Raw genomic sequence first — 144,179 nt, 5'->3', positions numbered from 1 at the left:
GACCAGAAAACCATTTCTCAAGATCTTTCTTTGGAGTGTGGTACTGTATGGATGCGAAACCTGGACATTAGGGGAAACAGGAAGAAACAAAACTTGAGGCTGCAGAAATGTGGTTTTGGAGAAGAATTACGAAAAACAGTTGGATGAATAAAAAACAAATAACCTTGTGTTAAAGAACGTAAAAGAAGATCGATCTTTATTAGATACGACAAAGAAGAAAACAAAGTTCCTTGGACACGTTCTGAGACATGACTCTCTTCTACAAACTATCATTGAAAGTATAGACCCAGGGGACGACCAAGGATATCGTACATCAGGAACTCCGTCGGTGAACTGGCATGTGGTTCATATAGTAACATGGAGAGGCTAGCAGAAGATCGTCAGATGTGGCTACAGCGACAAGGTATTGCCTTTAGTAGATGATGATGACAATGATGATGCCTGCGTATATTAACTGTTTTAATACCTATAAAACCTGACCATACACAGTATGTTTCAGTTCTCAGGAAAAACTTACGACATTTGATGGAAAGCATCGCCTTGAAACTACGCAGCAATCAGAATATACGAACGACCTACAATGACTCTGATGAAATGCAGAGCAGACATATGGGATGAATTGGACGTATTCTACGAAACGATAGCTAACTCCACTAAGCATTCATTGGACAGTCAGGTGGCGCTAGACCTCTGGGTGAATCGAGCTGCACATCTTCAGGATATCAATGGAGGAACACATTGATGACAAGAGAAAATAACAAACACTCGTGGGCGAGGCAAAAATTTGTTAAAATGGAAGGGAACTGGGAATTGTGATAGGCTCATACATGTCACATTTCGTTTTTGAACTTAAAAAAATCTCCAACCTTTCCTGTAGAATTTGGTGTATCAATTATTGTGCTCAAGTTGTATTTTAGGCAATAAAATTAGGTTTAAACATAACTCTGCAAGCTGAATATCATTGGATGCCAGCTACCAGTCAAACATTCCTTTGGATTTTTCATAAGTCATATTTTTTGAAATTCTGTGTACCTTTTCCTCAGAAAGTATTATATCGTTGTATTTAAAATAGGGTATTCTCTTAGACTCTATATGGATCTGATTGTGGAAGTAAATTTAATCAGATATATAGATTAGTTCATGGAGGCCAGCATGAAGAGCACTGAAAATTTTACAGAAGATTTCAGTTTTCATCTAGGATATAGAAAAACAATATTCTCAACCCCTGTAAACAATAGGGAAATAATTTTATTTCGGCGGCTCAGAAAAGGTTTAAATATTATGCATGCGAAATTTCTTGGGTCTGGTTTGAGTCAGAAAAAGGTACATTAGTTGAGGGAATTTTTAACAATATTTTTAAATTGTATTTTTATAATGTTCTTTCTGACACTAAATATTAAATATATAAGGTTTATATCCTACCCAAATAATGAAGAATGCATTCTGGATATATCAATAGAACATTCAAGGAAATATCTCTTTCAGTTTCCGAGATATGTAACTAAACATCGGAAGTTACATTTTTCTATCGTTTTACACTTCCCAGTCGTTTCACACTTCTCGGTTCCCTTAAAAGGACATAGTTGCAATTTGAATTGAATCCTTCGTATTTATAAACATAAAATTATGTTGCTACTTCGGAAATATGACACCGAATTAAGCGAGTTAATTCTGTCCATTAAAGCACGCGTGATTTTAAATCTTAAACAGTAATACAATTTTACGTGGAACCATGTCTTTGCACTTCGTATAGTCGTCTATGGATTAATCCGGGTGTCATCTCAAGCGATCGATCACGCTGCTGTTTCTCTCTTCTCCTACACCTCGCCATTCAACAAAAGATGTCTTTGTAATAATCCTACACCAGTGTCACATTTCAAACGTTCCTATGCTTGCTTTCACGGTCCGACAAAGCTTCATCTTTCCTCAGAAGTACATCTGGAAGTCAATCCCAACGAGAATGCCTTTGATGTCAGTAGAATCTTCTTTTCTATTTTCGAATATATTTTGTATATTATGATAATACCGTTTGAGAAACTCCTTTGTGATATATCTCAACTTTCTTGACATATTTCTTCATATGAGATATCCGATGTCAGTCTTCTTTCTTCGCATCTCGCTCAGTTTACTTCTCTATACGGCATTTATTCCTGAACTTTTGAGTACAAATTCTGACTGAAGCATTTGCTGACCTTCTGATATTTTATAAGACTATAACGAAGTTACAGTCTAACCTCCACATCTCTAACCTCCATTACTAGAATTTTCAGTATCTAGAAGTAACGTCTTTTTCCCGGCAGTTTGTCCTATTCGTCACGTGTATTTACAGTGCTGGCAAAATTTTAAGGACACCTGTCAAAAGCAGATAATCATCTACAGGCCTTAAACATTGTCCTAACATACATTTTTTGGCACTGGAGCTGAAATCACAGCAGAAATTCCACCCATTAATGAAAACCAGAGGTCTTTAGCTCCACCCATTCCGAATTTAAGGTAGTTTTGTAAGTTAAGGCATGCTTTAAAAAGCCACATATTTATAACAAAATAAATAATAACTTGAAAACGATTTGAGCCAGTTTTCTGGATTTTGTTATACAAGCAGGTGTACCAGGTAGAAATCGAGCCGTTAACACTAAAAGTCATTTAAAAAATTGTGTATTAAAATTTTAGAGGCGTTGAATGTTTGCTGAATGTTATGAAAAAGAGATAAAATATGGGAAGAAGAATAATAATTTTGAATTTCCCTCCATATGATGGCCATGTAGCCAAAGACTTTCTAGCACACTGCAGTGACCCAAGGAGAGATGTTAGGAAGATGGCTAGCTACATGGCCATCATAGTGAAAATAAAATAATTCAAAATTATTTTTCTTCTTCCTACATTTTATCTCTTTCTCATAAAATTCAGCAAACATTCAACACCCCTAAAACTTTAATACACATTTTTAAATGACTTTTAGTAATAACTGGTTGATTTCTACCTGGTACACCTGCTTGTATAACAAAATTCAGAAAACTGACTCAAACCGTTTTCAAGTTGTTACCGTATATATTTTGTTATAAATATATGACTTTTTTAAGCACACCTTAACTTACAAAAATTACCTTAAATTGGGAATGGGTGGAGCTAGAGACCTCTGGTTTTTATTAATGGCTAGCATTTCTGCTGTACTTTCAGCTCCAGTGCCAAAAAATGTATGTTAGCACAATGTTTAAGGCTTGTAGATGATTATCTGCTTTTGACAGGTGTCCTTTTTGCCAGCACTGTATTTCTCTATTACTCGAAATTCTCGATTTCTTGAAGCAAACTTTTCCTGCACTGAAGCAAAAAATACTCTGTAACTCGAATTTTGTACAATGACTGTGCAATGCAGCATTTGTTTTTTGAAAGAAACAGTTAACAACTAAAGAAAGGGCTACAGTGATTCAGGGAGCTACTATGACGGAAACCGAAAAACAAACTTCTAGTGATCGGAAAATCGGCAAAGCCTCGTTGTTTATCGGGTGTGAATTAATTACCGGTCACGTACGATAGCAACCCCGGAAGTCGTGGATGACAAGCTCCATTTACGAATCTTGGCTTCGTGGTTTTGAACCTACATACAGAGTCATTAGAATATAAATTACAGTGTCCCTCACAGCAATAAATGTTGTTGAGAAGTTTGTGTTAAAAAAGGAGGTTAACAGTAAAAAACAGAAGAAACTAAGGATTATTTTTCCAAAAGACGTTAACAGGTGTATTTTTGTTTACCTACTGTATGTACTGCCGGCCCCGTGGTGTAGGGGTAGCTGCCTGCCTCTTACCCGGAGGCCCCGGGTTCGATTCCCGGCCAGGTCAGGGATTTTTACCTGGACCTGAGGGCTGGTTCGAGGTCCACTCAGCCTACGTGATTAGAATTGAGGAGCTATCTGACTGTGAGATGGCGGCCCCGGTCTAGAAAGCCAAGAATAACGGCCGAGAGGATTCGTCGTGCTGACCACATGACACCTCGTAATCTGCAGACTTTCGGGCTGAGCAGCGGTCGCTTGGTAGGCCAAGGCCCTCCAAGGGCTGTAGTGCCATGGGGTTTGGTTTGGTACTGTATGTACTACATTATATCTTCTAAAATGTTACTTTAAAAATTGTCATAATTAAAGCTATGGCGTAAAATATGAGTTTGTTGGATATTTTTAAATACTGTAAAAATACTGTATTCGGTATAAGCCCGCAGATACATATGATTAAATTATGCGCTGTATATGCTGAAAAACGGTATTTCTATATCTCGAAATTTCGATAACTCGGTATAATATTTAGCTCCTGTGGTGATTCGATATATCGAAATTCCAATGTGCTGTACACCTTAATAAAGGGACAAATTATTTAGGTCAAAATGGATTATAGAATTCCCATCTCAGTGGAACAGTCGGTTTGTCGTAGTCCTTTCTATTCCAAGGTCACCGGGTTCAGTGTATGCTAAAAACGGTACCATTTACGGATATTTAAATTCGACAATTTGCTCTTGGATATAACCGCGGCAATTCAGCGTCTCCTAAAATGTATAGGAACAAATTAAATATCATTTTTAAATTACAGAACGTTGACATTCGATCGAAGAAATAACCATTTGAGTTTAGAAGGAGAAAAGAAATTAATTTACAACTTCGATCTTCTTTTCTCTGTTTTTTTCTGTTGGAAAAACTGTAAACAGTGCCTATGTATTGTATTATGCTATGTTTAATATATAACAAAGTTTGTTATAGTTCTTATGAAAGATTTTTTCCCAACCCCCAAATTTTTTTCGGTGTCATTGTAGAAAGGAACTAAGTCAAAAAAGTTCAAACGGTCATAAAATTTATGATTTTTTCTTGAACATTTTCCTGTTGCCTCCGTTACATATCTATCACTGATCTAAATATTATATAAAATAATGGGAACTATTCATTGAAGCGTGTCGAAGAAAATCAGTTTTTTTGCTCTCCTGAGAAGTAGCAAAATCTGACTTACTGCAGTTCCTTACTCGACTGCACGATTCAATTGTAGGAATTATAAATGGGCTTTTGAAGATTTTCTTCCAGAGCAGGGGTTTTCAACTTGTAAGGGTTTGACGGCCACATTGGAAACCACATGATCACAGGCCTCAATTTAATAATACGCCAATTTTCGTAAGATTCCGCAAATTGAAAAGAGGTACCAGTATGAAATAATATGCATAGTTCAATTGAAAAGGTTTAATAATTTGAATTGCTTAAGGCACTATTTTAAAATTTCATAAAAGTGAAATTTAAAATAAACGCTATTATATATCCAGGGTGCCTTTGCTGGCGGGACCTAGTGTTTACAGTGCACTATGTCTTCTGGTATAGGCTAGAGCAATGTTGTTACTTTCATTGATCTGTCTCTGTCTTATACTTGGCTTTGACAATATGAAAGTGACTGAGGTAAGAGCGATGCTAGTAATGTCATTCCTTTTGCAGCCAGTCCCTACTATGAATGGTGAGAAACTGTTGCTCATAGGGTCGGTTGGTGCATGCATTTCAGTGGGCTTGGCAGACTGATATGTAATAGCAAATTCTGGCTCGGTGAGGAAAGCAACGGGAAACTAACTCACTCCTCATTTCCCTAGTACGCCTCTTCAGTGATGTTTAGGCCATTTATGACAGCTGATGGCGGAGCTGTTGAGGATCCAACCAGCCTTCGGGCTGATGACTAAACATACATACATACATACATACATACATACATGCATACATACATACATACATACATACATACATACATACATACATTATATCCAGGACAAAAAAGTACCTAAATACAAACTGAAATTAATAATGTAGTCAAAATAAAACTTAAAGAAGGACAATTTAGAGGGAGTAGTGTGAAGGGGACAATGATATACAGTTGTAAGAGCCTAAAATCCCAGTAATGTACGTCCAGACGTACTCCCCCGAATACTTATTCGAGTGTGCAACACTGTGTACCAGTCAGTACTACCAATGAGAGAAGAAAGAAGAATTTAAACCGCTTCTTACACCAATGGCAATTAAAGCATTTCTTAGTATTCATTGCAATGCATGCTGCGTTGCATAAAATGTCCACAGTGTTGTTGGCGTGGAATTCAAGAATTGGTATGGATCCCATAGACATTTTTATAATGGTTCAGACCTAGCACTGGTATTTGTGAGAGCTCATTTTCCGCCCAATTTTGGATTTTTAAAAACAAAAATAATCTGATCAGACCAAGTGAATACTTAAAAACAGGAAATAATATCAAGGAATGAATTAGTTATGACTTGGGTCTATAAAGGCTGTAAAAGTGACTGCATTTTTAACGAACTATAAAATAATTTTAAAGCCCTCGCTGGCCGCAAAATATGACTTCGCGGGCCGCCATTTGGAAAACCCTATTCTAGAGCGTCGGACATGCAACGGTATTATCATAATATGGAAAATATATTTGAAAATAGGAAACAGAAGTGAAACATTGATCATAGCTAGCTCACCGAGCTCGATAGCTGCAGTCGCTTAAGTGCGACCAGTATCCAGTATTCGGGCGATAGTGGGTTCAAATCCCACTGTCGGCAGCTCTGAAGATGGTTTTCCGTGGTTTCCAATCTTCACAACAGGCAAACGCTGGGGCTGTACCTTAATTAAGGCCACGGCCGCTTCCTTCATGTTCCTAGCCCCTTCCTGTCCCATTGTCGCCATAACACCTATCTGTATCAGTGCCACGTAAAGCAAGTTGTAAAAAGAACTAGCTTATAAATAAAGAGTATAAAATCTTTTGAAATGCGGTGTTACAGAAGAATGGTGAAATGGGAAGATCGAATCACGAATGAAGAGATACTAAATCTGACCGTTGAAAGGAGAACGGTTTTGTGAAATTTGACTACGAGAAGAGATAGAATGATTGGACACGTCTTGGGAGACACTAGACTTGTTCAGTTAGTTTTTGAGGTACAGTAAGTGTAGGCGGTAAGAACGGTAGAGGTAGACTTAGTTATGAATATGATAAACCAATTAGAATAAATGTAGGAGGTAGTGGTTGCGTAGAAATGAAAATGTTAACAGAGAATAGGGCGGATATGAAACCAGTGACCCTAACAACACAACATGCTAAGTACAGGGTCTCTCTTGTAATCTCAGACCGAACGCACGGTGTTGGTACTCTGCGCTACGACAGCTCGCGCATAGTTCTTGACCTTGCAAGCAGCCTGCACGTGTTCGACCTGGCAAGCATCGGTCGCCATTCTGAATCTCAGCTGTTAACATGGTGTGCGAGTTATAATTGCAACACCGCATTTGCGTATGTAAATGTTCTAGCTTCAGCTTAGTGGTCGTGTGTACAGTCACAACTCTCGCTATTTGTGTGCAGAAAATTCTAATGGTATTCCTGAAGTCCCTCATTATGATAGGTGGATTGGTGTTCACTGTGCTGTTAGTGCAAGACCAATAATTGGGCCTATTTTCTTCGAGACGACAGTAAATACAGAGATGTACCAAAATTACATTTTGACGCCGTTCTTCGATCAGTTAACGGAGGACGAAAAATCGCTTGGGTGGTTTTAACAAGATTCAGCACCTTCTCATGCAGCAGAAGATTCCCTTCTTACAATCTCGGAAGTATATGCAGACAGTGATCAGTGCTGGTTCTCCAGATCTAACAGTGTGTGATTTTTACTTGTGGGGCAAGCTGAAAAGAAAAAAGTGTATGGAACAAATCCTCGCACATTGGAAGAATTGAAAGAAAACATGACGAATGAAATCAAAAACATGACAGTGGCAGATCTCACTCGCGTCAGCCAGAATGTGGTTACCAGTTACAATGCCCGTATCACCCATGAAAGACGACACATCCATCATCTTTTACAAGGTAACATTTCATATAAGATTGTGTACACTCTTAAAGCAGGGCTGAGGCAGCTGTCGTAGCACAGAGTACAAACCTGTAGATAATACTGTATAACACTGACCTCAGTAAAACAGTTGGTTCATCTTCTTCCTTCAGTTCCCAGGTTAGTGGGTTCTACCTTGCTGGATGTTGAAATTGGACGGTGTTTAAATTCAACAACTACCGGGCGAGCTGGCCGTGCGGTTAGTAGCGCACAGCTGTCAGCTCGCATCCGGGAGATAGTGGGTTTGAATTCCACTGTCGGCAGCCCTGAAGTTAGTTTTCCATGGTTTCCCATTTTCACACCAGGAAAATGCTGGGGTTTTACCTCAATTAAGGCCACGGCCACCTCCTTCCAATTTCTAGGCCTTTCCTGTCCCATCGTCGCCATAAGACCTATCTGTGTCGGCGCGATGTAAAGCAACTAGGAAAAAATCAACAACTCATTAACACCCCCTGTGGGTAGGGGACACAGATGAAGAATACACCCACGGTATCCCAAGCCTGTCGTAAGAGGCGGCTCTCAACTTGAGTTGGCGACTACGGGCCCCTTAGCTGAGTCCTGGCGTTGCTTCCACTTACTTGTACCAGGATCGTTACATTCATCTGTCTATCCATCCATCTATCTGTCTATCCATCCATCCTGTCCGACCTCCCATGGTCAACTCTCGTTCTTTTCCAACACCGACGGTATTAGCGCACTCGAGGCCTAGGGTGTCTTTTATTTCCCCGCTCCCTTCTTTTTTCTTTTTTTTTTCTCTCTGTCTATCCCCTGTGGGTGGGTGACGCAGACGAAGAATACTCCCACGGTACCCCTTGCCTTTCGTGAGAGGCGACTAAAAGGGGCGACCAAGGTATGATTGTATTAGAACCATAAAACTACTTGTGATTAGTACCATCATGCTGGGAACACCATGGGTCGCCTTTACTTGCGAGTAGTACCACTATGTTGTTATGTACACAATAGGTTTGTGATTAGTAGCAGCAGAGAGTGGTTCACTGTGGGTTTCCAGTACCTGTGATTAGTACCACTATATGAGGAATACCAAGAGAATATCGGCGGCCATGATTAGTACACCTGGGTGAGGAACACAGTGGGTTTGCTTTAACTATGAGTGGTGCCAATATGTGACAAACACCATAGGTCTGCATTACCTGTGCGACGTGCAATACTTGTGAGTAGTACCATCATGTGTGGAACACCGTGAGTCTTCGCTACTTTTGATTAGTACCCCAACATGACAAGTACCATGGTTCCACTTTACTAGCGACCAGTACCATTATGAGCGGACGCTGACCTGGACTTTGGACCCCTTTAGAAAATAAGCATCCTCGATTCAGGATTTTGATTTAGAAGCGGTCCCTTGTTCAGTAATACTATTTTTTATGGTAGTTTCTGAGTCGGATCCACTGAATGTATTCAATTCATATCTATCCATTCACCTTCATCATGTCTTTTATTCTGGTCAGTGGATAATTTTGAACTTTTAAATTATCATTACATTTCGTACCATTGGGAGCCGATGACCTAGATGCAAGTTGCTTTTGCTAGTTTGCTTTACGTCGCACCGACACAGATAGGTCTTATGGCGACGATGGGACAGGGAAGGAAGGAAGGAAGGAAGGAAGGAAGGAAGGAAGGAAGGAAGGAAGGAAGGAAGGAAGGAAGTGGGCGTGGCCTTAATTAAGGCACAGCACCAGCATTTATGATCTAGATGTTAGGCCCCTTTAAACAGCAAACATCATCATCATCATCATCATCATCATCACAACTCATTATCGTTGATTTCCGCTAGAGATAAAAACGGAGCGAGTACGGGTTCTGTGTTTTGGGTTGTGTACACGTGAAGCCAAGGCGTTGATGTTTGTGCAGGAGTACCTCATGTAAGTCTAAGGAGGCTTTGAGGACTTGAGTTCACACTATATTCCCACAAGTAATGCGAATATAACGCAGATAGCAGTGGTACCTATTCCTTGCTCCTGCTGATGTCGATAGACGTGTCCAGCTTGGAGCAGTATGGCTATGCTTTCAGTTCTGACGTAGTACGGTATGTAGGGATGGTACCTAACCTAAGTCCACTGCCGCTTCCTTCCCCCTTCTTTGTCTATCCCTTCCAATCCTCCCATACCCACCAAGACCCCTATTCAGCATAGCCGTTGCGGTCGCATGGACGATGTACCGGTCCTCCATCCAATTTGTATTCCACCGACCCAGAGTCTCACGCTTCAGGACTCTGCCCTTGAGGCGGCAGAGGTGGGATTCCTCGGAGATTCCGAGGGAAGATCCAACCATGGACCGTAAATGGATTAAAAAGAAAGAAATAATGAAAAATATTATCCTGTGTTTAGATCGGTAAGTACGCTAAATCCGAGCCTGACGGGATACTTAAACTATCGCTGTTACCGTCGGACTGTTAATTGATCACTGATATGACCTCGTAGTAGGAAACGTATGGCTACGAAGTATAAGTCGTATAGCTGTGAGTTTGCGTTCAGAATATGACGGTTTCGAACCCCGCTTTTCGAGTTGGCCGAGCGGTTACGGTTGCGCAAATTTGAGTTTGCATTCGGGAGATAGGGGATTCAAACCGTACTGATGACAGCTTTGAAGATGGTTTTCCTTAGTTTCCCATTTTCACACCAGGCAAATGCCAGAGCCTTAATCAGGCGGCGGCCGCTTCCTTCCCACTCCTAGCCCTTTCTTATCCCATCGTCACCATAAGATCTATCTGTGTCGATACGACGTAAAACAACTTTCATTAGCCTCGGCATCATCGATATCGTATCGATATAAAGAAATATGATTATGGATGTTATGGTACAAATCATTATTTCTTAACTGAATGTCAGTCACCAAAAATATTAGTTCATGTTTTTGAAAACTGAAAACAGATTGGGTGAAGCCTAATTATGGCATACATTCATTGATGTATGTATTTCATGCACATATCATGCAAACAGAACAGAAGACAAAATTCTATTCTTGAAATAATGGAAATCCTGGATACCATTTGCCAGGTCCTTCAAAACAAATTGCAAGGGAAGATCATTTGCCTCGAATCATTTCATCCTCATCACGACGCGCAGGTCACCTACGGGTGTCAAATCAAAATACCTGCATCTGGCGAGTCGAACTTGTCCTCGGACACTCCCGGCACTAAAAGCCATACGCCATTTCATTTCATTTGCCTCGAAGTTAAAGAGAAGATAAGAAATTGCTAGAAAAGAAGGTTTTGATAAAGAAGCTGAAGTTAGTATTTACATGGAATAGGTTGTTGTAAGAATCATGCTACGAATACTTTAAAATGGATGGCGCTGGAAAGTGATATGCATTAATATAATGTTTAAAAAATAGTATTTGTAAGATGTGTACATCGTTTCAAATTAACGATGTGAAATATTTCGACCAGTGCTGCAATTTCAAACGATTCCTAAATGAGAGTGGTAATGACCCTGAATTTAACAGGTTACCCTGTAGTCAGAAAAGGGCAAAGTATTTCAAGAAATTTACATGTGAATCATATTATATGTCAGACAAGCCAAAACCCCTAAAGGCAATTGGGTCTTCAGAAAATTATCATCAGGATGTGTAAATTAGTTTCGTTGTTTCAATTTTTTTGAATGTACATAATGGAAAGAAAATTATCTACTCTTTTTTCTGGCAATGTTCTCCTTTTTTGAATAGTTTTGTCCTCTTTTTCTGTATGTATGCAACTGGTTGCCCTAGATGTACCTCACTTATTACAGATAAAGTGAAAGTCTTCTTGTGTTAGTGTGGAGTTAGTGATCATGACAACTAATCAACAGTGAAAGACTTGCAGACAGTAATTTCACACCATCACACCTCTAGTTGCCAGAATGCCAGGATCTTGTCAGGTCACAGTGTACCTACACACCGCTCGTTGGCAAGTACTTCAACTCATCGTAAATCCTTCTCATTCGTTAATTTCCCGAGGTGAATCGGAATAAAAAATGGCTCTCATTTAGTGCGGATGTTCCGGTTTTAATGCGAATGCGATAAATTTGGGTGACGAAGCGAACGACAGGCAGGATGTGTGAATACTTGGTGGTTTGCGTTAATTGGGAAGGTCCATCTGGAAGCTGTATATCACCACGTGATGTAGTGTTCGTGTCTGGGCAGTGATGTACGATACAGCTCCTCCTCCATGCCTTCCCTGCAGCATTATAAGACACAATCCTCTTTGGAGTTCTCAAACAAGTTTTCTCCACTCCTCTAAGCCAGCTTTGTTCTTTCAGTCGTAAACTCGTCTCCGAGAAATTAAAAAACTTCAATTTTTATGCTTTATCGTCAGAAGTTTGTAAGACGTTAATAGCACAAACACAGAAAAGTAGATAAGACAAAATATTATCTTAACACGACTCTTCTGCCTTTTGGTTTAGAAGAATTAAGTTTGGATTTCCGTCTTTATCCGGGCCTCTTCGCTTGTATCTGGGAGTAGGTTTTCGAAGTCTAGGAGAGAGTTAGAACCATAAGGTGTTATTTATTCTAGCAAAGTAAGTATGTAGGCCTACCCGTACATGCATACATACAACTTATAAATATCATTTTTATCCCGTATCCCGTATTAGCATCAACTGAACTAAGGTTAAAATTGAAGGAAGAATCCCACTTTCCAATATTCGTATTTTTTTTTTTTTTGCTAGGGGCTTTACGTCGCGCCGACACAGATAGGTCTTATGGCGACGATGGGATGGGAAAGGCCTAGGAGTTGGAAGGAAGCGGCCGTGGCCTTGATTAAGGTACAGCCCCAGCATTTGCCTGGTGTGAAAATGGGAAACCACGGAAAACCATCTTCAGGGCTGCCGATAGTGGGATTCGAACCTACTATCTCCCGGATGCAAGCGCACAGCCGCGCGGCTCTACGCGCACGGCCAACTCGCCCGGTGTTCGTTTGTTTTTATGGCTAGTTTATATAATTAAAAACATATTCCAGCCTAAAGTCTAGTTAAATGACTAAAAAAGTACGTCATGTTTCGTTCCTCTGCTTTGGACTTAGCACTTTGTACGTAGTCAGCTGACGACCTAAGGTAAGAGAATATAGCGGGACCGGCCGGAAGACTCCCTTAAACATCTAAACTTTATATCAAGATTTAACCTCAACTTCGGTTTCCTTAAAGAGTTTCCCGCGGTCATCGTATTTTAAATTTAAGTCTATCGTCATCCCAAATTTTTTTAGAGCACATACTATAAAACTATAGCAAATTCTCCAGCAATTTGAAGTAAGATCACTTTCTAGGATCTCTTAGGCCTACGCACACATATTTTATTACAAATTTGAACTTTGACGTGTTGAGTGTCTTAACTCAACATGAAAGAATATTTTATCTCATCATCATGAGTGTTTTTAATTCATATATGCCAATTTTTAATGCACCCTTTTCAGCTGAAGATGTTCCAAATCACGGGAACAGAACATGTACTTTTAGTCATCTAACTAGACTTGAAGCTGGAATATGTTTGTGATTACATAAACTAGGCATAAAGAGCAAATAAGTATTGGAAGGTGGGATTCTTTCTTAAAACGTAACCTTATTTTCATACATACATACAATTTAACCACAAAATGTATAGCCATCTATATTAAACAAACAAATAAACGTATTATATATATATATATATATATATAGTATTTCTACCTTATTATTAAACATTTGGTACGTCATAAGATATCTACCACCGAGCGATTTGGCCGTGCGTGTAGGGTTGCGTAGCTGTCAGCTTGCATTCTGAAGGTAGTGGGTTCGAATCCCACCACCGACTTCCCTGAAAATCGTTTTCCGTAGTTTCCACATTTTCACACTAAGCTAATTTTGAGGTTGTTCCTTAATGAAGGGTTCGGTCGCTTCCTTCTAAACCTTACCCCCTTCTCCATCCTTGCGCCTCCGAAAACCTTCGATGTGTTAGTGCGACGTTAACTCACTTTAATTCAATTTAATTTTAAATTTTATTTAAGAACAAAAACTGCATTTATTTATCTTACGCAATATCTTTTTCTTCATTCCTACAACATATTATTATGAAATTAAGTTAACCGTTGCTCTGCATACTTCATACTGATTATTGTAGTTCTTTTTTTTAGTTTATCCAAACAGTTTTTAGACGCTGTAATTTCTGAAAATATCATAACCTTAAATTAACATCGCATTACACTGTGCAAACTTACGAACATACCACTGAAAGTTTTCTTGATGACATCCTACACTTATCTAGCCTTAGTATCGGTTGTTACCACCTCTGGCGATTATTACGGCCTCCAGCTAGCTAGAAGGCCCTGGATCGTTTGTCGGAAGATGAGCGCCCACTCTTCCAGCAGCACTGCCCGCATTTCGTTGAGGGTGTCAAAGTGGCGACGCCGGGCATTTCGGCCAAGCATATCCCACAGATGTTCCGTGGGATTGAGGTCTGGACTGTAAGCTGGGCATTCAAGGGTTCGAATTCTGTGCATATATACTGAAAAGGAACAAAGATTCCAGTAGTTTGCTTAATTTTGAAGTCCAATGGCGTTTCATTAATTTCTTCACTAGGTCGGTAGGCTGCCTCCACCAAGTAATAAATCATGATTCTTTTTTGAGAATCTTGTTTCGACTCCCCTTCAGGAATGTGGATTCTACTTTTGTAGAGGGTCGTTTTCATTTTTTCTTCCACTTGTCCAATGGAGTTATAACCTTTACGGAGATCACCTTGCTTCAGTTTCATCATTTTAGAAATGGTGCCTAAAATTTTACAAGGTGAAGGAGAACTCTTTTACTTTGTAATTTTCGTTGTTAAACAACTCGTAATATACAGCTTTTCATTTTGGCGTCGAGTTCATTTGTTTTAGCGAAACCGGCACATTTCTGAAATTAAACTTTCGTAGAATATGGATTAAAATGAAAAAGCTAGTGTTTGTGAAACTACCGTATATGGTATTTGTTGTCACCGTGAAATTTCTTCTTGTGAGATGGGAATGTACATGAACTGAAACGAACAGGCAAATGCCTAGCATCTTTAATCACTTGCAAACCTCAGCCGATCGCTAACTTCTTAAACACAACCAAACTTGTTGCCTTAGAATATATTAATACTATTTTTTATTGCTGTTTGTTTTACTTGCATCGACACAGACAGGTTTTATGACGACGATGGGATAGGAAAGGGATAGGACAGGCCTTAATTAAGGTACAGCCCCGGCATTTGTCTGATGTGAAAATGGGACACCGTGGAAAATCATCTTCATGGCTGCCGTCAGTGGGGTTCGAACCCACTTTCACCTGAATGCAAGCCGACAGCTGCGCTCCCATAACTGCACGGCCAGCTTGCTCCGTCAATACTTTTTTTCGTTCGTTGTGGTATTTCCTGATGAAGGGCAGATGAGCAGTGCTTCTCTGTAGACTTCTTTCTCTCACTATAACCAGATGCGCGAAAGTATATGCTGTGTGAAGTGAAATAGAATTTTCTCGTCTATCTCAATTTTATTCTCCTGCCAGCCTCGAACCGAAGTCTCGCCAAATGCACCATCTGCTCTCCCAGTATATTGGAATAATGAATAATGGACGGCGCCGTGATTGTTAGCAGAAGTTGGGAGCTAGATACCAGTGTCCCTGTCTAACCTTTAAGCCCCTGTGGCAGTAATGTTCCTCTGTTCCTCTCGCCGGCTTGGTGAATCCACTTCCAGGAGACAAGTAAATTGCTTTAACATTTACATAAACAATAAGGAAGGAACATATCTCTTGGATGGAAAATAATTAAAACAAAATTGTGTTAGTTACTTTTAACCTCTCATTTCTTGTTTGAAAGCCCGCTGTAAGAAGAATTACTCGTTTTAAATAAATAATAATTTTGAGCTTCATCCTACAGTTGTCTGTCTCTTTATGTGTACATTATTTTAATGGTGATAATATATAAAATTATTATTATTATTATTATTATTATTATTATTATTATTATTATTATTATTATTATTATTATTATTATTATTATTATTATTATATAATTCGCTGGGGCCATCAAGGACCACGTTAAGTCTTGTTGCATTTGACTCTGAACTTGGCCTTCTTTAGAGCCCAAATTTCCCTCATTCATTGTGAGTGGGCCTTCTCTTCGGTCTAGGTTTAGCCCGTTCGTCAATATTTTCCTGCGGAAGATATCTCTGTTAAGGGCATATTCAGCTGAGATATGTAGCATTTGCAGGTCTTCTTTGGTATTTGTAAACCAGGGAATTGTGGTTTTGGGGTTTGAATTTAAAAAAAGTGAAAGATTTCTTTAGTTAACTTTCTTCCGTCCATTCTTTCCAGATGATCGTAAAATCGTGCCCGTATTTTTCTGATTGTGTCGGTAATTTTCTCTATTTTGCTGTAGACTTCCTCGTTGGATCTCTTTTGATGGATTCCATTTCTGTACTTTGATCCCAAGATTCCTCTCACAATTTTGCGTTCTTTTTCCTCCAGTTCCTCAAGGAGCCCTTTGTTGGCATTTAGAGACAGGGTTTCGGCTGCATTATTATTATTATTATTATTATTATTATTATTATTATTATTATTATTATTATTATTATTATTATTATTATTATTATTATTATTATTATGCTTCGTTTAGGCCGGCTATGGACCACGCTATTTCAAACGTTTGCATCCTTCAGCTTCAGTTCTTTCCCAGTATTCTCGCATTCGCTTTCTGTGAGTCTGCTTTCATTCATCAGTCGACTACTTGCCTGGTTTCAACTTCGACTTTTCTTGGAATCGCTGGTATGCTCGAACTTTCTTCTGGAGAGGGACACGTTCCTGGATATCTTGAAGGTTTTTTTTACCTTCGGTGAACCAGGTTCCCTTGGTTTTCTTGTTTACGAAGTAGGGAAGATCCGTTTGGTCAATCTCTGCGAGCTCATGCGTGGTTTGTGGCCATAAAAATTAATGCTCCGTTTCCGAAAGGTGTCCGTACTTTTTTAATTTGTAAATAGGTCTTATGGCGACAATGGGGTAGGAAAGGCCTAGGAATGGGAAGGAAGCTGCCCTGGCCTTAATTAAGGTACATCCCCAGCATTAGACTTGTATGAAAAAGAGAAATGACGCAAATACATCTTCAGGCCGCTGACAGTGGGGCTCGAACCCAGTATCTCCCAGATGCAAACTCACAGCTGCGCGCCTTAACCTCACGGCCAACTCGCCCGGTCGTCATTCCTTCCACCTGCAGGTACAGATCATTATCATGCCGTTTCCTGTATTTACAATCTTCTCTGATTCGTCCTATTATTATTATTATTATTATTATTATTATTATTATTATTATTTTATGCGGTATTTACTCGCGTATTTTTCGCACTTCTTGAAGTAAAGTATGCGTCTTGAAAAATGGATGCGTAAATTTCGTGGGAGACGATACACGCTACACTATAAATTTTACAAATGGACTTTATTTTTATAGTTCATATACTTTTTAAAATGGTCAAAACTCAAAAGCATCATAGGCACTTCGGCAGTGTTCTAAAATACATAAGAGCACCATTATTTTAACATAAGTTTTGGTACAGGCTATGTGCTATATTATTATCATCATTAACAACACACGTTTAGACGCGCAGGTCTTCCATGGGAGTCACCTAGAATTACGTGCATGGACAACTTTAGTTTCACTCAAACTGCAGTTGTTTGATCACGTTGTCTGTAGATGAGGAGACATAGCGAAATGCTTATGATCTTCATCCTGGAATAAGGCCTCGGGGACGGATTGGCACAGTCAAGTGTGTCATTGACCGAGCAGTCAATCCTGCTTGCCGGATGTGGAGGAAAAATATTATATAGGACCTTAGTAAAGCCTGGAGAGAAGTCCGTGGCTGGTCCGTCGAATTTCACCCCTGGAATAACTACATAATCATGGCTATGAAATACCGTATGGCTTTTAGAGCCGGGAGTGTCTGAGGACATGTTCGGTTCGCCAGGTGCAAGTCTTTCGATTTGACGCCTTAGGTGACCAACGCGTAGTGATGAATATGAAATGATGATCAGGACGTCACATACACTCATCCACCGTGGCAGCGGAATTAACCAATTATACTAAAATTCCCGACCCTGCCGGGAATCGAACCAGAGACCTCTGTGACCTAGGACCAGCACGCTAACCTTATAACCATCATGGCTATGAATGTACGTTAGTCTACTCTACTGGTAGAGCTCCTGAATACGTCTTCTCTCTCTCGTAACTGATATTCATTCTCTTTCTACTACAAGCGGCTGATTATCAGACCACTGCCTGTCAGTCAGTCCGTAATCCCACCGTTTGATTGTGTGACGTTAAGTCCGACTGATAATTACCACACCACAGCCAAGGATGGGTGCTTAACAACGCGTCACTCATAGGCTTTGGTATCGACAGCTTTGAATTTGTTACTCCGTTCTGTGTACAATGCAAGATGTGGTATTCTCCTCATGTGTATAGTGCATCACGCTCTGTTTGTGTTTCTAAAGTACCACATGGTCTCTCAATCCGCTAAAAAACATTTGGTTTTAAGACTCTATCCAGCAGGTGAAAGGTTGCAGTTCTTTTGGTATTTTTTTAATTGTTTAAGGACCTTATTGATAATGCATATTTGATTTCATTATGTACAGGGCCGAATTTATCTACCACAACGCGTCTGGGCCCAAATCATTTTGCGCCCCCTTCCTTAAATTTGATAAGACAAATTTGCAATTATTATTATTTGTAGACCTATATAATGAATAAACTAATACAGTATAATGCCTCCGAGGTAATCTAGCGAACATTAATACTTTTAAATAATAATAATAATAATAATAATAATAATAATAATAATAATAATAATAATTCAACTGAAAGAGCAAACGCCTGTCAATTCTGCACAATTCGCTACCCCTTATTTTAAACATTAACACGTAAGCACCCTTTCACAGGCCATTCTATGGTGCAGTGTAAGAGATTTTCTTTTCTGGACAGGGAATGGGAATGTAAATAAGGAGTATTATTTAAACACACCTTTTTCCTGTTGAGTAACGCATTAATCTTCTGGGAAGTATTCTTCCAATGGCCCATTTTGAATCACATTCCAATAACAGCTTATTTTACTGAACGGATGCAAAGATAAATTTTAAAATTATATAAAACTGAATTTTTTAGAGTAAGATTGTGCATGATGCAAATAAGTAGATTATATTCTGTTAAAAAGTATAGAACGATAAATTATAATTCTTTTTTGGAACTGAAAATTTTACTATGAGATGTAAATATCTGCCTTACTTTCCACAGAACTCCACAAGCACGGATCTACTTAGAATGGAATATCACAAGTAGTGCAAATGTATCTTTTTCCTTGTCATGCAGTTTAGTTGAGCATAAAGTACGGCGTATACCAGAGCGGGTTAGTAGCCATCCTACGTCGTCTGCGTAAACTATTATCATAAAACCAATAAATCTTTGGTTACAAGTGGCGAGACCCCATGGTACCCTTAGCATAACAACACAGAGTTAGTACCATAAGACTAATGTATACTACCCATACTACTCAACCTTACTCCTCAATGAGGAGACAGCAGAGCCCTCCCCACAGTTAGTCCCATAAGAGCAATGTACAGCAGCCATCGTGCACAATCCTCCTCCTCCTCCTCAGTTGAACGGCCTTGTTGTATGAAATGATTGTACATCAGCTCAAGCAATGTCACAAATGGGAGGGATATTTCGCGTGCACACAATAAAATAAACTAGAAGTGGTTAGAAGGTTTCCCGTGGACACATTTTTGGTGCACTGTAAGAGATTTTCATTTAAATATTTTCTGGACTGGGAATTGGAAATTAAATAAGGAGTATTATTTAAAAACACTTTTTCCTGTTGAGTACCCAAATAACCTGCTTGGAAGTATTCTTCCCATGAACAATTTTGAGTCACATTCTAATAATTGCTTACTTTATTCAACGGATGCAAAAATAAGTTTTAAAACTACAAAACTGAAATATATTTTCATTTATGCTGTGTGAGGTGCAAATAAGAAGATTATATTATGTTAAGAAAGTAGAAAAGATGAATTATAATTCTTTTTTACATTGCAAACTACTATGAGATGTAAATATCTGCCTTACTCTCCACGAAACTCCGTACGCACGGATCTACTTAGAATGGAATACCACAAGTAGTGCAAATGTACTTCCCAAAGTCTATGAAGTGGTTGCTGCTAATTTTCATGCTTCCAATCACTGAAGCCAGTTGTTGCAAATTGGGATGTCCCTCAAAAACTTTTACAGGAAGCACGCGGTTGTTTCCAGGTGGCGTTGATTCGCCGCCTGTTTGAATAAATTGCAGCCGGAAGTCATCTTGATAGCCGTACGCAGAACCAAGGGGGCTGTGTTACAACATTGTGGTGATATTTATAATATTATAACAGGCAGCTTTTGGATAATCGGAAAGGGAATTCTATTTTTTTTATGTCGGGAGCTTTCGTTTTAGAATACCACGAAAATGCGCGTATTCTAAAAGCTCGTTTTCAAACAGTCAGAGCTTTTCCATTTTTGCCACCATGGTGTCGGGCCCATAGGGGTCATGCAAATGCGGCTCTGGATATACAAGTTCCTCAATCTTTTCTCCAACCGAAATCATTGAAACTCAGCATTGTTATCATTGAAAACATATAATGTTTTGTGTATGATATTGACATATATTCCTGTACATGAAAATGATTTACATTATGTTGAAAGCTTGCAGATTAAATTGTAGATTCCAGAAAGTTATTTACTTGTATATACTGTATATTGTGAGCGTGATGTGTTATTTTTATTTCCAGCATTCATCCATAGCACTGGCATGCACAGGCTAACACTAGAGTTCAATTAGGCCTAGACCTGTGTATATTAAATTGTCAAGCCGTGCTCTGCGGCTTAGATGGTAGTGTGCTGGCCTTTAGATCCCAAGTCATTGTGGTCGATCCAGGCTCATTCTGTTGAGTTTGAAAGGTATTCAAAGACGCCAGGCGCGCACCATTCTAGTGGGTTTGGTAGGTGCTCAAATACGCCAGATGCGCACCGTAGGTTTCTGTGACACATGGAAGAACTCCCCTCTGGGACAAACTTGAGAGCACCAATCGAAGAAAGAAACTTCGCCAGAGGAGGAATTTGAACACGGACCTCCTAGTGACAGGATCGCACCCGTAGCAGGTACGCTACGATGACACCAGCTGAAACAGATTTTTGTGTGTTTGTTGTTACTGATTTCTCGACGTGGTTCTCAAGTACATCTTAAGCTTTATTCAGAGTAGCAACATCACCCCGCACAGCCCATTTGAATACGCTCGGAAAGCTATCTGATTGGCTGACTTCTGCGCTGATAAAATAACAACGGCACGACATACTGAACTATTTTTATTAAAGTTATTTATCAGTAGGACCTTCCCTTTAACGCTTATACGCGTAGTTTACATTGCTTCCGACCACCATATACATAGCTTACTATATATCGTGTTGGAGTTTATATAACCTTCAGTACACAAAATGTCTCAATGTTGTTTATACGCCACAAAAATGGTCTCTAGATTAATAATATTTCATTTCTGCTACAATATAATCTATTTACAATCACTGAAGCGGTTTACGCAAAGTAAGCAATTTTGTACTTGCGCATGCATTATTAAAGGTGATTTGCTAGAATCTGGGTAGGTTCGTGTAGAACGAAAACTCATTCTTATAATAATTATTTATTTTCTACAGGTATTTATAGTGTTCTAAGGGTTTTATTCATGTTCGATATACTGAAAATCATATAAGCTAATAGAAATTGTATTAAAAACTGTTTCAAAAACACGATATATTCATCTATCACATTAGCACACCGTGTTTCCAGGCATATAAGTTATGACTAGCAAGTGTACCCGCGCTTCAACACGGTATTCTATATGGTATACAGATGTCTACGTAAATTCCTGAACACGCAGTGAGTAAGATTATATTAAATAGCATGTCTCTCTGCGTTATGTGTAAAACACCTCGGGTAGGTCCCTATACGTTGTTTTCGATGTAAGGTGCGCGTTGGAAAGTTTTGGTCATAATGGTAGCCCATGTTTCCTACTGCCATTCACAATCTAGTTTGGGAGTTTCTATTATAAAGGCAGGCTTACTTGCTACTGCCATTCATAATTAAGTTGGGGAGTTTTCATTAAATTGACAGGCCCCTTTCCTAATGCCAGTCACAATCGAGTTGGAGAGTTTTGATTATAATCGAGAAACGTACCTCTATCTAATGTATAAGGGATCGAGACACGACAAAAAGTAATTGGACTGAAGTTGTATACATTTATACGACTTGACGTTCAGCCACCAATAACCCCGAAGCGTAGGTTTGCAAGGTCATTAAAATTGTCTCCATATTTTGATAATTTTCGGGGCCTAAAAGTTACATATTTGAACAGCTTCGAATTGTTCCTCAAAGAAAAGAGTGCCCAGGTTTCGGGACTGTCACTCGCACTCATATGGAGACATAAAGAAAGAAATTAATACAGTTGAGAAAACTGACAAATATGTAAACACCAAGTCGATGTATTGGAAGAATGAAATGCCCCTCAATAAATTGTGATGATATGAGTTACGGATTTAAGAAGCAGCAACAGAGGGGAAATTTAGGTGCAGGGATTCTTAGGTAAGCAGAAAAAAATATGATTTATGGTCTTATTACTAACCTAAAAAGAAGGCAGAGGCAAGTAATTAAAGGAGAAAACGTAAGTAGGAGAAATATACATTAAAAATTGTAGCAACACCTTACGATGTAAAATAACGGGCTCTAATCCGCGGTAATCTTGAAATATTAACAGCCATCCTTAGTGATAAGGGGCTGTCCGGCCGAGGCGGTAAAGGCGTGCTCGGTTCGCCCGGAAGGACGTAGGTTCGAATTCCCGTCAGAAAGTCGTGAAATTTAAGAAACGAGATTTCCACTTCCGGAGGTGCACATGGCCATGAGGGTCCCTCAGCCTACACCAAAAATGAGTACCACGTTAATTCCTGGGACAAAGGCGGCCGGGCGTGGAGCTAACCACTCTATCCCATCATGTGCCGAGGTTACGGATAGTGGGAACCTTTACCTTCCACCCCTCCAAGGGCCCTCATGGCCTGTACGGAGATGACTTTGCTTTGCTTTTACCCTTAGAAGACGATTGTAACCTCCAACGCTATTTCGCAAATATCCAGCAGAATGGCAGCTTGACGTTTCTCTCACCTTCTACCTAATGAACAACTAGGAGTTTACAGGAATGATGTCAAAAATGGCATTACGACACTTCCCTGCTGGCAAGCAGCCAGAGACATTGCCACGGTAAGTGGTAGGTGCGTTGTCAGTCTGCGAAGGTGTCCGTCACTCAACGCAGAGCACGAAACTCGCAGTAAATAGTCATTTTCTTCGTCATTTGAAAAATAAGCGAAATTATGGAGATAACAAAAAATGTTTAAAATGAACGGACGTTTCATATATAACCGACAAATTTTACAGAAAATGAATAGTGTATGAGAAAATATCAAGTATTTCGTTTGACCCCCCTATAAAACCCCAGACTTCTCCGTAATTTTCGAACTTTATGCATATCAAAACCTGATCCTGGATGAGTATACTCTAAATATGAAGTTTGATCGAGATGTATTCAGTCGTTTTGCCGTGATGGTGGAGCAAACAGACAGTCAAACAGACACAACTGATGTGGTCCTCTGTTGACCTAAAACGGATAAATATATGAAAATCGGAAAAATGAACGAAATTACAGACAGCGGACCCTCTATAACTTTATTGATATAGATGACAGCATGTTCTAAATCTCAGGAATTTCAGTGGATATTACTACGATTCAAAGCAATACTATAGAAAATAGACTTTTTGACATTTTACATCAAAGAAAACTGAAAGTTCGTGTATGCGAGATATCAGTATTAAGACTAACCGTTGTCAGTATTGAATCCGAAAGTGCTAGTCACGATAGTACTGCTCTGAACCGCCAAATATGATCGAACTGAAACCTAAGAACAAAACAATAAAATAAGAGAAATAGATAAATGAAAACAACGGACAGGATATACAAATATAACACTTATCCAAAAGGAATTATTATGAGAGGTATGGATATAAATAATTGGCAAGACGAATCAAACTGTTTTATTGTACAGTGCCGAAAACTTCTTGGATAGTGTGAATACACCAGTATTAAGTTCCTGCCACGTCAATGTTGGTAAAAATATGTCGGTAAGTTACCGATAGACAAAACACACCGTGTACGTCACTTTCACAGTGAATAAAACAGCACTGATTGTGTTAATAATCGTGAAATCGTACTCTAGAATTATAAAACTGCATGCATCTGCTAATTATGCAACAATCAACTTGGGAGATTATATTTTAACACAATGAATTTCAGAAGTGAATGAAAGATTAATGAAAACTACTGTTCTTTTGTTTGACGACATTGTACCATACTTTACGTTTCATTCTAGATATAAAACACCTGTCTTCGCTTTTCGTAAGCAAAGGAACAATAAGCAATTTTTCTGGTCTTCATGTCCGTATTCCGGAAGTAAGATAAATTACTACTTTTCTTTTCCTGCAAAACTTTACTGTAGCTTTCTTTCGGAGGTGGCGCCGATGCAAATTAATGCAGATTATTATTTACTTGATAAGTTTATCTTAAAATGTTGTGTTTTGTTACCATTTTATAGCTAAGGAAGGATGTTACAATAAGGTGCGGCCAAACTTTCAGAACACATACCTAACATGCAGAGGAAGAATTTTTTTTTTTGATTTGTTGTGCCCAACTGTGAGCGCGTTTGAACTTATTTTGCACAATGTTTCTTCTTCTTTTCTTCCCAATATCTCTTCATTTTTTCACTGTGTTCCATTCTTCGTGTTTCTGTCCAGCCTGTACTTTTCTTCTTGGTTTCTCTGCAAATTTATGTTTGTTTACTAAGCTTCTAAATTTCATTATGTCTTGAATGGTTTCGTCCTCAATACCCATTTCTTGTAGATCTTCATTAATTTCTGATAACCAATTGTTGCGGATTTTGAGGGTTAGAGCTAGATTTAGAGGAAGAAAAATATTGTTATTGTTATTGTTATTATTTTTATCATTATGACATCGCAATTGGGAAATATCCCGGTGGCAATGGTTACTTACAGTAGTGTGATAATGCAAATTAAAATATTACTACCCAACAACAACTACAATAAGAGCAATTCCATGGAAAGTAAATATTACCAGAAATACTACTATTTTAACATTCTAAATCCAGCATAATCATATGTAAATGTACACGCAACTTAAGTATTTCCAATGCTTAACCTACCTCCTTCCTCCGTCACTTCTCCGCAACCTGACCGCATTCTTGGGCAGACAGAGGGCGTAACCCTCTAGGTGGCCCGCCCAACACGTTTAGGGTGGGGAATGAAAACTCCCTAAAATTGCTCAGTCGGCGCAGTTTCTACGTCGTGTACACTGACTGACAGAGCAAATGCAACACCAAGAAGGAGTGGTTCGAAAGGGACGAAAGTTGGGGAAAAACAGAGACGGCACGGACGAATAATTGATGTTTATTTCAAACCGATATGCAGGTTACACAATGCGCACGGCATCAACTCAGTAGGATGTAGGAACAACGCGAGCGGCGATGCACGCAGAAACACGTCGAGGTACAGAGTCAATAAGAGTGCGGATGGTGTCCTGAGGGATGGTTCTCCATTCTCTGTCAACCATTTGCCACAGTTGGTCGTCCGTACGAGGCTGGGGCAGAGTTTGCAAACGGCGTCCAATGAGATCCCACACGTGTTCGATTGGTGAGAGATCCGGAGAGTACGCTGGCCACGGAAGCATCTGTACACCTCGTAGAGCCTGTTGGGAGATGCGAGCAGTGTGTGGGCGGGCATTATCCTGCTGAAACAGAGCATTGGGAAGCCCCTGAAGGTACGGGAGTGCCACCGGCCGCAGCACATGCTGCACGTAGCGGTGGGCATTTAACGTGCCTTGAATACGCACTAGAGGTGACGTGGAATCATACGCAATAGCGCCCCAAACCATTATGGCGCATTGTCTAGCGGTAGGGCGCTCCACAGTTACTGCCGGATTTGACCTTTCTCCACGCCGACGCCACACTCGTCTGCGGTGACTATCACTGACAGAACAGAAGCGTGACTCATCGGAGAACACGACGTTCCGCCATTCCCTCATCCAAGTCGCTCTAGCCCGGCACCATGCCAGGCGTGCACGTCTATGCTGTGGAGTCAATGGTAGTCTTCTGAGCGGACGCCGGGAGTGCAGGCCTCCTTTAACCAATCGACGGGAAATTGTTCTGGTCGATATTGGAACAGCCAGGGTGTCTTGCACATGCTGAAGAATGGCGGTTGACGTGGCGTGCGGGGCTGCCACCGCTTGGCGGCGGATGCGCCGATCCTCGCGTGCTGACGTCACTCGGGCTGCGCCTGGACCCCTCGCACGTGCCACATGTCCCTGCGCCAACCATCTTCGCCACAGGCGCTGCACCGTGGACACATCCCTATGGGTATCGGCTGCGATTTGACGAAGCGACCAACCTGCCCTTCTCAGCCCGATCACCATACCCCTCGTAAAGTCGTCTGTCTGCTGGAAATGCCTCCGTTGACGGCGGCCTGGCATTCTTAGCTATACACGTGTCCTGTGGCACACGACAACACGTTCTACAATGACTGTCGGCTGAGAAATCACGGTACGAAGTGGGCCATTCGCCAACGCCGTGTCCCATTTATCGTTCGTTACGTGCGCAGCACAGCGGCGCATTTCACATCATGAGCATACCTCAGTGACGTCAGTCTACCCTGCAATTGGCATAAAGTTCTGACCACTCCTTCTTGGTGTTGCATTTGCTCTGTCAGTCAGTGTATTTCTACTTATGTAGGTATTCTAGCAATCCACGGTCTTTGACAGTAACTAAGCCGGTCCATGCCTTTCTCGTTCTGGTCTTGTTAAATCGTTTCAGAAATACCGTTATGATTCTTTTCAGTCTTTCTTACGTGTTATAAATGCACACATTTGTCTTTAACCATCTGTCAGTACTATAATCCTGACAGATTATATCCTGATTTCACAGAGCTGACTACCAAAGCCCAGCTATCCTGAAATTACATTGGAATAAATACCGAGAGTAATTTTTGGAATTCATCTGCTGCTGTATCCGGCATGCACTGGGAAAGTCTACGCCTGACAGCTGATAAAATGGAGACATTTCTCCCACTGGTTTTTACTCTTTGGGTAACGACCTTCTTTCTCTTCTTCTACCACTTTTCCCACATCTGTGGGGTCACAAATGCGAACCTAGTCGCACATATGGACTTGGTCCTGTTTTACTGCCGGATGCCCTTCCTGACACAAACCCTATATGAAGGGATGCAATCAGTGTTGGGTATTTCTGTAGTGGTTTTCGTGTAGTGTGTTGTTTGAATATGAAGACGAAAGTATTGGGACAAACACAAATACCCTGTCCCCGAGACAGAATAATTAATCACACGCGATTATAATCCCCAACCCGGCCGAAATCTAATCCGGGACCCTCTGAACCAATGGCCTCAACACTGGCAATTCAGCCAACGAGTCGAACTCATTGGCTGACGATCGTGTCATCAAAATCCTCCCTTACTGATTCAAATGTGTCCTGAGTAGTGCGTGTAGTACGGAGTGCGAGGATTCCTCCGTCATTCTTGTTGGGCAAATTTATACCATGTAGTGTCTTACCGTAACATACGAGGTGACCTACTGCTCGCAGCTGAAATAGGGAACTACTACAGTACCCTCCTCCTCCTCCTCCTGCTCCTCTTCCACCTCCTCCTCTAACCAACAACACGCAAAATGTGAATCTCTCCCCATGTTGCTTAACATTGAAGATCTGAACGAGTTGGTTCTTTATTTTAACATGATTATGTTTCTAGCACATGGGCAATGGTGGTGATCACTATTTTTAGAAAGAAATGCAACTGGGCAACCTTTTTCTCAAATCAGTAATCACAAGAAAAGTGAAGGAAGTCCTACTCTCCTAAAAATTAAGAAAACGACGAAAGAAAGCGAAGGGAAACAAAGGGCATGAAAATTAAAGACATCGTGCGCCTCTCAAACCTAATAATGTCGAAGTCGAAAGAGAAGAAGAGTCCAACAGGGAAGTTCAGATAGGAAATATGAAAGTAAAAAGCCTGGCATGAAAAGAAAACTCTCCGAGAATGACTCCGAGCAGTGCTCGGCGGCTGACAGAATTGTGTGCAACTTGGAAGTTTTAATTCCTTTTTTATTTCTGTGTTTACCTTTAAAAAAAATATACTTTTCAAAACTGGAATCAATTTTGCGTGTTTTTTGTATGTAGTGAATTTTAAAATTAGTGTATTTTAGTATTAATGGTGAAGTTGAAAGTAAGAAAAACAAACTTATTTCGTTTTCCAAAACTTTGATCGCAAACCTATACTATTTCTGATGGTGCTGGATCTCGTGATGAAGAAGGCAATTAATCGCCAAAGAGGAATTCAATGGGGACTGACAGGCAGATTGGAGGACTTGGACTTTGCGGATGACTTGTGTTTGCTAGTCAACAATTTTAAGGATATGGAAGCAAAGCTGAATGATTTAAAAACTGAAGCATCAGAGGTGGGTTTGGAGGTAAATGGAAAGGAAACCAAGGAAATGCGCTATAATAACCGAAACAAGGCACTATTATTTTTAGGAAACCAAGCGATCGAGCAAGTCAATCAGTTTTGCTACCTGGGAAGTATAGTCACCCTTGAGGGAGGAACTACAGAGGATATAGGAAATACACTGACTGATAGAGCAAATGCAACACCAAGAAGGAGTGGTCAGAACTTTATGCCAATTGCAGGGTAGACTGACGTCACTGAGGTATGCACATGATGTGAAATGCGCCGCTGTGCTGCGCACGTAGCGAACGAAAAATGGGACACGGCGTTGGCGAATGGCCCACTTCGTACCGTGATTTCTCAGCCGACAATCATTGTAGAACGTGTTGTCGTGTGCCACAGGACACGTGTATAGCTAAGAATGCCAGGCCGCCGTCAACGGAGGCATTTCCAGCAGACAGACGACTTTACGAGGGGTATGGTGATCGGGCTGAGAAGGGCAGGTTGGTCGCTTCGTCAAATCGCAGCCGATACCCATAGGGATGTGTCCACGGTGCAGCGCCTGTGGCGAAGATGGTTGGCGCAGGGACATGTGGCACGTGCGAGGGGTCCAGGCGCAGCCCGAGTGACGTCAGCACGCGAGGATCGGCGCATCCGCCGCCAAGCGGTGGCAGCCCCGCACGCCACGTCAACCGCCATTCTTCAGCATGTGCAAGACACCCTGGCTGTTCCAATATCGACCAGAACAATTTCCCGTCGATTGGTTGAAGGAGGCCTGCACTCCCGGCGTCCGCTCAGAAGACTACCATTGACTCCACAGCATAGACGTGCACGCCTGGCATGGTGCCGGGCTAGAGCGACTTGGATGAGGGAATGGCGGAACGTCGTGTTCTCCGATGAGTCACGCTTCTGTTCTGTCAGTGATAGTCACCGCAGACGAGTGTGGCGTCGGCGTGGAGAAAGGTCAAATCCGGCAGTAACTGTGGAGCGCCCTACGGCTAGACAACGCGGCATCATGGTTTGGGGCGCTATTGCGTATGATTCCACGTCACCTCTAGTGCGTATTCAAGGCACGTTAAATGGCCACCGCTACGTGCAGCATGTGCTGCGGCCGGTGGCACTCCCGTACCTTCAGGGGCTGCCCAATGCTCTGTTTCAGCAGGATAATGCCCGCCCACACACTGCTCGCATCTCCCAACAGGCTCTACGAGGTGTACAGATGCTTCCGTGGCCAGCGTACTCTCCGGATCTCTCACCAATCGAACACGTGTGGGATCTCATTGGACGCCGTTTGCAAACTCTGCCCCAGCCTCGTACGGACGACCAACTGTGGCAAATGGTTGACAGAGAATGGAGAACCATCCCTCAGGACACCATCCGCACTCTTATTGACTCTGTACCTCGACGTGTTTCTGCGTGCATCGCCGCTCGCGGTGGTCCTACATCCTACTGAGTCGATGCCGTGCGCATTGTGTAACCTGCATATCGGTTTGAAATAAACATCAATTATTCATGCGTGCCGTCTGTTTTCCCCCCAACTTTCATCCCTTTCGAACCACTCCTCCTTGATGTTGCATTGTCACTGTCAGTCAGTGTAGAATAAATAAGGCTGAAGGAGCATTTGCAATGTTGAGACCAATCTGGAAATCAAGGGAACTTAACACCTATACCAAACTACGCATCTTCAATACAAATGTCAAGTTGGTACTGCTCTATGAGTGTGCAACATGGAAGACTAACAAACAACTGATTAGCAGACTTCAAACATTTGTGAACAAAAGTTTGAGGAATATCCTGAGGATATGGTGGCCACAAGTAATCTCCAATGAAGAACTGTGGAAAAAAACGATCAAACAACCATTGATATTGAGATGCGTCGTAGGAAACGGAAATGGATCGTGCATACATTACGGCGAGATAAATACAACATAGCAAGACAAGCCCTGGAATGGAACCCACAAGGTAGCAGGAGAAGAGGCAGACCAAGGAACACATGGAGGAGGACTGTAGTAACAGAAGGGATGGAGAAAGGAAGGAAGACCTGGACAGAGATCAGGACGATGGCGCAGAACAGAGTCCGGTGGCGGAAGTTCATTGATGCCCTGTGCTCCACTTACAAGATACAGGAAATAAGTCAAGTCAAGTTGATCGCATGATAATCATCAGATAAGTAAGTACATTATCTAAAACTTATATGTGCGGGTTAAATAAAGTTCTCTGATTAATATGGTGTGCTGTATGTCCAACGTTTCTCTAACTAAGCGTGCTTAAAATTGTTTAGAGCATAAATGTGCAGTGCACAAGTATATAGCCTGCCATTTAGGGAAAAAAACACTCGGCACTTCTAGGGTTAAGGCCATGACCACTACCTTTCTAGTCCGAACTGTTTCCCATTCAACAGTTACCAGAAAAACCTATGGAAATTTGCTGTGTTACCACATAGCTAACAAAATCTTGATCATCAGTCATCCTTCATTTTCATCTTCTTTAGAAAATTTACTCCTGCTTTTCCACGTGGAAAATGTTCGACATAAATGTTTGGCTCCTAAGGCTTTTGAGATATCGTTCCAATAATTAAACCATATTAGATAAATACGTCGACTAAGCTTTCATGCCTCGTTTTCATAAATACATAACAGTGCAAGACTTCTCAAATGATATGGGGCATGTACTTCACATTTTATAATATACAAATTGCCGTTTCTTACTGTTACATATAATAAACATTTCTTTGTTTTTGGTACGTACATAAATGGCGTATTTTATGGTTACTCTATTATATTACTTCCTCCGATACCAGTATTATATTTTTAATAAATATGTACCTCATGCAAGCAAACATTATAACTAAGGTTGAAAGCATATGATCATAGTAACACACATGCATACTGAATTACAATCTATGGGCTCTTGTCAAATTCATCATTAGGGTTCGGAAAATTATGACCTAAAGAAGTTCAAAATATACAAGCAAATATTCGAAGGCGGAAATACACTATCATCACGTTTCGTGAACTCGCGTGTATCGTCTGCCAACCTAACCTGTCCGGAAATGTGTGCTAAAAGACGTTTGTTTAAAAACGATAAAATATGACCTAAAATATGACATGAATAGTATTTGAGTATTACTAACGTTAATCGTCTTAAGTAACAAACGTGATCAGCGATACCTCAGACAAATGTAATTACACAAACAGACAGAGTAGCTACAGTACGTTAAAACTTTCAACATTCATTCAGTGTCATAGCCTTGAGGTGCAGTTCTCGCTCAGTTTTCCTAAATAAATCCAAGAAACTAAGTATTAGCGTGATTCATGGTATCTGTCGCGAAGGTAGAAGACGCTGCCTAAAAGAAGGTTTTTTGAGGCCAAACTGTTGAAATTCTTTGGTAGCGAAAAGGGAATGGAGTTGTAACTGGACACTTCAAGGGAGAACTGGGAGAAATAACATGAAAGTTACTTTTTTCTAATTGCTTCTGGTATTGTTTCCTAGAATGGAGGGGCGACAGAGGATGTCATTAATAGGACTAAGAAAGGAAACGAGCCTTCGCTCAGCTTGATCGGTGTGGAGATCTTGTGAAATATCATTGAAAACAAAACTTAGGGTCTTTGACTCAAACGTGAAATCAGTTCTATTTAATGGGTGTGAGACGTGGAAAATGGCAGTAGAGATTACAACAAGAGTCAAAACCTTCATTAATAAATGCTTGATGACTGTAGTGGGAGTACGCTGGACGGAAGTTATCTCAAACTAAGAACTGTAGCAGCGCACCAAACAACGTAAAGCTGAGGCAATCATAAAATAAAAGAAATGGAGATGGATCGGACACACTTTGAGAAGAGGTCCATATCATATTCCACGGCAGGCGCTGGAATGGAACCCTCAAGGAGCAAGGCGGAGAGGCAGACCTAGGGCGACCTGGCGCAGGACATGACAGGTGACAGCCATTAGGTATTCCCGGACTAACATCAAGAAGATGGCAATGAGCAGGATCAGATGGAGAGCTCTAACATGTGCCGTATGTCCCACACAGGAGTGAAAGGAATTAACTCAGGAAAGTAAATTGCTTCTGAGCTATCTACTAGAGTGATTCGAAGGCGGAAATACACTATCGTCACATTCCGTGAGCTCACGCGTATCGTCTTGCCAACCTAACCTGTCCGAAAAAGTGTGCTAAAAGACGTTTGTTAAGTAACTCCTTCTTGGAATCAGATCTGTTAAACCTGCTACCTGTATATTCCGGGAAAAGAATGAACAATATATATACTACACGTTTTGGAAATTCTATCTCTGAAAGTCGACGCCGTTAACACGTCACTTGTTAACGACTCCTCGATTTAAACAAAAATGCTGAAATTATAACCAAATACTACCGTATATCATTCAAATGAGAAAAATATGACCAAAACAATAAAAATGACCGAAATATGCATTTATATGTAACATCAGATAGCTTTAAACAGGCTTAGGAACCCATCATTCACACTTATTTTTCCGATTTCGGGTAAAATTAGCTCAGAAAAGAAATATAACATTTCGTTAACTTCCGAACCTTAGTTATAACTTAGTGGTAAAATGAAATGAAATGACGTATGGCTTTCAGTGCCGGGAGTGTCCGAGGAATGTTCGGCTCGCCAGATGCGGGGCTTTTGATATGACACCCGTAGGCGACCTGCGCGTCGTGATGAGGATGAAATGATATTGAATACAGCACATATACCCAACCCCCGTGCCAGCGAAATTAACCAATGATGGTTAAAATTCCCAACCCTTCCGGGAATCGAACCCGGGACCCCTGTGACCAACGTCCAGCCCGCTAACCATTTAGCCGTGGATCCGGACAACTTAGTGGTAACCTACCGGAAAATATGAGCAATTTAGAACATATTTTTTCCATGTTTCATATATAGGTATAAGGTAGAATAGAGCTTTAACCCAGTAATGAATTCTATTACGCTGGGGCTGTACCTTAATTAAGGCCACGGCCGCTTCATTCCCACTCCTAGCCCTTTCCTGCCCCATCGTCGCCATAAGACCTATCTGTGTCGGTGCGACGTAAAGCAACTAGCAAAAAAAAATTCTATTACGAGATCAAAACTCTCCATTAAATGATTGTTTATTACTTTGTCTTATATACAGTGTGATATGCGGACTGGTGAACATTTGTGTTATTGTTAATTGGTAGTAAACTACATTCGAACACGTTTCTCCTCTCGGATAATCTTGGAGGATGAGCAAAAACAAATGCGTGAGGTTCGCGCTGTAGGGGTAAAGGACAGCGCGGTTCAGAGCTTAGTGTTATCAGCGGTGAAACAACAAGATGCAGGAACAGATTGTTTGCCATCCACCCTGAAATATTAAAAAAATCCCCGCATATTTTTTCCCTATTATCTAATCATTTCTAATACTAGAATATAAAGCAAAGCTTCTTCGCATATTATCAAAAAAGTAACTTAACCGAACCAATGATATTCACAAAATTATAACGAGGCTTGGACCTGCAACGACCTGCCCACCCATATGACATGTGAATATTGGAGTGCCATGTGATAAGCCATATTGTTTGGCTTTCTTGATCGGTTTCCCTTCTTCTCGTATCGGGAGTTTCCCACTTGACATCAAGAAGATGATGGAACTGCGTTCCAACACTACGTCCAGAATTAGAACACAAGGACGAGGCGGGAATCAAACGTGGGTTCTCTAACTCACCAATTAGGACTCAGAAATCCCGTGTTCTACCATCTGAGCCATTCATCTCGGCTTTTTAATGTAAATAATTATGATTACCAAAAGTTCATCTAAACTCGGATTATGCGCGTAGAGGCGCGCGGCTGTGAGCTTGCATCCGGGAGACAGTAGGTTCGAATCCCACTATCGGCAGCCCTGAAGATGGTTTTCCGTGGTTTCCCATTTTCACACCAGGCAAATGCTGGGGTTGTACCTTAATAAGGCCACGGCCGCTTCCTTCCAACTCCTAGGCCTTTCCTATCCCATCGTCCCCATAAGACCTATCTGTGTCGGTGCGACGTAAAGCCCCTAGCAAAAAAAAAAAAAACTCGGATTACGGGGACAGGGGAAGCCTGGCCGAGACAGATAAATCTAGTGGCGACGATGGGATAGGAAAGGGCTAAGAGTGGGAATGAAGCGACCATGGCCGTAATTAAGGTATAGCCCCAGGATTTGCCTGGTATGAAAATGGGTAACCACGGAAAACCATCTTCAGCGCTGCCGACGGTGGAGTTCGAGCGCACTGTATCCCGAATTCAAGCTGACACAAATATCGCAGCCACTCACTCGTTCAAAAGAACCTGTAGGCCTGCAGGAATGAGTTTCAAACCTTGTGAAATCTGTGTAACTAAAACAGTAACGTTTGATAATCCATTAGATTTCTTTCCAGTAAATTTCATCACACGCTCTCCAGACCTTTATAAATGTATGACGGCGAAAAATTCTTCATATCATTTTTTAACGCCTCTTATCTTTGAATGATTAAATCTGAATATGACTAACGTCGCTTTGGCCTTCATTTGCTTCTCTTAATCTCTATGGGTGATTCGAGTATTCTCCTAGGAAGTTATCCTCTTCCATCCGCCTCGCACCGCGTGATTTCACTTCTGCAGCTGGTTCGTCACATGCACATTTTTGTAATAGCCCTTATATCTTCTTTATGAGTATCCCCTTGCCGTTGTCCTCACCTGTTCACATCAGCAGTGATTCTCGCTACCTTCATGCCTGTTATTTCTCAATTAAGATACCTTGAGCGTACCGTTAAATTCTTCATTCTACCAAGAAATCAATGGACATGCCAGGTTGATTGTTTCAGATGGTAGAGCGTTGGACATCTTAGCTGTAGTTGGTGGGTTCGATCCCGGATCTGTCTGGCAGTATTTCAAGGTGCTTAAATATACCAGCCGCAAGTGAGTAGATTTACTAGCACATAAAAACACCTGCATGGCAATATTCAGGTATCTTTATGTCTATGAAAATCGTAATAGTTAATGGTATATTATCATTATTATTATTATTATTATTATTATTATTATTATTATTATGCTATTTTGAAATACGTCGCACCTACACAGATACGTCTTATGGCGACGATGGGACAGGAAAGGCCTAGAAATGGGAAAGAAGCGGCCGTGGCCTCAATTAAGGTACAGCCCCAGCATTTGGCTGTTGTGGAAATGGGAAACCACGGAAAACCATCTTCAGGGCTGCCGACAGTGGGGTTCGAACCCACTCTCTCTCGGATGCGAGCTCACAGCTGCGCGCTCCTAACCGCACGGCCAACTCGCCCGATATTATTATTATTATTATTATTATTATTATTATTATTATTATTATTATTATTATTATTATTATTATTATTATCAGTAATCGAACCGTGTAAGATAAAATGGTTAGCGTGCTGGCCTTTGGTGCAGAGGGTCCCGAGTTCGATTCCCGGCCAGGTCTGGGATTTAATCTTAATTAGTTAATTACAATGGCTCGGGGGCTGGGTATGTGTGGCGTATTTGGCATTAAAATCATCCTAGGTAGGACCCTTATCTTCACAGACATGTAGGTTGCCTAATAGGCCGTCTACGAGAAAACGACCCGCACTAGGCTTCTCCGGAGGCAATACGCCATTATTATTATTATTATTATTATTATTATTATTATTATTATTATTATTATTATTATTATTATTATTATTATTATTATAACGTTAAGATAAGAGACATTTGACCAACGTCGAAACCGAACAAAGAGTTCCGCTGATATTATAAAGCAGGGTGAATTAAATGTTTTATATTAAACTGTTTGTGGTTCGATGACCCGTCGTGATTCATAATACTGATGTAATTCCCAGACACCTGACCAATTCAATTTTCCACATTACTTGCGTGCTTATTTACCTTACAAGCACGACACTGCTCAGTAACACACACACACATAGACGCGGTGACACGCAATTTCCTGACGTGACCTTCTGGCTTGGCTATGTACACCTAGCTATTTGCGTTCATGCTCTCTTTTCAAGTTCAAGGAAACCGCGTACTGCTCATGACAGCACTCTGAGTCTAATAACACAGCCACAACCAATTCCACCTCGCGCACTAACCTGATGGGACATTACCACATATGTAGAGCATAGCGGGAGCAAGAACGCGGGAGAGCTTAGTACGTATGCACGAGATTACAGGCTTGCTTTCACCTAGAAGCCCATTGATTCAATGAAATTCTCTTGTGTACATACCTGGCTAAATTCGCTTTCCACAAGATTTCCACACATAGTCATCGTCTTCCTCTCGACCATTTCTATTACACGAGTCGTGTAAACAACATGGGAAGTGCGCTTTACAGTAATATCAGTAGCAAGTTTAACGCAGCGAAACTCAACTGGATCTCATGCGACGTTGTGCATCGCTCCTCCCTTACTCAGTATGCAACCGGGCGTAGCACGTTTCGCGTGCTGCCTAGCCGAGCTATAGAGGACGGGCATGGTTTAGCCGAAATAACGTTTTCTAGATATACAGGTTGTATCCATGATGATGTTACAAACATTCAGGGCGGCAAATGGATGAATTTGGGATAAGAAACCATATTCCGGAAACGATCGAATCAAAAGTTAAGCAAAATTCTACTAATTTTAATCCGTTTACATACACAAGTCCCACAAGCTGCTCCATTTATAATAAACTAGCAAATGTACCCGTGCTTCGCTACGGTATTCTACATTGTATACGGATATCGACGTAAATACTGTGCGTGCAGCAAATGAGATTGTTTTAAAATTGCATGTCTCTTAGCCTTATCCGAGAAATAGCATGGGGAGGTCCACATACGTTGTTTCCAATGTAAAGTGAGGGTTGCGGAGTTGTGATGATAACGCCAGGCTCACTTGCCTACTGTCATTCACAATCGAGTTGGCAAGTTTACATTATAATTGCAGGCCCCAATGCCTACTGCGCGATCACAATCGATTTGGGGAGTTTTAGTTACAATGGCAGACCCATTTCCTACTTTCAGACAGGTTACAGTTGAGGAGTTTTTATTATAATACCAGGCAACTTCCCTACCACCAGTCAAAATTGAGTTGTGCAGTTATCATTATAATGACAGTCCCTTTTTACTGCTGCTAGCCAGCTTACTGCCAGTCACACGGAATTAGTGAGTTTCCATGAAAATAGCAGGCCACTATGCCTAATGCTAGTCAAATTTTAGATTGGAACATTTGTTTATAATGGCGGGCACCCTGGCCTAGAGCCAAACACAATAGAGTAGGGGACTTTCGAACAAAACTGCATGATCCCTTGCCTTCTGCAAGACAAATGGAAAAGTGAATTATTCATTAAAATGGTAGGCCCTCCTTACTAATGCCAGTTACACAGGAGTTGGAGAAGGACCCCATTCCTACTGCCAGCAGTCAAAGTCGGTGTAGGGAGTACTGATTACAATAGCAGACACATCCTTTCTCGATCGCTACAAATCGACATCAATGAATATATGCAGATGGACATACGAAAGTATATGAATGTTTACAATATTGCAGACCTTCATTTACAGATTAACTGTTGCTAAACGGTACGTCATCTCGACAAAGGATTGTACCGTAAGGCGCAGTATTTAGCGATCTAAATGGCTGGTCCTATGATATTTTCTCGCATCTAATCTATTCGTGGGTCAGATTGAATCAGAAACGTTGAATAGGTTGAAATTTGTGTGAGATTATCTTACATTGCATTACTTTTCGGATAATTATGTGACATAGCATTTGGCTCACATATGGGTACTGGGTGGGCCAATGTTCGTGTAGAGTTTGATCATACTATCTTTCCTGTAAGTGATTGAAATGATGCACATGAGAAGAAAAGGTTTAGAAATTAATTTCCATTAAGGCAGGTAGATTTCCATTAAGTTTGGTTGTGTGTATTTTGAGGGAGTGCAAAATCACGGTTTCGGTTTCGTATAAACCCCCAATTAGTTCAGGGATTTAGAAACAATATTTGCCCTAAAACCTCCCCAAAGGATAGGTGGATTCTAAATATGAAGTTTGGTGGAAATATATCCAGTAGTTTTCAAGTTAGAGAAAGACAAACAGACCAAACAAACAAACAAACAAACAAAGAAACAAACAAACTAACTAACTAACTAACAGACACCAAGGAAACCTACCCTTGGACAGATGGATGCTATATATAAAATTTGGTTCAAATATCTTGTTAGTTTTCAAGTTGTAAGAAGTACGCTTTACACGCACACGCTCTTGCGTTAAGTCCGCTGGGATTTGTACCGAAAAACGGTCCGTTAATATCTCCCTTACTAAATCCTGTTATCGAAATGATGCACATGAGAAAAAAAGGTTTAAAAATTAATTTTCATTAAGGCAGGTTGATTTCCATTAAGTTCGGTTGTGTATACTTTGAGGGAGTGCAAAATCACGGTTTCGGTTTCGTAAAAATCCCCACCCAGTTCAGGGATTTAAAAACGATATTTGCGCTAAAACCTACCCAAGGAGAGGTGGATTCTAAATATGAAGTTTGGTGGAAATATATATTTAGTAGTTTTCAAGTTATAGAAGGACAGACAAACAGACAAAAAGACTAACAGACAAACAGACACCAAAGCTAAAAATGATGCAGATGGTCATTATTACACCTGAAACGGATAACTGTACGGAAATTTCGCCAAAATAATCAGTGTACAGACACACAGTTTGCGCTAAAACCTACCCAAGGACAGATGGATTCTAAATATGAAGTTTGGTGGAAATATATCCAGTAGTTTTCAAGTTATAGAAGGACAGACAAACAGACAAACAGACAAACAAACAGACAAACAGACACTAAAGCTAAAAATGATGCAGATGGTCATTTTTACACCTGAAACGGATAACTGTACCGAAATTTCGCCAAAATAATCAATGTACAGACACACGGTCGTTACGATTTTATTTATGTAGATGACGGATAAGCATGAGCACATTGAACAGTGCAGACTTCCACTTCGAGATTCATATCTCCTAAAAGGTTTATGATATTAAGAAACGGTTTGCGCCATCAGACGCCTCATTTATCGCTCTATATGTTTGTATCTAAACCATTTCCTCGTATCTCCCATATTAAGGGGGTAAATTGAGTTCAAAGTTTGAATAGGGTGAAATTTGGGTGCATTTTTAACATTTTACATTACATTTTGCCTACTTATGTATAAGCTAGAATCATGAAATTTGGTACACATATGTCCTTTAATCGTGCCAATGTGCGCACACAACGTGATGATCCTATCATTCTTATAAGTGTGTCAAACAATAAAATATACTTGTAAAAATCACCAAATTTACGAACAATCCAGAAATACGGCCAAATTTAACGTATAAGGGAGAGAGATACGACAAAATGTCACAGGACCAAAGTTGTAGATCACTCCGAATTGAAGCGACATTGTGCCATCCGTTTTGTGATACGACTTACCGTTTAGCCAAAAAATAGCTCAAAAGGAATGTCTGCACAGTCATTAAAATTGCCTCCATATTTCGATATCCTTGGGGGTAAAAAGTGAAAAATTTGAACATCTTGGAATTTTCCCGTCGGTTAGAGACCAAAAGCTATAATTTCACCAAATTTCAATTGTCTACCTCGTCTCGCAGGTTGTGCCGCCATCTTGATTTGGGGGGATGGGGGATAAAAATGAGGAAATTCCCGAAAATTTTTAAGCCCACGAAACCTATAGGTTATCGTTTTGGATATACTATACAACTGTGTTCTTATACTGAGCCCAAAATTTGAGCCCCCCCCAGCGTGCCCCCTTCAGGGAATTTTGAGAATTTCCGATTTTTCTAGGGATCCTGGGGTCATCAGTTTCCCTCGTACCAAGTTTCAAATTTCTGAGATTTCTGGAAGTGCCTCATTAATTCACGTCTTTTTTCATTTTTAAATATTTATATATACATCGCTCCAGCCCGACTTGCTTTTATATATATAGAAGATAGATGACGGATAAGCATGAGCACGTTGAAAAGTGCAGACTTCCACTTCGAGATTCATATCTCCTAAACGGTTTATGATATTAAGAAACGGTTTGCGCCATCAGACGCCTCATTTATCGCTCTACATGTGTGTATCTAAACCATTTCCTCGTATCTCCCATATTAAGGGGGTAAATTGAGTTCAAAGTTTTAATAGGGTGAAATTTGGGTGCATTTTTAACATTTTACATTACATTTTGCCTACTTATGTATAAGCTAGAATCATGAAATTTGGTACACATATGTCCCTTAATCGTGCCAATGCGCGCACACAACGTGATGATCCTATCATTCTTATAAGTGTGTCAAACAATAAAATATACTTGTAAAAATCACCAAATTTACGAACAATCCAGAAATACGGCCAAATTTAACGTATAAGGGAGAGAGATACGACAAAATGTCACAGGACCAAAGTTGTACATCACTCCGAATTGAAGTGACATTGTGCCATCCGTTTTGTGATACGACTTACCGTTTAGCCAAAAAATAGCTCAAAAGGAATGTCTGCACAGTCATTAAAATTGCCTCCATATTTCGATATCCTTGGGGGTAAAAAGTGAAAAATTTGAACATCTTGGAATTTTCCCGTCGGTTAGAGACCAAAAGCTATAATTTCACCAAATTTCAATTGTCTACCTCGTCTCGCAGGTTGTGCCGCCATCTTGATTTGGGGGGATGGGGGATAAAAATGAGGAAATTCCCGAAAATTTTTAAGCCCACGAAACCTATAGGTTATCGTTTTGGATATACTATACAACTGTGTTCTTATACTGAGCCCAAAATTTGAGCCCCCCCAGCGTGCCCCCTTCAGGGAATTTTGAGAATTTCCGATTTTTCTAGGGATCCTGGGGTCATCAGTTTCCCTCGTACCAAGTTTCAAATTTCTGAGATTTCTGGAAGTGCCTCATTAATTCACGTCTTTTTTCATTTTTAAATATTTATATATACATCGCTCCAGCCCGACTTGCTTTTATATATATAGAAGATAGATGACGGATAAGCATGAGCACGTTGAAAAGTGCAGACTTCCACTTCGAGATTCATATCTCCTAAACGGTTTATGATATTAAGAAACGGTTTGCGCCATCAGACGCCTCATTTATCGCTCTACATGTTTGTATCTAAACCATTTCCTCGTATCTCCCATATTAAGGGGGTAAATTGAGTTCAAAGTTTTAATAGGGTGAAATTTGGGTGCATTTTTAACATTTTACATTACATTTTGCCTACTTATGTATAAGCTAGAATCATGAAATTTGGTACACATATGTCCCTTAATCGTGCCAATGCGCGCACACAACGTGATGATCCTATCATTCTTATAAGTGTGTCAAACAATAAAATATACTTGTAAAAATCACCAAATTTACGAACAATCCAGAAATACGGCCAAATTTAACGTATAAGGGAGAGAGATACGACAAAATGTCACAGGACCAAAGTTGTACATCACTCCGAATTGAAGTGACATTGTGCCATCCGTTTTGTGATACGACTTACCGTTTAGCCAAAAAATAGCTCAAAAGGAATGTCTGCACAGTCATTAAAATTGCCTCCATATTTCGATATCCTTGGGGGTAAAAAGTGAAAAATTTGAACATCTTGGAATTTTCCCGTCGGTTAGAGACCAAAAGCTATAATTTCACCAAATTTCAATTGTCTACCTCGTCTCGCAGGTTGTGCCGCCATCTTGATTTGGGGGGATGGGGGATAAAAATGAGGAAATTCCCGAAAATTTTTAAGCCCACGAAACCTATAGGTTATCGTTTTGGATATACTATACGACTGTGTTCTTATACTGAGCCCAAAATTTGAGCCCCCCAGCGTGCCCCCTTCAGGGAATTTTGAGAATTTCCGATTTTTCTAGGGATCCTGGGGTCATCAGTTTCCCTCGTACCAAGTTTCAAATTTCTGAGATTTCTGGAAGTGCCTCATTAATTCACGTCTTTTTTCATTTTTAAATATTTATATATACATCGCTCCAGCCCGACTTGCTTTTATATATATAGATAGATGACGGATAAGCATGAGCACGTTGAAAAGTGCAGACTTCCACTTCGAGATTCATATCTCCTAAACGGTTTATGATATTAAGAAACGGTTTGCGCCATCAGACGCCTCATTTATCGCTCTACATGTTTGTATCTAAACCATTTCCTCGTATCTCCCATATTAAGGGGGTAAATTGAGTTCAAAGTTTTAATAGGGTGAAATTTGGGTGCATTTTTAACATTTTACATTACATTTTGCCTACTTATGTATAAGCTAGAATCATGAAATTTGGTACACATATGTCCTTTAATCGTGCCAATGTGCGCACACAACGTGATGATCCTATCATTCTTATAAGTGTGTCAAACAATAAAATATACTTGTAAAAATCACCAAATTTACGAACAATCCAGAAATACGGCCAAATTTAACGTATAAGGGAGAGAGATACGACAAAATGTCACAGGATCAAAGTTGTAGATCACTCCGAATTGAAGCGACATTGTGCCATCCGTTTTGTGATACGACTTACCGTTTAGCCAAAAAATAGCTCAAAAGGAATGTCTGCACAGTCATTAAAATTGCCTCCATATTTCGATATCCTTGGGGGTAAAAAGTGAAAAATTTGAACATCTTGGAATTTTCCCGTCGGTTAGAGACCAAAAGCTATAATTTCACCAAATTTCAATTGTCTACCTCGTCTCGCAGGTTGTGCCGCCATCTTGATTTGGGGGGATGGGGGATAAAAATGAGGAAATTCCCGAAAATTTTTAAGCCCACGAAACCTATAGGTTATCGTTTTGGATATACTATACAACTGTGTTCTTATACTGAGCCCAAAATTTGAGCCCCCCAGCGTGCCCCCTTCAGGGAATTTTGAGAATTTCCGATTTTTCTAGGGATCCTGGGGTCATCAGTTTCCCTCGTACCAAGTTTCAAATTTCTGAGATTTCTGGAAGTGCCTCATTAATTCACGTCTTTTTTCATTTTTAAATATTTATATATACATCGCTCCAGCCCGACTTGCTTTTATATATATAGAAGATAGATGACGGATAAGCATGAGCACGTTGAAAAGTGCAGACTTCCACTTCGAGATTCATATCTCCTAAACGGTTTATGATATTAAGAAACGGTTTGCGCCATCAGACGCCTCATTTATCGCTCTACATGTTTGTATCTAAACCATTTCCTCGTATCTCCCATATTAAGGGGGTAAATTGAGTTCAAAGTTTTAATAGGGTGAAATTTGGGTGCATTTTTAACATTTTACATTACATTTTGCCTACTTATGTATAAGCTAGAATCATGAAATTTGGTACACATATGTCCCTTAATCGTGCCAATGCGCGCACACAACGTGATGATCCTATCATTCTTATAAGTGTGTCAAACAATAAAATATACTTGTAAAAATCACCAAATTTACGAACAATCCAGAAATACGGCCAAATTTAACGTATAAGGGAGAGAGATACGACAAAATGTCACAGGACCAAAGTTGTACATCACTCCGAATTGAAGTGACATTGTGCCATCCGTTTTGTGATACGACTTACCGTTTAGCCAAAAAATAGCTCAAAAGGAATGTCTGCACAGTCATTAAAATTGCCTCCATATTTCGATATCCTTGGGGGTAAAAAGTGAAAAATTTGAACATCTTGGAATTTTCCCGTCGGTTAGAGACCAAAAGCTATAATTTCACCAAATTTCAATTGTCTACCTCGTCTCGCAGGTTGTGCCGCCATCTTGATTTGGGGGGATGGGGGATAAAAATGAGGAAATTCCCGAAAATTTTTAAGCCCACGAAACCTATAGGTTATCGTTTTGGATATACTATACGACTGTGTTCTTATACTGAGCCCAAAATTTGAGCCCCCCCAGCGTGCCCCCTTCAGGGAATTTTGAGAATTTCCGATTTTTCTAGGGATCCTGGGGTCATCAGTTTCCCTCGTACCAAGTTTCAAATTTCTGAGATTTCCGGAAGTGCCTCATTAATTCACGTCTTTTTTCATTTTTAAATATTTATATATACATCGCTCCAGCCCGACTTGCTTTTATATATATAGATGTTGGAAATGGTGTCCTCCTGCGTCAGTCGTCACACAGAGTTCTGTCGTACCCGTTCGAATATCCCTGGTGTCGTTTGAACGGACGGACGTTAATCATCTTAGATTATTAATGACTTTTCACTCGATCTTATCCGGACTACGGTTCCTCATCTCGAATTGATCCATTTGCCATCCTCCACCATACCTGAAAGTCTGCTAACATCATCACGGATACAACCTGTATACCATATGGTTTTTGTCGTGCAATAAAGCAAACAGTAGGGAACGTCAATATTACGCGAATATATTTATCCGCATGCTTAGAAACTCGATCTATATTTACAGTCGTGTTTTGTCAAGTTTCTCTTCTGAGGACGAGAAGTAAGGTGTTCGCGAAACGTGAAGTTTCCCGATGCCTGTTAACTAGAACCATGTAAGTATCAATGTAAGGGTTCTATATACCTGATACCGGGCGAGTTAGCCGTGCGCGTAGAGGCGCGCGGCTGTGAGCTTGCATCCGGGAGATAGTAGGTTCGAATCCCACTATCGGCAGCCCTGAAAATGGTTTTCCGTGGTTTCCCATTTTCACACCAGGCAAATGCTGGGGCTGTACCTTAATTAAGGCCACGGCCGCTTCCTTCCAACTTCCAGGCCTTTCCTATCCCATCGTTGCCATATGTCCTATCTGTGTCGGCGCGACGTAAAGCCCATAGCAAAAAAAAATATATATATATATATACCTGATGTTCGCTCGGTGGTTTAGTGGTAGTGTGTCCATCACATGATCTCAAGTTCACGGGTTTGATGTGGGTAGAGCCGAGGTACAGATTTTTATAGGGCTGTCGAAAATATTGGCATTCCATGTCACTGTTATAGGCATATTAAAGATCACTGGCGGTGCACTGCGTGTCACCCGTTAACATTAAATTACCTCAGCAGAGGAACCGTCCACAATAATCAGCTTTCCATGTTGATAGTAGTACAAGCGGAATGCTGAAATTGGTAGGCAAGCTGCATAGATGGGACCAGTTCACTAGGTCTGTAAGTTGGTGATTATTGTATTAAGATGAAGTACAACTAGTCAGTCATCCTCAGAGGGTCTGAAACCTTTGTTGTTCTTATCTTCCCAAAACTTCCTCATCTTTTCACTATGGGCTTGTCTTCCATCTTGTGTCCAAGCATTTTTTAGTTTTAAGTTCCTGGCTGTTGGGTTGTCGGATGTGAACTTATGTTAACTTATTATCTTTCTGAATGTGGTCCGTGTAGTTGCCAGTGGCTCGATATTATTTTCTGCAAGGTCGCTTTGTGTGTCTACCAACCAGCGTAATTTGGTTTTTCGGGGTCTGTTAATGATTAAAAAGATACTTTTGGTTAGTCTAGAGTAGTGCATTCATGCTGTGTGTCCGTAAAAATGCATACGCCTCTTCCGTGCAACTGAGGAGAATCGCTCAGTCATAGAACACAGTTCTTCTGAGCTTTTACGCATCCAGATACAGTCTTGAATCATGGGTCCAAGTAACTTTCTGAGTATCTGCCGTTCTATTTTCTCTATGAACTTGATGTTGATGGTTAAGGCTGGCGTCTCCATTGGGTGGAGTGCTTCTGTAAGAACAACTGTGTGGTAGTGACGGAGTTTGACTTTGGTGGAAAGCGATTACTTATTGTACATATTCCAAGTGATTGTGTAGGCTTTGCGTAATTTTTCTGCGCGTGTTTTATTTGCTATTTTTTTCGCTTCCAGCGTTCCCAATAATTTCACCTAAGTACTATTATTATTATTATTATTATTATTATTATTATTATTATTATTATTATTATTATTATTATTCAATGACCACACGATCTAGCGGTAGTGAGCCTGCCTCTCTTACCTGTTTGCCTGACCAGTCAGGGATCTTAGTCTGAATCTGAGGGATGGTTCGAGGTCTACTCAACCTACTTCAGAATACTTGAGAAACGGTCTGATTGTGTGTTCGTGGTCCCGGGCTAGGAGGACAATATTCACGACCGAAGGAATTTGTTACGCTGACCTCGTGCCACCTCGTAATCTGTAGGGCTTAGGGCTGCGCAGTGATCGCTTCGTAGAGCAAGGTCCAGCAGGGCTGTATTGTTATGGGATTGTTTGTTTGGTTTACTGTAATTCTTTATTTCTAACTTTCTTTCTTAATCTGTTTACCCTCCAGGGTTGGTTTTTACCTCAGAATCAGCGAGGGATCTCACCTTCATAACCTCAAGGGCAGTATCCTGGAGCGTGAGACTTTGTGTCGGGGATAAAACTGGGGAGGAGGAACAATACCTCGCCCAGGCGGCCTTACCTGCTATGCTGAACAGGGACCTTGTGGGGGGGGATGGGAAGATTGGGAGTGATAGACAATGAAGAGGGAATGAAGCGGCGGTGGCCTTAATTTAGGTACCATCCCATGCATTTGCCTGGAGGAGAAGTCGGAAATCACGGAAAACCACTTCGAGGATGGCTGAGGTGGGAATCGGACCTACCTCTTCTCAGTGGACATCTCGAGGCTGAGTGGACCCCGTTCCAGCCCTCGTACCACTTTTCAAATTTCGTGGCAGAGCTCGGATCAAACGCCGGCCTCCGGGAGTGTCAACTAATCACAATAACCACTACACCACAGATGCGTACCTTAATGTAAGAGTAGTAGTAGTAGTAACAGTAGTAGTGGAAATCAGGAATTTGAAAACGAGTAACAGAATCCTGCCTGAAGTCATGTCTGACCGGTATAAAGCACATTAGTTCATGTAGCTTAGTGCCAGATTCACTAACATTTGAAGTACCTTCCACAACAGCACGTTTGGAATATTGCTATAGACATTAGGTGCACGAACTACACTTACAATGGGATTTTCGAAGCTTCCAATGATAATCGTCAAAAAACTTTCTGGGGTGTGTAACTGGAGTGAATTACGGCATTTCGCTATCACTCGCCACCCCTAACTCAAGGCTTATGAAAGTACGGTGCGCGTCCGAAATGTTTGCAGTCATAACGTGCTAGACATCTCAGGTTCAGGAGTTCTAGTTATAGCAATATAACAAACAGTTTCTGCCATACTTCAAGTAGTTATGGAATGTGCATGTTTCTCCATTTGCACAGCTAATTTTCTGTAAAAAGAAATGTAAATATGTACAAGCATGCATACTCCTGATGCAAGAAAATTTTTAGATCTGAGCGTTGAGAGTCCTATTTGAGTTAACACATCTTTCCGGGGAGCATAGATTTCAAGTTCGAGTTCGGAAGGCAGTCACTTTTTTCGCTCGTCAGCTTATATAGTTATTGATCAGTTAACGAAAATTACCAACAAAAGTTACGCATCAACCTGAATGAGATAGTATATAGGCCTACATACATGTAAGATGCTACCCACTAACCCATTGTCTCATTCATTATGATATCATTGGAACCATCTAAATGACCAGAGTTTATTTTTTACAGAGGTTCCTCTTATGTCATAAGTAGTGCTGAATACCTAAACATTGCATAAAAAAGATCTATAAAAGGACAAAAAATCCAAAAGAGGGCATAAAAACTGGCAGAAAGGACGTAAGAATGCGATCCAAATTCAATCATAATTTTAGTTTTAATTACATATTTAATGATGAAATATATTTTTAAATAAAAAATTGTGGTGGTATGCAACATTCAGTACAAAAAGTTTTGGATTAAAATAATTAGGAAAAAAGAATTTCATGTTTGCAGAATTTAGAATGAAATACTTTTCCACCGAGAATGAATTAGCCAATCAGCAATAGACATCCTGGAGAAGGATATTGAAATTGGTATAATTGGAATCATGTGTGGCTTAACCACGCTAGGGTTACAGAAATTCGAATTCCGAAACCTTACCTCAGTTGGCTTTCCAGTATGTCACAAGAGTCATCTCCAGGCTCTTAGGTGTAAAGGGATCGTCAGTTTTAGAGAGTACGTTGCCAAACATCGAGAAAATCCCTCTCCACATTAGCGGATGTTAAGTATTCATACTTGAAGCAAGCGAGATCTTCCCCTTCAAAAACACACACACATCAACATCTTCTCCTTTCAATATTTCACTTACCTTGCACATAACTTGGTACCCCTGAGATTTTTAAGCATTAGTTGCATTTCTTTCTTTTCACTTCATTTTAATTTCATACTCTCTCTTTTCAGATATGGTTCAAATACAATATATATATTTGGTAGAGAATATATTTCTAAGAGGCGATGGATGAACTAATGATGATTCGAATTGGGAATGGGCAGTAAACATGTAGTAGAAAGAATGTAAGTTGCAAAAAATCTGATAAAAGCCTAAAAATGCTAAAATACAAGAAATGCCAAAACAAGCAAACAGGACAAATAACACCCACCATTTTCTGACCTACAATGACCCAGAATGAACATATACTATAACGGGACTCGTCTTCGGACACTTGAGCAAAAAAAGGGGATTTATCCTCAACTCCCAAGCTCTAGTCATAAGTAACACCTAGCAAATATTTTTTTTAATTCAACCTTAAGGTGTATAATATGAGGGAGTAAATGCAGAAATTATGGGCAATATTGTGGAGGGAGAGTTGAGGTATGATATAATAGTTACACGTTTCCTATCTGTTTTAATATCTGATTATTCTTTCGTTTGAAGTTGATGGGATATCTGTGGGCGTTTGGGAACTGTCTGACGATGACCTTTGCGGTACTTGCCCTGAATATGCAAAAGGCAAAGGTAGCCAAGAGTTTGAAGTGATTATATTTAACTACTCGTACTTAGCTTCCAATTCATAGAGTTTGAAGCTGTATTAAGTGTAAAGTACTGTAATACCTACTATGGGTGTATTGAACAGACTACGTGGAATAATCCTGATTATAACTTAAATTGTGTTTACTTTGCTTTAATTCATAGCCGTCTACAATGCACTAATGTTTTTTGGAGTTGCTTCACACAAATTCAAATAGCAGAACTTCAAATTCTTCAAAATAAAGCGCTGAGAGCTCTTTGTACTGTAGTTTTCCATGTTTAATGCACCGACAGATAATATACTCATCAACAGGCATTCCTCCGGTTAGGTTGTCTATTGAACACTCCTTTTACCGAGCTCGGTAGCTGCAGTCGCTTAAGTGCGGCCAGTATCCAGTAATCGGGAGGTAGTGGGTTCGAGCCCCACTGTCGGCAGCCCTGAAGATGGTTTTCCGTGGTTTCCCATTTTCACACCAGGCAAATGCCGGGGCTGTACCTTAATGAAGGCCACGGCCGCTTCCTTCCAATTCCTAGGCCTTTCCTATCCCATCGTCGCCATAAGACATATCTGTGTCGGTGCGAAGTAAAGCAAATAGAAAAAAAAAGAACACTCCTTGGTAATACTTGCCTTCAAGATTTAAATAAAATAAACCTCAGTTTATCAGAAATTCGTCTATTCACGATCATGCAGCACGGCAATGTGGAAACTTACATGTCCCTAGAATGTATACAGTGAAGTATGGAAATAATGGTGTTTTGTATAGGGCTATAATAGCATTTAATTAAATTCCAGACTCGATAAAAGTTTGTCAGAATTTCAATACATTCAAAAGAATTATTAAGAAAATTTATGGACAAAATTTAATCTTCTTGGATTTATTCTGTATAAATCAATAGGATTCATTTCGAGCTATACGGTTCTGTTTATATAAAAATTTAAATAACAATTGTATCCTTGAAAAACGTTTTATTTTAGATTTAAATTATTATAAAGTTTTGTCAGTTCTGTATTATAAATTTTTCTTTAATATTGTAACCGTGACAGCTCTTTAATATTCTGCCCCAATACGATCATTAGCTCATAGGACCTTTGAAACAATAGAATAAATAAATTAATTAATTAATTAATTAATTAATAAACAAGTAAATAAATAAATAAATAAATAAATAAATAAATAAATAAATAAATAAATAAATAAATAAATAAATAATGATTGGCAATCTCTATAAGAGCCAGGTGTAGTACTTGTTTCAGGTCCAAGGGAAAATGTGAAATTAAAGAGTACACCAGAAGGGAAGAAAAGTATGAACACCGCCTCGTTGTATTCACCTTGACATCCTAAAAACAAGGTTGTTATGAAAACGTTTAATGAAAATCCCCTACAAAGAATGAATAATTTCTCTTATATATTAATACATTGAAGCACCTATATATTCTAGACGGTTGAGTTCTTAGTAATACTTTCAGTTCTGACTTTCTGATCATAAATACAGTATTTTCAATATTGCGTTGTTTTGTTGTGAGGATTTGTATCAGAGGCCCAGCTGTGGTAGATGGCTCCATCACATATTGGTTACTGCCTGAGGTTAACCTGCTTTCAACGGTCTATCGAGTTTCCCTCTCTGGCAACAGACTGGGCGGAGAGGTAACAATAGGAGAACAAGTCAACGTTAGGAGCGGAAGGAGAAATGCCTGTTTGTGCGTCTCGAGAGTGAGGGGAAGAGAGAAAGACTTCAAGACAGAGAAGTATTTTCAGCTTAAAGGAAACTCTGGATGGGCGTCCTGAAATGAGTACTGTGCAATCCTGGTGAAATTCGAGCTAAAATCAACAACTTTCAAAACTATTTATAATAATTTTATTCATCAATTGACAATGATATTATTATATTTTCCAGATGGGAAGTTTACCTGGGGAAACAAACCTGATCATTTTAAGGTATTGTTAATTTTGTAATTCAAAATGCAACTGATGGAACCTTACTATATCTAGTAAAGAACACTTAACAATATGGCACAAAATTACAAACATAGTTATGAATAGAGCTCGGATGTTGAGGAAGAATCCATTCTTTCCTATCTGTAGTGTCTGAAGACGTTCATTCTGGGTCATTGTAAGCCAGAAAATTGTGGGTTTTATATTTTTCTTTTTTGCCTTTTCGGCTTTTTTTGGTTTATTGTTTTTTTTTTTTTTTTGCAATTTTAGGTCTCAACGGCGTTTTTGCAACTTCACCTTTTTTCAACTACATTTTTACTGCCCACTCTTAATTCTAAGCATCTTTAGTTCATCCATCACCTCTTAAGCAACTTTTCTCTAGTAAATACCTATATTTTAACTATACTTTAAATGAGAGAAGATGATATGAAGTTAAATGAGAAAAAATTAAACTTAGTGCTTGAAAAATCAGGGGTGAAGATAATTGAGATATTGAAAGGTGAAAATTTTGATGTGGGTGTCTTTGAAGAGGAAAATCTCACTTGCTCCAAGTATGAACACTTAACATCCGCTGTGTTGAGAGAAATATCTCGATGTTTCGCAACGTGCTGTCCGAAAACCGACGATCCTTTACAGCTATGAACCACGTGATGACTATTGTTATATATGTACTGCAAAGCCAAGTGAAGTAAGGTTTCCGAATTCCAATTTCTGTCACCCTAGTCCGGTTAAGCCAAATACGATTCCAGTTATACTCATTTTAATTTTCCTTCTAGAGGATGTCCATTGCAGGTTCGCTGAATTCATTGTAGGTGAACAAATTCTAAATTCTGCAAGTACTTTTTTTTACAAACAAGAAATTCCTTTTACAATTATGTTCATACGTGAGAGGTCGCGCCCGATTTAGAACGCCAGAGGTCGCGCGAAGGCAAATTAAGGTAAGGGTTATTCTGCCCGAAGGCAGGTCCGAACCTCCGCAGAGGTGTTCCTGAGCCGGAGTTTACGTGCGGTAGTGTGGCCAGTTCCTTTCCGCTCCTCCATTCCCTTACCCCCACCAACAGCGCGTGGCAACCCATCCAAATCCTGACCACGCCCAATGTTGCTTAACTTCGGAGATCTCACGGGATCTGGTGTTTCAACACGGCTAGGGCCGTTGGTGAAGGCAAATTGCTCACACTTAATATTTTAATGAGCTGCTATTTTCCTTTTGCAGTGAATGCTCTGATAAAAATAAAAATATGTACTCTGTTTAACTGCCTTTCAACTAGTACTAATATAATTTCCCAGTAACAATATTTTCTTCATCATCATCATCATCTGTTTACCCTCCAGGGTCGGCTTTTCCCTCGGACACAGCGAGGGATCCCACCTCTACCGCCACAAGGGCAGTGTCCTGGAGCTTCAGACTCTTGGTCGGGGATACAACTGGGGAAAATGACCAGTACCTCGCCCAGGCGGCCTCACCTGCTATGCTGAACAGGGGCCTTGTGGAGGGATGGGAAGATTGGAAGGGATAGGCAAGGAAGAGGGAAGGAAGCGGCCGTGGCCTTAAGTTAGGTACCATCCCGGCATTCGCCTGGAGGAGAAGTGGGAAACCACGGAAAACCACTTCCAGTATGGCTGAGGTGGGAATCGAACCCTCCTCTACTCAGTTGACCTCCCGAGGCTGAGTGGACCCCGTTCCAGCCCTCATGCCACTTTTCAAATTTCGTGGCAGAGCCGGGAATCGAACCCGGGCCTCCGGGGGTGGCAGCTAATCACACTAACCACTACACCACAGAGGCGGACAACAATATTTTCTTAATGTAAAAAATTAATGAATTTTTCGCAAAATTTAGTAAAATTATGTGAGTTCCTAAAGAGCGCGAGAGGTCACACGTGAGCAAATTGCCTCAACGTTTGTATTTGTACATTTCATTGAATGATTTGATCACAATTCAAGATAAAACTACAGCATCACACTTCACTGAAAGCCACCATAAACCTCGTGAACTTTACTTAAGAAACTTTCTTGGAAATGCAGTCGTGTAAGAATGCACTACGCGAGGGGTCGCATGAAGGCAACTTGCCGCCGCAGATGCGAGAGTGAAAGAAAACTTAAACTACTCCGGAACGCAGCAGGCAATAGACTGACGATAATCAACGTCAGGTGAGAGAGAGGGAGGGGAAGGATGAAACGAGCGCCCTAAGCTCTACAGCGGCTAGCAACGAAATTATTAACAAATATTTAAAAAGTGCGATAAACTGCCGCGAGCGCGACCTCCCGCGTGTTAATTCAAAAAATATTTGCCATCTGAAAGATGTATTTCAGTCACATTTTTACTCTGTATATCGCATGCCACCAGAATTTTGCATTTTTAAACGTTATATTACTTCATTAAATGTGTAATTAAAACTATCAATTAATTTGGATTGCACTTTTACGCCTCTTTTTCCAGTTTTAGGTCCTTATTTTTATATTGTTAGGTCTTTTCCATTGTTTGTTTTTATGTAATTTATAGGTCTTCAACTTTCGAGTCCTAGTTATGAATAAACTCCCACTGTAAAAAATAAAATAGTGAAAACACTTGGTAGAGCAGAAAAATGGCAACGTGTTTAAATAATATAAACTTATCTTTGTAAATTCTATAAAGTCATAATAAAAATTATATTTACTCTCTTACACATAGAAGTGGTAACACAATATGTTATGAGGTTAGTTAAACTGTAGTAGCCGCTGTATGATTAGCAGGAAAATAATTTACCATCAGTATAGAAAAATAAGTCTTGATAGTATTAATTAGAAATGACGGAAGGTTTGAGGTACAGACGTGTGCAAATTATTAGAATAATGCATGAATTTTGTGTTTCTTCCCTCATTTAGTACAAAAACCTTTATACATATGAATGTAAAAGTATGTTTCAACCTGTTTATGTATTCTTTGGTTCATGCAGTCCACTGATGGCCCTTTGGGATATCTGAGGGACAATTATTTCCCTCTCTGTAGAGGTTTCTAACACTTTATTGAATCAGCTGATGTTGTGGCAATTGTTGAATGTGGTTTCCATAGCTTTTTCTAGTGCAGTGTTGAGTTCCTATGCCAGAATTGAAGCCTAGAAGTGTTTTATATTATTTATATATGTCTGTATAATCCAAGTTTGGGATAAAGTTGGGTTTTGGATTTGTTTCCTAGTGAGTTTTTGAAGTGGTGAACTGAAGTTGTATCTTTTTGCAAAAGTGAGGTGATGGTTAAGAAAACAGATCTTTCTCCCCATAAATTGGCATTGACTGAATGTTTATTAAAGGAAGGTAGATATTCCCAACAAGATATTGCTAGGAAATTGAATCTTTTGCAAGTATCGGTTAGTGAATCAGCTCTGCATTGAAATCAGGGGAAAACCGTGCAGTCAAACGTAAGGGGAAATGTGGTCGAAAACCGATAATGAGCCCCCATATGCAACGAAAATTGATTCAAATGGCTAAGATGAATCGAAGAAGCACCAGTAAGGACTTGAGCAATCAAATAAAGAACTATGGAGTTGAAATATCTCCATCACTTGTCAGAAGCAGTCTTTGTGCTGCAGGACTTCTTGCAAGAAAGCCGAGAAATAAAGCCAAAATAACACCTACCATGGCTAAGAAACGACTGGAATGGGCAAAACCAATGCATAATGAGCTTAAGGACAATTGGGAAAAGGTAAGCAACATGATATATCCCATAATTTACTGTTTGCTAAGAAGTAACTTCATCCTCATGGCTTAAGTGGATTTTTTCAAAAATTCAGTCAGAGCTCTACTGATTTATTTTCTTATATTTTCAAAACATTCTGTTGAAAAAGCCATTCCAATAAGTGCTTAATATCTTGCAGGTAATCTTTTCTGATGAGTCCATATTTTCTGTGTCCGAGGAAAGCAGCCAATATGTGAGAACGACCCCTCATGAGGCGTTTTCATCAAACTGTACCACACAGAAAGTTAAACATCCAACTTCAGTGATGGTATGGAGTTGCATGTCAGTTCATGGATGTGGCAGATTATACATTGTTGAGGGCACGATGGAGCAGGATCAGTACAAGAAGGTGCTTCGAACCCGCCTGCTGCCTCAGATCAGGGATTAGTTTCCTGATGGAGATTGCATTTTTATGCATGACGGAGCACCATGCCATAAGGCCAAGTCTGTTAAGAAATTCTTCGAAGGAAAACAGTATAAAGACATTGCCTTGGCCTGATAATAGCCTAGACTGCAACCCAATTGAAAATTTATGGGGAATTGTGAAGTCAAGACTGAGGAAAAGAACAATAACCAGAATTGGTCTCATTGAAAACATCATAGATATATGGCATCGAGATGAAGAAATTCAGAAAATGTGCAAGGACCTTGTGTCAATCATGTCAAAGAGGATCCAAATGGTTATAAAAAAACAAGGGAATGCACACAAAGTACTAAAGAGGTCATTGTATATTGATAAATTATTATAATTATACTTTAAAAGTGAATTACTGTTAGATTTATCATTTATTCTAATAATTTGCACACGTCTGTATGTTATTTATTACACACATCATCTAAAATGAGTGTTCTTTTCCAAAATACTTCAAAATATGGAACATAATATCTCCATGCACCGTTAGAACTGTACAGAATATGTCTAACAGGTGTGTTTTAAAGTGTTCACCACCGAGCTCGATAGCTGCAGTCGCTTAAATGCTGCCAGTATCCAGTATTCGGGAGATAGTAGGTTCGAACCCCACTGTCGGCAGCCCTGAAAATGGTTTTCCTTGGTTTCCCATTTTCACCCCAGGCAAATGCTGGGGCTGTACCTTAATTAAGGCCACGGCCACTTCCTTCCTACTGCTAGCCCTTTCCTGTCCCATCGTCGCCGTAAGACCTATCTGTGTAGGTGCGACGTAAAACAACCAGCAAAAAAAAAAAAAAAAAAAAAAAAAGTGTTCACCTTTCCAGATGCTAAATATTATGTGTGAAGGCTCGCGTAATCAAGTTTCAAAAACGGAGAATAGAACCCTAAATTCTCCATATCATTGCCATTGAATCATGGCACACCGGCAGGGCGATACCTTTCGTCTCATTGAATTGATCTTAGCGATGTAAATTATAACATAATAGGGGTAGTGCCGACTCGTTGGTTGAACGGTCAGCGTACTGGCCTTAGGTTCAGAGGGTCACGGGTTCGATTCCCGGCCGGGTCGGGGATTTTAACCTTAATTGGTTAATTCCAATGGCACGGGGGCTGGGTGTATGTGTTGTCTACATCATCATTTCATCCTCATCATGACGCGCAGGTCACCTATGGGTGTCAAATAGAAAGACCTGCACCTGGCGAGCCGAGCCCGTCCTGGGATATCCCGGCACTAAAAGCCATACGACATTTCATTTCATTTCAGGGGTAGTAAATTATTTGACCAGCAACCTGTAAAAGAGTAAGTGGCTAATGACCCTTCTAATTCAATATACTATAGTTTTTTCTTGCGATCTATGCATTGCTGACTGATAGACGTTATTCCGTTATGTATTAATCCAGCCTTCTGGCCAGCTGCAATGTCCTCATGCCAACTTCTTCCTGCATTCTTTCCTCCATACAGATTGTTCAGATTGAATGTATAATAACATAACAATTAATATCTTTATAAGTAATAGAGATAATTATTGGCGGTTTGTTTCTACAAATAGAGAAACTCAAAATATTTTTTTTACATATCTCATACACCTCGAAATGCATAGCGTTAATGGCGCGACAGACGAAAAAATATATTCCACCTCTCCCCGTATATTTTGTAACATTGCAGACGTAACACTTGTGGTAGCTGCTCGAATGCTGCATTTAACTTGTGAACTTTGCGAGATAGGTCTCGGTGTCCCATTCGCCTCTCGACTTTGAAGATTAGGTAGCTGTGCGGAGCACGGCACACGTCCCGCTAGCTAGCTGATACGCTTGTACTACACCGTTTACAGCTGGAGTATCAACTGCGACTAAGTGACGATTTTATCACATACATATCATGGCACACACGTCTTTGCGAAATTGGTAGATAGCTTTCGATGTCAGGCCCAACACCAAGCATGCATCTCGGGGCGGAGGAGAATGAGATACAGATTCTACGTCTTTCGCATAACTAATGGTGCGCATATTGACTTGCATTACGTGTGTAAAAGGTCACTTTGGCTTTCTCTACTTGTAGAACCAAATCGCCAATGATTATCTCTATTACTTCTCAAGATACTGATTTTTATTATGTTATACATTCAAGCTGGACTTGCTGTATTCTCCTGGTGTGTCGCCGTGCGATTTATTTCTCTTTCCCTAATTGAACTTGAGTGCTAGGTGGTAGGCTACTTGAGTTTTACGAAGCTGAGACAAACTGAGAAACACTACAGTCAAAACCTTTTGGACTGTTGACAGCAATGTATCGATAGCAGAGAGAACCATGTCGAAGGAATCGTAGACGACTGAGATGAAATGCATACCTAAAACGTATTTATGATTCCAAACTCTTCCAAGACGTAGGCTACAGTGTGTGGATTGTGAAAAGGAAAACTCTGGAATAAGCAAGAATCATGACAAGTATGGTTTTAGGTACTCTGTTTGTTGTTGTTCAAAGCTTAGATTTGTCCTAAGCTCTTATCTACTTAGTCCTATGTTCTACAGTCGAGTAGATCATCCGTCACAGCCTTCCAGCCAGTGTTTTGCTACATGCGACCGGTACGGCTAGCGATCACATAATCTGTAACAATGACGGTTGTGACCTGTATGTTACCTTATCCTTGTACCCTCCACGGAGACCTCTAATATGCCTAGCATGTTTCACCAATAAACGATAACTGCGCACTCTGGATTACTTTTGTAATCTTGGTCTCTATTACGTCACAAGAACAATTTACAAAGCAGCCTTGATGAAAAATTTTAAAAGACAAGTACAGTATTGTTAATATTTGTTGGCAAACCAGTTTTTCAGAAAAATTACAAAAAGTGTTGTAAATCTATGTTGAAGAAGCTTTTTTGCTGAAAATATTTCAAAAAACGCAAAAAAGAGAGAAAACTCCAGCGGCTATTAAAAGCCCAACCTCAAATCTCCTCGTGGTAATACCTGAGAACTTATTTCTAGGCCAATGTGGGGCTCTGAAAGATCGTATCCATATAATGTTTCAATGCCTGATTAAGCTATACCAGGGAATCCAAAATTGAGGTAAAGACGCTTTAACCAAATTGTTGGTCGCATGCGGCACGATGCTTAATCCACTAGGTCGCTAGCGGCACGATTTTGGCTTGGTCGCATCCGGCATGTAACCTTCCAGCCAGCTACAATGACTTCATGACAACTTTCTACCGATGTGTATCACCCCGATATTCTTCTCATATATCAGCATGCGATTTGTTCCTTTTCCTTCAACTGAAAAGAATGCTTGGTAGCCTATTATGAAGTTATTGTGAAGGCTGAGCTGAAACACACATCTATAAAACGTCTTTCTTTTTTCTGCAGCAGGCCTTGAATAAGATCAGGTGTAGATTATACATTCACTGCAATTAACATTTCAAACTGCATCATTTGATTTGATTTTGTAAGGACAGAATTAAAGGTTAATGTTTTTAATGTTTGGTTCCAACTGTGACAGTGCACACCTCAAATCACTTTCAACAGTTAGCTGTGCTGGGTATTTTGATTTGATGTAAACCAGCGTAGAAAACTGAGATTCACGTAGATATATTGATGGAAACTGCACAATACAATTTAGAAAAATTTCAAAATTAGTCCCTATAAATTGTTCATATATTCATATTTATCAGTTGATGTATTACTGTATTTCCATTTTTTTTGTCATTTTATTACATTTCTCATCACCGAGCTCGATAGCTCCAGTCGCTTAAGTGCGGCCAGTATGCAGTATTCGGGAGCCCTGAAAAAGTTTTTCCGTGGTTTCTCATTTTCACACCAGGCTAATGCTGGTGTTGTACCTTAATTAAGGCCACGGCCGCTTCCCTCCCATTCCTAGCCCTTCCTTTTCCCGTCGTCGCCATAAGACCTATCTGTGTCGGTGCGACGTAAAACAACTAGCAGGAAAAACCACATTTCTTATCTACATAGAAAACTTTGTGTAAAAATTATAAAAATGCAATAAATTTTATTATACTTCATTATAAAAAATGGTTTTCTTATAAATTTTTTACGCGTTTCATTACACAATTCATAAATACGAATTACTTGTCCCAACATTACTATAAAGTATAATAATTTTCGGAAAATCTTTTTTCTACGTGTACGATTTAGAAGTGACGAAGATAAGTTTTTGTACTAAGTTCTTTTCTTTGTCACAGGTTTTTACTGTTCAGCAAACTATTCCGTGTGTTTTTCATCGCTCAACACGCCTCCCCTGTAATTCTTCAACGCTTGCCTAGTGGGGCGCCCCCCCCACCCCACCACCTCAGGTTGAGAACAGTTGCTTTAAAACCACAGCCATGTAAACCATGATATTCTTTTTAAATACTACTTGTGGCGTTCAGCCTAGGACGACCATGCAGCCTGCATTTAGAAATAAATGAGGACTCTACTCTTCACGTTCTACGTTGCCTAGGCCACGTAGTTTGTATTGTTTATCTACACCTTCTGACCATACTTAGCCATCTTCAAGGCGCGCAAACTACATTAAGGACGGAATATCTCCCGGTATAATGCAAATCCCGTATACCAAGTGCCAACATTCTCCCTGAGAGCAGATGAACAGGTACAGGTTGGGGGACTCTATTGTCCTGGGTGCAAGAAATTATCCCTTAAGGCGGAGAAACCAAATTTTGGTCAACGGTATTAGGATACAGAAGGCAACGGGGAAGCATTACATTGAATATCTAAAAGGATATCCCTGTAAATTCACATATTAATGGCTCAGTACAATGAATGGAAATATTACAGCTGGCTGCGTGGATCGCCAAACTCCTCATGGAGGTTTAATAGTTTATTTTCTTACAGGCCTTTACATATACGCCAATCTCCATTTTACTGGCTTATTTACAGTTACCCGCGGGCTCTGCCCACAATGTATCACGCTCTTCATGTTACAAAGTTTCGAGGTAATGGAATTATACGCATTATCTTTTGTAATAGAATGTGATATTATATAAACAAACACTTGAAAATATATCACAAATAGAAATAGAATTACATTTGTTTTTCTGTAGTTTGGTGTCTTTCTGAAATTATTGCGCATTATGGATATCGATTTGTAGTTTTATGATTTTAAACTGTGAAATTATCAATCAATTGCCGCTGGATAAACAATATTACGTGTCACACTTTTGGAAGCGTAAATTTGTGAATTTCTCAAAGTTCCAACACTGGATTAAGTTACATGAGGGAAACATGTACAGGTTTGCTTTTATAAAGCCGAACCGAACGTACGGTGTTTTGTGCTCTGGGCTATGGCAGCTGCAGTTCATGACCTTGTAAGCAGTCTGCACGTGTTTGACCTGGCAAGCATGAGTCGCCAGTCTGAATCTCAGCTGCTAACATGGTGAGACAGTTATCATTGCAATACCGTATTTTTGTACAGTATTTAAAAGTTTTAGTTTCATATTAAAGGTCGTATGAACAGTCATAACTCTCATTAATGGTGTTCAGAATAGTCCGTCATTATGATAGGAAGATTGGTGTTTGGTGTGCTCTTAGTGCAAGACGAATAATTGTGCCTATTTCCTTTCGAGACTACAGTAAATGCAGAGAGGTACTAAGATGACATTTTGACACCGTTCTTCCATCAGTTAACGGAACAAGAAAAATCGCGTGGATGGTCTCAACAAGATTCAGCCCCTCCTTATATAGCAGAAGATTCCTTTCTTACAATATTGGAAGTGTTTGCAGGCAGAGTAACCAGTGCTGGTCTATTTCCCCCTCGTCCTCTAAATCTACTAATGTGTGATTTTTACTTGTGGAATAAACTGAAAGAAAAAGTGTATCTACCATATCCTCACACATTGGAGGAGTTGAAAGAAAACATTACGAATGAATTCAGAAACATTACAATAGCAGAACTCACTCGTATCAGCCAGAATGTTGGCTTTGAAGGGACTTTCTCGCTCGACCTTGGCCGTCAGTGACGGTTCAGTTGCCGGCTACCGCGCGTGTGTATGTACGGCAGAATACGGTGCTCTAAATCGTTATCATGCATTTTACTCACACATGCTTACAGTTTATGCTAAAAAATAATTATCATGCATTATCACGCATTCATCATGCATTTTACTCACCATTTTTACAGTTTATGCTGAAAATGTTCCTCTTGCGCTGCCAAAATAATCGGCATCTCCTAATGAAGTTTTCGGTTACTCTACCAAGTTCTTCAGCACTAATGGATGTAATTGCAACTCGTATAGTGTCTTTCAGTTCATCTATTGTGTGAGGGTTGTTCCTATAAACTACATTTTTTAATATTTCCCAAAAATAAAAATCACATGCCGTTAAATCTAGGCTACGAGGGGGCCACAGATTTTTTACTTATGATCCTCGTACCAAACACGCTTCAGTAAAGAGATAACAACCTTTACGTCTATTTTTCTTGTTTACTGAACCTGTAGGTTTGAATCTCTTGGCCAGTTGTTTTATTGTCCTATTGGGTCTCCCTGGAAATGTCGCTCGAAACTTTTGTCTTGTCCTAGCGCACGATTTTCTGCACTTAATGCAAGTATTATGCAGATATACACGTTCACGTAATGAATATTTCACATACATTACAGCACTATACACGATCACAATAAAATACTATACAATACGACATACAGTACGCAGTAGCTTCATTGAACACCCTACTATCTCGGAGTTCAGCTCTCAACAACTGCCGAGTGCCGGAAACGGCGCGCGCTAGTGGCCGGTAGCAACCTGTGATCGGCGGCCAAGTTCGAGCGATAAACCCCCTTCCAACCATAAATAAAGACCCTGTAGTTACCAGATACAATTCGTGTATGGCCCGGGTAGGACGACACTTCCAGCATCTTTTATAAGGTAAGATCTCATACAAGATTGTATACACGCTTAAAGCAGGTCGGCCGACGTTCGGCTGAGGCAGCTGTCGTAGCGCAGAGTGAAAAAAACATGCTTTCGGTCCGATTTTACAAGAGAGACCCTGTGGTTATGATTTCCTAATGATGGAGTTGAGATGAAAGTTTCAGAGCAGATTTTCCAATTGCTCCAATGTACGGCTGTGATGAAGACATTGTCAAGAGAATATAATTGTAGGATTGATTTGAAAGTTACATATGTTAGAATGAAATTTAGAAGTTAATCTGGTTACAATCGGTTGATTTATTAATTTACAAATGATATAAATTATGAAAATATGATGCGCATTCCGAGTAGTCATGAATAAAGGCCATACGACCTGCACCAACAAACAGTTTAGCCGGGTACCTCTGTAATCTCTCTGAAGTTCGGTCATGGCACCTGAGTGTCAAAGATAATAAATTGCTATGTTGTATCTTAGAGCATTTTCCAGAGAATAAATGGTAGATTGTATCATAGACAGTCCTTGCTATTTTAAGTTCCATGTTGTACCATAGAACAAAATCAATAATATCTATGAGCAATCATTTCACACTAGTTTAAGGAACTGAGGTTGATGTTCCAGAGAATGAATCGCTGGATTGTATGATAGATATTTCCTGCTACTTTAAGTTCCATGTTATTCGTTTGTCCATTCTATCCGAGAGTTTGGTATCACAAAAAGCGTCAGCACTTAAATCTTTATACCCGTATATAACATACAAAAGGTCGTTCGGGATCTCTGGGGACAATATTTGAAGAGTAATTATCTTATGAAAAGCCATGTCTCCACCAACGATCATACTTTGTTGGAAGGCCCGCGTTTCTAGCAATAGCCAGACAGCGTTATTTCCATTGCAGCAGACTTTTTCGCACAGTTATCATGTCTATCTTATCCCACTCCTCCTGACAGGCTTTCCAGAGTCCAGTGATACTGCGTGGATGTCTATTTCCTAAGGGCTTTTTTAGGAGTCCAAACGCACAGAAGTCCGTGGGTGACCCATCGGGTGCCTTCGCAGGGATGTTAGTAAAAGGAATTGCGTGGATTCCAGTTTCCATCTCCATCCTCTCTACGAGCAGACGAGTGTGTGTGTGTGTGACTGGCTGCTTAATCTTGAAGTACCCAAACGTGATTTTTCGCCCTCCCATACAGTGCTGGGATATCTGTGTTGTAAAGGGTGTTAAAATCTCTTGCTGATGGTATGTAGAGTCACCTTTACAATATTAGCGACACGGTGAATGGTTAGTTGTAGTATGTTGGGTATTCAGCCCGAAGGCTGGTTTGATCCTCCACAGCTCCAACAAACGCTATCATAGACAGTCTAGACGTCACTGATGAGGCATACTAGGTAAATGAGGAGTGAGGTAGTTTTCCCGTTGCTTTCCTCACCGAGCCAGAAGTTGCTGTTGCATATCAGTCTGCCAAGTCCACTGAAATGCATGCACCAACCGACTCTATGAGCGATATTTTCACACCATTCATAACAGGGACTGGTTGCATCGCTCATACTTCGGTCACTTTCATATAGTCAAAGCCAAGTATGAGACTGAGGCAGGTCAGTGAAAGGAATAAATTGCGCTAGCCCATTCCAGAAGATATAGCGCACTGTAACCACTACATCTTGCCAGCAAGAGTGAATGGTTAACTTGCCACTGTAGCAGTATCCAGCGATGATCATGAAACGCACTGAAAACTTTCCTGGCATTCTTTATACAATGTTTTATGCATTATTATGACACAATTAAAACTCGACATTTATTATTACTTGTGTTATTATTATTTGTATAATTATTATTATTGTTTTTAAGTCTCACTATCCATTTTGGCGGTTTTCGGAGACGCCGAGTTCCCGGTATTTTGTCCCACAGGAGTTCTTTTACGTGTCAGCTGACGTGTTTGAGCATCTCCAAATAGCACCGGACTGACCTAGAATCGAACCTACCAAGTTGGGGTCAGAAGGCGAGTGCCTCAACCGTCTGAGCCACTTAGCCCGTCTATTATTATTATTATTATTATTATTATTATTATTATTATTATTATTATTATTTTCGTTTCAGCCATCTATGGGCTACGATTACGCAACTTCATTGCTTTCTGAAGTTCTTTCTCCTTCCTCTTTCGCCAATATTCCTTCATCCGTTGGCTTGCTCGTGCTCGTTCTTCTGTCGAGAATACTCTATTCCTCCTCGTTTTCTCATCAGTTAGGTCCTTCGCCTCCGCAACTCTATTATTATTATTATTAATATTATTATTATTATTATTATTATTATTATTATTATTATTATTATTATTGAAACCCCTCAAACTGTAAGTAGTTCTGTGGTACGGTATGCGGGTACCAACCACACTGCAAATAATTTCCTCTGACCCCGTATATCAAGGGTAAAGCAGTCCAGTTTTTATGTACTGTAGCTTGGGCAGTATACGCAGCAAGACTATTGATCTATACTGCGAGAGTGTGGAGCTGTTATCAGCCTCTACTGAGCCGCAGACCTTCCGCAGGGATATGACGTAACATCCATTGTGTTCTACATGTCACTTTGTTGTACACACAAAATTGAATATACCTCACCGGAGTGAGAACATTTACTTTCACTTGCTATGCAGGAACAAGGCTTTCAAGTAATTCTTTGGCGATATACTACATCTACGACTAAGGGTAGAGTTCACATATTATTATTAGTATAGCCTTTATACGGTAAATAATAATAATAAGAAGATGAAGAAGAATCGTATTAACATTTTCATTATGATTCTGTTTCATCACAGAAGGTTGGCGACCGTTATTGATCCCCAGGAGCTCTGAACTTGGGAGCTTGGGTTGGCGACCACCGGGCCCCTCAACTGAGTCCTGGGATTCCTCCTACTTAGGCCAAGCACCTCATTTTCATCTGTCCTATCCGACCTTCCTTGGTCAACTCTTGTTCATTTCCGACTCGAAAGTATTAGGTTTGCGAATTCTAGAGAGTCTTTCACTTTCACGCCTTTCGTGGCCCATGTCTTGCTTTGGCCGATACCTTCATTGTTAGAAGAGTCGGATCCCCTCCATTTTTCTCTCTGGTTAGTGTTATAACGAAGATAGTTGCCTAGTTGTACTTTCTCTTAAAACAAATATCACCACCACCACCACCTCCACCACCATCTTAGTATATATTAAAAAGTTTTGAAGTGAGGATACAACCTTGTTTCACATCTATCTGTATCGTGGCCTCATTAATAATAATAATAATAATAATAATAATAATAATAATAATAATAATAATAATAATAATAATTGTACCGGGCGGTACACCTCCACGCCGCTTATTTAAACTTTGCGCCAGTTGAAACTCCCCTACCGGGAGAAATCTGAACTTTGTCTTATGTATTAATTTTCAAGTTACCCTGAAGATGCCACTACTTGGAAATTTTGAAGTTTCTGAACTGTGTTGTTTTCGATGTAATTTTGTTTTGCTTGTGGTAAGAAGTGTGAACATTCTCTTCTAGAGGACACTACTGAAGAACTACAACGGTGCACCCTAGTGCGAAGTGAAAGAACTGTTTTTTTGGAGAAAATTTAATTTCAAAAGTTTATTCTTTGCTAAATTTCTTTCAGTCATTGTTTAAGTTGGCAATATTAACCCTTTCTTTCTCCTTGTTTTGAATTTAGCCAATCCCGAATTTCTCGAATTTATTTTCAACCAATAATATGTTTCTTCTTCGTATTGTGTAGGAGGTTTCTTGGTGAACCAATAAAATCCTTGTGGGAGGGTGTTCTCATTCCAAAAACGCCTCGAACTTTCCGCGAGAGTATATAAACTGCTGATTTTAGGGTCTCTGCGCCACTTCAGTACCATCGTTCAGTGTGTAAAGTACATAGCAGGGGGCGGGAAGCGCCTCTTTCTTCGGGGAGCAGTTCTACACCAAGGTAATGGCCTTTTAATATCTTCTTTTCTTGCTAGCTCAGCAGTTTAACTCTCGGGGCGGGTTCGAAGCGTTTCTACCATGTAACCTTTTCCTAAAATGTAACTACTCTTAGCATCTATTATCTTTTAAAGCTACTTATTGGGATAGAGTGTGCTTAACCCTCTCGAGCTCCCACTCATTTTGTTTTGAGGTGAACTTATTTCTCACAACCGATTCATCCTTAATGTAATGTAAATTGTTCTTTTCTAAAGTCACCTCAGTAGTATGGGATTAGCCCTTGCATTAGTGGCCTAGAGCCAGATTAGTTTTTAAAACAAATGCATTAGGAGTACAGATCGCCTCCTCTCAAATTGTTATTTTAGAGGTCATGTAATTAACCTTCTTCTCATTTAATAGACCTCAGTAGGTTGGGTATTTTACCCCTGTGTATATGTCCTTAGAGGACAGCTTGAAGGTGGAATTAGGTGTGGCCTTTGACAGGCCTAAAATTTGAGAGCAAGTTGCTTTTTCTTGAAAATTTTGTTTTCTGCGCGCCTCAAGGAGGCCTTACTGTGTAATTTGGAGCAAGTGCTCCTAGGCATGAATGGGGTTTTCTGCCCCTCTGTTGAAACTTGTGTTTGGGGTAAAACTGGGCTAATTGCTCAAGAATTATGAGGTTGGGGCTCGTAGCCCAAATCCTGTAAATATTGTAATTGTACTTTTATTGCCTTGCTACTCTGTACCTGTCTTTCGTGTTATTTCTGAATTTTGGAAAGAGAATATAACCTTGTTAAATTTTACATTAACTTTAATTTCGTAGTTTGAGACCCGTTCACACCCGCACCTTCTTTCACCTCTACCTACCACAAAAAACCGGGAACAAGTGGTAGCAGAGCGTGGTTGAATGGGTCTCAATTTAGCCCCTTTTGACGGCTAAACATTGTTTTGATTCGAACTCTAATAATTTTCTCAGTTGCTGGAATTTTTGTTTTTTTCTGTTTCAAAATTGTTCTGTCATCATGCCCGGCCCTCGCGATGTTCTCCATCTTAACTATTTGCGCAAGGAGGAGTTGATCTACGAATTAACTATTAGAAATGTGCAATCTGGAGGCACGGTTGCAGTAGACACAAACAAGCTTAGAGAGTCCCTTGATTTGCCCATTTCCATCCCCACTTTGGGAGACAAAGAAATTGACGACTCTCTTTCCACGATCATCGAGAATATTACTGGGCTAGCATCTGTAGTTAGTTTTTTGACGAAAATGATCCTTCTCCTAATCAAATTAAGCGTGTGCAAGCCAGGCTATTTCATTTTTCAAATAGAGTTAACGATCTGTTGTCTCTAAAGTTGACAAGTTGAATTATCTAATAAGGTAACTCAATTGTTAACTGGGGAAGTTCCTCCCAAAATCGATCAACCCACCACGGTGAATGTAGGTGGTGAGGAAGAGCCTCCTAAGGGAGAAGTCAATAGGATAACCGTTGGAGCTCAAACGATCTCTGCCCCATTGGACAACGAGTCTGAACGCCGTGCATCGTTGAATAATGTACGTTCTGAATTAACTTCTTTGCCACTGAAACCTTTACCTACTATGTCACCTGGGTTCAGCAGCTTGCCTCATCCATTGGCAATGTTGCTCAGAGGTATCTCGAAGTTTTCGGTTAACACTACCAGTGAAGTTATTTCTTTTTTAAGTTTTTTAGTTGAATTTCAGGATCATGCCCTTGTTTTTCTCTTTCTCCATGTCAGATTTTGCAAATCATCTATCCCTATGCAATAGGTATTCTCTCAGACAAAATAGTAAGGGCCATTGCCGAGCAATCATATATTGAAGACTTCCACGCCCACTTGCTAGCTAACTTCATCCCGGCTAGGGCAAGGTCATCTCTGATTCAGAAGTACTATTATCGAGTACAGAGGTTGGATGAAAATCTGGCTGATTTCATACAAGACATTAAGTTTTATACTAGGGTTTTTGCTCTTCATTTTCCTGAAGATCAGATTGTACAGGCTATTGTAGAAGGAATTTCACCATCCTATAGGTCATATTTGTGTTTCGCGGCGTGCCCGCAAACCTTCTCTGAACTTGAAGCATTGGCCGTCTCAGCGGAAGGAGTTAGATACGCCGATTCCTTGCGTGTCGCGAAAGAACCCCCTCCTTCGTTTAGTAATACTCGGCCTGCACCTCGCCGACCAGTCACACCCCGTAAATGTTATGCTTGCGGGTCGCCCGACCATCTTCGCAATAAATGTCCATTGGTCAAAACTAGTAGGGCAAATAATGGAGCTGGTTCATCAAAAGGCTGTTTTAACTGTGGGGCTTTCTCACATATCGCCAAAAATTGCCCAAATTCAAATAGGACCCCCTCCTGCTCAACCTCTGGTGCAACTTCCACCAATGTCACTAATAAAAAATGACTAGTGGCTTCGGCTGAGTCGACTAATCCCTCTTCCCGAGGCTCAGCCCCTGGTAAACAGGTCGAAAATTCAGGGAATGTTCTATCTTCAAATTCATCTTTCGAATGCCCCAAAGAATGTCTTAGGATTGCGGCGGATACCCCGCACCGGTTCCTTTTCTTAAAATTGAGTTAAATAATGAACCAATAACAGCTTTATTAGATTCAGGCAGTGTTTGTTCAATTATTTCGGATCAATGGTATTCAAAATTGAAATCTGTTTGTAAACTACCTGACTATGGTTCATCTACTGTTCAATATGTTTCGGCTAATTCATCTCCATTAGAAATTCTCGGTTCTGTAAATGTCAAAATTCGTATTTTTAAATTTACATGGAAAATCAAATTGTTTGTGGCTAAGCACTTGTCTTGCCCCATCATATTGGGAGCCGACTTTATTTCTCACACTAGTCTTGTGCTCGATCTTCAGAGTAGGTCGTGCACTTTCAAATTTGCTTCCAATTGTAAAATCCCCTTATTAAAATGTAATTCTGCGTCATGTTCATCTATTTCGCCTACCCAGGATGAGATGTTGTTAGACCTTAGACATCTACCTGAGGAGCAGGCTGATAGTATTCGTAAGTTGTGTCAGTCGTTTCCAGAGGTGTTCTCTGATACTCTTGGTGTTACTGACCTTATCGAAAACAAAATTGAGGTCACGGATTCGATTCCTGTCCGATTTCCACCTTATAGGCTATCTCCACCTAAAATGAAGGCTCTGAAAGAAATCATCGATCAGATGTTGAAGGATGGTATTATTAGGCCCTCTAAGTCGGCGTATTCTTCGCCTATTTTTCTAGTCCCGAAACCCCAAGGGGGCTTCAGGCCTGTCATTGATTATAGGGCTCTCAATCGGAAGGTGGTGTTAAAATCTGTGCCCCTTCCCGACCTTCATTCTTGTTTTTCATGGTTCCGTAAGGCCAAGTTCTTCACCATCTTGGATTTGAATCAGGCCTACAATCAAATTCCCCTCGCCGAAGAGTCTAAATATCTTACAGCGTTTGCCACGGATTGGAATTTGTATGAATACAACCGCGTGCCTTTCGGGCTCCCCACGGGAGCAGCTGTACTCACTAGGCTGCTAGATAGGGTCTTCCCCGACATCAAATTTGAATACTTGTATCACTACTTGGATGATGTCGTCGTATTTTCGGAGACCTTTGAAGAACATCTAGATCATCTGCGAGAAGTTCTCAATCGCCTTCGTAAGGCTGGGTTAACTGTCAAGTTGTCCAAGGTTGCCTTTGCTAAGCCCTCTATGTCATTCCTAGGGCATATTGTGTCACCTGATGGTGTTGCCGTCGATCATTCTAGAACACAGGCCATCCGTGATTTTAGACCTCCCAAGGACATTAAAGGTATCGCCAGGTTCATTGGTATGGTGAATTTCTTCAGGAAGTTTATTCCTAACTTCGCTAATAGAGCGGCGCCCTTAAACCTTCTTCGTAGGAAAGGCATCAAATTTGAGTGGGGACCTTCTCAACAAGCCGCGTTTGAAGATCTTAAATTAGCTCTCTGTAATGCCCCTGTACTTGCTATGCCTGATTTCTCGAAGAAATTCATCGTCCAAACCGACGCGTCGTCGTCGGCGGTAGCTGCAGTCCTTCTTCAAGAGACTGAACTAGGGAGGCGACCCATCGCCTATGCATCTAGGACTCTATCGGCTCAAGAAGCCAAGTATTCTATATATGAGCTCGAAGGTTTGGCAGTCTTATTTGCCTTAGAAAAGTTCCGCCTCCATCTGGAACACGTCAAATTCGACCTGGAGACAGATAATCAAGCCTTAAGCTGGGTCTTAGGTAGGCCGCGTCGTACTGGTCGTATAGCCCGTTGGGCCATCCGAATCTCTGCCTTCCAATTCGATGTCAGGCATATCAGAGGTACCGAAAATGTTGTCGCTGATGGACTCAGCCGTATGTTTTCCAACGACGTTGAGAACCATGAACCGGTCGATAGTTCATCTCCTCCCGAGTCCATGCTATCTGGTGTTAATGCCATCTTAACAGATGCTCCCATGCTCTTTAGGGATATCGAAAAATACCAACGGGAAGATCCGACGCTGGCTCCGATAATGGAAACCCTTTCTTCTGGGGAACATGTCGTCCCTTATGTTTTGAGGAATGGTGTTTTATGTTGCCCATCGAGGCATGATAAGATGATGAAAGTTGTCGTTCCAGCTGTTCTTGTACCTATGATCTTCAAGTATTATCATGAGACCCCATTAGGAGGGCATCTAGGCATCTTTAAAACTCGTGAGAAGATTCGTGAAATGTTCATCTGTAAGGGTATGGACGGTGAAATCCGTGAACTAGTAAAGGCTTGTAAATCCTGTTTGCTTCGTAAACCAACCATGTCCACCAAGGTAGGCCTTTTGTCTTCTCATCAAGCGTCGCGCCCCATGGAACGCCTGTATATTGATTATGTAGGACCCTTCCCCCAGTCGAAGGGAAATGCCAACAAGTTCATCTTTGTATGCATAGATGGTTTTACAAGATTTTCCTGGTTATTTCCGACTAAGCTGGCTACCGCTCCGTCCACCATTACTTGTCTAATTTCTATCTTTGCTTCTTTCGGTCCGTGTCAATATATTGTATCTGATAATGCTAAGGCTTTCACATCTAATTTATTTCGTAAATTCTGCTTTGACCTATCCATATCTCATGTGACGACTTCTGCTTATTACCCTCAACCATCTCTGGCTGAACGGGTTAATCGTAATCTCAGGTCCGCGCTTATTGCCTATCATCATGAAGATCATTCTAGATGGGACACGTCCCTGCATTGGTTAGCTTTTGCTTTGAATTCGGCGGTTCATGAATCACATAAATTTACTCCAGCGTCTTTGATGTTCAAGTTTGTTCCCAACACGCCGCTCTCTAACCTCTGGTCTCTGAGTGACATTCTACCCGAGACAATAGACCCGGACAATATTAAAGATCTTTGGAAGAAGGCGAAAGCCAATCTTAAAGTGTCTCATAAAAAGGTTAGGGAAAGATATGATCGTGGACGGAGACCCACCAATTTGAAGGTAGGTGACCAGGTGATGGTCAAGAACTTTGTTCCCGCGGGCAAGCTTGCCCCCAGATTTCATGGGCCGTGTATCATTCTCGATTTCCTTACGCCGGTTACGTTGTTATTAAGTAATCCAGCCACCGAGAGGATATTTAGCGTTCACCTGTCACAGGTGAAACCGGTGTAATTTCTGTGTTAACTTGCTTCATATTATTTTCAAAGGAATATGAAGGTTATATTTTTTTGAGTTTTCACTTTTAAGGCATTCTGCCCCTTCTATAATATTTTGTTTTATATGTAAGCGTTTTGTAAAACCTTACCCGAACCGTTAAACTGCCATTCTGTCCTTGCCACGGCCATTACCACGCTCCCGTCCCCTGCTCCACTACACACAGTGGCTTACTTATATAAAATGCCATGGATATCTGCACGCCGCTGGCCCCTCAACCTCTCCACAAGCCTGTGCCCTCAAAAAAAAAGAGATGATGGTCCAACAAAATTCTGCCGCCTAGCTTTAATGTTTCAGTGCCCCCGCAGCCGCGCGGCGCCGTACCGCTACTGGAATAGAGGAAGGGCCCCCTCTCCTCCAGCGAGGTCGACCAGTGTACGGCGAGCCGGAGCCCTCCTCCCGGCCAAGGCTGATGTGCGGCGCACGACCTGCTACTTGCCCGCAGCCTGTATATGTTCACCGCGGGCGCGGCGTGCTTCAACACCACTGCTCCCCTCATAGTGCGGGCGAGCGGTATCTCAGGGTACTTGAGGGGTCCGAGCGACCGCCTTGGGACGCAAGCTGCAACGGCCGGTCTGGCCATCCAACTTAATCAACATCGAAATATTTAATCAACTACATGGACATTTACTATCAGCAATTACTACACTTGGGAATTCAACAGCAATATTTGGTGGACTTTGAAAATTTTTCTTCACTTTCAAGTAGTGAAAGTTTTTCTTCTGAATTCAACTTCTACAAACATAAAGACATTACTTCAGCAGTTACTACGAGAATTTTTGAAACTGGATCAAAGCAAATTTCAACAATTTTGATAAATGCTTCTGCAATTAATCTCCATAGCAACATCATAACATGGACCTTGTTTTCAAACAAAAGTGTATGTTCTTCCGTGTTACCCCCTTGGAGGAACTTTTGGTGGGGGAGGTCTGTACCGGGCGGTACACCTCCACGCCGCTTATTTAAACTTTGCGCCAGTTGAAACTCCCCTACCGGGAGAAATCTGAACTTTGTCTTATGTATTAATTTTCAAGTTACCCTGAAGATGCCACTACTTGGAAATTTTGAAGTTTCTGAACTGTGTTGTTTTCGATGTAATTTTGTTTTGCTTGTAGTAAGAAGTGTGAACATTCTCTTCTAGAGGACACTACTGAAGAACTACAACGGTGCACCCTAGTGCGAAGTGAAAGAACTGTTTTTTGGAGAAAATTTAATTTCAAAAGTTTGTTCTTTGCTAAATTTCTTTCAGTCATTGTTTAAGTTGGCAATATTAACCCTTTCTTTCCCCTTGTTTTGAATTTAGCCAATCCCGAATTTCTCGAATTTATTTTCAACCAGTAATATGTTTCTTCTTCGTATTGTGTAGGGGGTTTCTTGGTGAACCAATAAAATCCTTGTGGGAGGGTGTTCTCATTCCAAAAACGCCTCGAACTTTCCGCGAGAGTATATAAACTGCTGATTTTAGGGTCTCTGCGCCACTTCAGTACCATCGTTCAGTGTGTAAAGTACATAGCAGGGGGCGGGAAGCGCCTCTTTCTTCGGGGAGCAGTTCTACACCAAGGTAATGGCCTTTTAATATCTTCTTTTCTTGCTAGCTCAGCAGTTTAACTCTCGGGGCGGGTCCGAAGCGTTTCTACCATGTAACCTTTTCCCCACGAACCTGCTACGCAGGCGTAGCAGGGGGAGAGGTGATACTCCCACGTGGCGCGTCCCAGGTGGCGGATAGGGGGGTCCTAACCGGCTTGCCGGCGGACTTGAGGGAAATAAAATACCTCTCGCGGACCAAACACACACCCCCTGTGGGTGGGGGAGGCAGACGAATAATACACCCACGGTATCCCCTGCCTGTTGTGCGAGGCGACTAAAAGGGGCGACCAAGGGATGATTGGATTCGAACCATGAAACTACATGTGATTAGTACCACCACGCGGAGAACACCAGGGGTCGCTTTTACTTGTGCGTAGTACCACTATATTAGCTACGAAATAGGTTGATGATTAGTAGCACACAGGAGCACCGCGCGGTCGGCTTTTGCAGTACCTGTGATTAGTACCACCATATGAGCAGGACCATGGGATGATAGCTACCATGGTTCTGCCTTGCCTATGATTAGTACCCACTATATGAGGAACACCACGGGATAGGGAGAGGTCCGTGTGGTTAGTACTCTTATGTGATGAACACCATAGGTTTGCGTTGCCTGTAAATGGCGCCGCAAAGTGGGAAAAACATAGGTCTGTATTATACGTCGAATTTCATAACCTCTGAGTAGTACACTAATGTGTTGAATACCGCAAGTCTCTGCTACTTTTGATTAGTACCGCAACAGGACAGATACCATGGTTCTACATTACTAGCTATAAGTATCACTCTGAGGGGCCTTTGACCTGCATTTTAGACCCATTTAGACACCAAGCATCCTCGATTCAGGATTGTGCTTTGGAAGTGGTCCCTTGGTCAGTAATACTATTAACTATGATAGTTTTTTGAATCGGATCCACTGATTGTTTTAAATTCATGTTCATTCATTCATTCATTCGTTCATTCATTCTTCATGACATTTTTTATTTTGGTCAGTGGATGATTTTGAACTTTTACTTTGTCGTTTCATTTCGTGCCATTAGGGGCCGATGACCTCGATGTTAGGCCCCTTTAAACAACAAGCATCATCATCATCATCATCGTAACCTTTTCCTAAAATGTAACTACTCTTAGCATCTATTATCTTTTAAAGCTACATATTGGGATAGAGAGTGCTTAACCCTCTCGAGCTCCCACTCATTTTGTTTTGAGGTGAACTTATTTCTCACAACCGATTCATCCTTAATGTAATGTAAATTGTTCTTTTCTAAAGTCACCTCAGTAGTATGGGATTAGCCCTTGCATTAGTGGCCTAGAGCCAGATTAGTTTTTAAAACAAATGCATTAGGAGTACAGATCGCCTCCTCTCAAATTGTTATTTTAGAGGTCATGTAATTAACCTTCTTCTCATTTAATAGACCTCAGTAGGTTGGGTATTTTACCCCTGTGTATATGTCCTTAGAGGACAGCTTGAAGGTGGAATTAGGTGTGGCATTTGACAGGCCTAAAATTTGAGAGCAAGTTGCTTTTTCTTGAAAATTTTGTTTTCTGCGCGCCTCAAGGAGGCCTTACTGTGTAATTTGGAGCAAGTGCTCCTAGGCATGAATGGGGTTTTCTGCCCCTCTGTTGAAACTTGTGTTTGGGGTAAAACTGGGCTAATTGCTCAAGAATTATGAGGTTGGTGCTCGAAGCCCAAATCCTGTAAATATTGTAATTGTACTTTTATTGCCTTGCTACTCTGTACCTGTCTTTCGTGTTATTTCTGAATTTTGGAAAGAGAATATAACCTTGTTAAATTTTACATTAACTTTAATTTCGTAGCACTGATGGTACCCTGAGAAGAGGTATCAGCTTGAACGTACGGGTAGGGCTTCAGCGCATCTTTGCGAAACACGGGTTATAGTTCAGAAAAATATGAGGGGCGAATGGTACATTAATATAAATATCCTTGAGTGAATAATTCTTTGAAAGTTAAGTAAATGATTCGTTGTGACACGAACAATATTATAGTTCCTAACCAACCAACCCCATGGCACTACAGCACTTGAAGGGCCTTGGCCTAACAAGCGACCGCTGCTCAGCGCGAAGGCCTGCAGATTACGAGGTGTCGTGGGGTCAAAACGACGAATCATCTCGGCCGTTATTCTTGGCTTTCTAGACCGGGGCCGCTATCTCACCGTCAGATAGTTCCTCAGTTCTAATCACCAAGGCTGAGTGGACCTCGAACCAGCCCTCAGGTCCAGGTAAAAATCCCTGACCTGGCCGGGAATCGAACCCGGGGCCTCCGGGTAAGGGGCAGGCACGCTAACCCTACACCACAGCGCCGGTAGTATAGTTCCTACTAAAAAAAATCCAGTGCGCATACAGTCCAGTTTATTAGGCTTGCCAGGACTAACGTGCGGCTACACAGAATGTTACGTACGCGAACAGAAAAATTGCTTCCTTTGTTGACAATATCCCGAACGCTATGTTCGTTCTTTTCGCTACGTCGTCGCGGAGTGTATTATCCTCGGCTATATTTGGAAAACGTCGCGCTGGATATGCATGCGTCCTGGACTATATAGCTGCGAGGTATCATTGCGCGAATATTCCTCGTCAGTCATTTTCTACTTACAACTCGTGGTATGCCTCTCATTTAGCGCAGTATTCACTTATTTAAAATGGCTCTCAAAATGATTCTTTACATTTAATGTCATAATTATAAAACTGCTTTATCAAATGATGAAATTCGCCAAACTTAGTTCCCTGTAAATTCACGCTATGCGCCCACTTCTTTTTACGCTTACATACGGAAAGTAACAATAGCTCGTCGTCGGAGCCATCATTTCTCACCCACGACAGATTATCAGCCAACATCTCGGCCAATCTCGTACAAAACATAGCTTCTATGTCACCACGTGCGAACGTAGCCGCATATAAAGCTATTAACGAAATTATTCCAACAGAAGATAAATAATTCCGTCATATCACTGCCCTATTCCCACTCTGTAAAAATGTCTGAAGGTGGACACAAAGAGGCATAAAATTACTAGCTATGGAAGTGTCAAAGTTGTCTGGAAATGTATTTGTTCTGTGCTGAGACGGATGACAGCATAATCTAATCCTAATGCTTACAGAACAGCTTTAAAGCTACGTTTCGGTACGCAGCACTTGACATTTGCGCTAACTTGGCTTGTCAAGAGTATCTCTATCATGTCCAGTCCGGCTAAATGGTTAGCGTGCTGGCCTTTAGTCAAAGGAGTCCCAGGTTCGATTCCCGGTAGGGTCGGGAATTTTAATCGTCATTGGTTAATTTCGCTGTATGTGTCGCGTTTATCATCATTTCATCCTCATGACGACGCGCAGGTCGCCGACGGGAGTCACATCAAAATACCTGCACCTGGCGAGTCAAACATGTCCTCGGACACTCCCGGCACTAAAAGCCATACGGCATTTCATTTCTATTATGTCCAGGAAAACGAACGGTGGCACCTGAACATGTTCACCGTAATTCCAAAAGATGCCAAACAAAAATTATTGAAACGTGTGCCATCAACAGAGAAAGATCACGTCATGGAACTAAAGAGGGTTTAATTATAACATTCGAATGGTCGTGCAGTGAACAGTGCTGTGTTTTTTCACACAATGCGTTTTTGGTATGGTGCTTTTTGTGCCAATGGTCTTATTTCCTTCTGTTTAAATGAATATTTTCTGGAAGATAATGTAAATTTTTGTGGGTTTTCTTGTTTTCAAGGGACAAAAGGACTTGTGACAAGTGACCATTCCACTGTAACAAGAGACTGAGTGATGGTTGTGGTTTGCTTGTTGTGTTACTTTTGTTTGTTAGTTTCATACCTTGTAATTTGTGAGAAATAAAATAAATAAGGTGACAAAGAAACGTGGTATACATCTCGTACGTAGCGTGCGTAGTAAACATAGCGTAACGTTCTATGTGGCCTCAGCTATACTCAGATGATCTGCGGTTATTAGAGATCCAGATCGTCTACGTGGCAATATCGTCAGTTGCACGCTGTTTCTCATATTAGATATCTCCTCGGTTGGTTTCAAAAGTCTGAGTTAATCCCGTTCCAGCCTTCAGTTCAGATCTGAAATGTTTGGACTGGCCAGGAGAAGAGGCAGGCACGCTAACCCTTCAACAAGGGGTTGGAAAAAGAGACTCTGACAAAGTACTAAATAATGTAGGCTACGCTGATGGAGGCGACAATATTCGTAACATGTGAAGATAGAACCATAGCTGAAGTACTGGACAAGTGGGGACCAAGGAAAGTAACAACACGTCTTGTGCAACTTCGTCAATAGGCTCGTTATCACCCCGTCTTCAGCTCAATGGAGAGTAATTGGCCATTGTTCTTATGAGCCGAGAAGGAAAGCACTCTTCTTCTAACGTCCTCTAACACTTCCCTCCTCTCTCTTGCCTTGAGGCTGCTGCTTCGTCTTGTTCCCTGAAATAAAATTTAATTAACATTTCTAACTGGTCAATGAAAAGTATTGAATACGCTTGGCATCACAAAAATATACGATGGACTAGTAATTCATCACTGAAATTTTATCAGGACCAATATACACTGAGTGGCCAAAAATCGCTGGAAGGGGTGTCCCATTAGAAAATGTGCCCTGTATGTCCCCTGGGCGTTGAGACTACCCTCGGCGTAGCTGAGCAGTTTGTCACAGACACTAGTGTCGGAAGAGGGCAACAAGTAGCGAGTAACCGACAAAGAACGTGGGATGATCATCGGCGGACGTCGCATAGGTCATAGCTTTGTGGACATTACACGCGAATTCACGTTTCCGACGTCAACATTATCGAGGGTGGATCTTCAACATCGCAGAGATAATGTTACCACCCCCGTAAACCGCCGCACGGGAAGACAACAGTTGTTTAACCAACGGACGTCACGTCGCCTCCGCAGAACCATACTGTGAGTCAGATCACCGCCCAGTTGAATGTTGCGAGTCAGCAACCCATTTCTACCAGGACTGTAAGGAGGCAGCTGCACCGCATGGCTTCACCATCCGATGACCAACTCGTGTCCCTTTCCTGACAACTCGACACAGAGCTCAACGACGTGCATGGGGTGGCGAACATCGGCAATGGACAATGGGATAGTGGTGGCGTGTGGAATGGTCCGATGAATCGCGGTTCCAGTTGTATCCAGCTGATGTGCGCGTGAGAGTGTGGCGTATGATCCATGAAGCTTCGGATCCTATGTGTGTCAACAAGGTTGTGTCCAGCGGGAGGTGGCTCAGTTCTGGTCTGGGCGGCGTTCTCTTCGTCGCAGTTAGGCACCATTGTCCAGCTGCAGGGAGCGCTGTCAGGTGCATGTTATGTGGACATTCTTTCAGACCATCTGCATCCCTTTGTGGCCCTAGAGTGCCCTGATTGAGATGCAATGTTTCAACAGGATAATGCGCCGTGTCACCGCTCAGTGGTGGTACGCAGGTGGTTGGAGGAGCACTCCAGTGATGTTACGACCAGGGACTGGCCCTCCAGATCCCCCGATCTTAATACAGTCGAGCATTTATGTGATACTCTCGATGCTTGTGTACGCTCCATGAACCCTGCACCAAGTACACAAGACCAATTGTCGGTAGCTGTGCTAGGTACGTGGGTCCAGATCCCTCCAGAGGATTCCAACACCTTGCAGAGTCGATGCCTCACCATACTGTTGCCGATTAGAGGGTTCGCGGAGCAGCAACTCGTTATTAACATCGCATTCAGTGTCTTTCCATGACATTCGGCCATTCAGATTGTATGTTTTGAGGAGCACAAAATATGTCTAGCTTATATTTGTTATAATATGGGCTGTGAAAGGTCGAAATTAAGGAAAGTGTATGCACGTAGGAAAAGGGTAGCAAAGATCTTAGCATCGTGCCACTCATACAAACTTGCCTAAAATATTTTTATAAGATAACTTTGAGGTTATCTCAGTTATTTGTATGTTCCTAAGAACCATGTTGACTCAATTTAGATTTTGTCCGTAATTGTAAGGTTAATGCACTTTCTAAAACTACAGGATGTTTCGCGTGATAATTCTATTCCAGACTTGCTAATATTTCAAAATAGAAAGTCAGAGACTTAAGGCTAGGCGCGTACTTAAGATTTATAATAGCGCGATTGTTTCGCCGCAAAAATGATACAAATTGCTACAAATAAGAACGTGCATGCATGTGAACGTATAATCGCAGCGATTGAAAAGATGAAATCAGACTCTTTTTTTTTAGCGACGCGACTGTCGCGGTCTCAGAATGAGCCGCATAGAAAGGAATGATTCTGCGCGCGCAAGCGACCATTCAATCGCAGTTGAGGCAATAATTAGAGTATTGGACAATTATTGTCTTCACTGTCTGACTGCATGGATTTTAGAATAGCGCTGGAAATATCTGACAACGAAACAAACTGTGTTGACGACCTTATAAATAGTGTGCTTGATACCGACAGATTGATATTGGAGATCGGAAAATACAAGCTCTTTAAAATAAAGGATATAGTGATCGCAACACAAAAGAAAAACTTCGGGGAGAAGGAAATTATGTTTACATGTCTGTTGAAATTGTAATGAATCTTCGGAGGTAAAGTAAAGCAAAGTCATCTCTATACAGACCATGAAGGACCTTAGAGGTGTGGAAGGTAAATGCCTCCACCAACCGTAACATTGGCAGTTGGTGGGGTAATGTGTTCAAGTTTACGCCCGGTCACCTTTAACCCGGGAATTAACCTGGTACTCATTTTTTGTGTAGGCTGAGTGAACCTCAGCGTCATGTGCATCTCCAAAAGTGAAAATCTAGTTCCTTAAATTTTTCGGCTTTTTAACGGGCAATCAAACCCACGTCCTTCCGGGTGAACCTAGCACGCCTTTGCCGAATCTTCCAGGGTAGAAAATAAAAATTTAAGGTGTGCTTTGATACCTTTATTTCATTATTTTAACTTTTACCTTTACTACGGTGGTGTTTCAACGATGATGGGCGTAATGACTTTGTCAGGCACATTCTATTAGGATAAAGTTATTCTATTTGTTATAAGTACCGGTCCGAACAAAACTTTTTGGATACAAGAAAATAAAACCAATAAAAATGATAACCGACGGTTTTTTAAATTTCGTGTGGCTATTTCTAGCCGAGTGCAGCCCTTGTAAGGCATACCCTCCGATGAGGGTGGGCGGCATCTGCCATGTGTAGGTAACTGCATGTTATTGTGGTGGAGGATAGTGTTATGTGTGGTGTGTGAGTTGCAGGGATGTTGGGGACAGCACAAACGCCCAGCCCCCGGGCCACTGGAATTAACCAATTAAGGTTAAAATCCCTGACCCGGCCGGGAATCGAACCCGGGACCCTCTGAACCGAAGGCCAGTACGCTGACCATTCAGCCAACGAGTCGGACTAAACTCGTGTCCTAATCCCGAGGTGGTGCAGCTCTTTTCAGGCACACCCCCATTGGAGGTGAGCTGCATGTACCATTCCAACCACATACCAGCCCTCCCGCCATTCTTAAATTTCTGGCAGTACCGGGAATCGAACCCGGGACCCCAACGACGGTAGCTAATAACACTAACCGTTACGCTTCGGAGGCGGATATCGACGGGTTATCAGCGTATTAAAATGTAAAAGCAATAAATAAGATCCAACAATAATAATTGTTATCGGGGGAGATATTTCTAATATCTTGGGGCACTACAAGTAATTAGCACGACTGCAACACTGAAAAGTTAATGCAATTAATTATGTGCATCATTAGATGCTCAAATAATTGACGTAGGAGATCAACAACCATGCTTTAACATTATTTGAAAGATATATTCTTCAGAAGAAACTTTCCAAATGTTCTGAAGAAGGCCATAGACTCCACTTGAGCAGAATTTAAAAATGATAAAATCAACAATGATTTATTTGTCAAAACTTAGGGTAAACAAATTTCGGTAAGTTACTGCATTATCCATCGTGCAACTGCAAACAATCGACGATTTATCAGCCGTAGTGCGCACATAAGAATAAAATACTTCGACAGCGATTTATCTGTCGCAGTGACCACAAATCGCTAGTGCGCGCCTAGCTTAAGTCAGCATCTAAGACGCCGCGACAATGATACTCCCGTCTAATATACACGGTGTTCCCAAACATATGGAAAGTAATCGGAGGATGGATAGTCATCGCTTTGAATCTATGGCCTGCAGTCGATCGTTTCTTACAACGCCTATTTTAATTATTAGCTGCAATGGGGGAAGAGTTTGTATTCAGGATTAAGTTGGCTGTCAAGTACGCCGTTACGGACATTGCAGTACCTCGGCAGCGTGTGAAACAAGGTTGCCATCCAATAACGCGCAATGCCTGGAGTGTTCGAACGTCGTATTGGATTTCTCCGATGTTCTATGTTGAGGTTCGTATTCGGCTACGACGTGTTACTGTGGTGCTTGATAATGAAAACCTACAACCTGTGTTCTAGTCATTGACCGGCTCAGGGATGTAATGAATGAATCATATATAGGCTATTAGTACGATGGGGTCGCCACTCTCAAAGTGATTTGTTAGTGACTGAGAGATGCTATGAAATGAGAATGGTGAGTGTTGCTAGAATGAAAGATGACAGGGAAAACCGGAGTACCCGGAGAAAAAGCTGTCCCGCCTCCGCTTTGTCCAGCGCAAATCTCACATGGAATGACCGGGATTTGAACCAGGGTATCCAGCGGTGAGAGGCCGGCACGCTGCCATCCGAGACACGGAGGCTCACTGTGGTTCTTGGTAGTGTATGTTAAAAGAAGAGGTGCTTGTCAAGATAAATACCCTTCTAATTCCCGGAGTACAAGTGCTGCTGAAACGAAGAAAGAAATTGTCACAGACATTTCGAATACACCAATCCCATAGCACTACAGGCATAATGGTCCTTGGCCTACAAGGTGACCGCTGCTCAGTCTGAGGGCCTGCAGATTACGAGAGGACGTCGGTAGCCCTTGACTCACCGTCAGATAGATGCTTAATTATTCTTACATAGCAATAGGTGAGCATTAAGAAAGCCCCGCCCCCTTGAGCTAACGGCATGAGCGCTGGAAGAGCCGAGTGCAGGTGACTTGTAATAGTTCGTGCTGTGATGACTAGATGGTGATATGCGGAGTCAAGGCCCAAGCAAAGCCACAGCAATGTACCTGGCTGAGTATATTATGTTTATCCAATAAAATCGTACAGTTCGTTTCTCGTTCATTGTTTATACCGTATTCCTAAACAAGATTTTGTATTTGCCTGCTGTATTTATGAGTACTCACAGTAGTCAGAGGAGTATTTAGTCATCACATGTAAACATAGTTAATTTTGTTTCCTACGCATAACCCAATGAAATTAAATTTATTTCGTTTCTTCACCGCAATCTGATACACTGAATAGGGTAGGACATTAGGCACAATAATAATAATAAAATTTTGACTTTGTTTCGATACGCGCTCCTTCGCTAGTTGTAACTGAGAGCCGTGCATGCAGCTGCTAGGCTGTACCTTTCGTCAGAGCGCATACTCTGCTCCAGACCTGGAGCAGTGTTTTGCCAGTTTACTCCTGCGATCTTTTCGATGCCCTTATCCCAACCATCTGTTGGTCTTCCTCTTGGTCTCTGTCTATCTCTTGGGCTCCATTGATAGAATAATACCCACTTTATGCCCTGCCTGTCGTAAGAGGCGACTTAAAGGGGTCCCAAGTGCTCTCAACATGAGAGCATTGGTGGCGACTACGGGTTTCTCTAGCCGAGTCCTGGCATTGTTTCTAATTAATTGTGCCTCAATTTCCTCACTATCATGTATCCTATCCGACCTCCCTTGGTCAGCACTTGTTTTTTTCAAACACCGACGCTATTAGAGCATTCGAGGTCTAGGGAGTCTTTCATTTTCACGCTCCTCGTGGTTCTTGTCCTTCTTTAGCTGATATCCTCATTCTTCGAAGTATCGAATCCCTTCCATTTTTTCTCTCTGATTAGTGTTGTATAAAGGATGTTTGCCTGGTTGTACTTCCCATTAAAACAATAATCGTCACTACCATCACGACCGGGACACCCTGCTGATGATGCCACTAACCTTATTAACTGCTCTTATGTCAACAGTCCTCTTTCTATCTTTTATTGTAAATTTGAGCATAGACTTTTCCATGCTTCTTTGGACTGTTCTTAATTTTCGTTTGAAAAATCAATTCACTGCCCAGGTCTCACAGCCATAAGACGGTTAATACGTTCACAACTTCGTATTACCTCTGGCAAACTTAATTTTTATGGGTTCGGTACTGAACTGAATAATGAATAATGGATAACATTGAAATATCGCTGTAGTCGGTTGTTCATATTGTCCAATTTCCTTCTGTTTTAATCATTTCATTGATATTCCACACACGTATCTTGATGTTTGAACAGCTGAACAGTAGTAGATGCATCACGAATAAGCCATTGGTTTTGCATAACTCTGTTCTATTAATTATTTCATACCGGTTCTTTTAACAGATTTGATGGCAGATGTCAGCGATACTAAAATACAGTTAGCTTTGTCGTTCTATGTAGTTCTTTTGCACTTACGTTATCGTAAATCTCTCTGTTTTGAACACGAACTAATCAAATGACGTTACTGTGTGGAACGCTAAGTTTTGCATGGGAAGGTCTCACTCTAGCACAGCAAAACTTAGGTTTTCACCCTACGCTAGGCATGTTGATCATGATAAATTAAGGCCCTTACATGTAGAAATAATAGTGAATATACCAAAGTAATCGTGAATAAATTCTGATCATTTTCTATAAAACAGAGATCTATTTTTATAAAAGAAGCATTTGCCTTACCTGTCTGGATATATTCAAACGCAAAATAGGTCATCATCTCATTCATACCGTAATACTCGATAAAGAAGCCTGCACCAGCAAAGAGTGAGGGAAATCACTGCCCTTGCCTTGACGGTGCGCGACGATAGAATAACCGGAACGAGATTCTCGCGGACAGAAAAAGGCAGGAAACGATGGAAATGGTATTACACAGCTCTTAAAACTAACTTTTCCTTCACATCGAGAAAACGGTCACTTTAACAAATTATGACATCAAATTTGAGGAATTCATTTGATGTTTTTATGTATTCTGATTAAAATACGACAGAGGGAATTGACCGTGCGGTAAGGAGCGTGTAGCTGTGAGCTTGCATCCGGGAGATAGTGCGTTCGGACCCCACTGTCGACAGCCCTGGATATGGTTTTCAGTGGTTTCTCATTTTTACACCAGATAAATGCTGGGGCAATACCTTAATTCAGGTCACGGCCGCTTCCTTCCCATTGCTAGGCGTTTCCTATCCCATCGTCCTCATAAGACCTATCTGTGTTAGTGTGACATAAAGAACATTGTAAAAAAAAAATTACAATATGGCTTTGAAAGGGCTCAAGTGTTGTGCCTCAATATATTTTGTATCGTTTTCCGTATCTATATAAGACGAATGCCCGAGTTTTACATCTCCTGATGAAAAAGACTAAACGAATTATTGCATGGAAGAATCAGTGATAAACTTCGTATGCATCGTCTCGTACTATAGTCTTACGTAACGAAATATTACTTCTTTTGCTCTGATAACTTGACCTGTTCAAACTTTATCAATAAATTTCCGTATTTCTATTACGTTAAGAAAGTTACAAGCAGCCCATAGAGTACTTTGTAGGAAATGCTATAATCTAAACCCATTCTAAAAAAATATTCGCTCTTTTCTTGGCATACTGTTGATTAACTTTCGTGCATTACCCAGCCAATAAATGTACAGAAGCGTGAAAATGATTAGACTCAAAGGAGAAGACAAAAAAATGGGATTGCCGTAGTTTTAGCTTTTCCCCTCACTTGTCCTTTAATTTGTTCCATGGAAATCCGTATCTTTCAGTAAAATATTAATCCAACTTAACTTTCTGAAATACTCTATTATTCATATATTTTAAATGTTATATTGAAATAAATTATTTCTGTTTGGTCTGATGCTAATCCTACAATATCTGGTTATAAGAGAATGGGTAGTAAATAGTACAAAGCACAGCGATTTATACCAGGGCTCAAGTAAAACAAAATAACACACAGCCACTTCACGTAATTCCATTTTGTCTAAATACACTCAAAACAGATATTAAAAATCCTCAATATTTGAATTTAATATTGATAAAGGAGTCTAATGACTAAACATCGTCAATGATATAACTTAATTAAAAGAAAATGTAACTTGCCTTCTATAAATTACTTGAAACAGACAACAAGTAAAAAGTAAAGGAGCACCACTACAGCACAAAAGGATTTTTATGGGCAGATATGTACTACGTAATGTGACAGTGTGAATAGGAAAAAAATTAATGTTGAGTCTAATAATGTCACACCTCTGTATGTCTACCCCTTATACCCGTTTCCTGATACACGGTCGAGGATGAGCTGATATGAAATTATATAGTACGTTTTACGGTCAGATGCACTTCCTGACACCAACATCAGTTGAGGAGCTAACGAAGATGAAATGAATGATGGTGAACGAAACTGGGTAATGAGGTGGAAGGATTCGGCTGTGGCCTACATATAGGAAATATCGCGGTATTTGCCTGGAAGTTAAAATGGGAAACCACAGAAAACCATTCTGAGGACAGCCGACTATGGGTTTCGAACCCAATTGTCTCCCGAATCCAGAGCTTGGCTTCTTAGCTGTAGCGCGTTGTCACGCGCGGCCAGTCCAACCCATCCAATAAATACCTACTATAGTATGTTTTGTCCTTTCGGTAGTGTTTGCACTCAAGGATATAAAATTTTCAACCGATCCCTTTTCGAGACGGGAATTAAAGTATCAGCTACTACTAGGCCTAATTCAGTTCTAGCCCAACTTAGCGTTAACAAAAGAAGCAGAAATGAAAACAGTATTACGAATAATAATATTATTTGCTTTACGTGCCACCAGCTGCTTTTACGGTTCTCGGAGACGCCAGGGTGCTGGAATTTGGTCCCGCAGAAGTTCTATTATGTGTCGGTAAATATACCGACACGATGCTGGCGTATTTGAGCACCTTCAAATACCACCGGACTAAGCCAGGATCGAACCTGCCATGTTGGGGTCGGAAGGCCAGCGCCGCAACCGTCTGAGCCACTCAGCCCGGCATTGTTACAAATAGAATGGCACATATCATCCAAACCTGCAAAGTGTTTCTTTCGGCTCTGATAGCCTCATGAGCTTAATAATAATAATAATAATAATAATAATAATAATAATAATAATAATAATAATAATAATAATAATAACCGTACCCAGAGAGTTAGTTTGCGTGGGGGTTCGCTCCGAACTGAGTAAGAGCTAAGCACAAAACTGCGTGAGATATTGGGGTGAAGGCACCTAAACTCAGACACGGCGCATCTCAATGGTTGATAGGGGAAGTTCCTGTAGATATGCAGAACAGTTGTGAATAATACTTAGCCAAATAAGCACTCGCGAATCACCTGAGGTTAAAAGAAAAACTGACAGCGGCCTCGGTGACAGAAGAGGCTGTATCCCAATGGCAGAGACGGCGGAAAAACCGATTCAAAACCACTTCGCGTCTGATTTATAACAAGTGGCAATGTGATCAGCGTCTGTTCACCAGAGGTGCGCCTGTAAACATATTCCAAGAACTTTTTTTTTTTTTTTTTTTTTGCCAGTTGCTTTACGTCGCACCGACACAGATAGATCTTATGGCGACAATGGGACAGGGAAGGGATAGGAGTGGGAAAGAAGCGGCCGTGGCCTTAATTAAGGTACAGCCCCAGCATTTGCCTGGTGTAAAAATGGGAAACCACGGAAAACCATTTTCAGCGCTGCCGACAGTGGGGTTCGAACCTACTATCTCCCGAATACTGGATACTGGCCGCACTTAAGCGACTGCAGCTATCGAGCTTGGTATTCCAAGAACTAACCAAACTTGGTTCTACACCACTAGCAAAAGATAGAAGATTGATTACAAGCAATCATGACTCGTATAAGTAAAGACAACATTACGCCAGATGGACGATCCACCCACGCTAAAGTGGCAACCTAGCATTCGGATTCTGGGGAGCTTGGACTTCTACGACAGAGCAAGTCGGAGTGCTCTGGTAAACTTCCACGGAAAACACACACTCACATTGGCACTTTGGACATTCATACACTGATTCAAACAGGAAAATTATAGCATCTCACAACAAAACTTATGAAGCAGAAATTGCAAATTCTGGCCCTGCAAGGAACACGTTTCACAGATTCAGAAACGATAGACTACAATAATGACACAGTCTTCAAAAGTGGAACGAACAAGAAAATTTGCAATGGAGCAGCGCTATTTGGCATGGCCCTCATTGTAGACAAAAAACAGTTCTAGAATTCGTAAAAGAAGTGAAACACGTCAACGATAAATTTATGACTTTAAGAATCAAACACACCAACAAAAGCTACACCTTTGTTTTAATGTCCATGCAGCAACAAATAATGACAATAAATAAGAGCCCCCCAAACCGAGCTCGATAGCTGCAGTCGCTTAAGTGCGGCCAGTATCCAGTATTCGGGAGATAGTAGGTTCGAACCCCACTGCCGGCAGCCCTGAAAATGGTTTTCCGTGGTTTCCCATTTTCACACCAGGCAAATGCTGGGGCTGTACCTTAATTAAGACCACGGCCGCTTCCTTCCCCCTTCTAGCCCTTTCCTGTCCCATCGTCGCCATGAGACGTTTCTATGTCGGTGCGACGTAAAGCAAGTAGCAAAAAAAAATTAGAGCCCGAAAAAACGGAAAGATTTTGGGGAGAACTTGAAACAGAGATGCCCAAAATCCCAAAAGATGTGAAAATTCTACTCGATGATTTAAATGTACAAATTGGCAGGGAACGCAAGTACAAGAAGACAGTGGGAGACTATCCGGCACACAGGTTCACCAATTAGAAAGGCACACGTCTCATTGGCTTGCGCCAAGAAAAATTTGAAAATGATGTCAGTTACGCTCCAAAAAAATCCCAAAAACAAAAGACATGGCGATCACCCATCTACCATTTAGGAGAATTTCAGTTTGATCATGTGGCAATATGGTACGATTACCAAAAGGAAATTCACGATGTGCAAGTTCGCAGAGGTACTAACATCGATTCGCATCATTATTTTACTAGGATCAAAATTAAATTCACACCCAAAAGAAAATTCAAAAGGAAAACGCCGGTGATCCTAAATTTGATCTACACAAAATCAAAGACTCCAAAATAATAGAAGAATGAGAAGAACAACCTGCAGAGAACTGGGAGAAATTTCAAACTAAGATCATCAAAACGGCTAAAGATCTCACCCTTCTTCACAAAAACCAAAACACTCTTGGTGGAATCAAGAATGTGAGAGCGCACTAGAAGAAAGGAAAAAGGCATTTCAAACCTGCAATTGCAACAAATCAGAAGAAGCACAGAAGAAATTTTTCGAATTTAGAAAACAAGCATGTAAGATTCTAAGACAAAATAAACGGAAATACGTCAATGATCAACTTAAGTCCATTGAAGACGATTTCAAGAATTACAACATACAAAATTTTTACAAGATCTTCGCGAACCAAATTAAAGGGTTTCTCCACAGAACCTTTGCTTTCGGAAATAAGATGGTAAACTGGCCTTAACAAATAAAGAAAATTGCCAGGAACTAGCCACGTAATTTTCACAGGTTTTAAATTGTCCAGAACCTACAGAGAGATACCCGAAAATACAGTCAGAAATCACACTAGAAAATTCGTCAAAACCAACACAAGAAGAAATATATTCACACATCAAGAAACTTAAAAACAACAAAGCATCAGGGGAGGACGGAATTGTAGCTGAACGTTTGAAAAATTTAGGCTCAAATTAACTCAAAGAAATGGTACCAGTAATTCAAAACATTTGGCAAACTTAAAAGCTTCCGGATGATTGGAAGATCGCTCTAATCCATCCACTACATAAAAAAGGTGACGAATCAGATGTAAATAGTTATAGAGGGATATCTTTTGTAACTGTCATCTACAAAATTTGATAAGCATGTCTCTTGCAAAGAACACAAAAGCAATTAGAACCCAAATTAGCTGAATGTCAAGCAGGATTCAGATCAAATAGGTCATGCCCCGAACAAATTTTTTAACCTCAAAATGCGAGCTTTCAGACAAGAGCCCGTCGTATGAACATTTGTAGATTTCAAAAAGGTTTACGATTAGATCGACAGGCCATCACTGTTACAAATACTAGAAGAGGGGACTAAATTCCAAAACTCAAGAACTTATAAAACAAACACTGACTGGGACGGAATCTAAAGTGAAATTTATGGGGAAACCTCAAGACACTTCGACATTTAAACAGGCGTTTAAAGGGTGATAGAAGCTCTCCTATTCTGTTCATCGTCGTCCTAGACGACGTTATGGAAGGATGGGAGAAAGAAAGCAGTAAATCTGAGTTTTGTAATCCAATCCGACTGGGCTTTCCAAAGATAACCTGTACATACGCTTTTGCATATGATCTGGAAATACTAACATAGAATGAGGAGACTGCCGTTAAACACCCCGAAATACTTAAAGAAAGTGCAGAGAATGTGGAACCACAGATAACATTTAAGAGAACTAAATTATTTTGTTCAAGGATAGATATCAAGTGCCTGAGAACAAAATGTGGTACAATTGACAGAGTCCCTTACTTTAAATACCTCGGAGATTTTATCGATCCGACAGGCTTTGAAAAGATATCTCAAGAAGCTCGTCTCCAAAAAATTAACGGAGCATTAGGGTTAGTACAAAACATCTACAACAAAAAATCCATGTCAAGACATACAAAAATTCGGTATTAAAATTCAGTCGTAAAACCAACAGTCCTTTACGCAAGTGAAACATTGTCACTAAACAGAAAATAAGAACTTCAAGAAATCAAAAAGGAGAGAGGAAGATCATTAGGAAAATCTTTTTTTTCTTTTTTTTTGCTATGGGCTTTACGTCGCGCCGACACAGATAGGTCTTATGGCGACGATGGGATAGGAAAGGCCTAGGAGTTGGAAGAAAGACGGCCGTGGCCTTAATTAAGGTACAGCCCCAGCATTTGCCTGGTGTGAAAATGGGAAACCACGGAAAACCATTTTCAGGGCTGCCGATAGTGGGATTCGAACCTACTATCTCCCGGATGCAAGCTCACAGCCGCGCGCCTCTACGCGCACGCCCAACTCGCCCGGTAAGAAAATCTTAGGAGCAAGATACACCCAAGAAGGTTACAGGTTACAATCATTGAAAACAACAGAAAAGTTCTCAAACATCGAAATTGAAACTAGGAAAAGACGAAATAAATTATTCGGCCATCTGACTAGATTACCAGAAAAGCTATTGACAAAAAGGATAATAAATTATATAACCTCGCTTAAGAACTCAACACCCTGGCATAATGAAAGAACCTCAAAAGACATTTTGGGCACAAAGTAAACAACTGGAAAGTTGCATCAGAGCAACCACAACATAAACAGTTCAGACCAGAGTGGTCAGCAGAACGTAAACAAGCCTTATCGGAAAGAATGAAAACTGATTGGAAAAACAAGAAGAACCCACAAAATAAATTTTGAGTTATTTGCTTAACGTCTTCCAATATTGCGAGAATTCGCTACTCATCATCATCATCATCATCATCATCATTATCATCATCATCATCAACATCATCATCATCATCATAATTTCCCTTTATCCAGCTGTAGCCGAGTAGGGGAAATATGGTTCCTCTCCACTTTCTTCGGCCTTTCTAACACTCCTCCTCCAACACTGCGTCCCAGTCCAGGTTTCATTCTATAATACTGCGATGGATTATATCCTTCCTTCTCAATCTTGGTCGTCCACGGTCTCTCCTTTCTTTCATTTGCATTTCCATTACCTTTCTTGGCATTCTTTCGTCACTCATTCGCTTTATTTGCCCAAACCATCTTAGTCGGCTCTTCTCTATTCTATAATTCATTTTCTCCACTCCAATTTCTTACCGGATTTTCTAATTCCTTAATTTTTCTCTTCTACTCTTCTGTACCATAGTCTTCAAGAGCTTCATTTCTGCTGCCTGTATTCGACTGTCATCCTTCTTTTTCACTGTCCAAGTTTCTGCTCCGTAAGTTGTTATGGGTACGTAATATATCTTTTACATACACTGACTGAGCAAATGTCATGGGATAGCGGTGCACTGATGCGCAGGTGTGTTGCCTGCGCACCACACGTCCCCTGTGCCAGCGGCAGTTGTATAGGAGACCTTGTGAGCAGTGGCTGTGCATGTGACAGGTGTAACATGGAACGTCGTCGTGAGCTGACACCGTTCGAACGGGATATGGTGGTCGGTGCCCGACGGGTGGGAAGTGCCATTTTGGAAGTGGTGCGGGAATTCGGATTCACACGATCACCGTGTCCAGGGTGTATCGTGAATGGTTGAAAGCGGGTGTCACCGTTCACAACAGACGAACGACCGGCAGTCCAGCCACCCTCGATGACCGTGACCGGCTACATCTGAGACGGATTGTCAATAGTGACAGACGGGCAACCGTGCAACAAATCACGGCTCAATTCAACACAGGCCGTGCAAGACACGTCTCCCAGTGGACAATCCGTATGATCATGGATTCTATGGGGTATGGAAGCCGGCGCCGCACACGGGTGCCACTGTTAACCCAACGTCTTTGGGTATGACGACGCGCATTTGTCGCCAGTCACCTGGGATGGACACTGGAACAATGGCGTATCGTGATATGGTCGGACGAATCACGATTTCAACTGCACCATGCGGATGGGAGGCACCGTGTATGGCGCAGACCACATGAAGCGATGGATCGATCCCGCCTGCCTCGAAGGTGTGGTCCAGGGCGCTGGTGTCTGTTATGATCTAGGGTGCATTTTTCTGATATGGAATGGGCCCCCTAGTTGTTCTGGAAGGGACTACGAATGGTACGCGGTATGTTGAGCTGCTCGGAGACCATCTCCACCCATTTTTGGCCTTCCAACGCTCAGACGGTTCTGCGGTGTTTCAAAATGATAACGCGCCGCCACATCGCTCCCACGTCGCCCGGGAATGGTTCCAGGAACATGCAGAGGAGGTCCAATGACTGCCATGGCCACCCAGGAGCCCCGATATGAACCCTATCGAGAATATCTGGGATGTCCTGGAACGCAGGCTCCGTGCCATGGATCCTGCACCCACGAACAGACCAGCATTGGCAGCCGCTCTGCAAACGATTTGGTGTCAGCTGCGTCCAGAGGACTACCAGGGACTTGTCGACTCACTTCCACGGCGTCTCACTGCAGTTTGCAAGACCGCCCCACACGCTATTAGGTGACTATCCCATGACATTTGCTAAGTCAGTGTAGTTTCCTTTGCTTCCTTTGGCACATATTTGTCCCATAGCATGTTTCGTACACTATGATAGAAACAACTTCCAGCTTGCATCATCTTACTAATCTTAGCATCCAGTCGATCATTCTCCATTAATTCACTCCCTGTGTATTTGAACCTTTCCACTACTTGCAGGTGCTTGTCTGCAAGTCTAATCTGACCTTTCCCTTCTTTCTTCCCTCCAGTCATAACAAGAGTTTTACTCTTTTCTACACTTATTTTCAATGCACATTCTTCGATCTTCCCATTCACCACATTCAAACTGATTTTGAACCTTCATGACGTCTTCTCCACAAATCACAATATCATCTGCAAATAGCATGTTCATTTCTCTTCCTCCATATGCTGCTTTTGCTGTTCTCATGATGTCATCCATTACTATTTTAAACATGTTTGGTGATAGAACACTTCCCTGTCTCAGCCCACTAGTTATTTCGAACCAACTTGTCCTGCCAACTTGTGTTTGCACGCAACATTGCCATGATCATTTTTATTAATCCCTGTCCAATTCCTTTTTACACCAGACTGTCCCAAACTTTAGTCCTGGTCACAATGCCATATGCCTTTTCAGTGTGAATGAATGTCATCACCATGTCATTCCCGTACTCCCATTGCTTTTCCATTAGTTGTCTCATAATGAAAATGGGCTCTATTGTTGACCTTCCACTTCTGAAACCAAACTGATTTTCCTGTGTCTGATTCTCAACCCTCAACCTTATTCTACATTCCAGTATCCTCTCAGCAACATGAGATGTTAGAGTAATTCTCCTGTAGTTCTTCAAAACTTCATTATCGCCTTTCTTGAATATTGGGATGATTATTCCTTTTTGCTAATCTTCACGAACGTCCTTATTCTCCCAGACATTTCTGAGAACCCGATATGTCTACTACAGGCCTACAGCTCCAAATGTCTTTATCATCTCCACTGAAATTTCATCTATCCCAGCACTTTTTCCCATTCTTCATCTTTCTTACTGCCATTTTAATTTCATTCATTGTAATTTCCTCATCCATTTCTTCATCAACTAATTGCCTTTCCTGGTCGTCCATTGAATGACTGTCATCAGTTCTTATGTTCAGCAACTTCTGAAAATACTCTCTCCATCTATTTTGTATTTCTTCTGGCTTTGTTAATACTATGCCACCTTCGTCCTTCACAAAACTGGTGTTTAGTTGATCTCTCTTTTTGTTTCTTAAGATACCATACAATAATTTATTTATTTTTGCTAGGGGCTTTACGTCGCACCGACACAGATAGGTCTTATGGCGACGATGGGATAGGAAAGGCCTAGGAGTTGGAAGGAAGCGGCCGTGGCCTTAATTAAGGTACAGCCCCAGCATTTGCCTGGTGTGAAAATGGGAAACCACGGAAAACCATCTTCAGGGCTGCCGATAGTGGGATTCGAACCTACTATCTCCCGGATGCAAGCTCACAGCCGCGCGCCTCTACGCGCACGGCCAACTCGCCCGGTCAATAATTTATTGCTGCCTTGCATATCATCTCTCAATTTCTTGGATAAATTCTTTGCCTCCACAAATTTTCTTTTACTTTCTTCAGTCTTAGAGGCTTTCCATGCTTTCCATGCCATTTTCTTTTCCATCACTTTAATCTTTACCCTATCATTTCACCAGTGTGTCTCTTTGTCTTTCACATTTCGTGATGTTCTACCACATACCTTTTCTGCACATCCAACTAGTGCTTCGCTACTGCTACTATTAATAATAATAATAATAATAATAATAATAATAATAATAATAATAATAATAATAATAATAATCTTAATCTTAGAAGAAAAACGGCAGTTGGAAACATCATAGGTCTGTGTTACGTGCGCGAATTTCATTACCTGTGAGTAGTACCATAATGTGTGGAATACCGCGAGTGTACGCCACTTTTGATTAGTACCGCAACGTGACAAATAGCATGGTTCTATTTTCCTACCTGGATTTTGGATCCGTTTCGCCTACAAGCATTACCGATTCAATATTGTGCTGTAGACGCACTCCCTTGGTCAGTAATACTATTATTTAACGCTAGTTTCTGGGAATGTGGGTTATTGCGGGTCGTATCCACTGTTTGTTTTAACTTCATATCCATCTATTCATTCTTCGTCCTCACGTTTTCGAATCTGATCAGTAGAGGATTCTAGATTTTTAAATTATAACATTTCGCCTCATTTCGTACCATTAGGGGCCGATGACCTAGGTGTTAGGCTCCTTTAAATAACAAGCATCATCATCATTATCATCATCATCATGTACCCAATAACCTATATTTAGTCCTAGATGTTGACACTGTTATATAGTGCAGCACAGCATGTATCGTCCCCTTCCTAAGTTTATCTAATGCTTTTTTTTGTGCCACAATTCTTATAAACTTATCCTACAATTACAACGTACATTACGACAATGAATTTCCTACAGGCGGTGTTAAAAATGGTGTCATTCAGCATTCAAACATTCCTGGCATCTTCAAATGAAATTGCTATTCACACGCGAAAGTTCCCGTTGCGTAATTGTCCTAATTGCTGTTGTTATATTGTTTCTAAGTTCATCCATGGTTAATGTCATCGATTTCTTCTTCCGATTGAACCCTTTGTTTCGGTTTAGTAATTACAACATTTGGTGATCCCGTTGTTCTTAATTTATTCACAAGACTTCTAACTGTTTCTCTACCTGGAACTGGAACCCCGGGAAATCTCTCCTGTACATGACCTCTCTACTGTTCATGACTCGGTTTGTGTCGTACATAAAAGGCGTGAATATCACTGGAATTTCAAAGGTATAATAATGTAAATAATCTAATTAATTATGCTGTAATCCAACGACACGTGCTCTTGCAACAAACGTATCACTGCACGGCTTCACGGCTTCCCACGACACACAAACTCGAGTAACTGACCACCTCGTGGCAATGCTGTGAGTAAACATGAGGTTATGAATATATCGCTGAGAGCGTGCATGTGAATATTGAGCGCCGGCCCCGCTGGGAGCGGGACACATTGTACTGCTACTACCAAGGGAAACTTCGGAAAATACAGGACACTAGAAGTTTCAATTACTACTACTACTACTTGTGAGACCTTGTCTGCAAATATTTAATTTAATGCCATCCTAGTGACTTTCACTAGCCCTGTTCTGTCGGGAGGGTCTTGAATTCCAGCTCGTCTAGGGTTAATTCTGGTCTAAGGGCTGTAAATGGAGTTTACTCACTCTCGTGAGATATTTGGTATGAGTGGCAGCGTATCCGGCCAAAGGAAGCTGAGCAATATGGTTGAGGATATCGTCACGTTGATTACGTGTATCCCAATGCATTTAGGCTATTCGCGTAAGGAGCTCTTGTGTTAGAAATCCATAATGAGGTACATTCGCCATTGCAGGGGGGAGGGGTTGAGTGATTTTCACGTAATGCTATGATGTTCCATTCTCCCTGCAAAGTCATCAGCCTAACCAATTCACCTACCAGACTTTCTAATACCATAACTAAATGCAGACCATTATTAGACGGTTCACATCATTGAGAGCGGATACATAAAGTAGACACCAAGGTTTATTCACGCGTTATAGATGTTTCACGTATTCAAAATTGTATTCCCATCTCCGGGATTGAATTGTGATCTTGAGAAGACGTATCTAACCTTCTAAACTTTCAGCAGTCAACTGCAGAAGAAATCTATTTTCAATGCCGTAATTTATGCGGAGTAAGTATGTTCCGAAAGCTCCAATATTGTTATGGGTAATTTGTGTCAATGCTCTGTATTAGTTAGTTACAAGGAGAAATGCTCACTAAACATTACTGGTCAAGTTTTTATTTTAATATACAGTATTTAGCAAATTCTTGTAAAGAGGATTGTATCCTGTGATAGAGTGGTACTCATAATGACGGCGTCAAGCCTGGCGCCGCTTGATGAATTGTCGATAATGTTAACAGCGTGTTACAGAGCCCCCAGATCGATACTAATCGATATAACACGAGGATCGGCCATCGTTCGAGATAGCCATGAATATATTATTATCCCTCGAACACTCATATCTCGTATAATATGCATCCCTAAGGCACAAATTTACTTTCCCTAATGAGAAACGAACATTTCTAATATACGCTAGGTGAATATCCCGAACCTCGACATTGGGAGTGTCTTCTTCTTCTTCTTCTTCTTCTTCTTCTTCTTCTTCTTCTTCTTCTTCTTCTTCTTCTTCTTCTTCTTCTTCTTTCCCTTTGTCTGTTTACCCTCCAGGGTCGGTTTTTCCCTCGGAGTCAGCGAGGGATCCCACCTCTACCGCCTCATTGGCAGTGTCCTGGAGCTTCAGACTCTGGGTCGGGGATACAACTGGGGAGGACAACCAGTACCTCGCCCAGGCGGCCTCACCTGCTATACTGATGTGAAGATTGGAACTGATAGACAAGGAAGAGGGAAGGAAGTGGCCGTGGCCTTAAGTTAGGTATCACCGGGCGAGTTGGCCGTGCGCGTAGAGGCGCGCGGCTGTGAGCTTGCATCCGGGAGATAGTAGGTTCGAATCCCACTATCGGCAGCCCTGAAAATGGTTTTCCGTGGTTTCCCATTTTCACACCAGGCAAATGCTGGGGCTGTACCTTAATTAGGGCCACGGCTGCTTCCTTCCAACTCCTAGGCCTTTCCTATCCCATCGTCGCCATAAGACCCATCTGTGTCGGTGCGACGTAAAGCCCGTAGCAAAAAAGCAAAAAAAAAGTTAGGTATCATCCCGGCATTTGGCTGGAGGAGAAGTGGGAAACCACGGAAAACTACTTCCAGGATGACTTCCCGAGGCTCAGTGGACCCCGTTCAAATTTCATGGCAGAGCCGGGAATCGAACCCGGGCATCTGGGGGTGGTAGCTAATCACACTAACCACTACACCACAGGGGCGGACCAATGGGAGTGTCAACGGACTCATTTCAAGATATCGATGGCTTACTTCTAAAACCTTGTATGTCCCAATGCTCTTCATGTCCATTATATTCCTTAACACTGTTCACGCCTACCAGCCAGATATGGATATGCAGCCCATCATAATCATTTTCTTTAGCTCATTTTCCTGTGGTGGTGTGTAAAGGCTCCTCGTGAGGTCAACTGAGTAGAGGGGGGTTCGATTCCCTCCTCAGCAATCAAAGGAGTGGTTTTCCGTGTTTTCCCACTTCTCCTCCAGGCAAATGCCGGGATAGTACCAAACTTAAGGCCATGGCCACTTCCTTCCCACTTCCTTGTCTATCTCTTCCTTGTCTATCTCTTCCAATCTTTCCATCCCCCCACAAGGCCCCTGTTCAGCATAGCAGGTGAGGCTGTCTGGGCGAGGTACTCATCATCATCACCGGTTGTATCCCAGACCCAGAGTCTTACACTCCAGGTCATTGTCCTTGAGGTGGTAGAGGGGGATCCCTCGCCGAGTCCGAGGGAAAAGCCAACCTTGGACGGTAAACAGATTAAGAAGAAGAAGATGTGTAAAGGAAAATAAACCTTAAATACATTATACTGTAGGAAAGAGTGAATTCACTTGCATACAATATCCGTACAATACGGCATGGTAATGTCTACTTTCCTTTACACATTAACACAGGAAAATGAACACAACGAAAATGATTCTGATGGACTGCATAGAAATATTTGGCCGGGAGGCGTGACAAGTCTCAAGGAATATTATGGATAGGAAGAGCATTGGGATATACGAGGTTTTAGAAGTAAGCCATTGATATACAGGGTAATTCACGGACACTGTTTCGTCTCATTACAGACTACAAAAGCATGAACTGGATTGTCCAAACGTGTACATTTATCTCTCTGTAGAGTTACTTGGAATACATCTTTGCTTATTTACCTCAGAAATATTTTAAAAGCGAATTTTACAGGGTTTATTTTTAAAAGATTTTATGGACTCATTGTGTTGTTTACAGTTCATCCGACTCCTTGACTGAATGGTCAGCGTTGAGGCCTTCAGAGGGCTCCGGGTTCGATTCCAGGCCGGGTTGAGGATTTTAATCGCGTGTGATTAATTTTCTGGCTCGGGGACTGGTTGTTTTTGTTTGTCCCAAAACTCTCCTCTTCATATTCGCAGAACACAACACGCCACACTACCAATCACCACAGGAACACGCAATAGTGATTACATTCCTTCACGTAGGGTTGCGTCAGTAAGGGCATCCGTCCGTAAAACAGGAAAAATTCTCAAGTGCGACACAGTTCGCACCCGCGACCCCACAAGTTGTGATAAAAGCAGTAGAAAGAGAAGAAGAAGAAGAAGAAGGAGGAGAAGGAGAAGAAGAAGAATGAGGAGAAGAAGAAGAAGAAGAAGGAGAAGAAGAAGGAGAATAAAAAGAAGGAGGAGGAGAAGAAGAACGTTGTGTTACTTCCAGTTCAGTTTGAATTATTTATTTATCGTTATTTTTACGATTGCTATGAAATGTTGTGAATTTGGGAGCACATGCAGTCCGTATTGTACACGAGCTACGTACTCATGTGTAGACTGTCTGTCTGTCTGTCTGTCTGTCTGTCTGTCTGTCTGTCTGTCTGTCTGTCTGTCTGTCTGTCTGTCTGTCTGTCTGTCTGTCTGTCTGTCTGTCTGTCTGTCTGTCTGTCTGTCTGTCTGGTCATCATCCCAGAGGCTGGTTGGATCCTTAAATAGCACCACCAAAGGTTATGCGGTTATAAGGAAACCCCAAAAACCAATGGCAGCACCAAAATGAGGCGTACTAGGCAAGATGAGGAGTGAGGTAGTTTGCCATTGCTTTCCTCACTGGGTCAGAAAGTACTATTGCAGCACGACTGACCCTATGAGCAGCACCTTCCATAACACTCAGATGCACTAGTCGTGCTCTGAATGTCATTACTCAGCACTACCCATACCTCAGCAACTTCCATATTGTCACAGCCATGGATGAGACTGGGACTTCGGTGGAAGCTACACTTTACTCTGGCCTATGCCAAGAGATGGATGCAAAAGTACTGTATCCATCAAGAAATGACAGCAGGCAGCATGTGTAGACTAGCGGTGAAAAACTCTGTCTCACCTTGAGTTGCCAGGTTTCTCAAATGCCAATCATGGACGGGTCATGTCGACAACATTTAACAAATTTTTTGAACAAATCACTGAAATATAATTTACTTTAATTTACTAGTATAATGACAGTCGAACCTCTGTATCTCGAACCTCCATACTCAAATTTTTACTATCTCGTAGTATCTTAAATTTCCCGGCCGTTCATCCTATTCTTCACGTTTATTTATTTCTCTATTAATCGAAATTCGGTTACACGGATTTCTCGATTTCTCCAAGCAAACATTTCCTCCCTTGAAGCAAAAAATGCTAGTAACTCGAATTCTATGAAACATTAACTGTGCAATACGGCGTTTGGGATTAGTGAGGAAAAGTTAGCATGCAAAGAAAGGTATAGGCCTACAGTGATCTTGGGTGCTAAAATGACCACAACTCATAAACTAAAACTTCTAATGATCGGAAAATCGGCGAAGCCTCGCTGTTTTTCGTGTGTGAATTAATTACCTGTCACGTACGAAAGCAACCCCCGAAGTCACGATCACTCCCATTAGAGAAGAAAATAAGTAATGCGAAGAAAGACTAGTTCGTGTCCCATTTGCGATCATTTTAAAATGATCAGAAGCCTGTCCTGTCAGGGTTTTCCAATGTCCATGCAGCAGGGGGACTGCTAATTAGGACTCCAGATGGAGCCGAATCTCGCGATTACATGACAGTTCCCCACACTAACAATTCCACACACTGCCAAAAGTACTGGCACTTCCCCACAGCCCTTGGTCGCGGCTACCTGATTAATTACTCAGAAATAATCTCGACTGACAATTCCACACAAATTTCCAAATCGCAAGGGCACAGCGCTACCTCCCCCCCCCCCAAACTACCACCCGCCGCCCCAAATAAAAAATAATATATAATTATTAGTCTATACTGTATTAACAATAATATATCCATAGTAATAAAGCAATTGTGCGTGCGCGCGTACGTGCGTGTGTGTGTGTGTGAGTGTGTCCGGCTTATCTCGAAAACGGCTACTTATAACCGCCCAAACTGTACTTTAAAATATATCATGTATATTAAAATGTTTAAACCAAATGTGCATTTTATTTAACTGGTGTGAACGAGCGCAGCGATTTCACCCTCGCGAATTGGCGAAGCTCGCCCCACTGACCTTTAGTTAACATATGCCTTTTTGGAGTGAAGAAACGCGCTCGGTCTAGGTACTTCTTTACTAATGCGGTCTCGAAAATATCATTGATGTAGTGTAATTTCCATCAAAATAAAATAAATGCAAAGAGTGAGGGAGGTAGTGGGGACATGTGTGTGGAATTGTCACTCGAGATTATTTCTAAGTCATTAATCAGGTAGCCGCGTCCAAGGGGGCTGTGGGGAAATGTCACTATACTTTGCAGTGTGTGGAAGTGTCAGTGTGGGGAACTGTCCAGACACCGAATCGCGCCCGCCTTTGGCCTAAGTGAACCTCGAGCCAACACTCAGATCCAAGTTAAATCTCTGACCTGGACGGGAGTTAAACCTGGGATTCATATTTGCTTTTTACGTCGCATCGACACAGAGGGGTATTATGTATCTGAAGGTGCTCAAATACGCCAGCCTCGTGTCGGTAGATTTACCAGAACGTAAAGAACTCTTGCAGGACTAAATTCCGGCACCGCGGCGTCTCCGAAAACCTTAAAAGTAGTTAGTGTGACGTAATGCAAATCACATTATTATCTTAGTGAATTCCTGTTTTCTCCAGGACTCTATGAAGATAAGTTCCAGATTTCAAGTACATACATAAGTGATTAAACAGATCTTGATAGAATCTGATGATTCCTTAAAGAACGAAGCATGTCATTCTATTTTAATTATGTTTGTTTGTTGTTCAAATATAATACGATTACCATTTTTTCTTTTTCAGATAATGTATAAATGTATAACTAAAAATTTGGTTTCGGCAGCCTGAAGAACCTAACAGTTATAAATTAATAATAATAATAATAATAATAATAATAATAATAATAATAATAGAGGGGAATCGGGTAATATGGAATAGTCGGGCAATAAGGAATACCACAATATCTTGCCTGTAAGGTACTGCTCTCACGTGGAAACTCATCGAATTACGGTAAATATCCTCATGATGCTCTGTATTCAGTTTCTACATGCTCGTGAGTGAGGTTAGTGCGTGGAGCATGAATATTTGTTTTTCATATTTGAAAAGCTTTTGCAGTTAATTCTTTTAAAGCTTGTCTTAATTACCAAAACTGAGTTTAGTCCTGGGAAATCCAATGTTACATATTGTACAAGAGTTGCTTATATTGCTACACCAGTGTAACTTCCTGGTTGTGCAAAGTTTAGGGCATGACGAATCCTTTAATTCAAACATGGTGTGTCAGGATATATGGAATACTGTTTTAGTTTCAAAGTAAAATGACATTTAAAATTAATTAAAATTAATTGCATTAATCCTGGTATATTATAACAGTTAATTACCTATAGATCTCAGTTTCTGCATCTGTGATTTTTGTCACTGAATGAACAAGTGACTGTAAATAATAATAATAATAATAATAATAATAATAATAATAATAATAATAATAATAATAATAATTAGTGTATACAGATTATCATTTAAGTTAATTACCAATTTTATTCTTTCGATTTTTAAAATTTCTGTACGTCCACCTGTAAGAACGTTCCTTAAATATAACTCAATGAATTTATTGAAGTTGTATTTTAATTTACATATTATTTACCCTACTATTCCATATTAGCCGACTATTCCGTATTACCCACCAAGTGCAACGTTTTGAAAGAAATAATTTTGACGTGAAGACATTAAAAATTTACAATATAAAAATATAGAGAATCTTGGCTAATTATTTGAATTTTCAAACCATATTTACTTATATTTCATAACTGATTTCGGTAAGAAGTTATACTGCCAAAAGTAAATGGTATTCCATATTATACGACTCTCCTCTAATAATAATAATAATAATAATAATAATAATAATAATAATAATAATAATTATGTTCTTGGCTTTACGTCCCACTAACCACATTTTTCAGGTTTTCGGAGACGCCGAGGTGCCAGAATTTTGTCCCGCAGGAGTTCTTTTACGTGCCAGTAAATCTACCGACACGAGAAAGATGTATTTGAGCACCATCAAATACCACCGGACTGAGCCAGGATAGAACCTGCTAAGATGGGTCAGAAGGCCAGCGAATCAACCGTTTGAGCCACTCAGCCCGGCCATTTATAAATTAACTGAGTCGAAACTAATTAGGGCTTACTCCATCGTTGATGTAGCTTTTGTTGTTATCTGCGTACTTACTTACGCCATGGAGTTTACTGAGATGAATGGAGGCAAGCCTTGTGCTTTATAATGGATACCCTTACAGACATTTACGCGGGAGTCAATGAAGTTTGGTGACATTGGCATGTTTAAAACAGAAGGAATCCCAGTGTGCAGGAAGACTAGTGTGTCAAAACGATACAGTGATGAGAATGATCGATCATCAGCGCGATCCTGACGAGGCGAACACTCAAGAATTAGGCAGTATTCCTTAATTCTTCATTAACAAGTAATTCATTCGTGTACCGCACAAGCTATAATCGAGAATTCATCTTATCCAGTAATCAGGAGATAGTGGGTTCGAACCCCACTGTCGGCACCTCTGAAGATGATTTTCCGTGGTTTCCCAATTTCACACCAGGCAAATGCTGGTACAGTACCTTAATTAAGGTCATGGTCGCGACTACTACGTAATATCATCTGATATAAAACAAGAAAAATTAATAATTCCACACATACAGTGGCTCAAAAAAAGTATTGGTCTGTCGAGATTTGCTACATGTGAGGACGAGGACTCGAATGGAATGATGATAAAAATTGGCATATACTAGAATTCTTGATTATTTATCATCTTGTGAAACATGTGCATTGTAAAAACATAATTCTTCCAAGTCCATATAACTAAAAATCCATTACTTAAAACAATCTTTTTCACTTGCCACCAAAAAGGTATTGGTCTGAATTAACATAACGCAGTTTCTTGATGCTTAGTGAACGTTTAAGTTCTTGGTATGTCCTCCTTTCCTCTTTATAATATCATCTAACCTATTTGGCATCGATCGTACCAAGGTTTCCGTAGTTTCCTTTGGTACGTTAATCCATTTGGTGAGTAGGGCTTCTTTCAGGTCAGCTTTGTGTGATATTGCATGCTTTCTCTCGTTTTGCTCCAAATAGTGCCACAAATTCACGATGGGGTTGATGACGGGAGATTGTAGTGGAGTTTCCATCCAGCGCGGTGTATTATATAACAGTCACACCTTCGTGTTCAGGGCTGTGTGTTTGGGGTCGTTATCTTGCGTAAACGTATACTTTGCTGGGAGTCCCATTTTTTCTGCATTTGATGGAGGATGTGTCTTGACGATGTTCATGTATGGTTTGTGTTCCATAGTCCCTTCAGTAAAGTGTAATTCACCTACACCATTCGCACTCATGCAACCCCACACCATCAAGGGAACCACCTCCATGTTTCACAGTAGCTGTCAGATTCTTCCCTTCAAGTTCAGAATTCGTTTTCCTCCACAGAGTCACTCGTCTTTCTGACCTGCAGAGGGTAAATTTACTCTCATCGGTAAAAACGGCTGTTTTCCAATAGCTGTAATGTTTGTGCTCCTTAGCGCATGCAAACATCTTATTCCTGTTAGCCTTACTGCTGTACGGTATTTTACGGGCTGTTCTGCTCACATATCTTCTTTCGCGTAGCACATTGCGGATGGTTTCAGATGACGCTTGTACTTCTACATCTTGCTGTAACGCAGTAGCTATCTTCGGTGCACTTAGTTGAGGTTTTGGGCCACTTCACGCACAATTTGCCGTTTTTCTTGTACTGATAACTTCAAGGGACGGCCACTTCTTGGTCTATTTTCCATTGTCTTTGTTCTTTTGTACCTGTACACAATATTGTTAACAGTTGTAACAGTTCCTCCATTAATTTCACTTATGTCCTTGAAAGATTTACCTTTTTGAAATAGTCACACTGAAATCCTTTCTTCCACAGTTGTTCCTTTCATTTTCCGTTCCATTGCTAGCTGAACGCGGAAACAATGCTGAACATTACCTTCCAACGTGACAGCACAGACACAATGAGCCCGAGTTGCGGCAGGCAGCACGATGTCACGATGATATTGTTTACTAGACCAATACTTCTTTGGCGTGTAATGACGCACGCCGTTGTATTACTGATCCGTTTGCAAACAGCGTGAATCTCCTTGGATCCAAATTCATCCTACTGATGTACTTGACTGTCCTGCATATCTACATACGTGTAATTCCATTATATGTACCATGAAATGAAATGTCGTATGGTTTTTAGTGCTGGGATATCCCACGACGGGTTCGGCTCTCCAGGTGCAGGTCTTTCTATTTGAGTTCCGTAGGCGGCCTGCGCGTCGTGATGAGGATGAAATGATGATGAAGATAACACATACACCCAGGCCCCGTGCCACTGTAATTAACCAATTAAGATTAAAATCACCGACCCGGCCGGGAATCGAACCCAGGCCCCTCTGAACTCAAGGCCAGTACACTGACCGTTCAGCCAACGAGTCAGACATATGTACCATTATTTGTACTATACTGTTCCGTTCATACCACGGCTATGGGTAGACCAATACTTTTTTGAGCCACTGTACATAATCAGCTGTTTTATATTTCAAACTAAATCAACACAAACTTGTAGCGAAGGACCCTACGAATAATGCAAAGTCCCCCAAAAGCTTATATCTACACTGAGTTTACTGCAGCGGGAATAGAACCCCTGCTTCAAACATGACAACCACCTAGAGTTACATCCACAAATCAAAAATCATTCCAACCACAAATCAGAATTTGCGTTGCCAAGAGTCGAAGTGACGTCCGTCAAGATGTTACATTACAGTGACCTGAAAATCCCTATCTTTTATTAAAATATTACAAATGACGTCAAATCTTTAAATATCTATGTGCAGTTACCTAATTGCTCATTCTGAATTAAATAATATATGACATCGTAACTATCCTTTGATGACCCTATTTCAACGGAGTTTATTCTTTAACACGAAACGCAGAGCAGTGGTGAAATCTCATCTGGGAATATAACCCATCTATTTCCTTCGCGCCTTCAGCACTGTCAACACACTAATATCTCCATGTTTTCGGCAACTCATATAATCTCCCATATAGTACTCCATATAATTCAGCCTTCACTGGGCTCATAATCTCAACTGTTCCTTGTATTCTGCATTTCAAAATACACAATGTCTTCCAACAATCAACATATTGCAACCATACAACCCACGCCATTGCCCCATAGAACTATAAGACAGCATCATTGCCCCCAGAACCGGGCAACGCCATACAGCACCATACGGCAAGGCGTTCGATGTTATAGGACCTTTTCAGTCGGGTGTCAAATGCCACCTCATCTAGAAAGCGAAGGAAAGTAAACTTCAAAGTGATGGGTAAACAAAATCGCTTTCGACCGTGCAAAGATCAACTGCACTTCCTCCGTTACATAGAATCAAACCTGCGGCCTACCAGGGCCACGCTGCGTTCGCGCATAACATCTAAATAAAACACTAAACTAACTTAAAGGCATAAATGAACGTAGGAAATCTAGGATGCATTTCTACGGCAAATGATTAGCAAAGAAGAATTAAAAAACCTATTTAAATATACCTTGATAAACACAAATATAATTGAACGTAACCCTGAATAATACTGCAGTAAAATATAATGTACAATGTCTGATAGACTAAATACAAATTCGGAGATATGACTCCGTTCATTGAGAATTTGAAAAATTCTTTATATTTGATAAAAAATATTATCATGTTGATCGTTTCCATTCTTTATGACAAAACGATGAATAAACCTTGATCATTTAAACAATGTTAATTTGAAATGTTTTAAGTACAGGAATATCTTTGTAAATACGACGGTTCTCATCTAAGTAATTTTCATTATTAAAAGAAACATACGATTTATTCAGAATCGGAGATAACTTTGAGTGCTCGCCCAACTAATTAACTCCATTCCTAATTTATAAACTAAAATAATAAGCTAAAGTTATTAGACCACATCACAACCAATTATAAAATGAAACAGATGTTGGCTCCGGAATCGAACCCACATCGCAATGAGCCCGATAACAAAATCACGGGACAGAATCCGTTCTAGAATTCAATATCAAACATGAAATAGCCCTCAAAGAACACGTTCAACAATAAATTATGTACACACGCTACAAACATAAGGGTAAACAGTAAATACATGCGACTGGCTGTATTTATGAAACAAAATTTTTGTGTGTGACTGAAAATTCAGGGTTTGCCTTGGACTTAGAACCGGTGATCTCCAAGATGCCACCGACAAATAGGTCTCTGTAAATCCTATCTCAGTTATTTATAAGATCAACAAACAATATAATACTGGCGTTGCAGTTATTCGATTTCTTTACAGAAATAATCATTAAAGCGTTAAAAGGAATTCTTCCTTATGCGATTGTTTATTTGTGAACCTTTAGCTTCCCGATTTAGTGCACAGGCTTGGAGCAATACTCTTGATAGAACCCTTCTCACCAGGGACGGCACACCGTTTTAAGCCATAAATCACTCATCGCAGAGCCATACCTTGTAATGGCTGGCCGGAGATCCGTCACTTCAAACACACTCAAGGCGAGACAGCAGTCTCCCTGAGAAAACATCGTGGTAAATATATATCACTTCAACAATATCCTCTTCTCATATTCAAAAGATTCATTGGCTTAGTAATACTCTGCCTACTTACGACTCTATAACTCACATAAGCCACTATTAATTTTTTAGTGTCACATCCATACACGTGGAATATCCGGGATCATATCTAGCCGACCGCACAGAAAAATAAGCCTATGATTTTCCTACAAATTTGAACTCAGACAGAAAAGTCTCAAATGGATCTAAACATATCCATAACATTCTAATTTTAAAGAAAATCCTCTACTTCTTGATATGTAAGGAAAACTCTACCTAAATTGGAAGGACGTCCGTTCGTGTCTAGGGTTGTCACAAATACACAAATTAGTACAGCCATCTCTATATTCTACTCATGCAAATTTATTTTAAAGCCAGAGTGTCTTTCTATGCCCATGATTATTACGCCAATACTGGCATTTTGAAGACACTATCGTAATGCATTACCAATATATGTTATGAATATTCCATATAAAGAAAAAATATACATTTTATTTTACTGTTTTAACATACATACATATATTATCATTATAGACTGTTATGCCTTTCCGCGTTCAGTCTGCAAGCCTCTGTGAATTTACTAAACGTCGCCACAATCCTCGATTTGCAACAAGTGTTGTGGCCTCATTTAGTTCTATACCTCGTATCTTTAAATGGTTAGAAACCGAGTCCAACCATCGTCGTCTTGGTCTATCTCTACTTTTCTTACCCTCCATAGCAGAGTCCATTATTCTCTTAGGTAACCTAACCTCCTCCATTCGCCACACATGACCCCACCACCGAAGCCAGTTTATGCGTACAGCTTCATCCATCGAGTTCATTCCTAAATTAGCCTTTATCTCCTCATTTCGAGTACCCTCCTGCCATTGTTCCCACCTGTTTGTACCAGCAATCATTCTTGCTACTTTCATGTATGTTACTTCCAACTTATGAATAAGATATCCTGAGTCCACCCAGCTTTCGCTCCCGTAAAGCAAAGTTGGTCTGAAAACAGATCGATGTAAAGATAGTTTCGTCTGAAAGCTCACTTCCTTCTTACAGAATACTGTTGATCGCAACTGCGAGCTCACTCACGACACCTTGATTCAATCTCACTTACTATATTACCATCCTGGGAGAACACACAACCTAAATACTTGAAATTATCGATCTGTTCTAGCTTTGTATCACCAATCCGACATTCAATTCTGTTGAATTTCTTACCCCCACTGACATCAATTTAGTCTTCGAGAGGCTAATTTTCATACCATACTCATTGCACCTATTTTCAAGTTCCAAGACATTAGACTGCAGGCTTTCGGCACAATCTGCCATTAAGACCAAGTCGTCAGCATAGGCCAGACTGCTTACTACATTTCCACCTAACTGAATTCCTCCATGCCATTTTATACCTTTCAGCAGATGATCCATGTAAACTACGAACAGTAAAGGTGAGAGTTTTTTTTTTTTTTGCTAGGGGCTTTACGTCGCACCGACACAGATAGGTCTTATGGCGACGAAGGGATAGGAAAGGTCTAGGAGTTGGAAGGAAGCGGCCGTGGCCTTAATTAAGGTACAGCCCCAGCATTTGCCTGGTGAGAAAATAGGAAACCACGGAAAACCATTTTCAGGGATGCCGATAGTGGGATTCGAACCTACTATCTCCCGGATGCAAGGTCACAGCCGCGCGCCTCTACGCGCACGGCCAACTCGCCCGGTAAAGGTGAAAGATCACAGCCTTGTCTAACCCCTGTAAGTACCCTGAACCAAGAACTCATTCTACCATCAATTCTCACTGAAGCCCAATTGTCAACATAAATGCCTTTGATTGATTTTAATGATCTACCTTCAATTCCATAGTCCCCCAGTATGGCGATCATCTTTTCCCTCGGTACCCTGTCATATGCCTATTCCTCTCGTAGCATTTTTCAATTACCTGGCGCATATTGAAAATCTGATCCTGACAGCCTCTCTGTGGTCTGAAACTACACTGGTTTTCATCCAACTGCCTCTCAACTACTGATCGCACCCTCCCTTCCAAGATGCCAGTGAATACTTTGCCTGGTATACTATTCAATGAGATACCTCGATAGTTGTTGCAATCCTTCCTGTTCCCTTGCTTATAGATAGGTGCAATTACCGCTTTTGTCCAATCTGAAGGTACCTTACCAACACTCCATGCTAATTTTACCACTCTATGAAGCCATTTCATCCCTGCCTTCCCACTATACTTCACCATTTCAGGTCTAATTTCATCTATTCCTGCTGCATTATGACAATGGAGTTTATGTACCATCCTTTCCACTTCCTCAAGCATAATTTCACCAACTTCATTTTCCTCCTTCCCATGACCTTGGCCGTTCGCAACACCACCGGGATGATTTCCTTTTACAGTACATTGAGAAGATGTTCAAAATATTCCCTCCATCTCTCCAGTATGTCCGACTCATAGGCTGAATGGTCAGCGTACTGGCCTTCGGTGCAGAGGGTCCCGGGTTCGATTCCCGGCCGGGTCGGGGATTTTAACCTTCATTGGTTCATTCCAGTGGCCCGGGGGCTGGGTGTTTATGCTGTCCCCAACATCCCTGCAACTCACACACCACACACAACACTATCCTCCACCACAATAACACGCAGTTACCTACACATTGCAGATGCCGCCCACACTCATCGGAGGGTCTGCCTTACAAGGGCTGCACTCGGCTAGTAATAGCCATACGAAATTAAAAAAAAACTCTCCAGTGATTCCCTGGGATCTATTATGAGTTCACCTGAATTACTCAAAACACTGTTCATTTCCTTTTCATCCCCCTTCCTAAGATTCTTTATTACTGTCCAGAAAGGTTTCCCTGCTGCCTGACCTAGCCTTTCCAGGTTGTTACCAAAATCTTCCCACGACTTCTTTTTGGATTCAACAACTGTTTGTTTCGCTCTGTTTCTTTCATCTACGTACAAATCCCTGTCTGCCTCGGCCCTTGTTTGGAGCCATTACTGATTAGCCTTCTTTTACGTTTACAAGCTGCTCTCACTTCATCATTCCACCAAGATGTTCGCCTTTTCCCATCTTTACACACAGGTGTTCCTAGGCATTCCCTTGCTGTTTCTACTACAGCATCCCTGTATGCCACCCATTCACTTTCTATATCCTGAACCTGCTTACTGTCTACTGTTCGAAAATTCTCACTAATCATATCCATGTACTTCTGTCTAATTTCCTCGTCCTGGATATTTTCTACCCTTATTCGTTTGCAGACAGATTTCACTTTCTCTACCCTAGGCCTAGAGATACTTAGTTCACTACAGATCAGATAGTGGTCTGTATCATCGAAAAATCCACGGAAAACTCGTACATTCCTAACAGATTTCCTGAATTCGAAGTCTGTTAAGATATAGTCTATTATGGATCTGGTACCCCTAGCCTCTCATGTGTAGCGGTGAATAGCCTTATGCTTGAAGAATGTATTCGTAACAGCTAAACCCATACTAGCACAGAAGTCCAGCAAACGCTTCCCATTCCCATTAGCTTCCATATCTTCCCCACATTTACCAATCACCCTTTCATATCCTTCAGTTCTATTCCCAACTCTCGCATTGAAATCGCCCATTAACACTATTCTATCCTTGCTGTTGACTCAATGCTTCATAAAACTTGTCAACTTCATCCTCATCTGCACCCTCACATGGTGAATACACGGACACAATTATTGTCTTAATTCCTCCATCTGACAAATCTACCCACATCATTCGCTCATTTACGTGCCTATCAGAAACTATATTGCGTGCATTGGTATTCCTGATAAAGAGCCCTACCCCAGACTCTGCCCTTCTCTTTCTAACACCCGTCAAGTAAACTTTATAATCTCCTATCTCTTCCTCGTTATATCCCCTTACCCGAATATCACTTACTCCTAGCACATCCAGATGCTTCCCTTTTGCTGACTCAGCCAGTTCTACTTTCTTTCTTCCATAAGCCCCATTAATATTGATAGCTCCCCATCGAATTCCATTTCGTTCGCCAAGTTGTTTCCAAGGAGTCCCATAAGTCCGAGGCTTGCTTAAAATGTTCTGAGTTCGGTAAATTCATGAAGCAGAATGCTACCCTACTTGCACATAGTCCAAGTGAGGATCTCTCCTCTAACGGGTTATGGACCACCGGTGAATTGTATAGTCCTAGCCGCCTGAGCTCAAGGAGGGCCACGACTCAGAATATGTCCGAGATGTCCACTCCCATTCGTTAGCAACTGGTATCCTGACTCTCAGGACCACTTACTAGACCACTCAGCCGTTGCCCATGGTTCACGAACTAGGACGTGACTACAGCAACCCACAAAAATGAACTGTTTTAAATCATCAATAAAACAAAACTATATTTTACCCTCTCAATCAAAAGCACTCTCAACCTTTTAGATATTTCATCACGAAATTCATGCACATTCTCTACTTGAAATTAAGATTTTATAGGCTCGAAAATGTATCCCATATTACAGAATTTACGTTCCCATCTAAATAAACATTACTTGAAACAATATGAAGATCACTCAAAAGTCTCTCCCTAATTTAATGTACATGCATTTCACAATTACTAACCTATCTTACGTGATCTACATATTTGCATAAAATAACCCCGTAATTTACAAAGATATTAATGTAATCATCATCATGTCGAGAAATCCATGCTTCGGAATTTGGAAAGGCCCTCTGACGTCGTTTAACCCTTCAGGACGCTGGCGGGGTTCACAGGATCTAATCCTATTCTGGTCCTCTTGAGCACCTTCATAATCCAAGGGTCTTCTTTACTGGAACAAATCTAATGACGTTGAATTAAATTACATCATTACTAACACAATTTTCGAAACCTTTACACAGTTTCCGCGATGAAATTTTTGGCAATATACCTGTCACGTTTAGTAAAATTTTCAAATATTTTCAGTACTTTAACTTTCTCTGTTACTTGGAATTATTTTTTTACACAGCACATTGGCAAAATGTATATTAGCGCTCCCGTATAAACATAAGGAAAGGACACCAGCGGACCGTGTGCCTGCCTCCGATATTTCACGTCAAGTAATACCTTCTCAACATGGCGGTCCCTTATGTAATTTCACCCCTATACGAACAATAGACGGCGAACAGTCTGCATCACATTTTACCTATCAGTGGTTCTACGACTTGTGTGAGATATCGGCGATGCCGTCAAATGTGTGACTCAGACTTTTAAGTAATTTGGTTATGTCGGGAAACAAATCGATCGGCGGTTTATCTAACATTTTATATCAAAACGATGCCTTTTCGGGAATCTCCCGTCCGCAGACTGCGTTCTTAGTAGCGTGGGTACGCTACTGGTGTTTATATAATTTTCGAGTGGCGTAATTTTCCACCCGTTGAAAATTTTATAAATAATTAGGATTTTCTCAGAGGTCTACTTTGAAAACATATGACATGCCGAGGTTTCCCTTAATAATTAATAAGCTTATCTCGAAATCCTACAATACACATCAAGCTTGCATGTTGCATTACCGTGTTTCGGCCATTTTTAGTGGGCAGAGTTATTACTATATATTTTCCTTCCTTATTATTTTCCATAGTTCGCTCCCGTTCTGGAGATTCTTCCAGCTATGACGTACTCGTGTTTGCACCACCAAGTCGGAGGTGTTGTGCAATCTCATGCAACTTGACGTTAACCTGGACAAAGGAGCTTGACAAAAGCTTCCACTACATAAACCAATATATAATTAGTTATGTGTATTACCGATACGGTCACAATATCCACTGGTTAAAATCTCGTCAGGATTCACATTATTATTCATCGAGAACACTTCATTTACGTTTCTTCAATATTCTTAACGGTATCTCGTTCCATATTATCATTGGTTCATTACCTTCACAAGCGTTTTGAGTGGTAAAGTATCCTATCTCAAACTAGGCTCAAAAATAAATATCATGATGAAGTATAAAAGAAATATATAAAGTAACTCACAGCACATATTAGCCTGACAAAACCAAATCGCGTATCGATAAACAAAACACTAAATATTCACTGTAATGTTCGTAGATGGTCGCTGGTTCATATCCGCAGCACAATATCAATGAATTTTTCTCGAAGATTATGAATATTCATGCACATGCCATTACTACAGCTAACATGCCCCAAGAACTATTAAAAATGTACTAAATGCCATCTACCCTTATTAAAATATTAACACACACGAATAATATTTCAGAAGATCAATTCCACACGCTTATATCATTTCATAAAATCGTATAACGCAATACTCGCTTAAGAAAATATTTTAATGATCACAATAGCATTAACACACCCAGATCATATATACAAAATATACACTCCCAATGCATTAGTACTATCTAACCCTAGCTGACCCTTGCTACGTTTAAAATCAAACGATACTTAACCATCACATGCAAGAAATTATTATTTACAAATTTACGTGGCTAGCTGATCATGCATATGTGAATCAAATAAAATCAGATGTTCTCATCTAGTCCGGTTCGTTCCATGTTCAGCCATGCACCATCTCGACCATCAGGTCGGCCCTCCAATGTGGTGCCCACTCCATCATGACGGAGACACTACCGTCAGTAAAAATTATCCTCTTTAAGTCCATGTTCTTCACTCAGTTTACGTACGGCACAATCGGTACACACGTGTCCGCACTCATTTGATACAGTGAGCATACAAAAGTAAAACACAAGTTAATTATAGCACAAATTATACATAAAAATACAATCTTTCCACACACCCACAATTCCCCGAATAGTTTAATTAGTATTTTATTTCAGCAAGAATCCGCGACTCAACGGCGAACTACACCCCGACGTGCCCCGCAACTTCATTTACAGCCACCCGTATTGCTGCTTGACGAACAAGTCCATCGGCACTTTATATTTAACACTTCAAATCTAGGACAGTTTGAATATAATTAGTTCCCTTATGGGAGTAATACCAGTGGATTAAGTTCTACATTAAGCCTGTTCTTATTTCTCTGTGTGATAAATGCTCAGGTCCACGTTGTTCCGGCGACGATCACATACACGTCCGAACCGTTCCAAAGTTAAGAAAGTAGTGAGTGTCCGCTTCACCGCTTGGCGTCCTTCCGTCCGCGTTCCTCGTGGTACAACGTCTGGGGAATCCCCTGACGAATTTCGTCATATCCTGCTTCCAGTAGCCACATATTTAATTTAAAATGTTTGCCAGGATATTTCAAATTCATTTTTCTAATTATGAGAAAGCCTCATTTATCTTTGATAATATCTTCTGGTGGATTTAAGCTAATATCGCTGCGCGTTCATATTGGTGTCGTTGTCACTTCTTCTCTTCTCTCCTCGCGCGCTATCTTGTGATTCGCTGATTCGAAAGTTATGCAAACTTAATTTTGATATCTCAGTCTAATATTGGTCTCACACTTCTCTCTCTAGAGTGGTATATTCCAACATCCTCCGACCTTGACAAGTGCACTGTTGGAGTTGTAATTTTAGCAAGCTGAATTACAACATACAGTGGTGGTCAAAATAATAGAGCCACCTGGCAAAGGTTTGGAAGAAAGGGCAAATTTATTACTAGACATGTTTGTACTATGATGGAAACAAAATTTTACGTTGTACAGGAACCATTACAACAGGGTCACATTGTACCACAGTCAGTTATATAGATAACACAACTCAAACTAATCAATAATATTCAAAAGAATACCAGACCACAGGGTCAAAAAAATAGTGCCAATTGACACAAATATTTTGTACTTGATCTCTGTCTTATGAAATTTACAGGAACAGTCATTTTTCTATAGGAGTGCATTAGTACTTCGTGGGATAACACTTATTTTTGAGGATTTCCCTGCACCTCTTACCCATAGAGTCGACTAAATGCCTGCATTCGTCGCTGCTGATAATATACCAGGCTCTCTGGATTTCTTCCCAAAATTTATCTAAAGATGTAGCTTTTGAGTGGTCAATTCTCTTGTCTATGATCTCCCATAAGATCTCAATGGGTGATGCGTCAGGGGATTGAGGTGGCCACACTAATACTTCGATATGGTGATCTTGAAAAAACTGCCTTATGATCCTTGCAGTATGGTTTGGATCGTTATCGTGCTGAAATTTCCATTTCAGCAGCATTTCCTCTTCAGCATAAGGCAGCATCACATTTGCCAAGATGTCTTTGTACATTTGTGCGTTCATTATGCCGTTGATACGGTGTATTGGACCAACGCCGTACCATGAAAAACATCCCCATACCGTAACACTTCCGCCACCGTATTTCACAGTTTTTAAAGTGTACTTGGGATTAAATTCCTGGTTTGGTGGGCGGCGCACATAGACTTTTCCATCTGAGGCAAACCTATTATACTTGGATTCATCGGACCAAAGGATGTTCTTCCACCAAATATTAGGTTTTTGTTCATTTCTCCGGGCGAAGGCCAACCTTTTCTGAACATTAGCTTTTGAAACATGTGGCTTCTGTCTCGCAATGCGCCAATTCAATTTTGTGGATCTCAGTTGTCTTTGAATCGTTGAGTTTGATGGTTGAACATCATTTTTGTCGCTAAACAAAATGGCTTCCAGTCGTGGTGTTGACAAAAATGGGTTTTTCTTTACTTCCCTAGTGATGAGTCTGTCTACGCGAGGTGTAGTTACACGATGTTGCCCCCTGTTCTCCACCGGTGGCTTTGTTTGTTTTGCCAGTGTAATGGCGTTCTGGACTTGTTTTCGCGAAACGTGTAAATCTTTGGATATTTGATTCATGGACATCCCACTTTTGAACATCCGGAACATTACTATATGCTCATCATCACTTGTATGCTTTGCTCTGCCCATCTAGAAGAATGTAAACAAAACCAAACGTTAATTTACATACAAAATAATATTGAGTGGAGGTTTGTTGACAAATAATATCGCTAGCCCCCAAAACAACTGCAAAAAATCAATTTGAACGGGACTTCTGTAAATCGGCTCTATTATTTTGACCCATAAGATTCTTACCTTTATGCCTCTTTTCGCACGTTTAGCTCAAACGCTTTCTTTCGCACGACTACAGATAGCAGCGACGTCTTCCCTGATGTTGTCTAAAACGGACTGACAACACGGCACTGGTGGAGATTTTGTGAGCTGATATATATCCTAGTTCTTAATCCCGTCAATAGAGGTGGCTCTATTATTTTGACCGCCACTGTATGTCCTGCTTCCCATACAGACTTTGCCTCATATAATATTACATCTATTCAATTTTGACAATCATATGCCAATAGCATGAATCGATTGGGTTCATTTTTCCCCCCACTTTCTTTTTGGGAAAATTGCTGCCAAGTAATTTTTCCAAATACGTATGTTCCCAACTCGCCATTGGCCACTGATCCTGCAACTCTATCATTAATCCACGTTCTCAAGTTCTTATTTTTCTCTATCAGACGATCATTATCCTATGTTAATTTAATGGCTACTTCCTTCAACATACCTTTCGATTTGATCAAGTCCTCACATGCACATTCTCCATCTGAACTTCCATTTTCATTCTGTCCTTTTTTGGGTATCTCTTCCATGGCATCGTAACTGAGTATGGGATTTTCTTCTTCTCCTTCTTCATCATCTTCTATTTCATCGTCTCCTCCTCTTTCTTCAAGATGCATTTCAGGATCATCTTCGGCTACCATATCCGAGCTTTCCTTCTGTTGAAAACCCCGGAGTGTTCATATTCAAACCCCTGGGTTCTTCTCTCTGTCTCTGAGCCTGGTACTCATAACTTTCAGCTCCATGTCTCCTATCTCTATCCCCTTGCTGAATTGCATTTTTCATTGGTCTGACGATACTCCTTTCTTGGCCAATTCCTTAACATATTTCCTTGACTCATTTCTTCGTGCTTGGAAATCTTCTTCCCTTCTTGGTCTGCTTCCTCCATCACCTGGTCTGTTATACGGTGGGTAATGTCGTCTCATGTCCTCAAATCTTCCGTAACCATATCTGTATACCTGCCCTCTATTTTATCCGTAACTCGGATTGTAGTTAGGTCCACGACCCCTATCATTCATTCTTCCTCTTCCAAAAGACTGCCCCTCCTATTTTGCCTTGGAATCCCCCATAATACTCTGTGTTCTGATTTTCATAATTTCTATTATCGTAAGTGTTGGTTCCCTGCGTCTTCCTTTCAGATGTCCATTCATCCTTAGTTAAATCAACTGTATTGACTACCTCAATATTCCTATTTCTTGGATGGCATACGTTCAATGTCTGATCCAGTTGCCTTAGCAATACCTCTGCCTCTACAGTTGTCTTTACGTTAGTGGCTATCAGTGTCCTCTGTACATATACTGGCAATTGTCTTTCAACTGATGCTATTAATTCTTATTCCGGCGGAAGACTGTCCAATTCACGAAGTTTCAGTAGCTGCCCACTGAAGAAATCAACATATCTTTTAGATACTGTACGTTGTATTTGCGTGAATAAATCTCAATTCTAAGGCCTTGTTGAACTTCCAGTCCCCAGTACTTTTGCAAAAACGCTGTTCCGAATCCTTTATAATAGTCAAAACAGTACTTGAATGCTTTGAACCAGATCAATGGCTGCCCGTCAAGAAAACTTTCCACTTTCCTTAATTGCCTATCAGGGTGAATTCAGTGATCCTGAATATACTCTGTTATCTCTTTAAGGAAACTTCTTGGCGTTATTTCGGGTCCACCTGTAAACTTTATTGGCTTCCCTTCTGACAACCTCATAAATTCAAAGTACGGAATTGGGTCCATGACTTATGGTGTCGAAGTTCGTTCTTCAAATGGCTGTTTTGTGGTTTCAGGTAAACGAGTATAATCCACTTCATTTCCCAAGCCTACACCTGTAGAACGACTCCCTGTCTGCTCCATGACATTATGCTTGTTCATAATCGATCTCACCAGCAGTTCACCTTTGGTCTACTGTAGTTTCAAACTTTCCACATCTCCTTTTCATCCTTTGATTTGCCATATCTCTTTTTACATCTCTTTCATTAGCTCTTCATGGATATCCACCTTCACTTCAGTCTTGTGACATTTGTGTCTCCATTCACTGATCCGCTAGGTTGCTTCGCTTCCTTCGGCATTAAGATCGGCCTGAATTCCATTTAGTTCCACCGATATTTCCTTTCAATTCTCGAATATTTCTTCTTTGACCTGGTCTTCCATCTTAACCTCCCCATGAACGTTATCTCTCAACTGCAATAACCGGTCACTAAATTCGCTAGCAGTTTTAACAAAATATTCCTGCGTTTCCTTCCGTAACTTCGTGACTTTAGCGTCCGTCAGAATAATTGCTTCTTCCATGTCGATCATATTATCCTTAACAGAATCCACGACTTACTCTTGGTCCTCTACTTCAGTTTCCACTTGAATTAATTCCTCAGATCACCTGGAATCAACCTATGCTACTGTCATGGCAATTGCCCACGCGCGACAATAGTACTGGCCACATTGTCAGCAATGACAATGGCAGCAGATGTAATTAACCGCCAGGTAGCGGTCTTGCATCTTTCTGCGGAGTACAGAATAATAATAATAATAATAATAATAATAATAATAATAATAATAATAATAATAATAATAATAATAATAATGTTCCGGACCTTCGTCAAAATATGCGGACCGCGCTGGAAACGGGTCCTGGCCGGGTAATGACTACGAATGCAGTCCGGCCGCGGGTTCAGTACCGCCAAGGCCCCCAAGACACCACGACGGATTTCCTCAAGGATTTGATCCATATTAAAATTGCTTATAGGAAAAGGTGGCAAAGATTTGGCGACCGAACTGACCGGGCGTAATACCTGGAGCTAGCCCGGGACGTACGACATCGATTGCTGGAAATATTGAAAAAGTGGGAGGAACTTTGTCGTAATCTCTCAGAAAACGAGTCAGATAGCGAATTTTGGAGGATTCTCTCAGAAAACAAGTCAGATCGCGAATTTCGGCGGATTATATATAAAACGATAAGCATTCAGTTATAAATTTCAGTATAATACTGTAGCGAAGCACGGGTATCTTGTTGGTTAATTTATAAATATCTTCTGAATTACATTGCCACAGCCATTTAGGATGAGTAACTTTTACAAATATCTTTTAATTTTACAGTGAACATTTCAGACAAATCTGTTCACTAGTTAATGAGAAAACGGGGCATGATTTTGTTTAATTTAACATTGTCGGTATAGGGCCTACCATCTTATCTTAGTATTGAAAGATGATGAACACTGGTTGCCTTGTTACCATGGTGTCTGTTTTCTGTCCAAACTTGCTGATGCAAATTTTAGATAGACGCGCAACTCAGAAACATATCCATGTTAATAACCCGGTGGACTAAATTCAATAATAAGGCCAGATTCTTATCAATCGTTACTGGAGTATTGAAGCAGGTGTTAGCGGTCTCGAATTCATAGAGGGACACGAATTTCCGTCAGCACATTGACTGGCACATGTCATGCTATTAGCTGGGAAATGTCACTGTCCCTGCGGGGGATAATTGACAGATGGGAGGCGCGACATGCAGGTAACAGGAGCGATTAGTGCAGCCGTCATGACTGTCAGATAACCTATGTTGAGTGCTAATTGGTGATAGCAAATTGTGCTCACAATGCACACATTCTTCCGATTTGAAGTAGATGATGACCGCTCTGTATCTGCTACAGTACTGCTACGAGGCTGGTACATTTTTCCGCCTATTAAAACAACAATCAACACATTTACCACCATACTTCTGCAGCGCTATGATTATTTTCAGTTCTGGTGCATAATCACGTAATATTAATTTGGATTTAACGACGAATGGAGATTGGTAAATTTTGCAGCTTTATCACATAGTCATCAGTCCATAGACTGGTTTGATGCAGCTCTTCACGCCACACTGTCCTGTGCTAACATTTTCATTTCTACGTAACTGCTGCGTCCTACATCTGCTCTAATCCTCTTGTCATATTCATACCTTGGTCTACCTCTACCGTTCTTACCGCCTACACTTCCCTCAAAACCAACTTCATTAGGCCTGGGTGTCTTACGATGTGTCTCCTTCTCCTCGTCAAATTCAGCCACAACGGTCTCCTCTCACCAATTGAATTCAGTATATTTTCATTAGTGTTTCGATCTGCTCACCTCACCTTCAGCGTTCTTCTGCAACACCACATGTCAAAAGCTTCTATACTTTTTTCCGAGCTAATTCTCTTCCATGCAATGCCACGCTCCAGACGGATATCTTCAAAAACATCTTTCTAATTCCTATATCACTGTTCGAAGTGAGCAAATTTCTTAAGGAAGGCCTTCCTTGCTTGTGCTAGTCTACATATTATGTCCTTCATACTTCTTCCATCGTTAGTTATTTCACTTTCCCGAAAACAATATTAATCTACTTCCTTTGACACTTCATTTCCTAATCTAATAGGGCCTATTTCCTTCATCACCTGACTTCGTTCGACCGCACTCCATTACGTTTGGTTTGAAATTATTTATTTTTACATTTTACTCTCTACCCAAGGCTCTGTCCATACCATTCAACAGTTTATCCATATCTTCTGGAGTCTCAGATAAATTAACAATATCATCAGCAAATAAAACGATTTTAATTTCCTCTCCTTGGATTGTGATTCCCTTCCCAAATTCCTCTTTGATTTCCTTAACTGCTTCTTCTATATAAACAATGAAAAAACTGCAACCTTGTCTCACTCACTCATTCACTTATCACGTTAATACACCAATAATAAAATATCAAGCGAGTGCTGCGTGTTACCGTAGCAGCACGCGGTAACACAAAATAATTAAAGTTACAGGTAGAATGACAATCTAAGGCCAGTTCCAACTCAGAAGCCTGGTCGTGTAACTTCTTTACGAGAAACATCGAATTTTAGTGAAAAAGAAACTACATTTTCACGGCTTAGGGTTAGTTCAAAGAGTATTGCTAGAGTTAAAAACTTCAAATAAAATCGAAGATTATTAAATTGTTTGTTTGTTTGTCTGCTTTTTTACCAGTATGTTTAACAGTTCGTTCATTTGTATATTAATTAGCCTTTTGCTTGCGTCTTCTATAAAGAGGCCCATTGCGACAGGACGTTAAGACCAGCTGACAATGAACAGGTCTTTGAAATTAGTGGTTCGAATGCAGCTACCACGCACTAGTAGTGCCTTATAGACTGTTTGGATGACTTCATGAAGGAAGTATTCTTCTCCAGTGTGACAAGTAATGACATTATACTGATCGCTGATTCATAGAGTACAAACAGAGATAAGCAGCTAACCGAACAGTGCACTCCTGTCGATGTGCATTTGAAAATGGAACAGATCTATGGAAATTGCGCATGTGAACGTGTACTTCTTCCGTCCTTACAAGAATTTGATATGTTATATATATAAATAGATGTGTGTATCCGTATAGTTCACCTTGCAGACAAAACTAACCACCACAGACCGCTGGTGTTTGTGTGTGGCAGTAGCCTCGAGATTCCCATCGTGCGCTATGATGGTTGCGTATCGGTAACTATGGTGGTATGGTAGATATAGGGGTCGAAGGTGGCCATCTAACCTATAAAAATAGAAGCATGTGTTCGTATATTTCAATTTTCAGCCACAACTACCCGTCTCAGACCAATGGTGTTTGTGTGTGGTAGTAGCATCGAATCTCCCATCGTGCACTATGATGATTTCGTGTCGGTAGCTATAGTGGTGTGGGAGATGTGGGGGTTGAAAATGACCGACTGTATATAAAATAGACGTGTATTTTCGTATATTTCACTTTGCAGCCACAACTACCCTTCGCGGACCACTGGTGATTGTGTCTGGCAGTAGGCTTAAGTCCCACGTCGTGCACTGTAGTGGTTGTGTGTATGTAGCTATGGTCATGGTTGAGATGTGGGGATTGGAAGTGACAGACTATATATAAAAATAGACGTGTGTGTTCGTATATTTCACCTTGCAGCCACAAATACCCACTGTAGACCACTGGTGATTATGTGTGTGGTACGAAAGTAGGTCCTGTAAGGGGGAAGAAATTACGAACATTCCATGACTTCTTATAATGTCCGCTACAGTAACTCACGCCAACCACCACACTGCAGCGATTACACGTCAGGAACTACACCATACGACTGAAATGCAGTTCATTATTTCATGCGCGTATTAGTGCTCACTTTAGGAATAACAGGCTCTTAATTTTAAGGCTGCACTAACTTAGCTCAGCATGAAAAATGAATCCACTTTGTATACGGAATCTTTACGTAGTGCACAAAACTAACTCTCACAACAAGACAACGGAAATGGGCTACGCGTGTGCGCGCGGCTAAATATCAGGTACCAACCGTGCAAACTGGAAATCCCAAGTGTTCAAAATTAAGTGCGTAGATGGAGATTGGCCCCCATACCTTAATTTTTTTGAAGAAAAATATGCGATGATGTAGTCTTCAAATACAGTGTCGTTGCATACCCATTCATTTGACAGATGAAGGCTATCAATATGATTTACGAGGGTTAGTAAGTTTTTATAAATTAATTTTGTTGCTAGTGGCGGATGTTTGAAGAACCGTCTGTTAGACGTCTTCTGTAATGATTCCCCTCTAACTTCATGATACATAATGCATGTTCACCCGAAGACTTTTGTAATTTTCCACCAAAACTGCGGAATGTAAGAGAAAATATCTAGAAGGAAATATACTCTTCTTTGCGCTCAAGATTGAAGAAACTGAGAAAGCTGTCAGCTTACAGTGGATCATTAAATAGTTAGACTTTACTTATTGGCCTTACAATTTTGAAATGAATTCATCTATGGAACTCTCAATGTTAGCATAGAATTCAGAAAAAGAAAGAGCAGTAGAGGAAGAACTCAGTTTCTGAAAATTGACTATTTCACATGTCTGACCCATTGTCTCATGAAGTATACAAGCTAAGGAGATCCTTTTCCCGGACAGTTATTTGATGCCTTAATGCAACTACTGAACTAGAAAAAGTATTTATCTTGATTCGTTTCTAATTTAGAACAAATTTAATGACATTTTTGATAAAAAAATGGAACATTAAAAAAATAATAAATGTTCAGCTCTTCATTCTAGTTCAGCACCTAGGGTACGGTTGTAATTACACTGTTCTACAAAGGTTATATTTCAGGGATTTTTTAAATTTCGTGTGGCTATTTCTAGCCGAGTGAGGGTGGGCGGCATCTGCCATGTGTAGGTAACTGCGTGTTATTGTGGTGGAGGACAGTGTTATGTGTGGTGTGTGAGTTGCAGGAATGTTGGGGACAGCACAAACACCCAGCCCCCGGGCCATTGGAATTAACCAATGTAGGTTAAAATCCCCGACCCGACCGGGAATCGAACCCGGGACCCTCTGAACCGAAGGCCAGTACGCTGACCATTCAGCCAATGAGTCGGACATTTCTGGGATGAAAATATGTAGGTAATTCTAAAGGTATTTACGTCGCTAAATTCAAATCTGAAATCATAATTGCGCTATTCCATTAATCAGAACATATATACATATACATGCCATAAGATGTGTTTTTTCTTGCTATTTGTTTTACGTCGCACCGACAGATAGGTCTTACGGTGACGATGGGATAGGAAAGGCCCAGGAATGGGAAGGAAACGGCGTGGCCTTAATCAAGTAACAACCACAGCATTAGCCTGGTATGAAAGTGGGAAACCACGGAAGAGCATCTTCAGGGCTGCCGAAAGCGGGGTTCGAACCCACTATCTTCCGGATGCAAGCTCACAGCTGCGCGCTTCTAACCGCATGGCTAACTCGCCCGGTATCATATGTGGTATCATTGTTTGTGGCAAATAAGGTACTTGCATAAAAAAAATGAAATACTTAGCAACATTAACTTTACTATTTCTGATTCTTTTTTCAGAAATTTATGCTATTTTTCAGGTAGTGCAGCATGTTAATCTCAAAATCACGGTGAAAATGCAACGATTTATACCAGTTTCAAATGCCTTTATTTGGATTCTTCAGAAATGCCAAGTGAGTATTTCTGTGAATATTTTTTAAAAATTTCTTTTCGATATGTCTGTATGTCTGACAAAGAAAATCAAACTTGTGTATGTTTCAAGAAAGATACACAAAACTTTATTGGAAGTAGAAGAGATCATAAAGAGTTTGTGTGATCGGGCGAATTGGCTGTGCGATTAGAGCCGCGCAGCTGAGAGCTCGTATCCGGGAGATAGTGGGTTCGAACCCCACTGTCGGCAGCCCTGAAGATGATTTCCCGTGGTTTCCCATTATCACACCAGGCAAATGCTAGGACTGTACCTCAATTAAGGCCACGACCGCTTCCTTTCCACTCCCAGGCCTTTACTCTCTCATCGTCGCCATACGACCCATCTGTGTCGGTACGACGTAAAACAAATTCTAATTTAAAAAAAGAGCCTTTGAAGGAAATGATCATAGCTTATAAAGATTTAGGATGAAATATGTCCTTAAAGTACGTTTAATGGAATGGCATTTAGACTTCTTTCCAGGGAGATAGTCATAGCTCCCATGGAGAAACGGTATGAGGGGAAATGTATGCCCAAAATGTTAGCCGATTATTGGTGGAGTGTAATTCGGGACAAGAAGTATGTTCAATACAAAAAGGAACAAAATAATAAGACATGGAAGTTTGTGGTGGAAAATTTCTGTTCATATTTTCCACTTTTTAAAGCATTTATAAACATTCCCGTGAATGACTTAAAAAGTGAGAACAATAAATGAGCACTTCAACTATCGTCTTCTGTTACTCTTCTAATGTTTATAGGCTCTCTTAATTGAATTTATGTCCATATGTCTGACTAAAATATTAAACGAAATTAAAAATCGGATTGATCTTAATCTATCCCTGATGTACGAAAACTAAAACAAGATTTGAATTCAGTGTCAAAATGTCTGTAAGAGTTACATATTTTTCCTCCCGAAATAGGAGGAACTGTTATCAATAGTAAAAATATTAAAACTTTAACCTTAATAGTTGGTTGACATGGAATGTAATCTGTACAGAAGAAATGAGAAGCAGAATATCTATGGGAAAAGAAGCCTTCGGAAAGGTGAGAGGGCTTTCGACATCTAAGGCAATCCCTATTGATTTAAGAAAGAGGTTCGCAAAAGTGTTTTGTGGAGTAGAAAGAAGCAAGTTATTTGGAAAGTTTAGCAATATGGTTGTGGAGAAGAATGAAAAAAGTTAATTGGACAGTGAGAAGTGAGAAATGATGAAGTGCTAAGAAAAGTAGGAGAGAAGATACACCTGATGAAAATGATAAGGAAGAGGAAAATATCCTGGTTAGGTCACATACTACGTAGAAATTGTCTTCAAAAGAGGGTGATGTAAGGCAAAATATATGAAAGAAAAGGAAGGGGAAGAAGAAGGTTTAGAATGTTAACAGATGTCAAGCAAGGGAGAAGCTATGAACAACTGAAGCAAGATGATCAGGACAGAGAATCATGGAGGCCGTCCAGTTGATACCTGTCTCAAGACAGATTCACAGAAGAAGTTCCTTCGATATTGAGATATATTTTCTGTCAAATTAACATTTTCATGAGAGGGCTTTCCCACTCTCCCTCCTTAAATAAACATGTGCTGAGAACTAGTGCATGTTGCAACATTGTAGCAATAAGTGAGTCACTTGTTTCCGAGCTGCTAACTTTTGTCCAGACCAGTTCTGTTCGTAGTGATTAGATAGCATGGACAGTTCGGTAAGCTCATTAGTTCAGTAAAGTGTTGAGTGTGTTGCGAGTATAGTTCTTTCCAACACGAAGCTTTGGATAAGTCCAGACTTCCCAACATTTAAGTCTCATGGCTGGCATTATACATAAGTTTGAGCAAATCCATGTATCGTTTTGCACAGCAATAGAATGTTACGCCCATTTCGATTCGACGCACCATTGGAGATAAATACAGTTCGATGGTCTGCACGATTAGGACGCGTTCATTGTAATGACTACTAACTGAAAAGTGGAGAGGCAGTTATACAGTTTGTACAATATGAGTTCGCGCGGAACATGAAAGCAATCAAAATCGTTAGTTAATTGTTCTGTTACGCAATTACGACCGCATGGAAGCATTTAAAGCGTTCGAAAAGTCCTACTGGAGAAAATGAGTATGCATACTGTGTAGGCTGAAGGAGGCTTCACGTCTGAGTAATACACAACACTAGCACCACGCTTGATAGGGTTTGGTTTGTAATCCAAACGATTGATTGTACGATAGAAACAGGTATAATGCTGATTTTTGCTAACTTACCATTGCTGTCCCGGTGATTTAAACCTGTATACTTGCCTTTTTTTAAAAGTGAAGTTCGTATCGATATCTCTATTATTATTATTATTATTATTATTATTATTATTATTATTATTATTATTATTATTATTATTATTATTATTATTATTATTATTATTATTCCGACTCGTTGGCTGAATGGTCAGCGTACTGTCCTTTTGTTCAGAGGGTCCCGGTTTCGATTCTCGGTCGGGTCGGGGATTTTAACCTTCATTGGTTAATTCCAGTTGCCCGGGGGCTGGGTGTTTGTGCTGTCCCCAACATCCCTGCAACTGACACACCACACATAACACTATCCTCCACCACAATAACACGCAGTTACCTACACATGGCAGATGCCGCCTACACTCATCGGAGGGTCTGCCTTACAAGGGCTGAGTGGTTTCCCATTTTCACACCAGGCAAATGCCGGGGCTGTACCATAATTAAGGCCACGGCCTAAGCCTTTCCTATACCATCGTCGCTATAAGACCTATCTGTGTCAGTGCGACGTAAAGCAAATAGCAAAAAAAACAAGGGCTGCACTCGGCTAGAAATAGCCACACGAAATTATTATTATTATTATTATTATTATTATTATTATTATTATTATTATTATTATTATTTATCCCACGAAAAGTGCGAGCATATGGTTTTACAATCCCCTTAATATCATATAAGAGTATGTGATCAGAATGTCAATATCTCTAACAAATCTGATTATATAAGGGGCGATCAAAAAGATTTCCGTTCGACGGCCGTGCAGTCCAGAATCGGGATGCCAATCAGGCGAAATCGCCATGAGCACTGAGGCACTCATCGCGCCGACGCACAAGGTTGAAGATCCCCGTGCGGTAAAACACAGCGTCCTGCTCCGTGAAGAAGTTCTTAACCTCCTAATGCACGTCATCGTCCGACAGGAAGCGTCGACACTTCAAGACTCTTTTTCGGGGATCGAAGGCGCGATAATTGCTTGGTTACGCGTCGGTCCGCTCTAATCGCCGTTGTTGTCCTTAATGGATCAGGCTGGCCTCCTAGATCAACCGGCGTCTTGTATCGAAACGCGACCCACACGGAACTTGGTGCAGCATTCCACACCGGTGGTTTTCGTCAAACATGTTGCCCCATACACAGTCTTATCCTCCGATGGGTGTCCACCGGTATTTGTCCTTCGCCAACCAATAACACCACATTGGTCCTGTTCGGACACATTTAGTAATAAGGTCGTCATAGTTCACGTGACCGCCTTTAACGCACGCACCTCGGCACGGCACGACTGCCAAACTATGTCCGTACTTATACAGTGTGAAGCGAAATTCGCGCACTCGGGCGTCGCAGCGCGATTCCTCACATGACAGCAATAAAAAAATGTCTCTCACAAAAGTTCGTCCTGCGAGTATATCCGGCAGAAACATAACGTTGAAAAGTGGCAATCTGGCAACACTGTAACCACATGTGGGGTAACTACCTCTGTCAGCACATACCAGTCGTGCTGTACAGTTGGTGCAGTGGATAGAGTTTTGGGTTAGCATGCAAGAGCTCAAGCGTTCGATCCTGGGTTGAGGCGCACTTTTTTATTTGCTAATTTCCATCGGACACTACATACTCTAATACAGTAAGGCAACGTGTCTTAGGTCACATGTATCCTACATTTACAAACTATAGTAAAGCTGAACACGTTGTAACGCATCTAGTAGATGAAGAGGTGCGAACAAATTCACGCCCACGTCGTGGAAAGGGCATCTTTCAAACCTGACCAATGGAAAAAATGTTCGTCCATTTCTAGGATCGTAGTATGTAGGTGCAAATGGTTTCTAGAGGACGCGCTGCAATCACTGTTGACGATTAAGATGCCAGAAACCATACCACCTGGACTACATTTACGAAATAAAAAAAACATACGCCTCAAACCAGGATCGACACCCTCGACCTCCTGCATGCTAACCCAGAATTTTATCCACTGCACTAACAGTACAGCGCGACTGTTGTGTGCTGACAGAGGTAGTTACCCTACATGTGGTTACAGTGTTGCCAGATTGCCACTCTTCAACGTCCTTTTTCTCCCGAATATACTCGCAGGACGAACTTTTGTGAGAGACATTTTTTTTATTGCTGGCATGTGAGGAGTCGCGCTGCGACGCCCGAGTGCGCGAATTTCGCTTCAGCCTGTATACCCGCAACGGAGTCGTGCTACGTTGCATGTCCGCTGCAGCAACGCCCTCAAACGGAAACATTTTGATCATGTCTTATATATAAGGTGGATGTTCTACTGATTAATGTTACCGTGTTACGCCACACTATCTACTCTTGATGGTTTTCGGAAACACCGAGGTGCCGAATTTCTGTCCCGCAGGAGTTCTTGTACGTGCCAGTAAGTCTACCGACACGAGCCTGACATATTTGAGTAACTTCAAATATCTACAGACAGAGCCAGGATCGGACATATCAAATTATGGTCAGAAGACCAGCGCCTCAACCGTCGGAACCACTCAGCCCAGATGATGTATCCTCTTAATGATCCACTGTTCGACTTCTTAGCCGAATGTTCAGCGTAGCGGACTTCGGATTAGAGGGCGCACGGGGTCGATTCCCAGCCGGGTAGTGTTTTTCAACTGCGTTTAATTAATCCGCATAACTCGAGGACGAGATGTTTGTTTTCGTTTTAATACACATTTATTCCTGTGCACACAACTCACCACACAACCAGCCACCACAGAAGTACGAAATAGCTAGGGCATCTCACCACATAACGTTGACATCTGGCCATAAACCTGGGCGAAATCCATGGGAAGTGATCACTTCAGGAAGTTTATTTATTTATTTATTTATTTATTTATTTATTTATTTATTTATTTACTTGTTTATTTATTTATTTATTTATTTATTTATTTATTTATTTATTTATTTATTTATTTATTTATTTATTTATTTATTTATTTATTTATTTATTTATTTATTTATTTATTTATTTATTTATTTATTTATTTATTTATTTATTTATTTATTTATTTATTTATTTATTTATTTATTTATTTATTTATTTATTTATTTATTTATTTATTTATTTATTTATTTATTTATTTATTTATTTATTTATTTATTTATTTATTTATTTATTTGAATTTAGCGGTGGTGAAGTTAGGGCTCGTGGCCGCTCCCTCACACCTACTCACGTAAATTACGAGATAAAACATACGTAGAAGAAATGTACTATTTCATTATAAAATCAAGGATAACTAAGTTAATGTTTTTTTACTACATATAGAGAATATTGAATGATAAATGAAAGCAAAGCTCAACAAATTAAGATAAGAAGAAATCTAGATGTTAAAGTAAAAAAGAATGATTAAAAGTCATAATAAAAAAGTTACATACAAACTAAAAAATATAAGCAATGCTTAAACGAAACACGATACATAATAAAGTAACTGAAATACAAGTATGGCCATGAACAGTGATCTATGTACATTTACTTGATAACAATAAAAATTATCTTAATCTATATATATAAAATAAGAGTTCTGTCTGTACATTGCTCAGAATTTAGAAAGGATGGCATTTCTGTATCAGTCGTGTCCACATTAACAAGGAAATGCACTTTTTACTTTTCCGTCTTTTCTGTATGTCTGTATGTATGTATGTATGTACACGCATCACGAGAAAATGGCTAAAGGGAATTTGATGAAAATCGGTATGCAAAGTCCGGCAATAAGTTTCTACAATCTAGGTCTGACTGAAATGGTAGTTTAGGGGAAGGCCTAAAATTTAATTCTCAAATATTTATGTTATTATTGGTCGTATCTTAATGCAAATCGGTATGCAAAGTCGGGGAATAAGTCGCTATAATCTAGGCCATAAATAATTTTATTCACGCATAGGGAAATGGTAGTTGAGGGGAAGGCCTAAAATTTTATTCTCAAATATTTATGTATCGTATACATAAATACTACATAACTAAAGTTATATAGTATTAAATTTCCGATAATTTATGTCATATATTGTTACCGTACCGGCTATGATCACAGAGATATTAATGAATTTGAATTTTTGTTACCAAGTCCATATCAGCACCGAGTCACGAGAAAATTGGTAAACAGGATGTAATAAAGTCGATATGTATATTTGGAGAATAATGAACTACAGTCTACACTATAAATGACTTTTTAAGACGCCGTAATATCACAGAGTCGAAAGAAAACTAAATGTGAAGGCCTGCAATATAGAGAGCCCACCACATTTATCAACAATAACATTACATTGACCATTGTTTGTTGTGATGTGCTTTGTGTCTTCTGTTGCCAATCATCTCCGATAGATAGGATTACTGCTGCGTACAGAGTACTTTTTAAATTTGCCTTACGTCGCACCGACACAGATATGTCTTATGGCGTCGATGGGAGAGGAAAGGGCTAGGAGTGCGAAGGAAGCTGCTTTGGCCTGGTGTGAAAATTGGAAACCACGGAATACCATCTTCATGGCTGCCGACAGTGGGGTTCGAATACACTATGTCCCGGATGCAAGCTCACAGCTGCGCGCCCCTAACTACACAGCCAACTCACTCGGTCGTATCGAGTGTAACAGTCTGTCTGTATATTGACGAGAAGTAGCTGGCGAGTTAGATAACATTCTTCTTTAGCATGGCGTTCCTCTGGTTCATACATTTTCTGATACTATTGGTACGTAACACACCGGTTCATCATAGCATTCGAGCTATTCAATCCCTACTGTGAGGCGCTGATTGGAATGAGCAGTGTGCATATTTAACGGAATAATGGCAGAGGAGTGTTCACGGGTGTCTGTGTCCTGGTCATTACAGCTCTGGAACTTTGGACTGTTAGATCGGCACCGTAATACTATTTGTTAAAAGTGAGAAAATGTGCGGTTTTTCATTTGATCGAGTATTTTATATGATAACATTGCTTTTAATCGTTACTTTCCTATTGAGGTTTCTGTAATGACCTACGTTGACTTCAGTTAAGAAAGACACAAAGTTAGTCAGTCTGAGAATCCCGTAGCGAAGCACAGGTACATCACCTAGTATTATTTATAAGAACAACAGTGTTCTTCAGTTGTACAGTAAAATGGCAACGTTACTAGCCTAACTACCATAATCACACAACCTATCATACGTCACAAATCACACTAAACACAGAGCGGTATTCATCAGGTAATCTCTGCATGCAGTTTTAAATTTTGATATTTACTTAAGAGTTCCTGACAGCAACTGGAAGTGGATTTCACGGTCGTGACCCAGCTACAACGAAGGATCTATTATACATTGCAGAGAGGTTGATGGGAATAGCAAGGAAAGTGCCAGATCTAGTGTTAAAATTATAGAATAAGGTAATAAATGGAATTTCGAAGAAATTATTTGGGTAGATTTTCCTTCAGAGTTCGATAAATCAACGAAAGTATGTGAAACTTCCGTCGCCTTTCGGGTTTCAGCCAGGAGATACCTGTAAGGAACAGGTTATGTGAGCATCGAAACTCAATTTAAAAGCAAATCGAAGACCAGAGTTCAATGCTCGTTGAAGTTTCGTACTTTGTTCACGGCTCGCATCAACGAGGACAATGTCGTAAATGTCACGTGTTGGTAGTATCAAAGTTTGGAGAAGTTTTATCTTTACCAGGAAGACCAGGAAGAAGACAAAACCTTTTATTGGCTCACTGCACATAACTTACAATGTTGTACAGAAAATATTTTCTTAATAGTTGTATTGTATTTCTAGATAGTGAGGTGCTGTTGGCTCTTCACGTCATGTGCTGTCATGCTGTCTGTCGCGGTAGTCCGCTAATTGTGGGTCACATAGCTGTGGCTCCGTAATGCCCATTACCCCAATTGTTGACATCTCTGGAGAAGGCTATTAACTCAGGATTACCTACACAGTCTGATCTATCAGGTGGTAACCTTCATTTCACGCATCACAGTCTCCTAGAATTTGCAACTTAAATATTGCACATGAACTCCTAGAATATGTCGGACAGTTATTTAATCTGAGCTGCGTCTGACATTGCGACTATTTTTTGCGCCAGACTCTCCCCGTCATCTTTTATTTCTGGATTTTACGATCAAACCATCATCTTTTCCAAACCTTACAATGTAAATTTGACGAGGCTTACCGACTGTTTCATTTTCTAGCTTTCCATTCATCTTTCCTCTCTCTACCCATCACAGTATATCCTTCTTATAATGAGAGGCCAAAAGTCATGGGAAGGGGTGTCCCATCAGAAAATATGCCTTGTATGACCCCTAAGGCTGATGACACACGGAGCGGTTCTCGCCGAGTCGGCCGCCGAGTCGGCGTATGTTTCTATTGTATCAGATGGGATGAAACAGGCACAGCGGTGCTCGCCGACAGGCGGCAGATTTGCCGACTCGGCCTGTCGTTTAGCTGGCGGTGCAGCGAGCGGTTTGAAGACTTTGGGCGCGCTCTAGCGCCATTGATTTAATACATTCAGCTGAATCACGGCCGACTCGATGCGTCGCTCTAGCGATAGATCCAGTCGGCCGTGGCTGAATTTACGCGGCGATTGCATCATTGGTAGGTATTCTTGTATTAGATATCATGAAGTATCTTCGAAATTCAATAATATACACGTAAAAGGACATATAGAGTAAGGAGACTGTTGGAATAAGACCAATAATTTATTATTATATAATGTTAGCTAACTTCCTCACCTAATGTCGCGCTCGCTAATGTGTTTTGTCCACTGCCAGCTCGATATGCACCCGATGACTGCTTATAAGCAGTCATTTTAGGTGCAGATTGAGCAGGCAGTGGTTTCGTCACAGTCGGCAAAAACCGTTCTGTGTATCAATCACAGGCGGCCGCCGACTCGACGAAAACCGCTCCGTGTGTCATCAGCCTAAGAGTTGCGGCTGGCTGCGGCATAGCAGAGCAGTCTGTCACAGACAACAGTGTCGCGAGGATGGCACCATGTCGCGATTCAACCGAGTTTCAACGTGGGATGATCATCGGCGCACGGCGCATGGGTCATAGCATTGCGGAGATTACACGCCAATTCGGGTTTCCGACGTTAACAGTGTCAATGGTGGGTCTTCAATATCGCAGAGAAAATGTTACCGCCCGCGTAAATCGCCGCACAGAAAAGACCACAGTTGTTTAACGAACGGACATCACGTCGCCTCCGCGGAACCATACTGGGCGCTCAACCGGCTACTTTGAGTTACCGCCCAATTGAATGCTGGAAGTCAGGAACCCATTTCTACCACGACTGTAAGGAGGCAGCTTCACCAGCCGACCACCATCTCGTGTCCCTTTGCTGACACCTCGACACAGCGTTCAACGACGTGCTTGAGCCCGCGAACATCGGCAATGGACCATGGAACTGTGACGGCGTGTGGTATGGGCCGATGAATAGGTTCCAATTGTATCGACCTGATGGACGCGCGATAGTGTCTAATGATGATGACGATCCTGCGTGTCAACAAGTTTGTGCCCAGGCGGGACGTGGGTCAGTTCTGGTCTGGACGGCGTACTCATGGTCGCAATTAGGCCCCATTGTCCGGTTGCAGGAAGAGCAGACACGTGCACGTTATATGGACATTCTTTCAGACCATCTGCATCCCTTTCTTGCCCTAGAGTACCCTGATGGAGATGCCATGTTTCAATAGGATAATACGCCATGTCACCGCCCTGTGGTGGCACACGGTTGGTTGCAGGAGCACTCCAGTGAAGTGAAGACCATGAATTGGCCCTCCAGATCCCCCGATCTTAATTCAATCGAACATTTATGTGATGCTGTTGAGCTTGCGTACGCTCCATGAACCCCGCGCCAAATACACAAGACCAATTGTGGGTAGCAGTGCGAGATGCGTGGGTCCAGATCGCTCCAGAACGATTCCATCACCTTGCCGAATCGATGCTTCGCCGTATACTGCTGCCATTTCGCGGGCTCGTGGAGGAACAACTCGTTATTAACATCACATTCAGTGTCTTCCCATGACTTTTGGCCACTCAGTGTATTTGAGAAGATGAAACTCATCGTCTTTCCCTTCTGATTTTTTTGTTGCTAGTGGCTTTACGTCGCCCCAACACAGACAGGTCTTATGGCGACAATGGGATAGGAAAGGGCTAGGAGTGGGAAGGAAGCGGCCGCGGTCTTAATTAAGGTACCACCCCAGCATTTGCCTGCTGTGAAATGGGAAACCACGGAAAACAATCTTCAGGGGTGCCGACAGTGGGACTCTAACCCACTATCTCCCGAATGCAAACTCACAGCTGCGCGCCCGTAACCCCACGGCCAACTCGCCCGGTGATTTAGTTCTCTCTACTGTTATGTTCACACATGAGGATGCGTATTCCAGCTGTTAACATGAGTCGATGTAATATTGTTAGGTTCGCTGGAGAGTACTTTTGTATGGCTTTTACTTCGATTTGTCTCCCTCGGAAACAATTAGCATGTATTTGTTACCGGTATTATTTTGACGAGTTCTCTAAGGGGTTTGAAGTATATCTGTATTAGTTACATGTACTGCAGATGTTCGTGAAATTTTACTTGGAATTATTCAAGGGCAAAATCGCAATTTGTATTATTCTCACATTCTTTGATGAAAAAATTTGAAGATAGAAGGTGAAGAGTGCTTGGGATGGTATTAAAAGAGCATCATATTGGTTAAGGTAATTCAGTTATAGAGATAAATAACTTCGTTTAGGTATGATGAGGTGCAGCCGTAATCAATTACCCTCGGGACTCTCCGACGACTCATGGTGCCATGAACTCTCATGGAAATCCTTGGCACTTGTTTTTTTTTATGACTAGGAGGCTGGTTATTAAAAGGCATATTTATTTAATCCATGTGTGCTGTCAACAGAAATGAACGTGTAGTCGTATCGTCACAACATTTCTTGTCGTACATCGTTCATAATAATCGGAACGAAATCCTCTGGTTTTAATTCAGGGTAGCTTATGGAAGTCACGATTTGACCCTTGTAAAGGCGTACTATGTCTCTATGTCAGGGCCTCTCAGGGTGCATGCGCCCGTGCACTGCACGGTGCAAGGTGCAGGAGACCACTTCACTAGGTTGACAAGAGTGCAAACCCCCCCTCCACTTCCCATACACCTGTCTCACCCATTCGGCCTGTCTTCGCCTTCTCCACCTTCCCCGCTGATGCTCCCCTCACTGTGAAATGTTTATGTGCGGTGAACGGTGACACGGTTGTATGGGACAATGTTACCGGTGTTAAAACACTCTTCTTTCAATTTGGTTTGAGCAGACAATTTATCTTCTCTAGCTCTTATTTTCCTTTATCTTTGCAATGATACCAGTTATGCCTGGAAGAAGGGACCGGCTGACGGCAATTCTGAGAGCCTTCTGTAAATTACAACCAGAAATAGGCCTACTCGCACGCAATCTACTTTTCGCACAAGTCAAAAGAGGAAAAATATCTTTCACACATGCATGTGTAACCAAACATAGAAATAAGCTTAGTTGCTTCTCGATGCAGCGTAGGAAAATCTTCCTTCGACAAATTCTCGTAAAATTTGAGCCGAGCCTTTGTATTGGAAAATAGATGTTTTTGATTAACTTATCACATAATTATTGTCCCACGGATTAAGCATTTGACTTTATCGTCACGACTGACTAAGAAAATACGAAAGTTCCCAGTTCGGTTGAAATGGACTTTCGGAAGTCTTTGCATTCTTCGAAACAGGTTGTTCGATTATTACGTTGTTGCCTTGCGCTTATCTATTTCACTGATAAACATGCCGTATATCCTTGAACGCTTCGTCGCTCTCAGCACACTACACCATCCGAGTCAAGCCGAGTTGAGCTGAGTCGGACCGATGCACAGTGTACGGAGTCTCTGCGCCTCGATTTGCACGCGTGAGATTTTGGGCGTTTGAGAGGCCCTGCTCAAAGGTCTTCTTTTTAATGAAGATATTGTTGGACATTCGTACAGTCATTCTTAAGGAGCACATCTTGAGACTTTAAATTATATTTTTGTTCAACATGAAGTAGATTCTTTCTGCGCTCAATGTATGTTTCACCAATGGAATCTCTATTATTTGATATAGATGTTGATTCCCTTAGGGAATCTGAAACATTTGTCCTGAATGAGTAAATTTATAATACCAATATAAATGGTCCGTTATTGGACATTATAAATTTTCCAGCTAACTCATTCTTGGTTGCCAGCGTTTCGCCCTCGTGTGCCAGGGTGGGCTCATCAGTTGGCACCTAGCACACCCACCAATACGCTGGCTAGTGCATACCGTGGAGGCCACTGCCCAGGCTAACTGGAGCCACCGGCAGTGCCAATGCACTAAGAGACTTTGTCTCATTATCAAAAATTGATGCCTGCTTGGCCATCAGATGATATAGATGTTGATTCCCATAGGGAATCTGAAACATTTGTCCTGAATGAGTAAATTTATAATACCAATATAAATGGTCCGTTATTGGACATTGGAAAATTTATAATGTCCAATAACGGACCATTTATATTGGTATCTCTATTATTGTCAAGGATTCTATCGACAGGTATCTTCATTGCGTCTTCCTCGGAAAGTACTTTCTTTCCGACATCGATATGCGATCTAACTCTTCTTAGTGGCCTAGATGCTTCGCCCAATCAGAAAGAGGTACTTCTCCAGGTACAAAGTTAACATCAATTTTCGGTTATTTTACTACTCGCAAGTACTTTCTGATTACGCTCATATTCACTCCTGACTTAATGGTCCCGTCCACATGACACCTGTATGTTACTTTAGCCGAGCCACTTTTACATTCATACTTGAAACGACATACAACAACTTCGCATGCTTGCTCCTTTTCCATTTCATTCACTGGAAGGAATCCGCTTCATTCGAAAATGTTAAACTTTCTTTCACAATACATATCTCATGGTAATTTATGGAAACTTCTTTGACAGCAGGTTTTATAAGACGTTCCTCTACACAAGGTGGCCAGGTTCTGTGTCCAGTGTAGGTGTAGGCTAACAGTGATAGCCTCAGTCAACAACAGAACCCAAACCAAGATAGTAACTAAACAGATTATCATGATTTTACAACTGGCTTTACGTCTTGTGACCGGTTGTAGATATGCATTATAACCTGGGAAGGAAAACGATATTTTCTTGCGTTATACTGAAAATAGAAAGTAGTGGGTACCTCGCGGGAAAGAAACATAACAAGTAGGTTGGCAAAGTCGTTTGGGGCAAAAGGTGTATTTTCAAAGGACACTGTTCAAATTGAATTGGTTCCATGAGACCATGCAATTAAGTTAAGCCTCAGCTTTTTAACAAGCAATTAAATTTGATTTGTGAACTTGTTAAGAGTTATAAAGCAACTTTAATAAATAGGAAGCACGTTGTACTGCAGAAGGACAGTGCCTCTAAACATGGGGAATTGGACAAAATTAATCCAACAGAAAATCCAGGTATTAGGTGGAACATGATTGTCTCCTCTTCCGAAATAGAGCTCAGATTTCTGACAATAGTTTGTTCCAGCATTATCTTCTCAAGGAGGAGGATTTGATAATTTTGAAGCCGTCAGAAACACCTGTGAAGTGTTCCTTGCCTCCAAATCAAAGGATTGTTTTTGCAGCGTAGAAGATTTCATTGACAGTAATCAATATATTTTTATTTATAAAAATAACACAGTATTATGGTTAATTTTTCTATTGTGTAAAACATTACGCTGACCAGACGAAATCAGTATACCTAAATGATGGATTAGATACTCATTGTACCTTGGAATATCTATTGAGGGAATGGATTCCTGTCGACCAAGCTCGGTAGTTGCAGTCGCTTAAGTGCGGCCAGTATCCAGTATTCGGGAGATAGCAGAAGAGCTAAGAAATGGCCTTTTTTAAGTGCACTACATAGCATTTTTCTGTGGTCATACTTGGCATCAAATATCCTCAAGAATATTCCTAATCGATATTTATTCAGGAATGATTGAGTTTAGCTTGTAGGGTGCGTGACAGTCAGTTGGTATTGTTATGGTCTTCTAATCAGAGCGCCGTGTTCCGAATGAATATGTGCTCAAAATTATTAGCAACTGCCAGGTACATTTTGCTGTGATTTATTCACTGAAATTATTTATAGAGAAATGTGTGCTGTCGAGTCTTTGCAACAAGACTCGGAAATCTAAGTGTTGTGTTGTATTGTATTGTATTGTGTTGTGTTTTTTTTTTTTTTTTTTTGTTTTGCTGCTTTGAAGCGTTATGGTTCAAGATGTCAGATATGTTGAGATTTCTGCATGTCATCAATGTATTTTAATGGTTGTTGTGATTTTTCTTTTCAGCTCGAATAAGATGATTGATCTGTTCGATTCATATCTTTGTGTGAATGTTTTTGTGAAGTCTGTTGATATTAGTGAATAGTTGTGCAAATTGTCTAGCCTTATCTTTGAATTTTGCCTGTTACTATTTCCCGATGAATTCAATATTTGTGCATGTATTTTGGCACAGGTCAGAGTAAAATGTAGCTTCCACGGAAGTCTCAATATCAGTTATGGCTGTGTTAGTTTAGAACGTGAGAGGTGTTGGTGTTGAATAATGATATTTAGACTACGACAAGGGTATCTAGATGTATGAAAGGTGCTACTACTCATAGGGCCGATCTTGCAGTAATAGAACTTTCTGACCCAATAAGGAAAGCAAGGGAAAACTACCTCATTCCTCATAATGCTTTGTACGCCGTATTATGGTGACACGGTGGTGCTATTTGAGAATCTAAGCAGCCACTGAATGGAAGATTTACGAACAGTCAGTCAGAACTTTGAATAGGCAAGTCTAGACTTCCTTGATGGGGAACCGAACTCCAGTTCTGTGAGATGAGCTACCACGGGTAGACAGCCGCCCGATGAAACACTCTGACTTTTTGTTGGATGCCGCATTGGCGTGCATTCTCTCTTCTCTCATGTCTGACGCTGTCATGATACGGAGGAGCTCAATAGACAGCCCATGTCATGTCAGGTATTGGTGGGTAATTCAATATCTACGTAGCATGCCACAGAACGTGTGAGGCGTCTTATTTCATTTGCAGATCGTGTGTATGGGTGCGGTCCTCGTGTGAACCGACACTTGTTTCCGTGCCGTTGTACTGGGGTCACATCTAATTCAATGTTCCACCACCATTCCTTTTAATGCGAATGAAAGTTCGTGCCAGTTTCCACTGTTTCATTGGAGTTAATGGACGTGGTATTGCCTGCTTCGATTTTAAAGTACAAGTCTGTGCACAGCTGAATTAATTCGTAGCTCTCTCGCCTACACATTCATACTCTTATTATGGCTATGTGATATATTGATATATTGATATATTGATTGATTGATTGATTGATTGATTGATTGATTGATTGATTGATTGATTGATTGATTGATTGATTGATTGATTGATTGATTGATTGATTGATTGATTGATTGATTGATTGATTGATTGATTGATTGATTGATTGATTGATTGATTGATTGATTGATTGATTGATTGATTGATTGATTGAAAATCACATTTTAAGACTCTAAAACAAACCGTTATGGAGATATTGGCACCACACTACCCCTGCTCTAGGAATCGGATAAATAAATGAACTTCCGTAACCATGGCAACGTCAGCTCCGGGATTCTACACCAGCGAGGTTATGCATGTACGTTTGGGCATAGATGCCAACCAAAATTGGTACACATATGACTTACTAATCTGGAAAAAATATACTGTTGTGTAAGACACTCATAGGACACCTTTGGGCGGGGATGGAAAGGGGGTAGATCCATAGTTTTTGGGGTCGCTGAGGTAAATAGTCACACTCCAGATACAATTTAAGTCCAAGATCATCTCCATTGGCACGATGATGAGAAGGGGTGTGAAAGAATATATCCAAAATGATCGAGATTATCGATGAAAGTATGTACTGTATGTTCCACCATAGCTCTCATCCAAACTTGGATCACATACGACTTACTATCTGAGAAAATTATAACGACTGTAGGGACAAGACACCCGTAGCACCCGATATTAATGTCAAATCCATAGTTTTTAAGGCCCCTGAACTGTGACAATCTGGAAGCCGTTTAAGTAATAGTTCAGCCCCAGTCTCAATGTCCAGTATGAACAAGCATATGGGTGTATGCGTGTATGCCCAAGCATAGCTCCCAAACAAAGTTGGTACACAGGCGACTTACTCTCTGGAGAGAGGATGACATGCAGAAAATGGGTATTGAACTGTCGAAAAGTACTGAACTAAGTAGTATAAGTGGATGGTTCGGCGGCCTCCATCTCCACCGGGCCCCCGCAGAGGCCTCCTCCTCCTCTTCCTCCTCCTCCACAGGCTCTCGGGAGAGGCCTCCTCCTCACCGACCTCGCTGGCGTCGGGAAGGGCATCTGGCCGTAAAACTGAGGTTAGGCTCTTCTGTGAATTTAGACTTGCTGTCTTGTGCGTCGAAAGTTAGGCTAAGCCCTATAAGATAGCGGATGTGGTGTTAAGCTCACTCACTTGGGCGTCAGTAAGGGCATCCGGCCGTAAAACTGAGGTTAGGCCCCTCCATGAGGTTAGGCTAGCTCTCTTACGTATAAAACGTTAGGTTAAGCCCCTCCAAGATGGCGTGTGTGAGGTGAGGTTCGCGCTCTTAGGCATCAGGAAGGGCATCCGGGGGTAAAACTGAGGTTAGGCCCTTCCATGAGGTTAGACTAGCTCTCATACGTATAAAAAGGTTAAGCCCCTCCAAGATGGCGTATGTGAGGTTCGCGCTCTTAGGCATCAGGAAGGGCATCCGGACATAAAACCGAGGTTAGGCTAGCTTAATTACGTATTAAAAAGTTAGGTTAAGCCCCTCCAAGATGGCGGATGTGAGGTTAGGCTCGCACTCTTAGCCAGCGAGGTCGGTGAGGAGGAGGCCTCTCCCGAGAGCCTGTGTAGGAGGAGGACTAGGATGCCTCTCCCGAGAGCCTGAGGAGGAGGAGGAAGAGAAGGAGGAGGAGGAGGCCTCTGCGGAGGGCCGGTGGATGTGGAGGCCGCCGAACCGTCGACTTATACTACTGAACTCCATAGCAAAATGTATAAATAAAACAATTTCCGAGCACTTAAGTCCTTTACAGTTTTACCGTACCGACTATGATAATAGAATTCATGAATTTAGACTTATGTTGCTTAGTCTATATTAAGGTTGAGCGTTGCTAACATGGAAATATGATTCAGTCGTGTTCACCGGCAGACTTCCATTGACCTAGCTCGATAGCTGCAGTCGCTTAGGTGCGGCCAGTATCCAGTAATCGGGAGATAGTGGGTTCGAACCCCACTGCCAGCAGCCCTGAAGATGGTTTTCCGTGGTTTCCCATTTTTACATCAGGCAAATGCTGGGGTTGTACCTTAATTAAGGCCACGACCGCTTCCTTCCCATTCCTTGGCCTTTCCTATCCCATCGTCGCCATAATACATATCTGTGTCGGTGCGACGTAAAGCAACTTGCAAAAGAAAAAAAAAAACTTCTGTTGCTCAGATTATATCAACGCCGAGCATTGCTGACATGGAAATATGGTTCAGTCGTGTTCACTGGCAATGATTGTTTTAAAGTGTAAAAACCGCATGGCCATCGGTCCATTTCGACAAGGAAAATTGAGAAGATGATTTAACAAAATAACAAAAAATATCGTAATGGAAAGATCTCTTGAAAAATAAGATAAGGGGGAGAGTTAGCTGAAGAAAATTTAATGAAAATTGGTATATTAAGTCCGGAAATGTGGCACTAGAATCTAAGCTATAAATAATTTTATTCGCGCTAAGTGAAATGGCATTTCAGGGGAAGACCTAACGTGTAATTCTTTTAAATAGCTTTGTAATTACCTGCCAAGTTGGGCTCAGAAGGCCTGCACTCTATACCGTCTGAGCTACTCAGCCCGGCACTAAAATTACATATTCTACTGGAATAGATGGATAGCCCCACAGTAAAAGAGAGAAATTTCACTTAATCAAATAACAATGTTTTCACTTAAATTTCACTTCGCTGGATGTGTGGAAATACATGATAAAACTGTTAGGATGATATTATCAAGGGAAACAGACAGACAGACAGACAGACAGACAGACAGACAGACAGACAGACAGACAGACAGACAGACAGACAGACAGACAGACAGACAGACAGACAGACAGACAGACAGACACTTCCTGTTATTATTATAGAAGATTACCTTTCATGTTGTTTTAATAACATTTGTACCATCCACCAATACGGTATCTTAAGCATTAAAAGTAACAATATAATTAAAAATAAAATAATGTATTTCATACACTTCATGCAATAACAATGTGTGTTAATAAATGTATATATACCGAGCTCATGAGCTGCAGTCGCTTAAGTGCGGCCAGTATCCAGTATTCGGGAGATAGTAGGTTCGAACCCCACTGTCGGCAGCCCTGAAGATGGTTTTCCGTGGTTTCCCATTTTCACACGAAGCAAATGCTGGGGCTGTACCTTAAGTAAGGCCACGGCCACTTCCTTCCCATTCCTAGCCCTTTCCTGTCCCATCTTCGCCATAAGACCTATCTGTGTCGGTGCGACGTAAAGCAAATTGCAAAAAAATGTATATTTTTCTTTTGCTTTTAAACAAACGGTTCACAAACATCTAACGCGGTTGAATTAAAAGAAGCGGGCGAAGCTGCGGGCACATGTTAGTAGTAAAATACAAGGAAGCCCGAGTGTGGTACTCTCGTTATGCTTTCTTACAATTTAAATTTTGATAACTAAGGAATGTACCTTCCAAACTTATATTTTTTTTTCTTTTGGCGTTTCTCTTTTCCTAACTAAATCACTTTTAATATGGGCTAGCCTCTGCGTTTTCGGGCCTTATTCCCGAGTAGGTAACTCTAAACTTTTGAGGATTTCCGGCTCTTGGACTCCCTTGCTTTATGGTAAATGTTATCTTGGTATTGCTCCTTTTCTAAATTTTGTGGCCAGACTGCAGGAGATTTCTGCTCCTTTTGGGGATCTCCTGATCCCTTTGGTATAACATCATCTCCCATTAGTAACGAATGTACCTTAATGTTATGCTCTATCTTGCAGGCGGTGTAAGCGTAAGTGAAACATGTCAAATGGACAACTGCGTTCTTAGAACATCAAGACGATAATATATTGGGTGGCGTTAAACCTGAACTACGTAATTTCGAATCCCTGAACCTTGTAAAACGTATTGAGCCTAGTGATCATATTTTGTGCAATATATTCTACCTCTACTAACGTGATTTCGATACCTGAGACCTTGGATTCACCTTTATCTGTCTATTAGATTGGGTTTGATATTCGTATGTATTTATTATTTCAAAAAGATAGAAAATTAGGGAATTTTAAAATATATCACACTTTTACCGATGTTTTTGGTATGCTATTGTTTCTTGTTGCCATCCCATTTAACACTTACGCTTCTTCAACCTCTTAGCTCCACTATACTTCCAGTACAATTATTATTATTATTATTATTATTATTATTAT

The sequence above is a fragment of the Anabrus simplex genome, chromosome 3 (assembly GCF_040414725.1).
Source record: "Anabrus simplex isolate iqAnaSimp1 chromosome 3, ASM4041472v1, whole genome shotgun sequence".
Taxonomy (NCBI): domain Eukaryota; kingdom Metazoa; phylum Arthropoda; class Insecta; order Orthoptera; family Tettigoniidae; genus Anabrus; species Anabrus simplex.
Note: the sequence above shows the minus strand (reverse complement) of the source record.